Source organism: Danio aesculapii, chromosome 25, assembly GCF_903798145.1.
Source record: "Danio aesculapii chromosome 25, fDanAes4.1, whole genome shotgun sequence".
NCBI classification, from domain to species: Eukaryota; Metazoa; Chordata; class Actinopteri; order Cypriniformes; family Danionidae; genus Danio; species Danio aesculapii.
The window spans coordinates 35,251,393-35,376,274 of NC_079459.1; the positions used below are offsets into that span (position 1 = coordinate 35,251,393).

General features: G+C 36.3%; 1 protein-coding gene across 3 annotated transcripts; it reads right to left on the reverse strand.

Moving 5' to 3' along the window:
* Positions 1-41,416: 41,416 nt before the first annotated feature.
* Positions 41,417-114,557, reverse strand: fbln1 (fibulin 1). Of its 3 annotated transcripts, none has more exons than XM_056451388.1 (17): positions 114,373-114,557; positions 105,620-105,731; positions 101,783-101,915; positions 95,916-96,048; positions 93,213-93,263; positions 92,882-92,968; positions 90,862-90,999; positions 87,240-87,377; positions 83,268-83,411; positions 82,933-83,058; positions 80,931-81,056; positions 78,931-79,050; positions 78,608-78,739; positions 78,107-78,230; positions 66,258-66,400; positions 64,712-64,849; positions 41,417-42,020 (listed from the first exon to the last, which is right to left on the reverse strand). In XM_056451388.1, exons 1-17 carry the CDS (start codon positions 114,425-114,427, stop codon positions 41,881-41,883), a joined length of 2,040 nt encoding a protein of 679 aa, XP_056307363.1. In that variant the 5' UTR covers positions 114,428-114,557; the 3' UTR covers positions 41,417-41,880. The 3 variants fall into 3 exon arrangements, with proteins under 3 accessions (XP_056307363.1, XP_056307362.1, XP_056307364.1); XM_056451387.1 differs by having other exon boundaries at positions 66,258-66,403; XM_056451389.1 differs by lacking the exons at positions 41,417-42,020; positions 64,712-64,849; positions 66,258-66,400 and adding an exon at positions 72,766-74,273.
* Between the last annotated feature and the right edge of the window lie 10,325 nt (positions 114,558-124,882).

A 124,882-nucleotide genomic window follows, 5' to 3' on the forward strand; every position in this document is an offset into this window, starting at 1 on the left:
TACACACTCATTCACACACACACTCATACACTATGGCCAATTTAGTTCATCAATTCCCCTATAGCGCATGTGTTTGGACTGTGGAGGAAACCGGAGCACCCGGAGAAAACCCACACCAACACAGGGAGAACATGCAAACTCCACACAGAAATGCCAACTGGCCCAGCCGGGACTCGAACTAGTGACCTTCTTGCTGTGAAGCCACAGTGCTAACCATTGAGACCGTGTCGCCAAAATTTTCTAAAATCTTTCAAAAACTAGTCTTAATATTTGACTTTTAATTGATTCATTTTTCACTTCAGTTCAAATGAATCTTCAGTGTTCAAATGAATCATTTAAATCAAAAATGATTACTCTAGTCTTTTAATTAGATTTTTTCCTCATTTAATTGGTTTACTTTGATATTAGTGAAGGCGAAGTATAGTTAAATTATTCAATGCATTTTTTTTGGCATATATTTGCATTTTATTTTTATATTTTCAAGTGAATTTAGTTTATTACAAATGCAATATTCTTAATTAATTAATTAATTAATTTTACATGCATTTCTTTCTTTTATAATTCATTCATTCTTTTAATTCTTTTAGTTTTAGTTTTTTCCTCATTTAATTTTTGCACGACAGCAGAATGAACCGCCAACTTATACAGCATGTTTTATGCAACGGATACCCTTCCAGCTGCAACCCAATACTGGGAAACACCCCCACACACTACTTCAAATACACACTCATACACTGCGGCCAATTTAGTTAATCAATTCCCCTATAGCGCATGTGTTTGGACTGTGGGGGGAAACCGGAGCACTCGGAGGAAACACACACCAACACAGGGAGAACATGCAAACTCAGAAATGCCAACTGACCCAGCTGGGATTCGAACTAGCCACCTTCTTACTGTGAGGTGACAGTGCTAACCACTGAGCCACTGTGTTGCCAAAAATGTTGTAATTTTCCTCAAAAATAACATCTTTCCTTCTTTTATAATATTTTATTATTATTTTTAGTATCTTATTGTTGTTTTTTCTGTCATATGGAATACATTTCGCTCTGCAAATGGAGACCCCATACATAAGCACGGCTAAAGATTACCCACAATTCCTGTGTGCACAAAGCAGAACATAACATATTACATAGTGGCCATAAAATCATAGCCAGACTGCAGTTAAAAGAGCCGACGCACCAACAATGACATGATTTTCCTCTAATACGCCAACTCATTTAGTCCTTTTGTTTAGCTTATTGTTTTGAAGCGTTTGCTTGAATTTATTCATTTTCTCCAAGGCTCGGGAAAGTCTTTTTATTCTCTCATATGAATGAAAGCTGGCGGTTCATTCCACTGTGGCCACCCCAGATTAATAAAGGGACTAAGCCGACAAGAAAATGAATGAATGAATGAATGAATGAAAGCTGAAGTTAATGGTGGATTGAATATATTTGGATTATTTATTTACTTATTCTACACACACGTGAGCTTTTTGTTTGTTGTTTGTCTAGTCAGTTACATTTTTTAAAGTAAATCGCATCTGAAGATGTTAAAGGGGTGGTCCAGAGTGTATTTTAAGGCTTGGTTGTGTTTATGGTGTGCAAAGCAATGTGTGCTTGTTACATATTTGTGTTATGTGCTCTCTTTGTGTTTCTCTCTCTCTCTCTCTCTCGCGCTCTGTTCTTGTTTTCTTGTTCCGCTTGTTTGTGTTTGCATTGCGTTATAAAAGACCCCGTCTAACTGTGTATTTTGTTGTTGCCCGTTTCTGTGTGGACGTTATCCGTCCGTTATTCGTATATCATTCCATTTCTCCGCTTACGTTGTTTACAAGGCTTGGACGAAGCAGACAGGTAAGAAGGTCACGTGACATAAATTTTGCAACACTTAGGACTACTCTACTGGCCCGTTTCCACTGAGTGGTATGGTACGGTACGTTATAGCCGTTTCCACTGTAAAAAGGCGTATCAAACCAAACCGTACCGTACCACTTTTTCGGCACCCTTTCGAAAGGGTACCCAACACGAGAAAGGGTACCAAAAGGCGGAGCTAGACGTGCAGCTGAACGCTATTGGTTTACAGAGATACGTCATTCGCTTACGCAACAAGCCAGAATTAAAACAAAAAACCCGCCATGTTTGAAATACACAGCCGAGACATTACAGCGGAATCATTTATTAACAGCCACAAAGCCATGAGGAAGAGCAGATTTACCCTGTGCCTCGTAGTTTTTTTACAAGCCAGTCTGAGGCGCGAGCGGTTTCGCTTTCTTGCTAGCGCTCGCGCGCGTCTAACATTATATCTGAAATAACAAACTTCATGAGCTGATGATAATAACCTGCGCTTGATTATTGACCTGCTTTTGAAACCCGATCCTGTCAGACACTGACAAACGCGAGAGTGAAGCAAGGAAGAAACAAAGGAGAAGCCGGAAAAAAGGAGCACATTAATTATTCAGCAAAACATGAACAAAATGCCATGATTAACTAACCTATTATCTTCACCTTTTGGACTAATATGAACTGGGAATGACGCAATTACTCTCTAACAGATGCTACATGTGCTGCTGAAGATTACAGACACAGATGAGAGGTTTACGCTGACTGTAGGCTATATATTGTGTTGTTTTGAACCTAAATACTGACGAAATGTTTGCTTTGTGTAGTTCTTCTTTAGTTGATAACATATCGGAGACTGTAAGGGGCTGTATGTGTTTATATTTGTTCATTTATTTAGTTATTTAATATAATTACAGACGTTACAGTAGGCTGTTTCACACTGTCTTTGATCTGCAGTTATAATCAACTCATGTTCATAGTAAAGTTAGTAATAAACATTATACACAAGTGTTTATGTGTGTAAAGCATCTGTTTTGTGAGAAGAGCTTCTCATATGATATGTAAGTGACCTGTACAGCTTTATTGTAGACATTTCCTCAAGCGAGAATGACGTCGACTGAAACTTTCTGTCATACACCACGCCCACCAAAAGGGTACCCTTGGTAGTGGAAACGCAAGCCTGATAAAGGTGACCCGTACCAAACTGAACCGTACCGTACCGTACCAGTCAGTGGAAACGAGCCATACTATATAGTACATTAGGTTAGGGGCGAGCGCCACCCCTTGTACTTTTTGGATAGATAGATAGAGTCAGTTGGATAGATAGGACAGTCAGGACTCGGAAGACTCTTCGCGTGTTAATGATTTTGTTTTCACATAGTTAGTTAGCTAGATGCTTCTGGGAAGTTAGATTTAGTTTGGGTTTTGTTCTTTTCGTTTCTTTAGCGCCGCCCACATCATTTCTGCCAGCTCTCCTGTTTTTCCCTGTCTTTGTATTTGTCTCAGTGTTGTAAATATTGTAAATAGTATATTTTGGCCTTACTTTATTTTCTTTATTTTGGATTTATTCGTTGTTTTTGTTCACTTTTGGGAATTATAAATAATCAAAATTTGGGTATTATTTGGTTGTCTTTTTCACATATTCACTGTTTGTATAAATATATTTTAATTACACCTAAATGTCTAACCCCACCATCCCCTAGACTAACATCAGGGGTTTGTAACAGTGCTCATGCTTCATTTGTAGAAAATCACGTTATTTTTTCACATATCTTACTTTGATTATATACAGCTACTTCGCTAACATGAACACAACTATCATATTTCCTAGGTCCTCCGAAAACCCGCCCTCAAGAGGCTCTGATTGGTCAGCTAACATAATGTGCTGTGATTTGCGGATCGGCTGCACATCACTAGGAAGCATCAAACCTCTGCTATCATGAACTTTTGCGCTGTGTAAACACTGTCAGTCAGTGTAGCTGTTAGGCATGTCATTTTGGCCTGAATCAAACAGAAAATAAAGAGTACACAGCTGAACCTCACACCTGCTCTCTAAAATAAAACCTGACAGGTGTCTTTTACATATATTGGGATTATAAGCATGTGTAAGTAATATGAAACGTTCAGATATCTTTTGCGAGTTCATTATTCGAGATGTAGAACGTAGGGAAAACGTCCGCATAGAGAGACACTGCAGCGCTGCTGAGGATTGTGGGTGTTTACAGCGGTTTGACTGATAAATATGAACTTGTAGCTAAATTGTTAGCAGTGCCAAACAGCATTTCCCATTGTTTACATCCTTATTTACGTCCTCGCTACAACATACCGTTAATGCTAGAAACTGTGCATGTAATAGATAAATTTTAACAAATAAAAACACTCACAAGTTGTGGCTCATAATCCAAAGCTTCTGCTCGTTGGAGCTGCTCCTTTGAGGAGTTTTCAGCTGAATCCAGCACTGAACTGCGAGAGATTCTGGAAGCTGTCCTTTGTCAAATGCTAGAGCTATATATATTATATAATTCTCTGAAACATAACTAAATTAAACTGTAAGCACTTCTCTCTGCGTCGTGTCCTTTAGAAGCCAAAATACAGAAACAGAATGAGGTCTGTGGAAACAGCAGCGTTTGGACGCCATTTTAGCTTTCTTTGCTATAACAGCGCCTCTGGCCACGCCCCTTCGATGCACATGGTGAATGCGTGTAACCTGAAGGGATTATGATTTCTTTAACCCAGATGTATTTTATTTTAGTCCCCAAACTTCATTCGCTGTAAGCTTTGCTAAGCTAACTCTATAAAATCCAATGTCTCCTTTTGCATTGAACTTTGATCGTCTCACATTCAGAGATGTTGTTATGATATGGTAGTGTACCACCTCTTTGAGCTTGTATTTAGCAGTAAATTGAATTTGGACTCATTGGACTATTTTGAATTCAAATCCAGTGACGTATCATATTTGACCATTTCCCCCTGTTATTTTGACGCAAACCTAATGCTTGCTAAACTAATATTGAACTTATTTTGAATCTGCTGAATTGAGTTTTACAAAGGCGAGGTTTGACTATTTTCTTTCTGGTGAATTGAGCTCTTAAATTACCATCATTTGAACATTTTCAGCTTTTCATATAATTTGGAATGATATTTATTTATTTATTTATTTATTTATTTATTTATTTATAGATTTTTAGTAATGTGCATTTGATTTTTCACCTTTTACTATTATGATTTTATGTATACAGTTGAAGTCAGAATTATTAGCCCCCTTTGAATTTACTATTATTTTTTTAAATATTTCCCGAATGATGTTTAACAGAGCAAGGAAATTTTCACAGTATATCTGATAATATTTTTTCTTCTGGAGAAAGTCTTATTTGCTTTATTTCGGCTAGAATAAAAGCAGCTTTTGATTTTCTAAAAACATTTTAAGGTCAATATTATTAGCCCCTGTAAGCTGTATTTTTTCGATAGTCTACAGAACAAACCATCATTATACAATAACTTGCCTAATTACCCTAACCTGCCTAGTTAACCTAATTAATCTAGTTAAGCCTTTAAATGTCACTATAAGCTGTATAGAAGTGTCTTGAAGAATATCTAGTCTAATATTATTTACTGTCATCATGACAAAGAGAAAATAAATCAGTTATTAGAGATGAGTTATTAAAACTATTATGATTAGAAATGTGTTGAAGAAATCTGCTCTCCGTTAAACAGAAATTGGGGGAAAAATAAACAGGGGGGCTAATAATTCTGACTTCAACTGTATATGTAATGCATTTCCCTCAATAGCGCTCGGGAACGTCTTTTTCTGTGGTCCTCATGTGAATGAAAGCTGAAGTTAATGTTCGCTCTTTGAGAAGAACGAGGGAGCATTTTCATCCTTCATAAAGCATTTGACGCAGGAAAATATGAAGAAGCCGGCTCTCCCAGCGTCCCTCAGAGCCGATGCTCATGGCTGAGTTTTCCAGCGGGTTCTTCAGTCCGCGGTTTCAGACGGAGGCCCAGCGAAGGAAAGAAACACTGCTGCATTATTCTGAAGCCCAGAGCCAAACACTCATCTATACTTACAACATTCTCTCTCTTCATCTGCATATCCAGCATTCTCTCAATCACTATATTAATAATAATAATAATAAACTTTATTTTTATATCGCACCTTTTTAAAAGTAGCATCTCAAGGAACTTTACAGACAAATAAAATGTGCAGCAGGTAAAGATGCATAAAAGGATGAATGCAAAAAATGCAATAATTAAGAACCCATAAAATAATAATAATAAAGCTAATAATCAGTAATAATAATAATAAATATATATATATATAAAATAAAAAGTAAGTTTTAAGTAATGATTTAAAAATATTCAGGGATTCTGCATTGAGATTATCAGAGGGTAAAGAGTTCCACAATTTAGGTGCCAATGAAGAGAGTGTCCAGAGATCTCCCATAGATTTTAGCAGTGTTGATGGAGCAGTTAAAAGACCAGTGTCAGACGAGTAAAGCATATCTAGGGGTGTCAGGGACCATTCAGAGCCTTGTACGCTAGCATGAGGATTTCAAAATCATTTGGAAATATGACAGGAAGCCAGTCTAATTCAGTCACTGTCCAATGTTCTGCCATCTATCATTCTGTGTGGATGATCCTATGGACCCTTTTCACAAGACTGTTATGGACATTTAACGGTTATTAGCATCTTAAATCCTTGGAAGTTTTTGGAATTTAGCCTACCCAATTCCCCTATAGCCAGGGGTGTAGTGGACATTTTAAAAGTGTGTGGGGGGGGGGGGGGGGGGGGGGGGACAGCTGTATGAAATCCAAAGGTTTACATTCTTAATCACCTGTTTCTAAATGGTCAGTCTCTAAAAGTGCGGGGGACGTATCCCCCCCCCCCATCACCCACCACCCCCCACCCCCGGTTGCTACGCCCCTGCCTATAGCGCATGTGTTTGGACTGTGGGGAAAACAGAGCACCCGGAAACCCACACCAACACTGTGAGAACATGCAAACTCCACACAGAAATGCAAACTGACCCAGCCGTGGCTCGAACCAGCGACTTTGCAATTGTGCTACCCACTGCGCCACCGTGACGCCCTCTAATTGCGATTTATTCATTTATTTATTTTTTGACAGATATTGCGATTGCAATTTGATTTACAATTTAGTTTTGTAGTCAAGCTTCAGCTCAAGTCTTCAAGCCGTGGCAACAATTCTGTGACATGAGCTCTTAAAAATTCAGTTTTTCAGTGTCTGTGTACATACCAAAATATTCCCAACTTACCAATGCTGTTTTTCTTTGATATTAATTCATCTATTAATGCTTTTGAAGCAGCAGACGCCATTATCCCACTTTAATTTCCCGCTTTTTTTAGTTTGTTTTCTTTTTTATTGTGGGCGTTCTGCATAGTTTGGTTGCACAATTCTGATTGGGCAGAACTAAAGTGTGCTCACTCAATTGGCTAGTAAGACTGTCACACACAGACGGCAGTCACGCATTAGCACTGAGTGGGGGAAATTAAATAATACATACATATTTCATATTGCAGCCTCTTGTGTTTAGCTAATCGCAACGTTTCAAATTGCGATTCGATTTCGATTAATCTCACAGCCCTAGCAGAGCTACAAATGCCTATGTGTCAGCATAGTGGCAGATTAAAAAAAAAGAGTCTAACGTTTTTTTTGGTGATTTATTTATTTATTTTTTAGGCAGATTTTGTGGCAGTAATTCCCAGAAATTTGCGGACAATTTTGCAATTTAAAAAAATATATATAAATATAAAAAAATGTATATCTTATTACCATAGTAGGTAGCCTACAATGTTGGATGTGCAATCTGACACAGTGACACAAATCATAAAAATAAAACTTCTTTATTTTGGTCTCTTGTCAAGACGAGATCTAAAACAGATCTAAAACGGTAGTGATTAAGCCAAAGGGAATTTGTATAACTCTTATTTTTATCCACGATCTTACTTTCTCTTAGATTTTACTCCCCAGAGCATCCGACATCATGTACCTCGCTAAGGACATGCGTTAGGGCTTCCCTAATGTAATAACACTTAAACACGGATTGCTGTTAAACTCGTCAGTGCTAGGGAAGCATTTTCTCTTGTTAACTACAGGGAAAGAGTTAAACGAAATCATTTATCGATTTGACGCACATCATAATACCAGCCATACATGTAAAGCACAAATAATGTCCTTTAATTCTGTCCAGGGCTGTCATCGGTGAACCAATCTCCATCTGTTTGTTCCATTACTCCGTTTGTTAGATGTTTCCCCACACTTTTTTTTGCACACTTTAGTCAAAACGCCCAATTCGCACCACAGGATGTCTAATCCCATCTTTGCTTAGACTTCACATGTAAATCACCCGCACTTCATCAGCGTCTGCTTACTGCACAGGCTGAAACTCCCCCTCGCCCCCGCCCCCCATTCCATGTAATGTAATGATTGTGAGGGTGCAGGTTTGACGTCATTTCTCGTAAGACACTTGAATACATCACGCGGGCTGTGTATGCAACGTCTATAAGTCATGTAAAACCATTAATCGCTAACTGAAATAGATGTAATTTGATTAAATGCTTTGGAATTTGATGTTTTATGAGATTATTTAATTTTTTTGCAATTATTTTGCGTTTAAATTAGGAATTTTGCAGGATCGCAAAAATTTGAGACTTTTTGTTGATTTTTGTGTTGGATTCAGAATCGTGAAAAACAAGGGGGTCTGACTAATGAGGTAGAGAGGGTCACTAGTGGGCGGGGCTTTCCCCTCTGATGACATCATACAAAGAGAAAATGTCAATCAAAAAAGTGTTTTTGCAGACTGATTATTAGGGCTGCAACTAATGATTATTTTAATAATTGATTAATCTGTTGATTATTATTTTGATTAATTGATGAATCAGATAAAAAAAACAAGCATAAAAGCTTTCATTTCCAACCTTTACCCACAAAAAAGCGCATGCCTGAGCTGTTATCATAATAATAAAATAAAAAGAAATAATAAAAAGAAAAAAAGTAGTTTTGTCCTGTTTTCAATCTAAATATTTAAAAAAAAATCTTAATTGAAGATACATACTAGACACATGAAATAGCGTTAGAAATTATGTCTTGTTTTCTGAAAAAAAAACACATTAAAATTAAATGATTGTTTGCGTAAAACAAGCAAGATTATTTGCCAAAGGAGCAGGGCTCTACAATAAGGACTGCCCGTTGGCCCGGGGCCAGCGTGCGAGACACTCGGGCCAGTGTACAGAATGTTACATTGTACACAATGTTACAATGTTATGACTGTCTGTCAATTGCGTGCATATATATATATATACATACACACACACACACACACACTATCAAATTTAGTTACATCACAATTGTATTTTTTTAAATTGTCAGTTGTATTAAAAAATGTTATGCTGAATTAAAACGGTAGGTATTACAATTATGTTTGGCTTTTGAAACATAATTTAAAAAGCTGAATGTGGCTAAGAAACAGCTATTAACTTTTTTTAGGTGGGGCCACTCAAAATTTTGGCAGGGAAAGTAAAATCTGAACCACTGACCCGATTGGACCAGTAGAAAAAAACCTTAGCGTTGAACCCTGTGGGGTAAGAAAAATAATCTCATATAATATAATCTCAAACAGAAGTTTGAAGCGTCACTTCATTTTCTCATGCCTTTTTCTTGTCTAGTCTTGATTGAAGGTTTTTTACATATCTGGACTGGAAACAAGACAACATGACTAAATAAGAAAAGACTTTTTTGCAGTGCAGTGATACACGACTACAGATGGAGAAATGAATGATCCAGAAAAGGCGAGTAATAAACACGTGTCTTTAGTCTTGCAATGCAAAGTAACTCCACCAGCGCTGCTGTTATTAACTCTTTCACTGCTGACTTTAATATACTCTATCTGGACCCGGGAGTCAGTGTTTAGGCGACCGTTATTTTAGAACGTTCACCCTTAATGTTTCCATGGTGACGCGTCTTGTGACACACCGCAGCCACAATAGCGCTGTATGACAGAAGTAGCCTTTTAATTATGCTTTTCAGCTTTAATTCAACATATTAATACGCTTGCTCATCATGTCATCAACTACCTGATATTCCAGTTCTCTTAAACGTGTAAATGATCTATATCATAAGATGGGCGTCGCCATGTTTACTAGCGGCCGCACGTTTGCCTCAATCATAAAAGTAGAACACGCAGGATTCAGCATGTAAATTCATCAGTTACTCCCTAAATGCAAGCAAGTGGCCACTGAAATTAAAGAAGAACACCTTTAACTTTATAGTTACTTTCACTATGTGTATCTGGTATAAATGAAGCACATAAGCAAATTAGATTTGAATGTATTGTTAGACTTCCATAGACTTTCTTGTGTGATTTACAAACTCTAAATGTTTTGTTTTACCAGTACTTGTGTGTATTTACATGTCTAAAACATAAAATAAGCATTAGGTGGTTAAAACGCTGTATAACTGTGATGATATGACAAGTCTTTCTCTGGCTCAGCGCCAGCCAACGCACCAAAGCTCAGTTTGAAGTTTTCAGCTGTCTCTCTAATAAGGGTTAACGAGCTAACGCTAACTTGTCATGCTAGTCAAGCTGGATAACGAGTAAACACCAGCACCAGGGACTTTAAGATCCTCACTTCAAATTGCAACAGAAGTAGGATTCTGTAGGGATTTATCTGTTGTTGGACTTCCTTCTTCCTCATCCCTGTTTATGAGGCGACGAACTCTGTATCAGTGCACGAGAGAGACCGTGTTCACTCCGATCCGTGCTGAACTGAAGTGTTTTTTTTTTAATAATCAAACATCGGTGTGTCGCACTACTCAATGAATCGATTATGAAATTCATTGCCAACGCTTTTAGTAATCGATTTTTATCGATTTAATCGATTCGTTGTTGGAGCTCTATTGTTTTTATCACGTCTGATTATAAAAAAATACAGTTAATAATTTTACCATTAGAAGATGGTTACACTCACAGACTGCTGCCACACAACTTTGATTAAACCCCTTATAAAAGTGATTTTTGCATAATAGATCCCCTTTAAAATGAGCTGAAACGTTTTTTTTTTGGACACCCTAATTGTCAGTCCACTTAAATTTGTTTATTTTTGTCTTCATGTTGTGCTAACGCAAATCGATTGTGTGGAACCCAGCATCCCAGATGGCTGCCAGAGGTAAGTGTTGACTAACATTGGTAATCACTAGGCCAGACGGAATCTGCGGACGTTTTCTGCTATTTCTGCGGAGAATTTTGCTAAAAATCTGCTGAATTATTTTGGGAGTATCATAACTAAAACCTTAATATGTGAAATAAAAAATAATCTCTTTTAAACTTTTATTGAATGTTTAAAATGCAAATCCAATTAGATTCACTTTATTTGGTAAACAAAGCAAGTCTCTCATATAATATCTCTACTAAAAGACAGAAAATATTACTGTACACACTGCATTATGCATAAATCAGATGAACATTTTCATATTAGTCAATAATATTACTGTAATTAATTTAAAAACTGAATAAATATAGATTTACACACATTTACTCAAGTAAATAAACAGAATTAATGATGGGCTAAAAATCTGAGGAATTCTGCGCGTGCAGATTCTGTGTGGGCCGAGTAATTACAAACTTATTTAATCAAATCACAGCATATAATATAATTTGATTTATTCTGTCTTGAGTTTAGCAACACGCTAACGTTCACCTTCTCCACATGTCTTTTTCACCATCCTCCTCTGCTGACCTTTCCAGACTCGTAACTGGGGCCGCATCTGAAACAAAAGCAAAATTATGGTTCTGGTTTGGCCGGGTGGGAGAGCAGAGGAGAGGAGTGACCCTGGCATGTGGTTCCCCGAGCAGAATCTCCACGAATGTGAAGAAAAGCCGACCACAGCTAATTTAAATGTGTCATTAACAGGACGGGAAGATCTAAAACTGGTGCTGGCAGCCGCGCTGGAAACAAAAAAGCCACATATTCCTGAAGACATCCCTTGTTTTGCCTCTTTTGTTGAGAGATTGGTGAAGTGGAGCCCTCCTGCCCCTCGTGTAAGCGCTGTACTTAACACCTCATAAATTTCCCATGCAAGAGTGCCGAGTAACAGCTTCCTAATGACATTTCCCATAGCCGGTCCGCACCGCCGTTCTGCGGTAGGACTGCGTATGCTAATGGACGTCTGTATTTTTGTTATCTCCGAAAGTCAATGTAAACATGGCCGTTTTTTTTCTCAGCAGGTCAAAAGAAACTTGAGCACTCCTGCTATTAGCATATTAGCGATAGTACTTGCGGTGATGGGTTCTTGAACCAGAACGAAATTATTCTGACAGGAACTCATGTTTGGGTAAACAGAAACCCGGCCGCCAGGGTCAATCGCTTAAACACACATACACACTTCCAGTCCTGTCTTGTGGCTCTTTTTAGTCTTACTGACAACCTTGACAATTAGACAGCCGGAAGTAAGGATTAGTCTGTTTTTCAGGGTAAATTGAGTGTATTTTATGCTTTACAAGTGAGAGACGCCAGTTAATGATTCTCTTCAGACAACAAGAAAGCCGTTTTGTAGGCTAATATGGTGCTAATTTTAGATTTTATACTGAATAACTGTGGAAAAATAATGGACCAATTCCACGTTATTCACATGAGGTCAGGTTTGTAGGCTAATATGATGACAGTTTTGGACTTTGTACTGAATAATTATAAACTAATTGACTTTTTTCATGGAGTCAAAGCAAAACTCAGTTTTTTAGGCCAACATCATCTTGATTTTTACTCAGTATGTGTGAAAAACAGTGAATAAATTTAACGTTACACACAAAAGGGCTAATATGATGATAGTTTTGGACTTTCTACTGAATAATTCTGAAAACCAATTGATTTATTTTACTCAAACAAACAAAACACTCTGTCAATATGACGACAATCTTGGATTTTTCTCAGTAGCTGTGAAAAATGCTAAATTAATTCAGCGTTATCCAAAAAAAGACAATCATGATGCCTATTTGGGATTTTATACTGAATATGTGTGAAAAATGATGAATAAATGCCATGTTTTCCCACAAAAAGTCAGTTTTGTAGGCCAATATGATTACAATTTAGAATTTTATACCAGATACAGTAGGTACAAATAATAATTGAATAATTCCACTGTATCCAAATGAAGTCAGTTTTGCTGGCTAATAGGATGTCAAATCTTGGATTTCATACCAAATAGGTGGAAAAAATAATGGATTAACTCCATGCTATTAAAAAAAAGGTGGTTTTGTTTGCCAACATTATGACAATCTAGAATTTGACTGAATATGTGTGAAAAATAATGAATAAATTCAACGTTATACACAAAAGTCAGTTTTATGGGCTAATATGATGATAGTTTTGGACTTTTTGCTGAATAATTCTGAAAACCAATTGATTTATTTTACTCAAACAAACAAAAAACTCTGTCAATATGACGACAATCTTGGATTTTTCTCAGTAGCTGTGAAAAATGATGAGTTATTTCAGTGTTATCCAAAAAAAGACAGTTATGTAGAAAATCATGATGCCTATTTGGGATTTTATACTGAATATGTCTGAAAAATAATGAAGAAATTCAACGTTATACACAAAAGTCAGTTTTATGGGCTAATATGATGATAGTTTTGGACTTTCTACTGAATAAATATGAAAACCAATTGATTTACTTTACTCAAACAAACAAAAAACTCTGTCAATATGACGACAATCTTGGATTTTTCTCAGTAGCTGTGAAAAATGCTAAATTAATTCAGCGTTATCCAAAAAAAGACAGTTATGTTGAAAATCATGATGCCTATTTGAGATTTTATACTGAATATGTGTGAAAAATAATCAATAAATGCCATGTTTTCGCACAAAAGTCAGCTTTGTAGGCCAATATGATTACAATTTAGAATTTTATACCAGATACAGTAGGTGCAAATAATAATTGAATAATTCCACTTTATCCAAATGAAGTCAGTTTTGCTGGGTAATAGGATGTTAAATATTGGATTTTATACCAAATAGGTGTGAAAATAATAGATTAATTCTATGCAATTGAAAAAAATTGGTTTTGTTGGCTAATAGGATGCCAATCTTGGATTTTATATTTTTATATAAATGCAAATATATTGGCTTCAAAAAAGTGAGTTGATATGATGATGAATCTTGGACGTAATACTAAATAGGTGAGAGGAAACAATGGCTTTGATCCACAAAAAGTCAGAGAAAGCCAATGGATTTTTTCTTACTCAATCAAAAAACAAAGTCCGCTTTGTAGGCCAATATAATGACGATCTTGGATTTTGTACAAAGTAGGTGAAAGAACCAATGCATTTATTTCACTCAATAAACTAAAAGTCAGTTCACAGGCCAATACAATGGCAGTTTTGGTCAATAGGATGGCTATATTGGACTTTTAAACCGTTCAGCTGGGAAAACCTTCAATTATGCTAGATCAACAAAAAAAAAGTAACTTAGAGCAGTTTTGAAGGCCAAACTATTGGAAATCTTGGACTTTATGCTGAAAAGATAGAGAAAACTTTCTTTTTTTCTTTATTTACTCTACAAAAAACACAGAGACTTCCTACAAGTCCCCAGAAAGACAATAATCCCATTAGTCCCCACAATGTTTTTCTGGTAAGATAATTTTATTGGATGTTACACTGAAGTTAGCACTGTTCATGCTAATAATTGTTGGTGTCCTGATATTATGTTTGAATCTCATCAAACAGAGTGTTGGGGAGTCGAATGATAGTTACGTCATCATTAACCTGCCAGCTGCCTTCAGCTCATGGGGCTGCGAGGAAATAAATAAAAAGAGCGGAGCTGCGATAAAATAACAACTTAAAAAAGTGAGGCTACGGTCAAATAAATAAATAAATGAAAAAAGAGTGCAGGCAGCTCGGGACATCGGCCCTCGCGGCCAAAAAAATGAACCGGCCTGACGGGAATTAGCCAATCCGGGCCTGCCCGTATCTAAACTGGAAAAATAGTCGAGATGATGTTTAGGAGTTGTGGTTAGGAAAATGGGGAAACAATTTCTTAACAAAGTATCTGACCTGAAAGAAACGATTACTGTTAAGGAGATTTGTATTTAGTGGATAGAAATGAAATACATGCGAATAACACGTCCTCATATAATTCATTAACCTCAACGAGTCCGTTAGCTGCCCGGGTGCAAAAAGCGTGATCAAAACAAGATGGTGAGAAAAATGGATTGCTCAAAACTGGTGTATGAATAGATGTTTTAGGCAAGCTGTAATGCTTCACTTAAGATTCTTGTTGGAATTCACATCATACTGAAGGTCCGGGTGTTAGGGGATGCATATTTATACACACTTTATTAGGTACACTTTGCTATTACTTGGTTTGACGTCCTATTGCCTTCAGAACAGTCTTAAAGGGACAGTTCACCCTAAAAATGTTGTGAATTGAATGAATGTTTGTGTTTCTTTCTTCTGTTATAGGATATTCAGTAAAAAAAAAACAGCCGTTGACTTGCATAGTATTTTTTCCATAGGGTTTGTTTGTGTGTATAAATGTGTATCTTTGTGTATGTGTCACAAATGAATTTCGAGAGGAGCATGTGATATGATTGACTGCAGCTGGTCCCTATCGCTAATCATTAGCTAACCAATCAGATTATTCCAAACCTAACATAAATATCCAGCCTAAACTTCATTCCTCATCTTTGTTTTGGAACAAAACACCCCCCCCCCCATCTTTCCTTTCTCCCTCCTCCTCACGACACGGCTGCTCAGTAGCTAGCACTGCTGCCTTACAGCAAGAAGGCCACTGGTTCCAGTTCTAGCTAGGCCGACCGGCACTTTCTGTGCGTAGTTAACATGTTCTCCCTGTGTTCGCGTGGGTTTTCTCTGGGTACTCCGGTTTCCTCCCACAGTCTTAAGACATGTGACACAAGTGAATTAAACTATATGTTCTGATATTATGTTTGAATCTTATAAAACAGATTTAAATGCATCTGAAGTCAGAAAACATTGTGATTTTTTTTTTTTTAGCCTATAATTAATTAGAATCATTTGTGATCATTTCTATATGACTCATTTGAATCAACTCATGGCTTAGAGTCTGTAAGCCCCGCCCCCTTTCTGATTGGTCAGCTAAAAAAATCTGTTTTGATTGGCTAGGAGGTTAAGATTATGCAAATGACTTACTGTGTTGAAGTACAATGGTAGCTTTAGTCATAAAAAGATGAATATAACGAATCATTTAGGTGATTCAGAGTCGACTCTTTCTTTTTTGAGAGAATATTTCTCAGTAAGGTAATTATGTTTGATGTTAAACTGAATAAGTTAGCACTGTTCATGCTAATAATCTACATTAAAATGTGTTAAATGGTATTTTAGTGTCCTGATATTATGTTTGAATCTTATAAAACAGATTTAAATGCATCTGAAGTCAGAAAACGTGATTTTTTTTTGTCTATAATGTATTAGAATCATTTGTGATCATTTCTATATGACTCATTTGAATCAACTCATGGCTTAAAGTCTGTAAGCCTTGCCCCCTTTCTGATTGGTCAGCTAAAAATCTTTTTTTATTGGTTGGGCGGTGGAGATTCAGCAAATGAGTCACTGTGTTGATGTAGAATGGTAGCTTTAGTCATAAAAAGATATTAATATAACGAATCATTTAGGTGATTCAGAGTCGACTCTTTCTTTTGAGAGAGAATATTTCTCAGTAAGGTAATTATATTTGATGTTAAACTGAATAAGTTAGCACTGTTCATGCTAATAATCCAAATTAAATGTGTTAAATGGTATTTTTAGTGTCCTGATATTATGTTGGAGTCTTATAAAACAGATTTAAATGCATCTGAAGTCAGAAAACATTGTGATTTTTATTTATTTTTTTGTCTATAATGTATTAGAATCATTTGTGATCATTTCTATATGACTCATTTGAATCAACTCATGGCTTAGAGTCTGTAAGCCCCTCCCCCTTTCTGATTAGTCAGCTAACAGTCACAGGCACTTAATGTCTTTGTACTGTATTGGTGTGTAGTTTGTGTGTATGTGTGCGAGAGTTTGTGTAAGTATGTCTGTATATGTATAAATGTGTTTAGTAATGTGTGTTTGTGTGAGAGTGTCTCTGTGTACATGTGTTTGTGTGTCTATGTGTATAAAATTTGTGTTTGCACATAAGTGTGTGTGTGTGTGTGTGTGTGGGTTTGGGTGTAAATGTGTGTGTGTGTAATTTTGTGTCTGCACACTTGTGTATAAAATGTGTGTGTGTGTGTTTGCACATAAGTATGTGTGTCTAAATGTGAGCGTTTAATTTTGTGTGTAAATGTGTGTGTGTAATTTTGTGTCTGCACACTTGTGTATAAAATGTGTGTGTGTGTGTGTGTGTGTGTGTGTGTGTAATTTTGTGTCTGCACACTTGTGTATAAAATGTGTGTATGTGTGTGTTTGCACATAAGTATGTGTGTCTAAATGTGAGCGTTTAATTTTGTGTGTAAATGTGTGTGTGTAATTTTGTGTCTGCACACTTGTGTATAAAATGTGTGTGTGTGTGTGTGTGTGTGTGTGTGTGTAATTTTGTGTCTGCACACTTGTGTATAAAATGTGTGTATGTGTGTGTTTACACATAAGTATGTGTGTCTAAATGTGAGCGTTTAATTTTGTGTGTAAATGTGTGTGTGTGTGTATAATGTGAGTGTTGCACATAAGTGTGTGTGCGTAAATGAGTGTGTAATTTTGTGTTTGCGCACATGTAAAATGTGTGGGTTTGCAAATAAGTGTGTGTCAGTGTGGGTTTGTAATTTAGTATGTGCGCATGTGTGTATAAAATGTGTTTGAACATAAGTGTGTAAATGTGAGTGTAAATTTCTGTCTGTGTGCACGCATGTATTTGTGTTTTTTCGCATAGTGTGTGTGTAAATGTGTGAGTGTGTAATTGTGTGTCTGCATGCATGTGTGTGTGTGTTTACGCATAAGTTTGTGTAATTGTGTGTGCGTGCTTTTACAAAAGTGTGTATGTAATTTTGTGTCTGCGCGCGCATGTATAAAATGTGTGTGTTTTGCACTTAAGTGTGTAAATGCGTGTGTAATTGTGCGCGTGTGTAAGTGTAAATGCGTGTGTGTTCATATAAAATATGTGTGTGTGGTCCTGACAGGTCCAAGGTCAGCGAAGGCCCTCGGCCAAAGCCTCTGCGGCTCCAACAGCAATGACATTTTGTCAGCTTCAGGAATTGTAATTTTGGTGCAGCCATGTTAAATACATCAACATTTTTGTGCTGAGTTTATGAAAAGATGAGACTTTAGCCTGCAATTATCCAGCCAGTGTTTACACCTCGACCTTCCCTGCCCTGAGAAACACTCAACTCAACTAAACTCACACACACACACACTGCTCGCGACTCAGATCCAGAACACTGCATCAATACTGAGTTTACTTCAGATTCCAGTCAGACGTTAGCACTGTTCATGCTCATAATCTACATTAAATGTGTTAAATGGTATTTTTAGTGTCCTGATATTATGTTTGAATCTTATAAAACCGATTTAAAAGCATCTGAAGTCAGAAAACATTGTGATTTTTTGCCTATAATGAATTAGAATCATTTTGTGATCGTTTCTATATGACTCATTTGAATCAACTCATGGCTTAGAGTCTGTAAGCCCTTTCCCCTTTCTAATAGGTCAGCTAGAAAAATCTGTTTTGATTGGCTGGGAGGTGGAGATTATGCAAATGAGTAACTGTGTTGATGTAGAATGGTAGCTTTAGTAAGAAAAAGATTATTTATGACTCCAATATATTAATATAACGAATCGTTTAGGTGATTCAGAGTCGACTCTTTCTTTTGAGAGACAATATCTCTCAGTAAGGTAATTATACTGGATGTTAAACTGAACAAGTGAGCACTGTTAATGCTAATAATCTAAATTAAATGTGTTAAATGGTATTTTTAGTGTCCTGATATTATGTTGGAGTCTCATAAAACAGATTTAAATGCTTCTGAAGTCAGAAAACATTGTGATTTTTTTGTAATTAGAATCATTTGTAATCATTTCTATATGACTCATTTGAATCAGTTCATGGCTAAGAATCTGTAAGTCCCTCCCTGATTGGTCAGCTTGAAAAATCAGTTTTCATTGGCTGGGAGGTGGAGATTATGTAAATGATGTACAATGGTAGCTTTGTCATAAAAAGATATGAATGTAACGAATCATTTAGGCGATTCAGAGTCGACTCTTTCTTTTGAGAGACAATGGCTGCATCCGAAACCGCATACTTCCATACTATACAGTACGCTAAAATTAGTATGTGAGCTGAGTAGTATGTCCGAATTCATAGAATTCGAAAATCAGTATGCGAGAAGTACCCGGATGACTTACTACTTCCAGTGATATTCTGGAGTGCACATCCCATGCTTGCTGCGCTATCCCATGATGCCCCACGAGCAAATTCATGAATGGGAGTAAAGCGACACAACTGACGCAGGTAGGTCACATAACCATGACAAAATGGCAGATGTAGTACATCCGAATTCCATTCATACTTATCACATTCATACTGTATAGAGCGTACTTTTCTAACGTCCGAGTAGTACGTTTAAATTCAAATGCAGTACCTACTGAGTAGTAGGCAGTTTCCAACGCAGCCAATATCTCTCAGTAGGTAATTATACTGGATGGTAAACTGAACAAGTTAGCACTGTTCATGCTAATAATCTACATTAAAATGTGTTAAATGGTATTTTAGTGTCCTGATATTATGTTTGAATCTTATAAAACAGATTTAAATGCATCTGAAGTCAGAAAACATTGTGATTTTTTTGTCTATAATGTATTAGAATCATTTGTGATCATTTCTATATGACTCATTTGAATCAACTCATGGCTTAGAGTCTGTAAGGCCCGCCCCCTTTCTTATTGGTCAGCTAAAAAAATCTGTTTTCATTGGCTGGGAGGTGGAGATTATGCAAATGACTTACTGTGTTGAACTACAATGGTAGCTTGAAGCTGCGGTCACATTGGGCTTTGTGTGTGCGAAATTCTGTCGTGCGGCGCTGCGAAAAGGGGCGGGATTAAACAAGCTTATTAGACATTTAAAAAAGCGAGCGATTGCTCCATGTTTTACATTTTTGCCCAGAGAGGTCCTGTTTTGATCCTCGATTGGTCTCGTGCAGTCAAGTGATGCGATTTAGCAGGTTAGAGTTCACCAAGCTTGAACTTTGCACCGCAGCAACATGCGAAGCTTGACGCATGACCCCGCGTTTCCGGTCTGACGCATTCGCGTGCGTATGAATGGAAGTCTATGGGAGGAAAAGTCAAGTGTGACCGCACCTTTAGTCATAAAAAGATGAATATAACGAATCATTTAGGTGATTCAGAGTCGACTCTTTCTTTTTTGAGAGAATATTTCTCAGTAAGGTATTTATATTTGATGTTAAACTGAATAAGTTAGCACTGTTCATGCTAATAATCTACATTAAAATGTGTTAAATGGTATTTTAGTGTCCTGATATTATGTTTGAATCTTATAAAACAGATTTAAATGCATCTGAAGTCAGAAAACATTGTGATTTTTTTTGTCTATAATGTATTAAAATCCTTTAGTGATCATTTCTATATGACTCATTTGAATCAACTCATGGCTTAGAGTCTGTAAGCCCCTCCCCCTTTCTGATTGGTCAGCTAAAAAAAATCTGTTTTGATTGGCTGGGAGGTGGAGATTATGCAAATGAGTCACTGTGTTGCTGTAGAATGGTAGCTTTAGTCATAAAGATTATTTATGACTCCAATACATGAATATAACGAATCATTTAGGCGATTCAGAGTCGACTCTTTCTTTTGAGAAACGATATCTTTATTTCATTAATATCTTTATTTATCGTGCACTTTTTTTGATGCAGACTGTTCACTGTTTTTTTTTTTTTTGAGTTGACCAAAGTGAAAATAGAAAGTAATATATTTTAAATAACTCATTTAATATTAAGCAATATTGTGAATCTATTTGATTTCAAAGTAATTTTAATTTCCCAGTAATGGCTTAATCGCTGTGTTTTATGCAAATGACAACAGAATTTGTTTGATTATAAGATTATAAGTTATTCTAAAATCAAAAAGTGATTCACTGATCCGTTTGTCATCAGAAATATTGCATATATTTTATAATATTGCATATATTTGAAGACATTTTATGAGATAATATTTTGTGAACATTTGTTAAATACTGTGTGCGTGTGCGTGTGTGTGTGTGTGTGTGTGAAATATGTGACTTTTATATATTAGGTTTTGTTCATGATTTTTCAATATTTTGTGTAATTTACGTAGTTTTTATAATTATATTAATTAATATGAAATAAATATTTTTTATTTTAATTCAAATAATTAACTTTAATGAATACAGTTATTAATATCAATTATTAATTTAACTACATAATAAAACTTCAATTTGAGAAATAAGATGAACTTAATACACGAAATAAGCATATTTAATATTCAAAAGAAATATTAATTTAATTAAAAATATGTTATTAAAAACATCTATATTTGTTCAAATTTTAATAGCTAAAACATCTAAATAAGTAAATATTGAAATATTTTTGTAATTAAAATAATTTTAATTATTATTGTACAAAATCTACAATGTGAGTCAGAAGATAAACTTTTCTGTTATGTACACGTTCAGAAAATTTGCATATTAAATATTCAAATTAAATGTTAATTTTAATTAAAATCATATACTTAAAAATTCTACTGTTCAAAGACTTTTGATGCTTTCAGAATATTTAAATTAAATAGATAAATTTAGATTAAAATCATTTTAATTATTAATATTAGTAATGTTGTAAAAAAACTACAATTTGAGTAATAAGATCAACTTTTTCTGGTATGTCCATGAAAAATAAGCAGATTAAATATTCAAATGAAATATTAAATTATTAAAAATTATTTAATTTAAAAAACATATTAAATTTATTCAAATAATTTTGATGCTTTATAAAAAAGTAAAGTAAATAATATGAATAAATGCTCTGTTTTTGTTTTATGATGAATAAATCAATAATAATCCACATTGTTATGTAATTCATCTGGCTGTTGTTTGAACTGAACTGATGATGATTTGTTTGATTATTTTTTTCCAGAATAATCACTGTCTGGGAATTGGAGAAACGGCAGACAGTTTGATGATCCACAGGGAAAACAGGCTGGACGTCTGATTGAGACGTGATTCATTCATGACCACCTTCATATCCTGAAAACAGAAGGTTTTGCTGCTTTTTCAGATGACTTATTTAAAATAAGCTGAAACGACACAATTCTTGATCTTTTTTGGGACAACTTAATGGATTTATGTTCAGATTAATCAATTAATAGTTAACTTAATCCATTTATGTTGGGAAAACTTGAATGTATTGTGTGGAATCCTGCATTTTTGTTTGACAGTATCTTTATAAACGTAACTCAACATGAGTCCCAAAGACACTTTTGGTAATAAGAACTCATCTATTTGTTCTTTATTGTTGTTATTTAGGTTTTGTTTTACTTTTATTTTTGATATTTAATAGTTGATTTAATTAGGTTGTTTATTCATAGCTAATGATATGTTTTATCATTTGTTTTTATTGTTTTTTATATTTTGTTATATAATTGTTTTATATTTTAAATGAATAAAATACTTTAAACATTTTAAAATATATAATATAAATATAATATAGAAAATATAATAAAAAAGAACTATTTTTTTGCTTTAAATGTTCAATATTTATATTTACAGATTTTTTTAGGGGATTTCGTTTTTATTTGTTTTATTTATTTTATTTATATTCATTATTTAATCAATATTATGTTTATTTTTGTATTTAGTTCACTACATTCAAATTTTTATACAGTTTATATGTTGAACACACAAGAAGATATTTGGAAGAATGTTGGAAACCGGTAGCCAAAAAATAGAATTAAAGTCAACGGCTACGAATTTTTTTAACATTCAAGAAGATAATTTGAGGAATGTTGGACACCCGTAGCCAAAAAACCCATTCGAAGTCAATGGGTACTGATATTTTGAAGAATGTTGGAAACTGGTAGCCAAAATTACAATCAAAGTCAATGGCTAGCAATTTTGTAAACATTCAAGAAGATATTTTGAAGAATGTTGCAAACCAGTTTCCAAAAAATGCAATTGAAGTCAATAGATACCAATTATTTTGAACATTCAAGAAGATATTTTGAAAAATGTTGGAAACAGGTAGCCAAAAAATACAATTAAAGTCAACGGCTACCAAATTTTTCATCTTTTAAGAAGGTATTTTGAAGAATGTTGGAAACCGTTAGCCAAAAAATGCAATTGAAGTCAATAGATACCAATTATTTTAAACATTCAAGAAGATATTTTGAAAAATGTTGGAAACCGGTAGCCAAAAAATACAATTAAAGTCAACGGCTACCAAATTTTTCATCTTTTAATAAGATGTTTTGAAGAATGTTGGAAACCGTTAGCCAAAAAATGCAATTAAAGTCAACGGCTGCGAATTTATTTAACATTCAAGAAGATAATTTGAGAAATGTTGCAAACCAGTATCCAAAAAATGCAATTGAAGTCAATAGATACCAATTATTTTAAACATTTAAGAAGATATTTTGAAAAATGTTGGAAACCGATAGCCAAAAAATACAATTAGTCAATAGATACCAATTATTTTATACATTCAAGAAGATAATTTGAGGAATGTTGCAAACCAGTATCCAAAAAATGCAATTGATGTCAATAGATACCAATTATTTTAAACATTCAAGAAGATATTTTGAAAAATGTTGGAAACCGGTAGCCAAAAAATACAATTAAAGTCAACGGCTACCAAATTTTTCATATTTCAAGAAGATATTTTGAAGAATGTTGGAAACCGTTAGCCAAAAAATACAATTGAAGTCAATGGCTACCAATTTTTTTCAACACTCAAGTATATATTTGGAAGAATGTTGAAAACCAGAAACCATTGACTTCCATAGAGGTATACAAAAATACTACTGAAGTCAATGGCTACTCATTTTTCCAACATTCTTCAAAATCTCTTCCTTTGTGTTCAACAGGTTTGGAAAAAGTGAGCAAATGACAGATTGTTGTTATTTATTTTTGTGTGTGCGGTCCCTTTAAGAAGACACTTGTTTACTCCTCTTCCCTTTGATCTTCATCATGTTTCTGTTCTTGCTTATGTACGAATCTAGCAGCCAGCGTTATTTTCTCCAACAAACAAAGTGTTTTTCTTTTCTTCTGAAGAGCACATTTGTTTTAAATGTCAGTGCGGGCCGTAAAAAAACCCAATAATGATGTGCTCGTCATAAATAAAGTTCCTGCTAAACCCATCCGTCAGCTTTTACAATCTGATGTCATGCTGTATTTCAGGCGTCCGCGTCTCTCCGTCGACCTCACGGACGTCACCAAGCAGTTTCTGTAAACGCAAACGCAACAAACTCTGAATTTTCATGAGTGTGGCTTAAATCCCAAAACTCTACAGGCTTCTGGTGGGTTTAGTGAGTTATGGAGAGTCACGCGTCTCAATCTAAAGCTGTGGGTTCAGGTCCAGGCGACACGACTTTTTATGAACTTGTTTGTTTGTTTTGATGGATTTAATCACTTTGAACATTATATTTATTATGTGGATTTACACATTTTTACCCTTACTGGAAATCCTGATATACTGTCATATATGAACATATAAAAGATTGTAGGGTATATATTTGAATTAGTGCTGTTAAAAGAGGAATTACATACAAAGTACACACACTGGCCACTTTATTAGGTACACCGGTCCAACTGCTCGTAACGCAAATTTCTAATCAGCCAATCACATGGCAGCAACTCAACGCATTTAGGCATGTAGACATGGTCAAGACGCAGTTCTTGTGAGCATCAGAATGAGGAAGACAGGTGATTTAAGTGCCTTTGAACGTGGCATGGTTGTTGGTGCCAGACTGGCTGATTTGAGTATTTCAGAAACTGCTGATCTACTGGGATTTTCACGCACAACCATCTCTAGGGTTTACAGAGAATGGTCTGAAAAAGAGGAAATATCCAGTGAGCGGCAGTTCTGTGGGCTCAAATGCCTTGTTGATGCCAGAGGTCAGAGGAGAATGGCCAGACTGGTTCCAGCTGATAGAAAGGCAACAGTAACTCAAATAAGCACTCGTTACAACCGAGGTCTGCAGAAGAGCATCTCTGAACACACAACACGTCCAACCTTGAGGCGGATGGGCTACAGCAGCAGAAGACCACACCGGGTGCCGCTCCTGTCAGCTAAGAACAGGAAACTGAGGCTACAATTCACACAGGCTCACCAAAACTGGACAATAGAAGATTGGAGAAACATTGCCTGGTCTGATGAGTCTCCATTTCTGCTGCCACATTCGGATGGTCGGGTCAGAATTTGGCATCAACAACATGAAAGCATGGATCCATCCTGCCTTGTATCAGCGGTTCAGGCTGCTGGTGGTGGTGTAATGGTGTGGGGGATATTTTCTTGGCACACTTTGGGTCCATTAGTTCTAATTGAGCATCAACACCACAGCCTACCTGAGTATTGTTGCTGACCATGTCCATCCCTTTATGACCACAGTGTCTCCATCTTCTGATGGCTACTTATTCCAGCAGGATAACGCACCATTTCATAAAGCGTGAATCATCTCAGACTGGTTTCTTGAACATGACAATGAGTTCACTGTACTCAAATGGCCTCCACAGTCACCATATCTCATTCCAATAGAGCAGGGGTGACCAACTCTGTTCCTGGAGATCGACCTTCCTGCAGATTTCAGTTGCAACCCACATCAAACACACCTGCCTGTAATTATCAAGTGCTGTGCAGGTCCTAATTATTTGGTTCAGGTGGGTTTGATCAGGGTTGGAGCTAACCTTTGCAGGAAGATTGAACACCACTGCAATAGAGCAATGTCAATATGGAGCAAAATCTCTGAGGAATATTTCCAGTCCCTTGTTGAGTCTACGCCACAAAGGATTAAGGCTGAACGCAAAAGGGGGTCCAACCCGGTACTAGTAAGGTGTACCTAATAAAGTGGCCGGTGAGTGTATATTGCACATTAATTTTATTATTAAATTAGCTTAGGTTTGTTTGACAACATGCAGACTATATTGCAGATGCTAGAGAAATAATAAAGAGTAATAAATTTATCTCTGTACATGTCGTATGTATGGGTAATAGGGTATCATATTTCATCCATATACATTTTTAAGTGTTTTCTTTAATAAAATTAAGAGGCCTAGTTTAACTCCTAATTTAATCATTCAAATAAAAGTTTAATTTATGTTGTCTGCATTGAGATTTTAAGCAGTATTAAGTCAAGTATTTAAATTACCTATTGAGCAAGTTACCTTTCAGACAAGTAATTTAAGTGAAGTTTCATAAACTAATTTCGAGAGGAGCACGTGATATGATTGAGCACGTCTGGCCACTCATCTGTAATCAGTAATAATCCAATCAGAGTGATCCTAGTCTACTATAAATGGATCATTTTCTCCCTACTGTATCTATCTTCGTTTGGAAGAATCCCCCCTTCCACCCCATCTCCTCCTTTTCCTCCCTTTTCTAAAGGGGGAGCTCTCGAGACCTACCTGATCTCGAATCTCCTGATATGCTTATCGACCGGGCATGAGCCCTGGGCTCAAATATCTCCGAGCTCAGGGTTCTCTCCCGGGACAGCATGCCAAACCTGCTTTATTACACTCATATCTAAGTGGGAACTCTTGAAATACAATTTTAATTATGTAATTAGTATTTGTAACTACATTTTTAAAGTAACTCACTAGCACCACATATCTAGTGACAAAAATGACCAAATATTTAACAAATGTATGATCACAGTGTGCTCGTCTTGACGTCAGATTCATTACCGTCAATACCATCAATTGAGAGAAATGGGGGGGGGGGTGTATACTTACAACCACAGTCTTCTTTTAGCTTTCACACTCAGAAAACACTCCAAAGTGTCTGCATAAAGAATCGGGAATTAAGCCACACTCATGAAAAGTCGGAGTCCTCATTGATAAAACTCAATCTCTGGCGTTTGAAGGGATTATTCCACAGTTTCTCAGAGTAAAGTCCAAGCCTTAGAGCTGTGTGTTTCTGCCACCTGTTGGACTTCAGAAAAACACCAGCGCTCATCAAATCTGCTGGGTTTTTCCCCCTCAAACACACAGCAGCTGTAACAGTAGATCTCTGGGAACGCGGAGATCAATGGCTGTAATCAGCAGACGTCCGTTTGGAGGTTTTAATAACGGGGAGAGGATGTTTTTCTGGTGCGCAAACACCAGCTCTTGGGTTATAGATGTTGGTCATTTCTGCTCCGTTCAATGTGATGATTGACCTCAATATCAGTCAGAAACTCAAGCACACGTCTCATTAATGCATTCACATCAATGTGAAATCAAAATGCTGCACTTTAAATGCACAGTGTTGGTTTTACATGATCTGTAGTCCAAATTAAGAGAGAGTTTTCGGAATCGACTCGGAAATTGCTGGAAGGAACAGTTGGGGTCTTGTTTTTTGCCGTTTTTCTTAAGACTGCACGATACTGGGATAATATTCGATGTTGTTGTTGACTGTTGCAATAATTACAATACAACTAACTTGCAAAACACTTTTATCAGAAGTTTTAAAAAATAATTTGTTATGATCAAAACAAAAATAAACAGATGCAAACATTCATTCATTCATTTTCTTTACGGCTTAGTCCCTTTATTAATCGGGTCGCCACAGCGGAATGAACCGCCAACTTATCCAGCACTTGTTCTACGCAGCGGATGCCCTTCCAGCTGCAACCCATCTCTGGGAAACATCCATACAAACTCATTCACACTCATACACTACGAACAATTTAGCCTACTCAATTCACCTGTACCGCATGTCTTTGGACTGTGGGGGAAACCGGAGCACCCGGAGGAAACCCACGCGAACGCAGGGAGAACATGCAAACTAGCCGAGGCTCAAACCAGCGACCTTCTTACTGGGAGGCGACAGCACTACCTGCTGCACCACTGCGTCACCCAGATGCAAACATTTGGACTTTAAAACACCATGAATGTCTGCGCCAGTGGTGTAGTGGTTAGATCAGGCATGGGCAAACTCGATCCTCGAGGGCCGGTGTCCCTGCAGAGTTTTGCTCCAGCACTAATCAAACACACCTGAACACCCTAATTAGTGTCTTCAAGATCACTAGAAAGCTACAAGCAGGTGTGTTTGATTAGGGTTGGTGCAAAACTATGCAGAGACACCGGCCCTCCAGGATCGAGTTTGCCCATCCCTGGGTTAGTGTGTCGACACATGCACTCCGGTGCTCACGGCGACCCGAGTTCGATTCCCGCCTCGTAGTCCTATGCCGATCCTTCCCCTCTCTCTGCTCCCCACACTTTCCTGTAAATACTCACTACTGTCCTATCAATTAAAGGTGAAAACAAAGTAAATAAATAAGTAAGTAGAAACACCTTGAAGGACTAAAACCTCAATGAACATTCTGATTGTTATCGGCTGTTGTGATTTTCCTCTTTTCTCTGAGCTTTAGTGTTTATTTTCAGCTTTAGGTTCACCAGCTGTAGAGGCGGAGCTCAAGATAGGAATGGATTCATCTGATTGGTCAAATTTGTATAAGCAACCTATGCATGCAGCACATAAAACTAATTTAATTTATTGCACTTCACTGTGGATATTGCACATACTATTATTGCAATAATGATATTTTGGAGCGCTAGTTTTTGTAGTGTGTAGCGATGTCGCCTCACAGCAAGAAGGTCCCTCGGCTGGGTCAGTTGGCATTTCTGTGTGGAGTTTGCATGTTATTCCTGTGTTGGCGTGGGTTGGCGCATGCTCCGGTTTCTCCGAAACAACACAAATTGTTCGTAGTGTATGTGTGTGAATGAGGATGTATGGGTGTTTGCCAGTAATGGGGTGCAGCTGGAAGGGCATCTGCTGCGTTAAACATTGCAGTTTATTCCGCTGTGGCGACCCCAGATTAATAAAGGGACTGAGCTGAAAAGACAATGAATGAATGAATGAACTAAGCTGAACTTCAGCTCTGTAAACTGGACTCACACATTTTCATTTACCAGAACTTCTATGTTAAGCTGTGTTGACACAATCTACATTGTAAAAGCGCTAGAGAAATAAAGATGAATAGTGATGGAAAATGCGTAGAGTAAAAGTAAAATAGAGTAAAATATTAGACTATAACTTGTTGGAAAAGTAAGCTTTAACTAGATGTCAAAATAGCATCAATTTGGCATTGATATTGGCATCAAAAATGCAAATCAGTCTGATATCAAAATCTTGACGTCTATTTGACATCCACATATTGATGGTCATTACAAAAGGTTTTATATAAAGATGTTTTATTCATCTGAAATCTCAATTACAAGTGTACGCTGGATTTAGTGTCTCTACAATGCACGTAAACTAGCTTGATGATAAAATGACATCAAATTGACATCTAAAATTGGCATCAAAAATCAGTACCTGGACAGTCCAAGCTGGTCTTTTTTGGATTAAATTGAAAATAGTCCAAAAACTAACAGCTGGTCTTTCAGGATTCAATGGACAAACCCTGCACAACACACAACAGGGAGACAACCAATCCAGTTTAGGATGTTATATAAGTGAATAGACTCAATGATGAGCTATAAAATCTGCAGAATTCCGCGTGGGCCAACAAATGAGCCAATACTGTGGTTTTCTACAACTATAGGGTAAACACCACAGTTTACTGTAGTAAAAACTAAAGTATACGATAGTATATGTAGTATTTATTATCTATATATATTATCTATATTATCTATCTTGTCATTTCACTATAGTTGTAGTCTCTATAGCCATACCTGTCAACCCTCCTGTATTTCCCGGGATTCTCCCATATTTTACAGTTCTATCCTGCTATCATCCCATAAAGGTATTTTCCCGTATTTCTCCCGTGTTTTCAGTCTTTCTCTGAAGGGTGGCGAATAAACATTAAAGAGGCAATCCTCCCTATACGCAACCCATACCGCCAAACCACCAGGGGCCGCCCTTGCTCTTAAATGTGAGTCTGTTCTGTGCGTTCGCTTTGTTTAGGCATGAAAACACTTTGAAATTAATATAAAAATGCCGGGATTCTCTTTCCTTTTCATTACAGGTGCCGTCTCCCCTTCATATGCAATCCTCAAAACAGTCATATAGCGGTGCGTGACTGTCAGCTGACACGCTCCATAGTGATAAATAGACGCTGTTTCCCAAAGGGATTCTGTACACGCGATTTGAAGTGAAGAGAAATCTGGGATTTGGGTGTGTGTTTAAACAGACATATACACATAATAATAACATCTAAAGATGTCGATCTTGGTGGGTTTTTTTCAAACACAACTAATTTCGTCCTAAATGAGCATAAAAAGTCAGGAAAGCAATTGAAAGCTTTCATTAAAACGTTAGATGTGTGCATTTTTAAAGTGACACCTCTGTTATTTAATCAATCGAAAAAAATCTAAATAAATGAGGTATGGTTGGTATTGCGGCTGAAAGTTAAGAGCGGGGGGTGTGGCTGGAGGGGGAGTTGGTGTTGCAGCTGAAAATGAAGAGTGGGGGGGGGGTGGCGGGAAGTGGTATCGCGGCTGAAAGTTAATAGCGGGGGGTGGGGGGAGTTGGTATCGTGATTGAAAGTTAAGAGCAGGGGGGTGGTGGTGGGGGGTGGGGGGCTGGAGGGCTGGAGTTGGTATCGCGGCTGAAAGTGGAGAGCGGGGGGGCGCGGGCCCTTGATAATGTCTCTGGGGCCCCTCATAAATGTAAGGGCCCTTAGAATCTTCCTAACTCCCCACCCCCTAGCAGCGCCCCTGTTGACAGGTATGTATAGCGAATACTACAGTATGCTGTAAAAATTCATTAACAGTGAGTTGTAAATGCTGTAATATATAATGTAATACACTTCAGTAGTTCTTCATGTGCCACATTAAATCAATTATTTCCTTTATTTTCAAGTAATTGCGTAACAGATACAGTTTGACGGACGTACCTGATGTTAAATCGTGCGTTAGCATACATCCTGATGTGTTTTGGCCAAGCGTTTTTGCTTTGACATAATGAGAAACAATGGCAGCAGGAGAAACTCCCCCAACGTTTTCATTAAAAGAACTCGCATATATCTTAAAACATGTGTTGCGGTGAGGAACGGGGGATGTGGGCCAGGAAAATGCAGCGGGGGGAGCCTGTGTGTGTGTGTGTGTGTGATACGACCCCATCGTCTGCCTGTCCCAAAGCTGGGCCTCGTCCCAGACGGACTCTTCCTGCCTGCAGATCCAGATCCTCCCTTCCCCATGAGTCCTGACCACCACCCTGACAAACACACGTCACACACACAGATGCACACAGTCTGAGGCTCATGTGCTGCGCTCCGGCAGGGCTGTGTGTGGCATGACAGATGACTGGATATTTTCATATAGTAATTTGTAGCAAATACCATAGTGTACTATAGTATACAGTAGAAAAGTACTTGAAGTAGGCCTTGATCGTACTGAACGCGCATTTTCCATTGAGAGACGCCATTTTTAAATGGTTTTCTAATCATTGCAAGCGTTCTGCGCACTGCTTAGGGGCCGTTCACACAGAATGCGGTTTTCCTTTACTTTTCTATTCTTTTCCAGTGTAAACACATGCCGGACGCATATGTTTCACTGTCACGCTCATGTCTCGCATCTTTTGAAACACCGTGTTTTTTAGACGCTGTGTCAAGTTAAAGGATCTTCAGCTTTTACATACAGCTCATCACCGTCTGGTCAAAAAGCAGTGGACCAATCAGAAGAGCTCAGAGGCGGGGCTATCATTGTGAGCTTTGTTTATAGTAGCGAGTTGGCATGACAACTGGTTTATTTACCACGTCTGCAGTTGAAAAAAAGGTGCGTTAGACTTCATGCAGTGCTGCGCATATCGATGGAAATTTTGTCTGGCTTGACGCTGCGCAGACGCAATTTGACTGTCACATGTAGCATCAATATAGCGACAGCGCTCCACTTTTGTTTTGGGTTTATTATTGGACAAATTCCGTCTCACAAAATGTGAATTGAAACTGTGTCAGTTCAGTTTAGTTCAGTTCAGTGTGGTTTTATATTTACTGCTGAGAGTCCAAACACTGAAGAGCAAATCCATCGATGCGCAGCTCCACAGATCCCGAACCATGCAAGCCAGTGGCGACAGCGGAGAGGGAAAAACTTCACCGATTGGCGAAAGTGAAGAATTAAAAAACCTGGTGAGAAACCAGGCTCAGTTGGGCACGACCATTTCTCCTCTGGCCAAACGTCTTGTGCAGAGCTGCAGTCAAGGACCTCAGCGAAGACTCGCCTGTCCATGGAGTCTCACAGGAATCATGCTCTCCACTCCTCCATGACCACCACAGTAGCTGCTCAGGATACGGCCTGGTCCAGGATTATGAAAACCTTAGGATCATCTCATCGCTGGCCTTTTATCATATCAGTGGCGCTGCATAGTCTCTGGGGGCCTCAGGATGAGTATCCTCAGGTGGAAATAGAGAATAAAGAGAATAATTAGCGTAGCTGCTGTTCATAGTGTATATAAACAAGATGTGTGGAGCACATTCATGTATTATACCACTAAGTGGTGCACTAAGTGTATGCTTTACTATAAAGATAGGTGTTTAATCTAGTTTTGAACTGTAGGAGTGTGTCTGAGCCTCGGGCATTATCAGGAAGGCTATTCCAGAGTTTAGGAGCCATAAATGAGAAGGCTCGACCTCCTTTACTCGACTTTGCTATTCTAGGTACTACCAGAAGCCCTGAGTTTTGAGATCTTAAAGAGCGAGTTGGATTGTAGCGAGACAGAAGGTTGGTTAGATAAACAGGAGCTAGATTATTTAAAGCTTTATATGTAAGAAGCAATATTTTAAATTCAATACGAAACTTAACAGGCAGCCAGTGTAAGGAGGATAACATTGGGGTGATGTGATCAAATTTTCTAGACCTGGTAAGAACTCTGGCAGCTGCATTTTGTACTAGATGAAGTTTGTTAATAGAGGATGCTGGGAAAACAGTGCATTACAGTAATCCAGCCTCAATGATGTGCTGTTCAGTTAAACAGGAAGAGAAGTGCTCTCGGTCAGCACAGTGAACAATGCTTTAGTTATATCGTTTTAGTCGTTTGATATGCAGTGGCACACAGTCAAATGATCATGAAGTCCTCGTGCTGCAGTTATTAAGAGGTTTGCTGAAGGTGCAGCTGTGGTGCAGTGAGGGGTTACATCTTTAATAAACTATGACAGTTTGCGTTCATTGAACAGTAAGAATGATTAATGAATCCATATGAATCAGTCTCTTAAAAGTGACGTCGCATCTTCAGTTTGGGGCTCAGCTGCGCTTTGCACTCACATTAAAAGTGTACAGCGTCAAAGCCCAACCAAACCATGCTTGAACCGCTTCACCTCTATCAACCTGTCAGGGTCAGTGTCCTGACATTTTATCCTGCTCATCAGATTATTCTACCAACACTGTATTTGAATGGTTCTAAGGTTGGGGTTAGGGATTAGGTAGGTTAGGGTGATATACGTATTACAGCTTCATATCACACTACTCCACATTCAAATTTACACTGGTAGCAAAAATCAATATCGAGTCAAGTGAGGGGAAATCGACAGAACACCGGCCAACTGAACCACGTCTGGGCCCTATTCGGAGCACTCACACTTGTCAAATGAACCGGGAAACATGCCTGAGCATGGTTCAGATAGCATAGTGTGAGTGCACCCTATTTTACTGCAGAAAAAAAGAACATGTCCTTGTAAAGTTAACATGATTTTGTGTGTGTTTGTTTGAGAAATTCACCACTTTCTCTGACAAGCAGGTACCATAAAGTGTTTATTCATGTGATGAGTTCTTATCTGAACTGCTCACTATATAGGCAAAAGTCAAAATTATTCTCCCTCCTGTGAATTTTTTTCTTCTTTTTCCAATATTTCCCAAATGATGTTGAACAGATTCAGGAATTTCTCACAGTATTTCCTATAATATTTGTTCTTCTGCAGAAAGTCTTATTTGTTTTATTTCGGCTAGAATAAAAGCAGTTTTTAATTTTTTAAAGCCATTTTAAGGTCAATATTATTAGCCCCCTTAAGCAATATTAGTTTTGGATAGTCAAACCACTGATTGAGCAAACCACTGTTATACAATAACTTGCCTAATTACCCTAACATTAGTAAGCCTTTAAATGTCACATGTCACAACAATTCAGTTATTAGAAATGAGTTATTAAAACTGTTATGTTCAGAAATGTCTAATCTCTCTGTTAAACAGAAATTAGGGGGAAATATACAGGAGGTTTAATAATTCTGACCTCAATTGTAAGGTCTATTTCTTCTTCTCATTGTCATTGAACTCCTCTGTCGCTTATCGCTCGTCTCGTTTTTTCCTCAGGTCACGCATGGATGATCCGGAGGCGTTCTTCAGTCCTCAGAGCCGCTGTTGTGACGTCGGAGAGCTGAAACCTCAGTCCACACACAGCAGAGAAACGTTGAAGCATGATAAATGATCCCCTCACGGCTCTATTGTCTCTGTACGGCTGCTGTGTGTGAACCGCAGCGCTCATGATGGAGCTCAGATCTGCGCTTCTTTCCCCTGGAGACGCGCAGGAAAGACGGTCTCGGTTCGGCGACCGCGCGCTAAAAGGGATGTGGTCGAAAACGGCTCCATTCACAAGCAAGTTTCCAGCACGAACTGTGGCACGCCGTTTTAGCTTAACCCTTGTGTCTGGGGTGATTTTAAGTCTTATTATGGCCATGACTTTCTCTGTGTTTCAGCTAATGGCATGATTTTTGGAGACAAATCTTATTTTGGCGCATATTTTAGGTAAATGCTCTGGGTTTTTTTTTAAAAGCTCAACAATAGCCTCTGTTCAAATTGACAACCCTTTGGTTATGTTGGGGGCTGTTTCTGCCCCATTGACTTCCATTATAATCACATTTGTTGAGTGCAAAGCCATGACAGCATATAATTTCCCTGTTAGGAAGGGTGACAATTATTAATTTTTACAGTTGATCATCGGTTACAGTGCAAAAAAAAGCTTGTTTCTGGCATTTATATGGAGTATAGTGTGTGTGTGTGTCTGTGTGTGTGCGTGTGCGTGTGTGTGTAAGAGACCTTGATATGTCTGAGAAAATCTAAATAAGCCTCTCAGAAACACACAGTAAACACAGTAAGTGTATTTCTGCACCCACAGACTGTAATCTGCTGTTTACTCCACTGAACTCCATATAAAAGACAGAAACTCTTTAGCACAGGCCGATCTAAAGGGTTAATGCTGCCGACTTATAATCAACAGTAAAAATGATACGAGTCAATGGGGCAAAAACAGGCACTAACATAACGAAAGGGGAGTACATCTGAACAATACACAAGAGTTAAAACCATACAATCCATAAATATATTATTAATAATTATAATTTGATTAGTCAGAATGACAATTATATATATGACAATTACACTAGTAAGAAATCAGATTCGAGATATCTGGACTAGTAAAACTCAATTTAGGATGTCTAATGGCATCAGATATAACAACTGTTATTTAGTGTAGAATATTTAGCAAAAATGAAACGACATAATTATGATCAACATACTGTCACTGGCCACTTTATTAGGTACACCTCACTAGTACCGGCTTTTACCTTCAGAACTGCTTTAATCCTTCATGTCAGAGATTCAACAAGGTACTGGAAATATTCCTCAGAGATTTTGCTCCATATTGACATGATAGTATCATGCAGTTTCTGCAGATTTGTCGGCTGCACATCCATGATGAAAATCTCCCGTTCCAGCACATCCCAAATGGGCTCTATTGGGTTGAGATATGGTGACTGTGGAGGCCATTTGAGTACAGTGAACTCATTGTCATGTTCAAGAAACCAGTCTGAGATGATTCAGGCTTTATGACATGGTGCGTTATCCTGTTGGAAGTAGCCATCAGAAGATGGAGACACTGTGGTCATAAAGGGATGGACATGGTCAGCAACAATACTCAGGTAGGCTGTGGTGTTGATGCTCAATTGGTACTAATGGACCCAAAGTGTGCCAATAAAATATCCCCCACACCATTACACCACCAGCAGCAGCCTGAACTGTTGATACAAGGCAGGATGGATCCATGCTTTCATGTTGTTGAGGCCAAATTCTGACCCGACCATCTGAATGTGGCAGCAGAAATGGAGACTCATCAGACCAGGCAACGTTTCTCCAATCTTCTATTGTCCAGTTTTGGTGAGCCTGTGTGAATTGTAGCCTCAGTTTCCTGTTCTTAGCTGACAGGAGCGGCACCCGGTGTGGTCTTCTGCTGCTGTAGCCCATCCGCCTCAAGGTTGGACGTGTTGTGTGTTCAGAGATGCTCTTCTGCAGACCTCGGTTGTAACTAGTGCTTATTTAAGTTACTGTTGCCTTTCTATCAGCTGGAACCAGTCTGGCCATTCTCCTCTGACCTCTGGCATTAACAAGGCATTTGCGCCCACAGAACTGCCGCTCACTAGATATTTCCTCTTAGTCAGACCATTCTCTGTAAACCCTAGAGATGGATTGTGCGTGAAAATCCCAGTAGATCAGCAGTTTCTGAAATACCAACAACCATGCCACGTTCAAAGTCACTTAAATCCCCTTTCTTCCCCATTCTGATGCTTAATTTGAACTGCAGCAGATCGTCTTGACCATGTCTACAAGCCTAAATGCGTTGAGTTGCTGCCATGTGATTGGATGATTAGAAATTTGCGTCAACAATCAATCCGAAAGGTGTACCTAATAAAGTGGCCGGTAAGTATAAATATATTTACCTACTGTACTATATATATTATATACTATAACTTATTATACTAGGCTTATTTTTGGAGAAATGACTGAATAAAAAACTCATCCACTATAAAAATACTGAGTTATGTTCAAAATCACCACGGCTGCAAAATGTTGAAACATATCTAGATATTATTTTCATCTCCCAGCCCTAAAATTAATTATTAGTTTGTGCTGGGATACATTTTTAGACTATAACCTCCAGCTGAAATATGCACGCAACTCAGAAAGTCCCTGTATAATATTAGCTCCTCTGGTAAAAATGAGTAATTCAATTATTTCACGAGCTTTATAATTTGACCATAATTTGCTCGGGTTGATTCAAATCATTAGTAAATCAAACTTTCCATGTAACTTGGCTCAGCCGGCTGCAGAAATGAAAGGCCGCTGGTTTTTGCGCGCTGGTCAATTTAAGAGCCAGAATTCCCACAATCCTCTTGTCCGACTGACTTCGGTCATGCCATGCATTGATAGATCAGACTAAGAGCTGTTCTTCTATGGCAAGCCAGTTTCAGCTTAAAACAAGCGTCGCTGCACTGGTCATAATTTAGCTTTGACTAATCAAACATCCAATTCTGGATATATATTTCATAATTTCGAGTCATTGTAACTGAAATGAGGATATCTAGAATGTGACTGTGACTAGAACTCATATGCATTAAATATCTAGTTTTATTTTGACTACACTGTGAAATAATATGCATATATTAGTATTTTCCATGTTTTGTGATGCATGCTTTTATTTTTTCGCCATTTGTTTATGTTTCTGAATTGCATTATGGGATCTTGATCTTTCATCCAGCAACTTTTAACCTTGAAAAGTCTGATAAAGTGATTTTTATGCACATTTGTAATAGTTAACAGTGCTCTATTGTCTGGGTTGGTGTTGTATATTACGCTACAAACACCTTATAATAAACCCCCAGCACATTTTCTGTCATTCAACACACTTATTTCTCTAGATATTATTTCTTATACCTTATATTATTATTATTCTACATTATATATAACACACTTTATTAAACTGTGAAGTTAAATTTTCAACATCAAAAGTGGACAGAGCAGAGGTCAACATCCCATAATGCAATTTATGACCGTGAATAAACGTAAAACACGTGTAAATCACATTTGCTTTTACAGTGTAGTCATTAATATACTTTAGAGATATCTACAATGCTATTAAAACATGTTCATTTGCTCCACTGAAAAAATATTTCCACATGTACAAATGCATTTCGACTTATAAAGTACCTATAATTGATATTTTACTGGGCAGAATTTCAATTAGAGATCTCTCAGATACAATTGTACAAGCGATAATTAAATTACGGTGGCTCAGTGGTTAGCACTGTCGCCTCACAGCAAGAAGACCGCTGGTTCGAGTCCCGGCTGGGTCAGTGGGCATTTCTGTGTGGAGTTTGCATGTTCTCCCCATGTTGGCGTGGGTTTCCTCCGGGTGCTCCGGTTTCCCCCACAGTCTAAACACATGCGGTAAAGGGGAATTGATGAACTAAATTGGCCGCAGTGTGTGTGTGTGTGTGTGTGAATGAGTGTGTATAGGTGTTTCCCAGTACTGGGTTGCAGCTGAAAAGGTATCCGCTGCTCAAAACATGTGCTGGATAAGTTGGCGGTTCATTCCGCTGTGGTGACCCCTGATAAATAAAGGCACTATCCGAAGGAAATTGAATGAATGAATGAGTAATTAAATTACTGCTAGTAAAAGTAATCATGTTAAATATTTTCTAACAGGGTTTTTGACTAAGTTTTAGAAAATAGTTTCACGTCACACAACTGGTTCGACAAAGAGCAAGAACAATTCAGATATCTTAAAATATAATTGTGAAGAAAAGAACTTCCATTAATACGCATGAAACACCAGAAATGGCAGATCTATAGAAGATCAAAGCATGACCTCTCTGTACAGAAATGTACAATATGGATAATATATGGATAATACCACACCGGGTGCCACTCCTGTCAGCTAAGAACAGGAAACTGAGGCTACAATTCACACAGGCTCACCAAAACTGGACAATAGAAGATCGGATGGTCGGGTCAGAATTTGGCATCAACAACATGAAAGCATGGATTCATGAAAGCATCAGCGGTTCAGGCTGGTGATGGTAATGTAATGTTGTGGGGGATATTTTCTTGGCACACTTTGGGTCCATTAGTACCGATTGAGCATCTCGTCAACACCACAGCCTACCTGAGTATTGCTGCTGACCATGTCCATCCCTTTATGAGCACAGTGTCTCCATCTTCTGATGGCTACTTCCAGCAGGATAAAGCGTGAATCATCTCAGACTAGCTTCTTGAACATGACAATGAGTTCACTGTACTCAAATGGCCTCCACAGTCACCATATCTCAATCCAATAGAGCACCTTTGGGATGTGGTGGAACGGGAGCTTGGTTTCATGGATGTGCAGCCGACAAATCTGCAGCAACTGTGTGATGCTATCATGTCAATATGGAGCAAAATCTCTGAGGAATATTTCCAGTAGCTTGTTGAATCTACTACATGAAGGATTAAAGCAGTTCTGAAGGCAAAAAGGGGTCCAACCTGATACTAGTAAGCTGTACCTAATAAAGTGGCCGGTGAGTGTATATACACCTCAGAGAAAGTGTTTTGTGAATATTTGTGAAACAATTCATTGATTTCAATAGGCTCTTTTACCTGAAAAGCAGAACAATGACAGATTTAAATGAAACTTGCCAGAGGCTTCGAGATTGTTTTTGCTCATGTTATGCTAACCTTCCATAACATTATATTTTGTAATGATTAATTACGTTTTGACAAGTCTTTCAGTCCAAACTAACACCCAGAAAAGGAGTAGAAATCTAAAAACAGTCTTTAATGACACAGTCGGTGATGCATAACAATACGTTAAGCAATGCAAAGTGTGTCTACACAGGCGTACAATCAATGTCGAGTTGTCAACTTCATATTTGTCTCTCTTTCAGCTCTATGAAGAGGAAACAAGTAGGCAATTGGTAAAAAACATCCTTTTACATTATACATAAAGGCGTCAAAGCAGCAAAAAAGACCGTATTTCCCACAGAAAACATGGTGGTGTGTAGAGCAGACCATGCTTGCTTTACTGTGTCTTATTCTTCTTGTTAAACGTGTGTAGTTTGATTAATAAAATCAACATATTTGATAATTTTAAATGTTCATGTAAAGATTAGCTCATACATTTCTTCATTTCATTTCATGCAGGTGAACGTTTGTGTTTCAGATAGAAGAAAAAGTCAAGTGGACGTCATGACGGTGAGTAAATAACACACTTTATTTAAAGAGCAGGTCATGTGGTCATTTAATATTGTGTCGGAGTCCTCTATAAACAGGTTGAAATGCACCTTTGGTCTGAAAACGTTGTCATTTTCTCAGAATATGTGTTTAATATTTGAATAATTTTGTGATGATGTCAATACGGTTCGTTTAATAGGGTTAAACGTCATTTAGAGCTGTAAGCAACACCCACTCCCCCCCACTCCCGATAGCCAGCTTTGATCTGATTGGTTAGCTGACTGAGTTTTGATTGGTCTTTCTGTATAACACTACCTGACAAAAGTCTTGTGGTCAATCTCAGTTGTGAAAGCAACAAATAATAACTCGACTTCTAGTTGATCATTTGGAAATGTGTCAGAAGGTTGATTTTTCTGATGGATCATCTGTTGATCTGCATCCCAATCATCACACATACTGCAGAAGACCTACTGGAACCAGCATGGACCCAAAATTCTCACAGAAATCAGTCAAGTTTGGTGAAGAAGAAATCATGGTTTGGGGTTACATTCAGTATGGAGGCGTGCGAGAGATCTGCAGAGTGGATGATCAACATCAACAGCCTGAGGTATCAAGACATTTGTGCTGCCCATTACATTACAAACCACAGGAGAGGGCAAATTCTCCAGCAGGATAGCGCTCCTTCTCATACTTCAGCCTCCACATCAAAGCTCCTGAAAACAAAGAAGGTCAAGCTGCTCCAGAATTGGCCAGCCCAGTCACCAGACATGAACATTATTGAGCATGTCTGGGGTAAGATGAAGGAGGAGGTGTTGAAGATGAACACAAAGACTCTTGATGAACTCTGGGAGTCCTGCAAAAACGCTTTCTTCACCATTCCAGATGACTTTATTAATCAGTGATTTGAGTCATGTCAGAGATGTATGGATGCAGTCCTCCAAGCTCATGATGGAGTCAGACACAATATTCATTCTGTTTCCACTGCAGCATGAGCACATATTCTATACTGGACATTATTGAAGGTTCAGTGTCCAGACTTTAGTCTAAGCAGAATCAGACCTTATTGTCCAAATTAAATCATTAATAATCAAGTCATGATCATATTTTATTGTGGTAAAATTAGTGTAATCTAGAGGTCTTTGCCTTTCATATAAGCCACTTCTGATATCAAATGATTAACTAGAAGTCCAGTTATTATTTGCTGTTCATAAAACTTGGATAGGCGACAAGATTTTTGTCAGGTAGTGTATAAACAGAGTTTGTATGTCAAGGGAGGCTGTGATTATGCAAATGAGTTACTTTGATCAGGTTGATGTACACCAGTAGCAGGCAAGAGATTCAGAGCTGGCTCTTCCTTTAGAATTTTTAAGGCCAGCTACGTTACAAAGATATGTTTAGAAAAGCCCATATGACCTGCTCATTAAATTGCTAATTAACGTTTTAAAACACACTTCAGATGCACTATTGCATTCAATTTTAGTTCCTTCCAGAGAATATGAATGTGTTTAATTTTTAATTTTAGGCAATTACTGTGTCCAATAAGCCGAAATGCATTCAAATTGATGACACAACCTATAAAAACACATCTTAAAGTCTGCGTGAATCATCAGCTGCTGAGACTTTTATTTCAGTATGTTGATGTACTTCCAACTGAAAGTGAATATTGAGTAAGGGGGCGGGGCTTTCTGTTTGCGTATCATTCCCTAGCAGCAAACTAATGAAGAAGCGGATGATCAGACTTTGACTGAAGATTACCAAAACATTGTTTTCAGTGGATTAACTTGCATGGCTTAATTGTACACCTAACAAATAGCTATGTGCGCTAGCAAAACTAAACATACATTTAGATTTCACACAGACGCTAAGATTCTCAATGTGAAGAACTCATTTTTCTGAATCATATGCAGTCGTTCAGAAAAGATGGACACTTAAAATGTTTGAACAGAAAGATTGAAGTTGAGTGTAGTTGTGTTTAAAACCAGAACTCGGAGACGTAGATGTGAACGTTGATGATGTTACGGTGGGAAACGACTCCGTTTGTGACGTAGTTCATGGCCAGCTTCAGTACGGTGCTGACGGGACCAACCAGCGGCTTCACCTGTCTGACCACACCTGCGGACCAGCAAATACAGTCAGAGTAAGATTCATACACTCACAATGCAGATATAGAAGGTTCAAACTATTCAAAAAATGAGGCAAATGACATTGAATCCAACTTTTTACATTTCAAGTGCCGCTTGCATGGGAATAAATTGGGTTAGTTTAAGTTTTTTGTCCACATGCTTCACAAATGTGTCCTAACAACCCGCAACACAAAAAGATTCCAGCAACAAGCAATTTGTTTGTCTGCACCATAAGCGTCTCGACAGAAACATTTAAATACCAGCCACTCCCAACGAAATGATAAAGGCTTTCAATGAAATTAATCTATATTAAACCTCTTTAACATTATTAATAAGCTACTGAGTGGCTGATGTTGTTGGTTTGCCCTGAATCACAGTTCTGACTTGCATTTTCAAAGCATCTGCTAGTTGCTGTAGTTTATTATCAAGATCAAGGTGAAATATCTGCTGCTTTCCGTATGGCAGTAAATATCACAGACACTCTAAAAAAAGTTTTTTATTTAACTCAAATGGTTGAGTTAAAATATTTGGTGCTTTGCTGGGTTATTTTTAACCTTTATTGGGTTATTTATTACTATCTCAACCAGTTGGATTAAATATTTGGTGCTTTGTTGGGTTATTTTTGACCTTTATTGGGTTATTTTTTAATAACTCAACCAGTTGAGTTAAATATTTGGTGCTTTGTTGGGTTATTTTTAACCTTTATTGGGTTATTTATTTAATTTATTTAAAAATTTTGAATTTCAACAGTCAACTGACTTAACTGACACAGAACAGCTGTATTAATATGTGTGCGTAATGTTGTTTTTGCTTTATAACGTTTATTTAAGCTCTAACACAATAATGTTGTTGTTGTTTTTATCAAATGACCTCTCCGTGTTGTGTTTTTTCTATCCGTTTCACCAGCATTCTTAATTATTGATGATACAAACACGTGCTTCATAGCCGATTTATATTAAACGGATAAAAAGGATGGATAAGAAAAGTGTCTGGAACTTAAAATGTAGTGGAAATAAATTATTTTCAATATTTTTGACAACTGCATTATTTATTTACACAGCCATAATTATAGAATTAATAGTAGTACTAGTAATAGTAGCATTAGTAATACCAGAATGGAAAAAAATTACATTTAATCAAAATAACCTAATGCATTGGGTTAAATTTTTATAACCCAATGCATTGGGCTAAAATAACCCATAGTTGGGAAGGTGCGATAATAACCTATAGTTGGGTTATATGTTGGGGTATTTCTAACCCAACTATTTAAACTGAGTAAAATGGTATTTAAACTCACATATGGAGCATTTAACACTGAATAAAGCCCATAATCAGTACCTGAGGGGATCATTGTCATAGTAGTTTATGCTGTTGTTCTGCTGCAACGTCAAGTAAATTGAAAGCATTTCTAAAATACAAATTTTGTGCGTCGCTGTCGCAGATGGTTAGGACAAAAACTCAGTTAAACATGGAAAAATACCATTTATCGCATGTAGTTAGGACAGTGTAAGGGAGAGTTTGAGAAGAAATTCAGATTTCATCAATGCAAATGTATGGGAAATCGAAGTTATTTTAAAAGGCTGCAATTTCATTAAAAAAATTAAATATACAAAATCATTGATGCAGTAAAAGCTGATTCAGATTTATATTGAATCTGAACACGGCACATATTTGTAGCAGTGAGATCAGTTTAATTTATACGAATTAGCCAATTTATTTTATTTACTAAAACATAAAACTTGACTTGAAGAAAATTGTTCAAATCTAAGAGAAATTAGCAACGAATTAGCCAAATCGTAAAACAATTCTGAATTTCCATGACTGTTCATGCAGATGCAAGATGCTCAAATGACACTTTCATAGGAGTTCATACAGTGTGATTCATATGCAATTGCACAATATTCCGGAAAAAAAACGCAAACATGAACCCTAAACCTACTGGTCAGCATAGAGTTACCAGGCTGTACAAACACTTACAAGTACAATTTATGCAAATTAGCTGGTCACATGACCCACACGCACCATTAGTATCAATGATATCAAGTGCACCGAATCTGCAGAGTTTCCTGATTATTAGTAAAGATGAAATCACTTTCAATTCAGTTTACTTCTGAATTAAACTTACGTGTCATATGCTATAATAATGGCATTTTGAGTATTTCCTGAGCTCATCTTTTTTTTGTTTTGTTTTTTTTTATTTAGAGTTTTTCACATTTTAAAGAACAAACCCCAAATCCCTCCCATGCCAGCAAATAAAAATAAGTAAACATATTTGACATGTAAATACATATGCACATACACGTCCACAACTGTACAGATACTTAATCATATTCCTCCATGAGAAATCTATACCTGCACATATTCACAAGTCCAGTCAAATATCTGCATATGTACATTACATATAGAGCATCTGAGCTCATCTTTAACCTAGTATGGAAATAAGCAGCTCAGACATGACACGAGGGTAAGTAAAAGTATGATTAAAGTATTAAAACATCTAGTATTACAGTAATATCTTACATTTAGTATTGTAAGAGCGACTTTTGATTTGCTAATTAATAATTAGTCCTTCCATAATCCCAAAAATAGGTTTGCTAACGTCTATGAAGATGAAACAAATTGCCATGATTGTGTGTTAGTCCAAATGCAAGTTGCTCATGTTATGTAAACTTCTTACAAACTGACAATTTCATAGGAATTCTTACAGTAATTCAACTGGAAATGCACAATATCTAGGGAAAAATACGTAAACATGAAGGTCCAACCATAATCCTAATGGTCAGCATGGAGTTACCAGACTGTACAAGCAAGTACAGTTTATGCAAATTTGCTGCATCATTAGCTGGTCACGTGACTCAAGACCAATTGTGCCGATCGCAATTAAGCCACAGTCACACTGGACTTTTTACCCCATAAACTTCCATTCATACGCATGCGAATACGGCAGACCGGAAACGCAAGATCGTACAACAAGTTTCGCAGTTCGCAGCGTAGCAAAGTTCAAGCTTGGTGAACTCTGACTTGCGAATTCGCATCACGTGACTGTGTGAGACCAATCGAAGATCAAAACATGACCTCGCTGGACAGAAATGTAAAATATGGACCAATCACTCGCTTTTTAAATGTCTAATCAACATTTTAAACCCCGCCCCTTTTCACAGCGCCGTACAACAGAATTTCGCATGCTCAAACTCTAGTGTGACTGCAGCATTAGCCTTAAGTGTGCCAAATTAGTCACTTTTTATTAGTAAACAATGAATTTGGATTCAATTTGGTTTACTTCAATATACTCTGAACTGAATTTATGATGAGTCCTAATGCTTGTTGCACACCATCCAATTCATTAAAACTGCAGTTCATACAAGTACAAATTGCAGTGAATATCTGCAGCTAAAAAAAAGAGCCAACATTTCTCTTTCAGATCAACGGCTGTCGTGGCAGAACAACAGTTTATACAGCCATCTGAAAGAAACAGGAACCTAAAAAACACAAGATAAACGACGCCATGGTTTGGCCAAACATTAACATCTGCATTTTAGTACTCGTGTCTGTCCCTAGTTAATGTTTTGGCTTGAAAGCGTTCTCTGAAGTTTAAAATTATGGATCTTTTGTCTTTTGCAGAGACAAAACATTGTCATAATTATGTCTGGGCCTCTATTAAGTTGCGGTAACGTAACCGACACAAAGTTTATGAAAATAAAAATAATTCACAGCCGTTATGGAGCGATTCAAAAGACGCAGCACATACTAAAGCTCCATTGAGATGATGGATGCGACGCTCATTGTTACAGAAACAAAGAAAACAGCATTTTCCCAAAGGACGCGAGACATCCTCCATTACGGGCCTGGCATCGACTAAATGAGACCAAAATGCTGGAAAATCTTCTCAAAGTGAATAAATGAAGGAGACGGAGACACTGGGTTTGTGCAGGACTGTCAGCGCCTCATCTCATGCCAGAACTAAAGTCACTTTAGTGAGTCAAAGCTGTAATTTGGTTTCATCCTGTTTCTGTGTCTCACTTTGATTAATTGATCTGCTTAACATGTCTCATAAAGGCTGTGAATTGATGTTGAAATCTGTCTAATGCAAGCAATAAAACAAAACAGATTCATAAAGCTTCAAAACCTGTGTGAATCTTTTGATTCAGTTGATTGAATCACGTTATAGCAAATGAGGTTTTGTTGTGAAGAAGGTGAATAAATAAACCAGATTTTGGCTTATATCCTTTCAAAATTTAATGTTGGTTTAGTATTAACTTTAATACTGATTACTTTTAATACTGAATACTTAATTTTTAATAAACATATGTGAATAATAAATGGCAACAGTAATGTGCGAATATTTTGATTCAGTTGATTGAATCATGTTACTTTTCAGCAAATGAGATTTTGTCGTGAAGAAGCCGAATAAATAAATCAGATTTTAACTGATATCCATTCAGTTTTTAATGTAGGTTTGCTTTTAATTTTTAGAAATATACGTGAATAATAAATGGAAAGAGTAACATATTCAAATATTTTGATTCAGTTGATTGAATCATGTGACTTTTCAGCAAATGAGGTTTAGTTGTGAAGAAAGTGAAGAAATAAACCAGATTTTGGCTAATATACTTTCAGAATTTAATGTTGGTTTAGTATTAACTTTAATACTGATTACTTTTAATACTGAATACTTAATTTTTAATAAACATATGTGAATAATAAATGGCAACAATAATGTGCGAATATTTTGATTCAGTTGATTGAATCATGTTACTTTTCAGCAAATGAGGTTTTGTTGTGAAGAAAGTGAAGAAATACACCAGATTTTGGCTAATATCCTTTCAGTTTTTACTGTAGGTTAAGTATTAACTTTAATACTGAATACTTAATTTTTAATAAACGTGTGAATAATAAATGGCAACAGTAATGTGCAAATCTTTTGATTCAGTTGATTGAATCATGTTACTTTTCAGCAAATGAGGTTTTTGATAAGGTGAATAAATAAACCAGATTTTTGACTAATATCCTTTCAGTTTTTAATGCAGGTTAAGTATGAATATTAATAAACATACATTAATAAATGGCAAGAGCAACGTGCAATTCTTTTGATTCAGTTGATTGAATCACGTTACTTTTCAGCAAATGAGGTTTTGTTGTGAAGAAGCCGAATAAATAAATCAGATTTTAACTTATATCCTTTCAGTTTTAATGTGGGGTTGGTTTTCATTTTAATATACAAACGTGAATAATAAATGGCAAATGTAACATGTTCAAATCTTTTGATTCAGTTCACTGATTCACTTAAGTGAACTTTTCAGCACATGAAAATTAGGCGTATAATTAAGAGTGTGACTTTTAATAAACATACATGAACAATAAATAGCAAACATTTTCTAATTGGCTTGAATAGGTCCTAAATACACTATATATATATATATATATATATATATATATATATATATATATATATATATATATATATATATATATATATATATATATATAAACATATATACATATATATATATATATATATATATATATATATATATATACACACACATATATATATATATATATATATACATATATATATATATATATATATATATATATATATATATATATATATATATATATATATATATATATAAAAAAAAATATATATATATATATATATATATATATATATATATATATATATATATATATATATATATATATATATATATATATATATATATTTAAAATCACAGCATTCATATTTAAGGGTATTTAATGATTTGTAGATTAAATTCTTAAAACATGTAAATGTTAATTACACTTTTCTGACCTGTACAGCATTGTTAGTCTCTAATCTGAGATTAATGGTATTAAATTTACTTACCATTTTGTAATGTGTATATATATCAGAAATAGATCGTCCAATAATGAAACTTCCATTTTGCGGTTAGGATTTAAAACGTGCTGCGTCATGTTTGCTCACGTGACCCACACGCGCCAATCGCATTTGGTATTGATTTTAAGTGCGCCAAATTATTAGCTTCGATTTATTATTGTTGTTTGTTATTGGTAAACAATAAACGCAGGTTGCTCTCGGTTTACTTAAAAGTCTTACAGTAAAATAATGGCATTTTGTTGTTGTGGAGTGTTTATTGAGCCCATCTTCATCCTTTATGGAAATAAGCAGCTCAGACGTGACACGAGGGTAAGTAAAACTATGACAAAATAATTCTGTAAGTCCTAAAAACATCTAGTCAGACAGCAACACCCTATATTCATTATTGTAAGAGTGGCTCTTGATTTGCTATTTAATAATCAGTCCTTCCACAATCACAAAAATAGGTTTGCTAGCGTCTCTGAAGATGTAGACCAAGTTCATTTAAAGGAGAAAATGTTCCTTTCATTTATTTAGGTTGGCAAAGCTGGAATGGGTTTTTATTTCAGAGCTTAAAGGCTTCAAAATGAGTAATTCACATTTATATATTCTGCCCTTAAATGACATTTACGTGGTTTTATGCTTGAAAAAGTTTGTAACAGTACCATAGCCTGATGTGATTCATGTAAAGCATTGTGTTGGTAAAGTCAAATGTCACTCGATGGTGGTAATCTACCAGACCACATCACTGTATGGTCAATGATGGAGGGAGAAAAAAAGAGTAAAACCTCTGCAAACATCTATAAAGCCAGATATCTGTGGAAAAAATTAAAGACAGCATGAAAATTCTTAGTTTCTCTGCATTTACTGGATTTATTATGTATGGATTTGAGGATTTTATAATGGATTTTTGTCAGCTGTGATTGAAAATCAAGGTCATATTTTTAAAGAAACATAGTTTTGTTTTTCTACATTCTGAAGTTAAAACATAAACATATCTGAAACTTTTTTTATGTTGTTTCTTTAATTATTACATATTTTATTTAAAAAAAAAGGAGACTTTTTAGTTTACATTTGATAGAAAGGTCATTAGTTTATAGAATAAAATAAAAATTATGCTTTACTTCAGAGAAACTTTAAACTACTTCAGAGAAACACCTTAGAGTTTAGAGTGTGTGTGTGTGTATGTATGTATGTGTATATATATATATATATATATATATATATATATATATATATATATATATATATTAATGTTAATGTGTAATATATATATATATACGAGCCCTGCTCACTGGAAAAAAATCTGTTTAACACCACCATCTAGTGGACTTTAAATTAAACTGATTATATCATATATAAAACATTGGTGATATATGGATATGGCTGTCCATGTAGTATAGATATAATATTGCCACAGAAAATATTCATATATATTATATATATATGAACAACCTTTGTTATTTAATGTTATGTATTTATTTCAATAATTCCAATATACTGTAGCAACTCTGTGCTGTTTTTTTTAAATCTGATTTCAACAAATCACAATTAATTTGAGTCTGTGCTTCATTGATGCATTTGTAAAGACTAACTTGCTTAGTATGTAAATGAATCATGAGTTTTAAACAAATCGCTTGAATTGATTGACAGAGATTTGTCGCCACCTACTGGTCATTTCTGTGTCATATCTATTTATGGCAGCCCACAAAAGAAAGAAACACATGCCAAAAATGTCTTTATTATCGTTACCTTAACCCTCACCTCCCCCTCAAAAAGAGACGTAATTATTTTATTAGAATAGCATATCTCTTTTTTGTTTGAAGAAAGTCATCCAGTTTGAAGTTTGAAGTCATCCAGCATTGTTTTTGTTAAAGTTTAACACCATCATCTAGTGGGCTGTAAATAAAGTGATTATATTATAAATAGTATATTAAAATATTGGAGATGTATGGATATGGCTGTCCATGCATAAATATAATATTGCCACAGAAAATATCACAAAACAATACTGAATCGATATTTTCCCCACCCCTTATATTTATAAATGTATTATTAAATAATTGTTGTCTATTTTGTTTGCATAATTTCAATGTAGCAACACTGCACTCTTTTCTGGATTTATTTTAATTTTAATTCAGCAATTCACGTATAAAGACATACATTTCTAAATGAATCAGGAGTTTTGAACAAATGAACTGAATTATCAATCATTAAGACAGAGATTTGTCGCCACCTACTGGGTACTTTAAAACCATACTTATTTATTAATTGTGGGCCTACAAGCGCGCACACACACACACGCACAAAACTATAAACCCCCCCCCCCAATACTGAGATAATTTTTTTTGTCAGTATTGTATCGCACATCCCTAGTTACACGGTTTGCACAAATTGTTTGAGGAGGTATAAAGTCATGACTTTTTTCCAGCTGTGGCGGCAGGCTTTTTTTTTTACACAGATCTACCAACTACCTGTGGCATTATTTCAATGACAAATGTCGTGAGCGCAGTATTAGAAGTCGAGATTGCATTTATGTAATAGCCTATGAGCATGCGAATCTCTTCACTTGCGCGCCGATTTCCTCTGCTCGTGCACAAAACTTCTTGCACGCCCCCTCAAATATAAGCCGCTTCAAGAGTACGCAGATCTTCTTGTGCGCTCTCAAATAAACGCTGCTGAAGTGTGATTTAGTGCGTTTATGTAACGAGTACGTCTCCAACATTTATTTGCAAGGAATATTTACGAATGTTTCCAATAGACCTACAGAGCGGTATTAATGCATCCTGAAGTAAAGTGAAACGGCTATACGTCGTGTTTGCTGGCCTCACGCATCACGCACCTGTCAGTCAGCACGTAATCTTAAAGGGTTAAACAAATGACGCACATCACTACTACTATTACAGAAAAGTTCGGACTGTTATAATTCACTCACCCTTTAATATGCTTTGGTGCGATTATCACCCGCTATTTAAAAAAAAAAACAGGACTGAATGTTTGAATGAGAAGCTGTAATGAAGCCGTGGTGGGATCAATTTTGGTGTGGCGCCCCGCCATGGAAGAATGAATGTAGCGGAAACCATGGCCGTCCATGTATCGATATAATATTGCCGCAGAAAATATCAAGAAACAATACTGAATTGATATTTTCCCCCACCACTTATATTTATAAACGTATTAATAAATAAATGTTCTCTGTTTTGTTTGCACAATTTCAATATAGCAACACTGCACTATCTTTTCTGGATGTATTTTAGAATGAATAACAATCATTTGAATCTGATTACTAATGAAGACTTGCATTTATAAATGAATCAGGAGTTTTGAACAAATCAATTGAATAATCAATCATTAAGACAGAGATTTGTCGCCACCTACTGGGTACTTTAAAAACATATTTATTTATTCATTGTGGGCCAACACAAGCGTGCGTGTGCACAAAAAAATAACCCCACAAATCTATAACCTCTAAAAATAAATACTGAAATATCATTGTTTTTTCAGCATCGCACATCCCTAGTTACACGGTGTGCACAAATAGTTTGAGGAAGTTTAAAGTCATCCAGCGTTGCTTATGTTAAAGACTAACTGCTGAATGTGTCTGCGGTCGCTTCCCCAAAGCCACGACGCTGCGCAAAAGCGTTCCTACGCTCATCTCCAAATGCCATTAAAGAGCAAGAAGACTTCAAATAGCTTGAGTTAAGCACATGTTATTCATGTACACACTTGCCACAAAACAAAGCCGCGTCGATGCCAGCAGCCATTCGTCATCCTCAATGGCTGCACGGGATGCGATATTGAAGGTTTACATGTAAACAGTGCAATTTCTGGTTTTCTGGTCACTCCGGCAATGAAAGGAAATGTATGACAGCATCCAAAACGGGCAGGTTTAACACGAGGGACAAATGCGAGGAATGAGTAGCTCCAACCACACTATTGGATAATGACATGCTAGCTGATGGCTTGTGCAGGAAAGTCAGTCGGCCCCCACATCAGCATAAATGGCAAGGGTTTATCTCTGGGTAGAGTCACCCCCAGTGTGGTGCTGTTGGGAAGCGTGGCTGCGTTATCCAAATATCCCTAAACAACTGCAAAGAGCACTTGACTTCTGCTTGCTCTCTCCGTGTGGTTTGGTGTCTCAAGCTCAATTAGCAATGAATCATTGCGGTCCGGTAGTCGGACTCAAGCTGGAATGTTTGTTTCAGTCGTACCTCTATTGAAAAGCCCAGTGTTTTTACAGCAGGTATCGCTGAATGCTATTGAACTTATTCTGTGATGTGTTTTTGCGAACTTCCGATTCAGTTTGGGAGAAATGACTAAGAATAATAAACTACTTGCTCTACAAATAAGTGTGTTGACGACTATACATAAAATGAAGAATCATGTAATAAGACAATATCAGTTTGCAGCATCAAGCAGCAGAACCAGCTGTTTTTGATGTCTAAAAATCAATGGAAGTGAATGAAAGCGTAAGTCTCGAGCCAAAACGATTGCGCCCGCTCGTACCTGAAGAATAAGCTCAATATGTTGTAATGGAAATCACCGAATATACATTCATTCATTATTTCCACACAATTCATTCATGGTATTCCAACACAAATAACAAATGTAAGTGGACTGAACATTAAACTATTAGGGCTGCACAATATATTGTTCCAGCATCACTGTCGCAATGTGATCATTCACGATAGTCACATCGCGAGTAGTTGAGTCTGGATTATAATTGATCGACCGTGTGAGGGTTTTAAAAGCATTCAGACATAAGAACTAACTTTGACAAGTTAATAACAATTTTATTGAATCGTTTATAAAACAAAGACTCTACAGTATTATTTTACGTTTGATTGTTCGATTACTGTATAGCTGAATACAGTTTGACTCTTCAGAGACGATAAACAATAAAACGCTGTTCATTTACTTTGTATTTTTATCTTTATTAAATGGTTTTCTTTATTGATTGTAGATTTATTATATTTTATGCACTCTTATACAGAATTAGCCCGGTCAATCTAAAATTATGAGTTCTTTCCAAATAGTTATTCATGTCATCTAGTGAAATTGTATTCATATCGCAATATATATCGCAGAATAAAAACAATGTCTCAATGTTCGATTTTTCCAATATCGTGCTGCCCTTAAAACTATTAAGTTGTCCCAAAAAATCTCAAGAATTATGTTCTTTCAGCTTGTTTTAAAGGAGTATTCTTAATTTGTCATATCTGTTACAATTTAAAAATAAAAGAGCAATATTTAAATTAGTATTATTTTAATATATATTAAGTAAATAAAAAAAAAAATATATATATATATTTCTGTTGCATATATATATATATATATATATATATATATATATATATATATATATATATATATATATATATATATATATATATATATGAGCAATTCCAGCGTTATGGATGTGACATTTGCAGTAAAAACTCAAAACATAAATTCACATAGATGTCCATTAACATTATATTGAAACATCTGTTTATATTTTGCAAAACAACTAACCACAGTTATATGAGCAGAAAATATCCATCTGTAAACATTTTTTATATTTTAAATGAGGAAAATAAACATGCGCCATGGATGTGAAAAGTCTGCGAGTTTACCAACACAATCTCACGGCAATTCGTAACTTTTTGATTTAGTGGCTAATTCGTATGAATTCGTACAATCTAATTCGTACATTTTCGTACAATTTGCTCATCCCCCAATGACGGTTGGGTTTAGGGGTGGGGTTAGGTGCCACGCCTCCTTTTTAAAATCGTATAATTTCGTACGACTGAACTTTTACGAATTCGTGCGAATTAGCCACTAAACTGACAAAACGTAAAATACTTACGTTTTCTCGTGAGATCAGGCTGAGTTTACAGTGTACAACATATTTTGTAGAAATTCTGTGAATTAAACTGCACAACCCAAAAGAAATAATGTTAATCAAAAGGAACAGAGTTGGCTCACTATAAAACAAAAATAATTGAATTCATTTTATTTGACATTTTTGCATTTATAAGGAAAAATTGTCGTTATGGATGTGACATTTTTCCATTATGGATGTGACAGATGTGAAATTGTCACTTGTGTGACTTTGGTCAATCAAATATAATAGTTTGAAAACACTGACAGACATTTTTGAGTATTTTTAAAGTACTGTAAAATACTTGCTTATATATATATTTTTTTTTTTATTATTATTTTTTTTTAATATATTTATATTGTGTTAAATGACAAAAATGATTGGTCCTTTAAAATATAGCATTATTGACATTATTTTGGTTCATGTTCATAACTTTAAAGTTACATTTTTGATTGTAAGAGGTGGACATTTAATATATCATCAATCTTTCCTTGAACTGTTACATATATATTTAGGTTTCAACTATATTTTTTTAAGTTTGAAAAGTTTAAGTTAATATTTTTAGTCCGTTTGATTGATGCATGTTGAGATGACAAGAAAAGTTCACTTGATTCAGCTAATGTTTCAAGAATTAAGTCAAAATATTATGAGAATAAAGTAAAATTGTTTTGAGAATAGTCAAAATATTATAAAGTCTGTAATTAAATATTTGTTTAAACATTTTAAAAACTCTTAGTAGGCCTACACCATTGTATTACGAGAAAAAAATTTAATTATGAGAATAAATTCAAAATATTGTTATAATAACTACAACAACCTCACTTCAAAACTCCTCACCTAAATTCACAGAACTTCCCTGCTAAACGCTAGCGATGTAGCGGGTAATGCACAGCAAAGCCTCATCCATCCGCAGCGTCTATATTTCTGACACACTTCACTAAAATTCCTCTGCTGTGTGTGAAAATCTGCATCCGCAGCCAACGTCACATACCTGATCACAGACAGCATGTCTCTGCCGCGCAGCGCTAACTTCACCATGCTCAAATATTGCATCATTGGACTGTTTGCTAACCACAGGTGCATATCCCCCTAGCAGATGTTTCAGTTTTCATCCTTTTTTTTAATCCGGCGTGAGGTGGAGCCAAACTAAGAGCCCCTCGAAAGAAAACGAAGCCACTGCGTTTGATTTCTACCGCGGATATCGGTACATTCCTCATGCTAATGCTTGTCTGTGCTATTCCAGGCCTAAATGTCAGAAATCCAGACATCATCATGTGCGAGTCCAGGAATTCATCCTCATTTCAACAAGGAGAGCGTTGATAAAACAGACTGAAGCTCGAGTCACAGTCGCTCAGACCACACCAGTGCTGGAAAGAGTACTGAAAAACCTTGCTTAAGTAGAAAGTAGCATTACCAGCCGAAAAATAAAGTGTAAACAGAGTAAAAGTATCTGTTCTAAGACAGTCCTTTTTAAGGAAGTGTCCTTTGGTTGATCATTTTTGTGAGAAAGTGCTAAACTTTTTATCCATGGAGTGGGTACGGAAAGTATTCAGACCCTCTTACATTTTTCACCCTGTTATATTGCAGCCATTTGCTAAAATCATTTAAGTTCATTTTTTCCTCAATGTCCACACAGCAGCACATATTGACAGAAAATGTACATTCTGACACAGAATTGTTGACGATTTTGCAGATTTATTAAAAAAGAACAACTGAAATATCACATGGTCCTAAGTATTCGGACTCTTTGCTGTGACGCTCATAGTGCTGTCCATTTCTTCTGATCATCCTTGAGATAATTCTACACCTTCATTTGAGTCCAGCTGTGTTTGATTATACTGATTGGACTTGATCAGGAAAGCCACACCCATGTCTATATAAGAGCTTACAGCTCACAATGCATGTCAGAGCAAATGAAAATCATGAGGTCAAAGGAACTGCCTGAAGAGCTCAGAGACAGAATTGTGGCAAGGCACAGATCTAGCCAAGGTTACAGAAACCTTTCTGCTGCACTTAAGGTTCCTAAGAGCACAGTGGCCTCCAAAATCCCTGAATGGAAGATGCTTGGGACAACCAGAACCCTTCCTAGAGCTGGCCGTCCGGCCGAGCAGGGCAGAAGAGCCTTAGTAAGAGAGGTAAAGAAGAACCCAAAGATCACTGTGGCTGAGCTCCAGAGATACAGTCAGGAGATGGGAGAAAGTTGTAAAAAGTCAACCATCACTGCAGCCCTCCACTAGTCGGGGCTTTATGGCAGAGTGGGCCGATGGAAACCTCTCCTCAGTGCAAGAGACATGAACGCTCGCCTGAAGGACTCTAAGATGGTGAGAAATAAGATTCTCTGGTCTGATGAGACCAAGATGGAACTTTCTAAGTGGTATTTCAAGAGTTCACACTTAGCTGATGATTAATTATAAGCTTGTTTGGCATGCTGTCCCGGGAGAGAGCCCTGAGCTCATAAGATCCTCGAGCCCGGGTCTCCCTCCCGTTGCAAGGCGAGAAGGGAGTTTGAGCTCAGGTAGATCTCGAGAACTCCCCCGCTGTAATAACCAATGAACAGCCAGTGATTGCTCTTGAGAGATAACCATTACTAGGAGCAGGTCTATAGTGCCGGTTTGGATTAGTCAATTAACTTATGTTGCATGTTTTTTGGACGGTGGGAGGAAACCGGGAAACCCGGGGGAAACCCACATGAGCACGGGGAGAAAATGCAAACTCCGCACAGAAATGTCTGCTGGTTTGGTAAAGCCTAGAACCAGAGACATTCTTGCTGTGAGGCAAACAGTACTAAGCACTGGGCCACCGTGTCACCCATCTAGGAAGAAGGAGGAGGAGGGGTGGATGGGGGGATTCTTCAAAACGAAGATAGCGGTGGTACGTAACCCAGGGTATTTGTAGTAGCTTAGGAGTCGTCTGATTGGTGCATTTAGAATGTGATAATGCGGATCCAGCCGCTAGCAATCATAAGCACAAGATCCTCTCGAAATTTGTTTATAACTAAACTTCACGTGTGGAGAAACAGACGCTGCTCATCACCTGTCCAATACAGTCCCAACAGTGAAGCATGGGGGTGGCAGAATCCTGCTGTGGGGGTGTTTTTCAACTGCAGCGACAGGGCGACTGGTTTTAATCGAGGGAAAGATGAATACGGCCAAGTACAGGAATATCCTGGACGAAAACCTTCTCTAGAGTGCTCAGGACCTCAGACTGAGCTGAAGGTTAACCTTCCAACAAGACTGACCCTAAGCACACAGCTAAAATAACAAAGGAGTAACGTTCACAACAATCCGTAACTGTTTTTGAATGGCTCAGCCAGAGTACTGACTTAAACTCAATTGAGCATCTCTGGAGAGACGTAAAAATAGCTGTCCACCAACATTTACCATCCAACCTGACAGAACTGGAGAGGATCTGGAAGGAGGAAAGGCAGAGGATCCCCAAATCCAGGAGTGAAAAACATGTTGCATCTTTCTCAAAAAGACTGTATTAGATCAAAAGGGTGCTACAAAAACACTGAGCAAAGGATCTGCAAAAATGTTTATATATATATATATATATATATATATATATATATATATATATATATATATATATATATATATATATATATATACAAATAAAATAAAAAAAAAACTTATTGATTAATATTTATATGGCAAGAAAGTTGTATTAGCAACACTTCTATTGGCGCCCCTGTGGCTGGTGGCTGCCTAGTTTGCCTATACCTGGAAACCGTACTTAAAGTAGTGAAGGAAAAATGTATGGTTACTAAGTAAAAGGTGTAGACTGCCCACTTGAAAGTGAGCCATGGAGTGTTTCAGAGACTCTCTCTTGTCCTCTTGAAATGTTGACGATGTAGTGTTGAGCACCACCTTAAGTCAACCTGCCTGCTAAAAACAAACACAAAACCGCTGATGCTTTGAGGAGAATCTCCATAGACACGTCTGAGTTTTCACTCCTAACATCTCTGTGCATCTGAATGTTGGCCAAAGCCGCTCCAAAACAAACGGGAGTTTCACTGTGAAGAACGCCTTTTCAATGCATCTATTTATAGCATCTTAAACTTCATGTTTAATGGTAATACATTGTTTTCTCAAATTATTTAATAAAAATACATGTTTTTAGTGTAACTGCTGTTCAGCTTTAATAAGTTCATTGTAGTGAGCATGATGTTGAATTGAATTTTTAGTCCCATGGCTGTAGTTTTAGAACCTTTTTGACCAATTGCAAATAGTAAAAAGCTGGGGCCTGTACCATGAAGCTGGATCAGCTGGTTAGCCAGATAAGATTCAGTTCAGTTTGCAGCAATATTGGGTTTAGCTTTGATTACAATCAAATTTAGGTAGCGCTCTATGCAGCAAAAATGTCCACAAATTCTGTCTGGCTCTGGTTATGAGCTGTTGTACAGTTTCAATACATGTCTGACCGATTACAGATACCTGTTTGGAAACAGTCATTACTGCAGAACGTTTTACTGAACTACTTGCAGAGAAGCATATTTGTTTTTATACATCATACCTGCAAACTTTTAGACCATGCGTTGTGTGTATAGATATGCATGGTATATTGCCTGCCAAATCTATATCGACCGATAAACTAGTCTAAAATCTTTAAATTTATAAATTATGTGTTATTTTCGCTGGTTTAAACACGTCACATGCTTGCTGCTCTTAACGGAAATAAGATTTTCTAAACATAAAAGTTTTAATAACTAATAGTCAGAATAAAACCAATAAGACTTTCTCCAGAAGAAAAAATATTATCGGAAATACTGTAGAAAATTCCTTGCTCTGTTAAACATCATTTGGAAAATATTTGAAAAAGTAAAGAAAAAATCACAGGAGGGTGAATAATTTTGATTTCAACTGTATATTAAATCAGTCACCCATTTATAAGTGGCATGGCTGTAGTTTTAAGACTTTTTTGACCAATTACAGATGGTGGAAAGCTGGGGTCTGTACCATAAAGCCCGATTTGGTTAGCCAGATAAGTTTCAGTTTAGTTTGCGCCAATCTTGGGTTTTAGCTTGAATGGACTTCCAGCTTTGATTGCTCTGCGCAGAATTAGCAAAAGATTCTGATTAGCCCTGGTTATGAGTTGTTGTGTAGTTTCAATACATGTCTGACCAATTACAGATAGCGGAAACTTGTTTGAAAACAGTCATTATTGCAGTTTGTTTTACTGAACTACTTGCACAGAAATGCAGAGAAGCATATTTGTTTTTTTACATCATATTTGCAAATGTTTAGACCATGCATTGTGACTATAGATATGCATGGTAAATTGCCTGCCAAATCGATATGGATCAATAAATTAGCCTAAAATCTTTAAATTGATAAATTATGTGTTATTTTCGCTGGTTGAACCACTTTACTTGCTGGCTGCTACTAACTATAATAAGATTTTCTTAACATAATAGTTTTAATAACTAATAGTCAAAATAAAACCAATAAGACTTTCTCCTGAAGAAAAAATAATGTAGGAAATGCTGTAGAAAATTCCTTGCTCTGTTAAACATCATTTGAGAATTATTTGAGAAAGAAAAACAAATTCACAGGAGGGCCAATAATGTAGACTTCATCTGTATGAGGCTCTTCAGTGTAAGGAGGACTGTAGGAACAGAAAGAGGTGGCTCTCGGAAATGCTTTGATGTGGTGTAAAACCAACAGCGCTGGTGCCAGGCCAGACAAACACACACACATGCAGACGTGATGATGTCATGCACGCGACCGCGAGTGTCTGCCGTCGCCAGCGCTGCCAGTTGTTTGTGGCTCTTTTGTGTTATGGTGATTTAGGAAGTCTATTCTTTTGGGCTAGGAGGGGAAACTACCCATGACGTCTGCGCCAATTACACTCTTCAGGCTTTCATTATAATGCGTTTCATCTCAGTCACACTCAACTTTCATGTTCAGGCGCCATTGTGTGGTAAATTAAATAAAGATTTTAACATGAGAACAAACAAGAATTTAGATTGATTTATTTTTCTAACCAGCATTGTTGGTAATTGGTCAAATACTGGTTCAAGACAAAACCTTCTGTAAAATTCATTCATTCATTTTCCTTTGACTTTCCTTCGACCACAGCGGAATGAACCGCCAATTATTACAGTATATGTTTTACGCAGCGGATGCCCTTCCAGCTGGGAAATACCCATACACACTCATACACTACAGCTAATTTAGTTCAACAATTCCCCTAAAGCGCATGTGTTTGGACTTGTGGGGGAAACCGGAGCACCCGGAGGAAACCCACGCCAACACGGGGAGAACATGCAAACTCCACACAGAAATGATACAATAAGTATAGGGCTGCCACAACGAATCGATTAAATCAATAAAAATCGATTACTAAAAGCATTGGCAACGAATTTCAAAATCGATTTGACACAGGGACGTTTGATTATTATAAAACACTTCAGTTCAGCGCGGAGCAGAGTGAACACGGTCTCTCTCGCGCACTTATACAGAGTTCTGTGCCTCATGGACGGGGATGAGGAGGAAGAGAGTTCAACAGCAGGGTCCTACTTTTGTTCAGTTCTGAAGTGAGGAGCGTAAAGTCCCTGGTGCTGATGTTTTACTTGTTATCCAGCTTGACAAGCGTCACAAGTTAGCGTTAGCTCGTTTACCTTTAGAGCGGCAACTGAGAAAATCAAACTAAGCTTTGGCGCGGCGTCTGGCACTGAGGCAGAGAGAGCTCGCGCTGAGCAGAGCTCTCAGAAAGGGACCGTCGGAAAAGGGCTTCTTTTTTCGAAAACAAAACCAACTTAACCCCGCTGAGAAGGACATGTCTTACTATCACAATTATGCAGCCTTTTAACCACCTATTGCTAATTTTATGTTTTAGACATGTAAATACACACACGTACTAGTGAAACAATACATTAGAGTTCATAAAACACACAAGGAAGTCTAACGATCCATTCAAATATAATTTGCCGATGTGTTTCATTCATATCAGATACACATTACACATAGTGAAAGTAACTCTAAAGTTGAATCTACTCTTCTCAAAGTTCACCAGCCACTTACTTGCATGTATTTAGGGAGTAACTGGTGAATTTACATGCTGAATCCTGTGTGTTCTGCTTTTTATCAATGAGGCAAACGCGCGGCTGCTAGTAAACATGGCGACGACCATCTCACGTTATAGATCACGATCACTTACACGTTTATGTGAGCTGGTAAAACTTCTGTTTGAGATTATATCTCATTAAGATGATTTTTCTTACCCAATTCACAAATAATTTAACTTGTTTTAAGCAAACAATCACCTAATCTTAAGGTGTTTTTTCTTCAGAAAACAAGACAATTTCTTATGCTATTTCATTTGTCTAGTATGTACCATGATTTAAAAATATTTAGATATTTGGATTGAAAACAGGACAAAACTACTTCATTTTTTATTTTATTATTATTATTATTAATTTTATTATTATTATTAAACGTTCAGGGATGAGCTTTTTTGAATAAATAAATTTTTTGAATAAATTTTGGGGGGGGTTTTCACCTTTATTGGGATAGAACAGTGGAGGTTACAGACAGGAAAGTATTGGGAGCAGAGAGAGGGGAAGGGTCAGCAAAGGACCTCGAGCTGGGAATCAAACTCAGGTCGCCATGAGCACCATGGTGCTATATGTCACCGCACTTAACCACTAGGCTATTGGCGCCGATGGAAATGAATGCTTTAAAAAAAGAAAAAAATCAATTAATCTAAAAAATAATCGGCAGATTAATCGATTATCAAAATAATCGTTAGTTGCAGCCCTAAATAAATATCTTAAACTAAGAATTATTAATATAATTTATATTTATGTTTATTCTAATGAATCTTATTCATTTGGTAAAGTAAATTTAGCAAATTTACTTTAGTAAATAATAATTTTTAAAATTTATAAATTAATGTTACTCTTGATTATTCAGATGTTAGAATGTAGAATTAGTTTAATTTTTTGTTTAATTTTTTTTTGTTGTTGTTTTGGGCCAATTGAAATGGAGCTCATTTTTATTTTTATTTAGATGGAAAAATAATTAAAACTAACATTTAAATAAAATGAAGCTAAATAGGACAGTATTCTTATATACAAAGGTCCCTCGCTATTACGCGGTTTACTTTTCGTGGCCTCGCAGATTCGCTGATTTTTTTCATGCAATTTGACATGCTTTTATTCTCCATTACATTGTGTTCTGCGTCCTCATTGGCTGTAGACCATTGTCAATCAGTCTCCTCCGTGCCGTGTCTCCTGTATAGTACAGAATGCGTTCAGCCTGCTTAATTTACATAAGTCTTCGATCGCTAGCACTGTGACTCTGAAGTGCTGTAATGTATGCAAGTTTTTTGAGGGAATAATGAGGGACCACTGTAGTTACAAATTGTAAAATTGGCTGAAATCTACTAAACTAAATTTCTTAAATATTTTTAAATACTACAATGGTGTAGGAATAATATAAATAGAAGTCTAATGTAACTAATGCATTAACATACTGGCGTGTGTTTCCCAAATAACGACATAACTCGTGGCTGAACTATCATAGTGCGATGTATCATTTGGGAAAAGACTGATGTAGTGACGAGTGGTTCCCTAAACCGTAGTTGCTTTGTCGTAGATCCATTGCTTGAACCACGTTATAACGTAAACATCCATAATGACACTCTAAATGGGGCGGAGTAACAACTTCTTTAGAGAAAAAAAACATAACCTTTTTGTGCAAATTATATTGTTTTATACGCACACGCATTTAAAAAAAATTCCAATATTAGTTTTGGGAAAAACATGCACTCGCTTTCCATATTAATTGAAATGCAAAATTGCTAATCAGTTCAGGCTGGTGCTGGTGGTGTAATGGTGTGGGGGATATTTTCTTGGCACACTTTGGGTCCATTAGTACCAATTGAGCATCGTGTTCATCCCTTAATGACCACAGTGTCTCCATCTTCTGATGGCTACTTCCAGCACCATGTCATAAAGCGTGAATCATCTCAGACTGGTTTCCTGAACATGATAATGAGTTCACTACTCAAATGGCCTCCACAGTCACCATATCTCAATCCAAAAGAGCAATTATTATTAAGTAGGATAGTTATTTAAAAAAAAAAGTAAAGTCCACTTTTACAATTTGACCCATTCAAACCACTGCAGAAATGTTCTTACCAATATAGCCCATGTCATATACAGTACAGATACATTTCCTAATAAATAACCTACTGTAAATTAAAACCGTTATCGTATGCTATATATTTTTGTTTTCACCAGCTTTGGAAATGTAACGTAAATTCTTATTTTAAATAATAGGTCACCTACAGCTTTCGTCATGAGCCACGGATGCATTCAAAATGCCATAAATGTTTTCCAAGTGCACTACGAAGGGAACGCAATTGTCAGTGTGAAGATTGCTCAAACTGAACTGTGAAAAAATACTTTGAAAGCAAATTACACGTAAGAGAGATGACGTTAATCTTTTTTAAAATCATTCGGAGTTGAAATGTTGGAACGTTGGAAAGGAATAGGGCATAGGGGGGATAACTCGGAATAGAACACTACCAGGAACTCTGCTTCTAACTACAGCTCTAGAGGTGTAGTTGCAAGCGTACAAGTTTGCGACACAGTTTGTGAATGTTCGTTGGAACGATGGATTTGGGAAACGCCAAATCAACAAGTGAAGTTTCATAAACCTATTTCGAGAGGAGCACGTGATATGATTGAGCACGTCTGGCCACTCATCTGTAATCAGTAATAATCCAATCAGAGTGATCCTAGTTTACTACAAATGGATCATTTTCTCCCTAATGTTTTATCTTCGTTTGGAAGAATCCCCCCTTCCACCCCATCTCCTCCTTTTCCTCCCTTTTCTAAAAGGGGAGCTCTCGAGACCGACCTGATCTCGGATCTCCTGATATGCTTATCGACCGGGCGGGAGCCCTGGGCTCAAATATCTCCGAGCTCAGGGTTCTCTCCCGGGACAGCATGCCAAACCTGCTTTATACGCCAAGCATATCTAAGTGGGAACTCTTGAAACTATGTTTGTAACGACGGAACTTGCGACCTTACTCGGCTAACGATAGTTTTCGGAAATGCACCCCTGATTAATCAACTACGTATGTATAAATTTAAATCTGTTATAAATTGCAGTATGCTGTTGCACATTGCATGTAATCATATTAAAGGTGTCTAAAGTCCAGAGTCTTTTATAGTCACGATGCTAAAAATTCATTAATCTGACATATATAATCACCAAAGCCTGAAGAGAAACCGTTTTGTCTACATAAACACACGACTGAACGGCAATAAACTTTCCTCGACCTTGATTGATTTCAAAGTTCATAGCTGCTGATTATTTTGCGGTACGGTTGTAGACGTTTCACCCCATCTTACATAATCTATGATTGAATTTGATTTTAATATCACTTCAAGGGACGTCAAGCAGAGCATGGTTCTCATCAGTCTCACCCACATTTCTATAAACTTCATTTCTATGGTCTTCCCAATAACCTTTGTGTGAAAGCGCACCAACAATAACCGTCTGGACACTGAAAAAAAACCCCTCTGTGTGAGCTTTTCAGAGTGTCCTGGAAAAACAGACAGAGAACACATTAAAGTCGGTCATGCCACAAAAGTGGGGAAACAAGGCCACATGCTTATAGCGAAGGAAAAACATGGGATGAACAACACATGGACGAGGGTCTTCAAACACAGCCGAAAAAATGCTGTAGACTCGGCAGGCCTGAAATCACACTGTCGGAATGAGTTAGCCTGAATAAACCTCTCCGTGCAGATTCCTGCTCCCGCAAAGAGACACATATGCATTTGGTTTGTTTAAAAAAATAAATAATTAAACGAGGAGAATCTTTCGTAATGGGAAATTAGGTCAGAAAACCACTCGATTTGAATGGGATTTCCAGACAGGGATGCCACAGGGCTCGGTCTGCGGACCGCTGGCATTGTTAGATTCACAGTGACACTCACCCACGATCATCCCGTGATCCAGACGCTTGATTATGTCGAAGGAATTCTGGATGTTTCCTTCAAGGATGTCATAGACGATCTCCGGGGACTCCATGTGAGGGAGATGGGAAGGTGTGGGGGATCGCAGGAATACGATTTCTGGAAAAAACGAACCATTTTTATTAGGAGCCTCTTTGACGCTGTGTGGTTCTGAGATGCTCGCGCTGAATTAAGGCCTGATGTTTGGCTCGCTGATTGCCATTGTTTTGTTGTTCTTGGAGCCACGGTTGTCAATAGATTATTGGGTTTCTTAATCCCTGCTGTGTGTGTGTGCGTAAACAAAAGATTGCGCAAAATTCACGCTTCTGTCTTTCTGCCTGTCATTTTATGACTAGTTTTGCCTTGTGTTGTCACTATTGTGTCTTTGTTGTGTTCTGTTTATCATTGCATCATTATAGATGTCATTCTATTATTCTATCAGTCGTTCCATTTGTCATTCTATTGGAGTATACTGTTCGACATGTCATTGTTGTTCTGTATCTCTGTCTGCTGTTTCAATCTATGCATAAAAACAAACCAGAGACAAAGATTACACAGAAATTCACACTTGAGAACTGGCTCCCAGGGTTTCTGCAGGGTCTTAAATTCATTGGAATATTATCTTGTAGGTCTTAAAGCAATTTAAACAGGTCTTAATTTTCCTGTGTCCATGTAAAGCTACGCAGTGGGGCAGACAGACACCCATCCAGTTATCATCAATCCATCAGAAAACTGTTTATAATTCTATTTATCATTATGGTTTAATTTTCTTCCTCATAATAACATCAGTTTAAAAGTTCTCAACAACAGAATTTTCAACAACATAATACACTGTGATGTAGCCTGGTTTGTTAGTATGTTGGATCGTTTTGCTTTCTCACTACAATTGATCCGCCCCAGAGTTTGTTGCAATCGAGCTGAGACCACCTCATTCAGAGGATCTCGGACTGATTGATTTGGCACGAATCCGAGTGCGATTGCGGGATTCACACACACCAAACGAACTGCGCCAACAGGGCAAACGAGACCGGTTCAGAAACAAACTTCTAGGTGTGAAAACACCCTAAGACTGTATTTGCACACAATAGACAAACAGTTGCAGCCAAATTAAACTTTAGTAACAAGGCAGAACTGGCCCAATTGAGCCAGTAACCATGCTGTCTGCTGTCCCGAGTGTCTCGCATGCTGGCCCCAGACCATCGGGCAGTCCTTATTGTCGAGCCCTGAGATAACATCATTATTTTTTTATATGTTTTAAAGTAAAACGAAAGTGTATGTTATACAGAGCCTTGTCAATTGCAGAGCTCATCTACTAAATAACAAAAAACCCTGGTAAGCCGGGTAAGAAAAAGTCACTCAAAAGTAATGTAACGCATTATTTACCATAAAAAGTAGCTACGTAATGCAACTAGTTACTTAGTTTAAGGGGAGTAACTTAATATTGTAATGCATTGCTTTCAAGACTAACTTTCCCCAACACTGTAGAGTAGTGTGTGTGTAGTCGGTGAGGTGTGTACTGTGACTGTACCTTCTGGTTTGTTGAACTCTCTGAAGGTGGGTAGAGAGATGGCAGTGTGCGAGGTGGACAGGATGGGATTGAGCACACAGGAGATGTCATTGTGCTGGCAGGACTTGACACAGCGGATGATATCAGCTCGGTCCACCCGCGGCCTGCTAGAGGAATAACACATAATAACACCATCTGATAGAGGAACAATATAATCTGGGGCCTGTATCATAATGCTGGCTTAACAAACTCCGGATTGCTGTATTAGTTTCAAGTTGACAAACCAAACATGTGCAGTCAGGCTTTGTTGGTACCATGAAGCTGATCATCAGCTTTGTGTGTAACTCAGGCTTTCCTACTGAGATCATGAGGGTGTGCAAATGAAGGCAGGACATCAGTAGCCTAAACATATATGTTGAACATAACCTTAACATTTAACCAGAACATAACCAAAACATAAATAGAAAATAACCTGAACATAAACAGAACAATTGTAGTGATTAGAGACAAGCTATCTTTGTGGTACCAAAAACCCAGGATTGGTACAAACTAAACTGAAACTTAACCTGTGCACATAACCACAACATAACCTGAACCCACAAATAGAACATAGCCAAAAAATAAACAAAATATAATGTGAGCATAACCAGAGCATAAAGTAATCAAAACCTGGACATAAACACAACAGAGAACAAAATCTAAACATAACCAGAACACATAACCAGATGTTAACCTAAAAGAAGAACATTATGAGAAGATAACCAGAACATATAACCAGAAAATAACCTACTTAACCTGAGCACATAAGCACAACATAACCTTAACCCATAAACAGAACATAACCAAAACATAAACAGAACAAAACCAAAATATAAAATGAACATAACCAGAAAATAACCAAAAATGGGCATTACCAAGAGATACCCTGAACACATAATCACAACATAACACAAACCCATAAATAGAACATAGCCTGAACATAACCAAAACATAAACAATATAACCTGGGCATAACCAGAACATAAAGAGTACAAACCCTGAACATAAACAGAATATAGAACAAAATCTGAACTTATAACCACAAAATAACCTAGAAAAACAACATAACCAGAACAGGTTAGCCATGCAGCATAAGATAGAATGGCAACAAATTGTGATTTAAACTATGCTTACATTTGTGAAACCAAAAAGTTTGGTGCAAACAAAACCGAAACTTAACCTGAGCACATAACCACAACATAACCTGAACCCATAAACAGAACATAACCAAAACATAAACAGAACAAAACCAGACTATAAATAGAAAATTACTTTAGAAAGAACATAACCAGAAGATAAGTTTTACACATAACACGAACCCATAAATAGAACACAACCTGAACACAACCAAAACATAAACAGTATAACCTGAGCATAAGCAGAACATAAAAAGAACAAAACCTGAACATATAACCAGAACATAACCTAAAAAACAGAATATAACCTGAACATATGCTGCTCGGAACAGGTTAGCCATGCAGCATTGGCTACATTAGCAACAAATAGGGATTATATCCAAGCTACCTTCGTGGTACCAAAAACCCAGGATTGGTGCAAACTAAACTGAAACTTAACCTGAGCACATGACCTGAACCCACAAACAGAACATAACCTGAACAAAACCAGAACATAAGCTGAACACATAACACAAATCCATAAATAAAACATAATCTGAACATAACCAAAACATAAACAATATAACCAGAACATAGAACAAAATCTGAACATAACCTGAACATATACAGTAAATAGCAAATAACCTAAAAAAGCAACATAATCTAAACATAACCAGAACATATCCTGGCCTGGAACAGGTTAGCCATGCAGCATAAGTTACCATGGCAACAAATAGTGATTAAAGTCAAGCTACCTTTGTGGTACCAAAAACTCTAGGATTGGTGCAAACTAAACCAAAGAATTCTTAATCCGGCTGCATAGTACAGGCCCCTGATGGGGGAACAGCGCACAATCTGAAGCGCTGAGTATCTGCTAATGATGGCGGATCATCTTTCTCTCACTGACGACATGCTAACACGCTAATCACCACACACACAGTAGAGCCCATTGTGAGATGCCTCGCGTAATCCGTGGTGATGACTGGGGAAAATAATCGTCCCGCAAGCGGACTGTTTCCAGCAGCGGGCGGCTGAAACCTTCACTGTATAAATATTATGTGCACAAATACACTGGTCACTCTTAATATGCAGCTCATAACACAAACAATCAGGTTTTGGGGGGTAAAAACGCAAAGAGAGGCCAAAAATCACACCACTGGAGAATCGGTGGTCCGGTTTACTGTTAGCTGCTCACTTTTTTTTTGCGAGTTGTGACATTGATGTAAAAGCTTTTCCAAAAAATGTTGGGTTGAGCTGCATGCATTCCCAGTTTGGTAGCCCAAAATCTCTTGTGGAGTTTATGGGACATAAATTTTTGTCCCGTGGACGTTATTTAAAGCTGCATTTGGAGCACAAATTAATTCTCTATTATATCTGAGATGTTCCAGCAGAGGAGTTATTCAATGGCAGTGCATTTAGTTTTTAGTCAGTCAGTGTTGAACGTTAGTCATACAAGCTGATATTGTCTTACAGCGAGGAAAATAAGTATTGAACGTCAGCATTTTTCTCAGAAAACATATTTATAAAGGTGCCGTTGACTTAAAAATTTTCCCCAGATGTTGGTAACAACCAAAGACATCCATATATGCAGAGAAAACAAATCTAATTAGTTTACAAGTGAAGTTCTGTGTAAGAAGTAAAAAGCACTGAACACATGAAGAAAGGAAGGTGTAGAAAGGCAGTGAACGCCCAGACAGCAGCAGATATGAATTATTCCTAGGAAAAACCCTGATGTGTTCAATACATATTTCCCTCCACTGTATATGGATTACTGTAATTTTATCATCAGCTACTGTTCGATGTCTTTAAATGTGTAAAAGACACTGTAATAGATACTATAATAATTGAATATAATAAGACACCACAATAATTGAAATATAATCTCAGCTACAGACTATCAGTGTTGATCATTTGTGGTTTCTAAATTGAGATTTTAACAAATATTAACATATATATATATATATATATATATATATATATATATATATATATATATATATATATATATATATATATATATATATATATATATATATATTTATTTATTTATTTATTTATTTATTTATTTATTTTTTGTCTAAATAAAAAAGTTTTATTTTTAAACATACTTAGACAAAACATAATATTTTATTAACAATAAAACAAGTTAAAAGATGAACATTTTCTAATAATTTGTCTAATATTTACCTTTATTCAATTTTTAAATAAGGATTTATCTTCAAATTGTACAATATCTTAAAGAAAATGCAGTACATATTTATTCAATAAGACAACATGTAACACGTCAAAATTTTTCTCAGAATACATAATTCAGGTGCCGCTGACTTGAAATTTTCTCCAGATGTTGATAACTACTAAAGAAATCCATATATGCAAAGAAAACAAATCGAATTATTACAAAGAAGTTTCTGTGTAATAAAATAAAATGATGCAGGGAAGATGTATTGAACACATGAAGAAAGGAAGGTGTAGAAAGGCAGTGAACGCCCAGACAGCAGCTGATATGAATTATTCCCAGGAAATAAACTGATGTGTTCACTGTATATGGATTACTGTAATTTTATCATCAGCTGCTGTTCGATGTCTTTAAATGTGTAAAAGACTCTGTAATAGATACTATAATAATTGAATATAATAAGACACCACAATAATTGAAATATAATCTCAGCTACAGACTATCAGTGTTGATCATTTGAGGTTATTTTTAAATATATTTAGACAACATATAATATTTTATTAACGTTGAATATGAAAATGTATCTCCAAATTAAATACTTTTATAAATGAAATGTGTTTGAAATTATATATATAAAAAATGTGAAAAATTGCGATTTTAAAAAAGTTAAAATATGAAATTTCTTTAAATATTTTGTGTAGTGTTTACCAAACCCTAATTTTAAATAAGGGCTTATCTTCAAATTGTACAGTATCATAAACAAATGAAGTATAATAAGACAAAGTGTAACTGTAATAAGAAGTTGTAACATTCACATCGTCTAATATTTCATATTTTTGTCTGAAAAACAACTTTTAATCATTTATTTCTAAAAAAAATTATCATATTTTGACAGTTATAAACCAAATGAATAGTTTAAATACATAATTAGATTAAACGCTGTGATGTTTTGTATAGATATATTACTCCAACACTGCACTTTCACAACAAGATATTACTCAATAATTAATAATAATCATAACAAATTATAATGTAATCCTACAAATCAACATTCTGTGGAGTCCGCTAGCATTATAACATGAACACTTGATCATAATTGAAGAACTAACACTATACACACACACACACACACACACATCTATTTATTTAACAACACACAGCTAACATTCATTCATTCATTTTCCTTCAGCTTAGTCCCTTATTCATCAGAGGCCGCCACAGCGGAATGAACCGCCAACTATTCCAGCATATGTTTTACACAGCAGATGCCCTTCCAGCTGCAACCCAGTACTGGGAAACACCCATACACACTCATTAACACACACACACACACACTCATACACTACGGCCAATTTAGTTTGTCAATTCCCCTATATGTGTTTGGGCTGTGGGGGAAACCCACGCCAATAAGGGGAGGACATGCAAACTCCACACAGAAACGCCAACTAGTCCAGCAGGGACTCAAACCAGTGACCTTCTTGCTGTGCTAACCACTGAGCCACCGTGCCGCCCTAATTTAATCTGATTTCTAATGAGTGTGTGATGATTATTTGGCCCTCAGATGTTGGACATGATCTCCGGTCTGAAGAGTCCAGCCGCTGCGCACAGACCTGTAATTAGCAATTAGCGGGTGGGTCCACGTTTAGCTAAGACTGAAGCCAAAGCCACAAAAGCTCCTGCTGCATATAATACACACAACACACACACACACACACACACACTCAAACACTAAAGAACAGGCTAACATCAAAGCTAGCATTAGCCAAGTGCTTCATCCACACGAGTGACTCTCTTCGTTAACGCTATCACTATTGTGTGTGTGTGTTGATGGAGAACCAACACAAACACTGCGGCAGAGCTGTGGAAGTGGAGAAACACACACACACACACACACACACACTGAGAGAAATGAATGTGTCTGTCATTTAAAGGGGAGCTATTATGCAAAACTCACTCAGATAAGGGGTGTGGACATAGTGTGTATGGGTGTTTCCCAGTACCGGGTTGCAGCTGGAAGGGCATCCGGTTTGTAAAACATATGCTGGAATAGTTGGCGGTTCATTCCGCTGTGGCGACCCCCCCTGATGAATAAGGGACTAAGCTGAAGGAAAAAGAATGAGTGTGTGTGTTTGTTAGGGTGTGTGATTGTATGTGTGTTGTGTCTATGTGTGTATTTAGTTGTCTTTGTGTGTGTGTGCGTGTGTGTGTGTGTGTTGGTTGTGAGTGAGCAAATGAGTGACTGAGAGTGTGTATGTATATCTGTACGAGTGTGTGTCTTTGCGTATGTGCTCGCTTGTGTGTGTGTGTGTGTGTTTGTTTATGTGAATGTGTGTTTCTCTGTATGTACACTATGTGTGTTTGTGCAGTATGTGGTTGTTAGTGTGTGTGTGTGCAGGATGTGTAAGTTTGTTTGTGTGTGTGTGTGTGTGTGTGTGTGTGTACAGTATATGGTTGTTAGTGTGTGTGTGCGTGTGTGTGTGTGTATGTTTGTTGGTGTGTGTGTGTGTGTGTACGTGTATTTTGTTGGTGTGTGTGTGTACAATGTCTATGTTTGTGTGTGTGTGTGTGTGTGTGTGTGCAGGATGTGTATGTGTGGTGTGTGTGTACAGTATATGGTTGTTAGTGTGTGTGTGTGCAGAGTATGTGTATGTTTCTGTGTGTGTATCTACAGTATGTTTATGTTTGTTGGTGTGTGTGTTTATGTACAATATGTGGTTATTGGGTGTGTGTGTGTGTGTGTGTGTGTGTGTGTGTGTGTGCGTAGTATGTGTGTGTTTTTGTGTGTATGTGCTTTGCGTATGCATGTTTGTGGGGTGTGTGTGTGTGTGTGTGTGTGTGCGCAGTATGTGTGTGTTTTTGTGCATATGTGCTGTGCGTATGCATGTTTGTGGTATGTGTGTGTGTGTGCGCAGTATGTTTGTGTGTGTGTGTGTGTGTGTGTGTGTGTGTGCAGTATATGTGTGTTTTTGTGCGTATGTGCTATGCGTATGCATGTTTGTGGTGTGTGTGTGTGCGCAGTATGTTTGTGTGTGTGTCTGTGTGCAGTATGTGTGTGTTTTTGTGCGTATGTGCTATGCGTATGCATGTTTGTGGGGTATGTGTGTGTGCGCAGTATGTTTGTGTGTAAAATATATTTGTTTAATTTATTACAGATGTGCAACACACACACACACACACACACACACGCACACACATAAAGGAATGTTAAAGTCAGTAAAGTTTTATTAGAAAATAAGACAGACTAGACTAATAATAATAGATAGTGACAGCAGTTGGTTTGTGTTGCGTAACGGCGCCATCTAAAGGCGGATCACAGTTTGAGCTTCAGTATATAATGATGATGAACAGCAGATCTGATCTCTTCACATTACAGTCAGATAATTACAGCAGAATCTCCCGCTTCAGCTCTTTACGTGTGGCTCATACGCCTCTTATACTCCTCTTATCTCAGAAATCAGCTTCAATCAAATGCAATCAGTGTGTTACTGTGACAATTTCTAGAAGTAAAACCTCAGCTAAAATTCATGAACTCTATTTATAATAACCTTTACTGTAAATCAGTATTTAAAAATGTGATTTTTTTTTACATTATGCATGGACGATTCACTAAAATGATTATTATTTGTATTCATTGCAGATGTTTAAATCATTTTTATTCATTTAAAAAGTGTTACAGATTTCAGATTCGTGATAAATAATTAGCTACTGCTCATTTCTTTATGTATTACACCTTTTTACTTTTATTTATTTTTTACTCTTAGTTTATTTCCTTGATTTGTTTTCATCTTTTTCCTGAATAATTGTAACACTTTTTATGCATTATTTACCAGAAATCTGCATTTTTAGATTAGATCTCTTTTCTAACCAATTCAAGTACATGTCAGCTTACACTAACCATACCCCTAACCCAAACCTAACAGTCTACTTATAATCTATTGAGAATAGTTGCAATGTAATTTAAATTCAACAAATGGACCATCAAAATAAAGTGATATGTATATATATTTTTTTTTTTTATTTTTTTTTTACCAATTTATGTGAATATTTGACAAAATATCAGTTTTAAATGTGCTCAATCTGTTTAATAGTTTGTGCTTGCTTTTTTATTTGTGACCGTTTTTTAATCAGAGTTTTTACCACCATATTTCACTGAAGAGTTTTACCACTAATTAAAAATGACAACTATTTGACCTCTTTATTATCTTATTTACTGATAATCTATTGAGTTAAAAGTTTTATGTTGATAAATCAGACTAAATTTTGCACTAAAAATTGACTCTTGATTTCCTTCCCAGAATCCCCTTAAAGGCTGTATATTTGCAAGCATGATTAGCTCATTGGCTAATAGCGTTGCTGATGTCGTCGGGCGTGACGAACAGCCGAATCTTGAACAGGTAAATGCTCAGATGGCCGAAACGCTTCAGCTTCATCTCCAGCGCGATCTGGAAGTCCTGCGGTTGAGCGATGGGTTTCTGCAGCACCAGGACGCCGCCGTGATCCAGACGTTTGGCGGCGAAGAATCCGTCCCGGTTCCCATCCACGATGGCCACCTCGATATCGTCCCCGAGCGCAGTGTTGGACGGGCCCATGCGGAAGAGGTCAGTGGGGACGGGGATTTTGGCGGGAAATGTCAGCTGGTAGTAGGTGATGCGGACGGGTAACGCCATACACTCGTTAGACTGATTACAAGACAAGCGCTCGCAGCGGCTGCAGACGCACACAAGAAGACAAGAAAACACACACATAACACACAGCGGTTACAAGGAGGTGGAGCTAGACATGCATAGGGGCAGGGTTTGATTTGTGCGGGGAGGAGCATTTATTGTGACATCACAGAGGGACACGCCCCCTCATTTTCTCCACACTAAACATAAAGAAATAAAAATGAGGTCATCTTTTTTGGAATCACTATAGAGAAAATTGAGTGGGTGGGGTTTAATCAAGGGGGAGGAGCATTCATTGTGACATCACAGAGGGACACGCCCCCTCATTTTCTCCATAATAAACATAAAGAAATATAAATGAGGTCATCTTTTTTGGCCTCACTATAGAGAAAATTGAGTGGGTGGGGTTTAATCAAGGGGGAGGAGCATTCATAGTGGCATCAAAGAGAGACACGCCCACTCATTTTCTCCATTAAGACACAAAGTGATTGTGATGTATCGAATTTATTGGGAATCATTATGGAGAAAATTGAGGGGGTGTGGTTTGTAGGTGGGGTTTAATCAAGAAGGAGGAGCATTCATAGTGAAATCACAGACAGACATGCACACATTTTCTCCATAATGACACAGGTAGTGATTATGAAGTATGAATTTGTTTTGGAATCATTATGGAGAAAATTGAGGGGGTGTGGCCTGTGGGTGGGGTTTAATCAAGGGGTAGGAGCATTCATAGTGGCATCACAGCGAGACATGCCCAGTTGTTTTCTCTATAAAGACACTTAAAATATTTGTGATTTTTGAATATTTAGAATATTTATGGCTTTTGGGTGGGGTTTAATCATGGGGGAGGAGCATTCACAATGACATCACAGACACAAAGCCCAATCAATTTATAGTTTTTTTCATCACTATGCAGAAAATAGAGGGGGTGTGGCTTGTGGGTGGGGTTTAATCAAGGGGGAGGAGCATTCATAGTGGCATCACAGTCAAACACATTCACTCATTTTCTCCATAAAGACATAGGAAGTTATTGTGATGTATAAATATTTTTGAAATCATTATGGTGAAAATTGAGGGGGCGTGGCTTATGGTTGTGGTTTAATCAAGGGGAGGAGCATTCATAGTGAAATTACAGCGAGACACAACCACTCATTTTCTCTAAAAAAAACTAAATATTAGTGATACATATCATTTTTTTGAATGATTATGGAGAAAATTAAGGGTGTGTGGTTTGTAGGTGTGGTTTAATCAAGGGGAGGAGCATTCATAGTGAAATCACAGACAGACACACCCACTCTTTTTCTCTAAAATAAACAGAAATAGTGATGCATGTCATTTATTTGAATCCTTATGGAGAAAATTAAGGGGGTGTGGTTTGTGGGTGGGGCTTATTGATGGGGTGGAGCATTCACAATGACATCACAGACAGGAACACCCACTCATTTTCATATTAAAAATCAAGAGGGTGTGGCTTAATCAAGGAGGTGGTGCATTCATGGTGACATCACAGACAGGCACGCCCATTCATTTTCTCCATGAAGACGCTAGAACTAATTGTGGTTTATCAAAATAATTTTGAAATCATTATGGAGAAAACCAAGGGGTGTGGCTTGTGGGTGTGGTTTAATCAAAGGGGAGGAGCATTCACAGTGACATCACAGACAGACATGCCCACTCAGTTTCTCCATAAAGACACAGGAAATGTTTGTGATTCATGTCATTTTTTTGTGAAATCATTATGGGGAAAATCAAGGGGTGGGGTTTAACCAGGGGGAGGAGCATTCATAGTGGTGTCACAGACAGTCACGCCCACTCATTTTCTCCATAAAGACACAAAAGTGTTTGTGATGCATCTCATTAATATGAAATCATATTGGAGAAAATTAAGGGGTGTGGTTTGTGGGATGGGTTTAATCAAGGGGGAGGGGCATTCATAGTGAATTCACAGAGAGACACACCTACTAATTTTCTCTATAATGAACAGAAATATTAGGGATGTAATTTTTTAGGAACTATTATGGAGAAAATTGAGAGGGCGTGGTTTGTGGGTGGGGTTTAATCAAAGGGAAGGAGCATTCATAGTGACATCAGACATGCCCACTCATTTTCTCCATAAAGACACAGGAAATGTTTGTAATGTATCTAATTAATTTAGAATCGTTATGGAGAAAACTGAGGGGGTGGGGTTTAATTAAGGGGGAGGAACATTCACAATGACATCACAGAGAGACAGACCCATTCATTTTCTCCATAAGGATGCAGAAACTAATTGTGGTTCATCAAAATAATTTTGAAATCATTATAGAGAAAACCAAGGGGTGTGGTTTAATCAAAGGGGAGGAGCATTCATAATGACATCACAGACATACACTCCCACTCATTTTCTTCATGAAGATGCAGAAACTAATTGTGGTTTATGAGTTTTTGGGGAGTCATTAAGGAGAAAACGAGGAGGGAAAATCTGCTCTGGATTGCAAATGAAAAAATTAGTTTGAATTATGAAAATGCGTAGAATATTAATAATCAGTGCACTGCTCATGCATTGCTTCTGCAGCCAGTGTGGATGCAACGATCATGCACAGCGTGAACAGCTGATCTGTTAGGAAACTTGCTCATTTTATTAATGTGTATCAGGACTATTTGAGCGATATGTGCAACACAGGCTTATTGTGAAAACGTAGCCCTGCGGACGTTTCTGGAGACAGCGAATTACGTAGGTGGAGGTACATAAGGCTGCATTTCATTTCTTTAATTGAACGCTACAGGGCGATGTGACGCCAGTTTGTCCCGTTAGCGCGCCATGTCCGTCAGCAGATTTGAAATGCAGAGAGGAGTTGACCCCGAAGACGGGGGTTCGAGTCTGGTGAATAGCGGTTCCAGAAAGCAGGTAAGACAAAAACAGAATCCAAAATATAAATCAAACAAGTGAATAGCATATGGTAATAGAATGTGGTAAAAAAGTCAGACGAGGGCTTTTATTTTTTTGGATTGCTTTTGAAACGTGTTGGTTGGGTTTAGGGAAGTGCGTGGGCGGGTCAATCGATAAAATTGGTTGGGTTTAGGGAAGGGGGAGGGTGGGTCAGTCGATCGTTCGCTCAGTCAGTCAGAAAGTCTGTCCAAAAGTGAGTCGACAGCGGCCTCTGGTGGGCTTACATGAGAACGGCAGGCACGAATGGCACTCGCGAGGAAAATTCGAGATCTCGAAAAGCGTACACGGCGACCTCTGGCAGATTCGCGAAAACAAAAACTGCAGGAAAACGTATTTCGCAGTCTCCAGAAACGTCCATGGAGGTACGTTTTCAGAATGAGCCTGGGTTGGATATGTAACTCCTTAATGATGTCTGAATGTGGAATATTTTATTGCATAATATCAGTATAATACAATTTGTAATATAAAATATTAATGTCACTTTATATCAATTATTCACAATCAAATTCAGAGCGTTTGAAATCATCTTATTCGAGAATTTAATAAAAAATCTGAATTTGAATGCAAACTAAAGCTGACGTTCTGAAGGAATTAAAAAGTATACACAAAAAACAAGATATTATGCAAGAGGAGAGTTTGTTTTGAACATACTTGCAGCATTATTACCTATTTTATATAACTGCTATCACTTATTTTGGGTGACTTTATTAGTGTAATGTTTAATAAAATCTAAATTGAATATATAACTAATAAATAATTATAATTTGTTTGTAGAATTTGTATATATTTGTAATAATTTGTGCTATATTAGCATATTAGGTGATGTGAAACAAAATAAATAAAGATAAATACAGTATATATATATATATATATATTTAAATAGTTATTTTCTTCCCCCAGCATTTGTTGATGTTGTAAAAGCATCAGATCAGGGATTATTGACTTACGTGTCTCCTGAGCGTCTGTAGTTTGCTGGGCAGTCGAAGTTTAAGCATCTGAATCCACCCTGGATGTTGAAGCAGCTCTCGGACTCGGAGCAGCTGTGAGTCCCGGTCAGACACTCGTCAATATCTGAAGAGCAACAGCCAATAAAACACATGCAGTAGGAGCTTTTACTGTCATTCACATGCACTTATGAACTCTTTCCATCAGCTCAAATAAAATGATTAAATCAGTCTAGGAATTTAAATGCTAAAATATAAACATATATTATAGGTAAAAATGAATTAAAAAGCTTACATTTAAGAATATCATCGTGAATAGAATAAACCATTGTCAGATAAATATGAATAAATCATATATATATATATATAGGAACAAATAACTAATATATAGTATCTAACAAATATCTAATATAAATAATATATAAGAACAAATAACTAATTAATCACACTTGTTTTAGCAATTAATCACAATGTGTGTGTGTGTGTGTGTGTATTGTTTCTGACCCTGGCAGCTGCGTCCGTTGGCAGCGAGTGTGTATCCGCTGGCGGGGCAGGTGCAGTGAAAGCTGCCGGGTGTGTTGTGACAGCGGTAGGAGCAAATGTGTCCACCAGTGGGCAGCGCACACTCATCGATATCTGCAGGAAACAACACATGTCACTTCCTGTGCCACACACACACACACATCAGGTATCTGAAATCACCCCCTATACCCTTAAACAGTGCACTATTTGAGGGGGCAGGCATTTATAGTGGACATAATTTTAAACAGTGTCATCGTTTTCATGCCAGTTGTCGTCATGTGTGTGTTGTCATCTCTAGAACTGACCTTCACAGGTGATGCCGTCGGCATCGCTCAGCTGGTAACCGCGGCGACAGTAGCACTGGTATGAGCCGTAGACGTTTGCACACTCCTGACTGCAGGGGCTGCTCTCACATTCATTCACGTCTAGAGGAGGACAGACGATGAGTGAGTGAATGAATGAGTGAATAGAGTGAATGAATTGAATTAATGAGTGAAACAAGTGAGTAACTGAATAAATTGAGTGAACGAAATGAGTGAATGGATTAATGATATTACGAGTGAGTGAATGAAATGAATGAGTGAGTGAGAAAATGAATTAATGAGTGAATGAAGTGAGTGACTGAATAAATTGAGTAAACAGAATGAGTGAATGAATTAATGAGATAATGACTGAGTGAATGGAATGAATGAGTGAGTGAATGAATTTAATGAGTAAATTAATTAATGAGTGAATAGAGTGAATGAATTGAATATAATCAGTGAATGAGGTGAATGAATTAATGAGTGAATGGAGTGAATAAACTAATGAATTAGTGAATTAATTGAATTAATGAGAAAATGGAGTGAATGAATGAATGAATTAGTGAATAAATTGAATTAATGAGTGAGGGAATGAATTAATGAGTGACTGAATAAATTGAATGAATGGAGTGAGTGAATGGATTAATGAGTGAATGGAATGAATGAGTAAGTGATTAAATGAATGAATGAATTAATAAAGGAGTGAACGAATTGAATTAATTAGTGAATTAATGAGTGAATGAACGAATTAGTGAATAAATTGAATTAATGAGTGAATGGAGTGAATGAATTAATGAGTAAAGGGAATGAGTAAGTGAATTAATTAATGAAAGAATAAAGTGAGTTACTGAATAAATTGAGTGAACGGAATGAGTGAATGAATTAGAGAATGAATTGAATTAATGAGTGAATGAAGTGAGTGACAATAAATTGAGTGAACGGAATGAGTGAATGAATAATGAGATAACGAGTGAGTGAATGCATTGAATGAATTAGTGAGTGAATGAATTAATGAGTGAATTGTGTAAATGGATGAATTATTGAGTGAATGGAGTGAATGAATGAATTTATGAGTGATAGAAGTGAGTGACTGAATAAATTAAATGGAGTGAGTGGATGGATTAATGAGTGAATGAATTTATTAGATAACGAGTGAACGAATGAATTAATGAGTGAATGGAATGAATGAATGAGCGAGTAAATACACCAATGAGTGAGTAAATGAATTAAATTAATGAATGAATGAATTAATGAGTGAATGAATAAATGAGTGAATGGAGTGAATGAACGAATGAATTAGTGAATAAATTGAATTAATGAGTGAATGGAGTGAATGAATTAATGAGTAAAGTGAATGAGTGAGCGAATGAATTAATAAGTGAATGAAGTGAGTGACTGAATAAATTGAGTGAATGGAGTGAGTTAATGGACTAATGAGTGAATGAATTAATGAGAAAATGAGTGAGTGAATGAATTAATGAGTGAATGGAATGACTGAGTGAGTCTGTAAATAAATGAGTGAATAAATTGAGCGAGAGAAAGTATTGAGTGAATGAGTGAGTGAATGAATTGAATTAATGAGTGAATGAATGAATTGAGTGCATGAATTGAATTAATGAGTGATTGAATTGAATTAATGAGTGAATGGAATGAATGAGTGAGTAAATGAATAAATTAATGAGTGAGAGCATCAATTAATGAGTGAGAGAGTGAATTTATGAGTTAGAATGAATGAGTGAGCAAAAGAAATGAGTGAATGCATCAATGGGTGAAAAAATTAATAAATGAGTGAGTGAATGAATGGGTAGAAAAGTGAATGAATTGAGAAAATGAGAGAATTAATGTTTGAGTGAGAGAATGAGTGAATAAATTGAGAGAGTAAATGAATTGGACTGAGTGAATGAATGGGTGAGTGAGTGAATGGGTGAGTGAGTGAATGAATGAGTTAATTAATTAATGAGTAAATTAAATAATGAGTGAATCAATGTGGATGTTTTCTATACCGTCACAGTTTCTGCCATCGTCCGCCAGCTTGAATCCAGTGGTGCAGCTGCACTTGTAGGAGCCCAGGATGTTTTCACACTTGTGCGCACAGAGACGACCAGGATAATTCCTGCACTCATTAATGTCTGAAGAGCAAGAGAGAGATTGAAAATCATGAGGATCAACAGGTCCGTTATACTCATATTAGTGAAATTATTTATTCATTGTACATTAACTAATAAGCATTCATTTGAATGATAACAATGCATTAGTAGATTGACTATTATTAATAAATGCTGCATATTTATCATTTAAAGTGTGACCAACATATCTGAGTATCCGTCTTCTATTACAAAAGAAGATATTTTGAAGAATGTTGAAAACCGGTAACCATTGGCTTCAATAGTATTTGTTTTTTCTAGAATGGATGTCAATGGTTACAGGTTAAAATGGATGAGTCATTAATTCATTTTCCCATTCATTAATTCATTCATCCATTCACTCATTCATATACTCAATCATTTATTGAATCATTCATTCATTCACTCATTCAGTTATTCACTCAATCCACCAATTCATTTTATTCACTCACTCATTCCTGTAACCATTGACTTCAATAGTATTTGTTTTTCTTAGAATGGAAGCCAATGGTTACAGGTCATTCATTCATTCATTCATTTATTCATTCATTCATTAATTCGTTCGTTCATTCATTTATCCATTCACTCATTACTATTCATTCATATACTCAATCATTTATTGAATCATTCATTCACTCATTTGTTCATTCATTCACTCATTCAGTTATTCAATCAATAATCCACCAACTCATTTAATTTACTCACTCATTCCTGTAGCCATTGACTTCAATGGTATTTGTTTTTTCTACAATGAAAGTCAATGGTTACAGGTTAAAGTGAATGAGTCATTATTTCCTCATTCATTCATTCACTCACTCATTAATTCATTCATCCATTCACCAATTAATGTTCATTTATATACTCAATCAGTTATTGAATCATTCATCCATTCACTCGTTTATGCATTCACTCATTCAGTTATTCGCTTAATAATTCACCAATTCATTTTATCTACTCACTCATTCCTGTAGCCATTGACTTTAATGGTATTTGTTTTTCTTACTATGGAAGCCAATGGTTACAGGTTAAAGTGAATGAATCATTATTTTTTTTTCATTCATTCATTCATTTACTCATTCATTCATTCATCCATTCACCAATTAACACTCATTCATATACTCAATAATTCATTGAATCATTCATTCACTCATTTATTCATTCACTCATTCAGTTATTCACTCAATAATTCACCAATTCATTTTATTTACTTACTCATTCCTGTAACCATTGACTTTAAGAGTATTTGTTTTTCCTACTATGGAAGTCAATGGTTACAGGTTAAAGTGAATTAGTCAATAATTTACTTTCTCATTCATTCATTTATTTACTCACTCATTAATTCATTTATCCATTGACTCATTAACGGTCATTCATATACTCAGTCAGTTATTGAATCATTCATTTATTCACTCATTTGTTCATTCATTCACTCTATAGTTCACCAATTCATTTCATTTACTCACTCATTCCTGTAACCATTGACTTCAAGAATATTTGTTTTTCCTACTATGGAAGTCAATGGTTACAGGCTAAAGTGAGTGAGTGAATGAGTCGTTAATTTACTTTCTCATTCATTCATTTATTTACTCACTCATTAATTCATTCATCCATTGACTCATTAACGGTCATTCACATACTCTATCAGTTTTTGAATCATTCATTCATTTACTCATTTGTTCATTCATTCACTCAATAGTTCACCAATTCATTTCATTTACTCACTCATTCCTGTAACCACTGACTTTAAGAGTATTTGTTTTTCCTACTATGGAAGTCAATGGTTACAGGTTAATTCTTGAAGTGAGCACATGAATTATTCCTGCATGCACTGATATTTCAGACATAAAAGCTAAGCTCTTATTTGTGACTGTGTTTAACGGACCCTCGCAGGATCTGCTGATGCTGTTGAAGATGAAGCCGGTCCTGCACTCGCAGCGGTACGAGCCCACCAGATTAATACAGCCGTGTCCATCGCAGGAGTTATCAGGCCCTGCGCACTCGTCAATATCTGACACACAGGACAGGACAACAAAAGCACAGGTCAGATCAAAACTCACCGTGCGTTACTGAACTCTGATATAAACTATCAACAGTGGATTTAGTGGTGGAAAATGAAGTATTAGAAAATAATGCACACCTGAGCTATAATAGCTACTCCACCACCTCAGATGTAGACATCATCAGACTGTGTGTGTGTGTGTGTGTGTGTTTGCTCACCTACACAGCGAGTGCCCTCAGCGTTCAGATGGTATCCGCGTCCACATGTGACCGAGTGTCTCTGACAGATGAATGAGCCGACAGTGTTGAAACACATCTGTCCCCCTGGACAGGGCCCATTCACACTCACACACTCGTTTATATCTGTCACACAGCAGCGCCAGTGTTAGAAACAGCATTAATACACTGCACACTTAAACTTACCATAGAGCCAAACTTTTTCCTTAAGAAGGGCCAAAAACCAAACATGATCGAGGGTTGTGGGCTGAAGGTAAATATATTAGCCATGGCTAATTTGCTAATTTGCTAATTTAACGAACATTTAAAAAATGACTAGAAAACCTTGCTTTATATTAACCAATACAGCATACTTTTATATATATTTTATAATGAACTTAGGGCATCACGGTGGCGCAGTGGGTAGCATGATTGCCTCACAGAAAGGAGGTCACCGGTTCGAATCCCGGCTGGTTCAGTTAGCATTTCTGTGCAGAGTTTGCATGTTCTCCCCGTGTTTGTGTGGGTTTCCTCCGGGTGCTCCGGTTTCCCCAACAAGTCCAAACACATGCGCTATATAGTAGGTGAATTTGGTAAGCTAAATTGTCCATAGTGTATGTGTGTGAATGAGTGTGTATGGGTGTTTCCCAATGATGGGTTGCAGCTGGAAGGGCATCCGCTGTGTAAAACATATGCTGGATAAGTTGGCGGTTCATTCCGCTGTGGCGACCCCTGATTAATAAAGGGACTAAGCTGAAAATGAATGAATGAGTTACAGAAAAATAGAGTTACACTATTTTGCCTTGATTTGCTCGCTGATGTCTTCTGCGTAGTCCTCAATCCGTTGAGTGACAGTGTTTATTTTTTATAAATCTGATTTATTGACACCGTTTCATTTAAAAATTTCATTTCGGTTTGTTTTTTTCTAGCAGCAACAAAACAAACTAAAAAAGGTCACGTCAAATTAGAAATGATGATCTGTGTTAAAGGCATTCGCCCCAACCCTCTCCATCCGTCTGCCTCTCTTCTCAGATGGGATGGTGGGCCAAATCAAAGGTCGCAATGAGCCAACCTACTTTGGGCATCTCAGCCATAGAGAGCCAGGTTTGGACCAATAACAGATTAATTAACCAATAATATTTAAAATGATTACTGGATAAAAATAAATAAAGATAACAAAAGAAATCAGAAGACAAAGACATGCTCTTTAAAATGTGCATATACAGCTGAAGTCAGAATTATTTGCCCCCCTTTGAATTTTTTTTCTTTTTTTTTTATATTTCCTTAACGATGTTTAACAGAGCAAGGAAATTTTCACAGTATGTCTGATAATATTTATTCTTCTGAAGAAAGTCTTATTTGTTTTATTTAGGCTAGAATAAAAGCAGATTTAATTTTTTAAAAGCCATTTAAGGTCAATGTTATTAGCCCCCTTTAACCATCATTATAACCATCATTATACAATGACTTGCCTAATTACCCTAACCTGCCTAGTTAACCTAATTAACCTAGTTAAGCCTTTAAATGTCACTATAAGCTGTATAGAAGTGTCTTGAAGAATATTTAGTCTAATATTATTTACTGTCATCATGACAAAGATAAAATAATCAGTTATTAGAGATGAGTTATTAAAACTATTATGATTAGAAATGTGTTGGCTAATAATTGTTGGCATAGAAATGAGGGGCGAATAATTCTGACTTCAACTGTGTGTATATTCGTTCAGTCATTCATTTTCTTTTCGGCTTAGTCCCTTTATTAATCTGGGGTCGCCACAGCGGAATGAACTGCTAACTTATCTAGCACATGCTTTACGCAGAAGATCCCCTTCCAGCTGCAACCCATCACTGGGAAACATCCATACACACTCATTCTCACTCATATGCTGTGGACAATTTAGCCTACCGAATTAACCAGTACCGCGTGTCTTTGGACTGTGGGGGAAACCGGAGCACCCGGAGGAAACCCACTCGAACGCGGGGAGAACATGCAAACTCCACACAGAAACACCAACTGAGCAAGCTGAGGCTTGAACTAACAACCTTCTTGCTGTGAGGTGACAGCACTACCTACTGCGCCACTACTGTGTATATATATATATATATATATATATCGTTTTTCAGTCAATTAAATTAATATCAAATAAACAAAATGTAGAATTAAATTCCAGAAGCGTGTTCTTTCTGTCAGTGATTTTCACCTCTAGATGTTGCTATAGCCAAAGATATTTGTCACTGTATAACAACAACAGACGTAGCAGTACAGACGCAATTATTTGCATAACTGATGTACTATCAGTGCAGATTAAGCAGCAAAACCAATACATTGTTTAGTCGTTAAAGTCCACATGAACCGGAAGCTGCGACCATTTATTTTAATATTGTGATGCAGTGCCTAGAGAAACAGAATATTAACCAGTTAAACTCCGGGTCCGTGACGTCATCGACTTCCGCTTTAAGATTTAAAGGGCTAGCATTGCACCAGACACCCTTAAGTGGTTTAGTTTGAAAGTGCATTGAGTCTATATGTTATGCACATCTGCATCACTTTGGTTTTTATATTACTGTACAAAAGTTATTTACACTTAAACACACAGTATTTTGGATACCCGAGCTGGGTATTGAACATTGGTTCATTTTCATATTTTTCATATGGTTCATATATGACACATGTACAAGTTATAGCTCAAATGAAAGCTCTTGCCGGTGCTCATACGGTTCTAGCATTCCTTTTACTGAATTTAATTCTCATATCAAACAGTTGTCGAATGAATCGCGGTGTTTCCATGGCGCATGGTTGTCATCTCTTACCTTATGCTGTGCACTTCAGGGCCATTTCTTCTCTGTTTTTGAGGTGATGTGCATAAGTAATCCTGTTATATGTCTGACGTGGTCCAAACACAGTGAATTATGTTTGATCAAACTAAAGAATAGTGAAATATGAAAACGATCGATCCCTGTGGCTTGTATTGACCTTATTCTTCAATGCGGAAGTGCATGCGTTTTTGCGATTGTTTTAGAACTTCCGATTCAGCTGCCTATTGGAGAAATGACTAGGAATAATAAACGGCAGAAAACGGTCAAACTACTTACTCTACAAACAAGTGTTTGCATGACAATACAGACAAAGTAGAATAATAAGAAAATATCAGTTTGCAACACCAAGCAGCAAAACGAGCTGTTTTTAACGTCTAAAAATGAATGGAAGTGAATGAGACCGTAAGTTTCGAGCCAAAATGATTCAAATGGCTGCGCCAACTCGTACGCGGAGAATAAGGTGAATAGCGCCTCTCATCAGTTGGAATACAATAACTTCTGCATAGATTATGGTAGAGACATTTTTCCTTTTTCCTATGATTACAGACATGTGCAGAAACTACCAACATTAATTACAGCAAGCTAGAGCACACAGAACCTAAAGGGTCCACTTTCAAATTTGAGTTCATAAAAAAAAAAATACTAAAAGCGCCTCTTTTTTCAGGTGTTTATTATAACACAGACAACATATACAGTTATTTTAAACACTTTCAATAGTGTTTTATGAAAATTCAAAGGGTTTTCTGTAAAATGACACCAGATTTTTGCATTTACACCTCTGCATGTGGATTTGGGAAGCTTTTAAATTTGGGTTGGCAAAATCCAGGCGGAAATCCCAAAATAGCAATATAGCTTCTACACTTTCAAACGAAACCACTGAAGGGGGTCTGGTGCAATGCTAGCCCTTTAAATCTTAAAGCGGAAGTCGATGACGTCCGGGTCCGCGGAGCTTGAGTGGTTAAGGAATTATTATTATTATTATTGTTGATTTAAATGAGTTTTCCAGGTTGCGTCTGTAACAGCATCTGTAACAGCATACAGACCAAGAGCCAACTTATCTATAGCGAGAGCGACCTCTAGAGGTGACAATCACTTACAAAAAGATCACGCTTCTGGAAATTACTTGTATATTTTGTTTGTTTATTTGCGAGCGACTCACCGATGCAGCTGCCCAGAGCGTCCTGAATGAAGCCCACAGCGCACTGCATTCTGGGACGGCAACGGAAAGAGCCGGCGGTGTTCTGACACTCCATCACAGCGGCGCAGTTATGAGTGCCCAGATCACACTCATCAATGTCTGAAAATGCACAAGTTATCAAGATTAAACACAACAGGCTATGCACAACGACTTTTATTATTCAGCCAGACAGCACTAGGGCTTCCGGTGAACTGTCTTTCTATAACAAAATTGTCAGGTTTAAGATCTGATTTCTTTAAAAATCAGCGATCTTCACTGCCTGTTAGATATGCAATATAAAGTGGGTCTCAGATCAGACATGAAGCTCTGCATTAGATCCCATTTCCCTCTACCATGTCTCTAAAATATGAGAGTTTGCTTTACCCCAGTGTTTTCAATGGAATTTCTGCACTGGCCTGTTGCTACTGATGGAGCTGGTGGTTACGACGGTCTGCCATCTCGTTTTATGCTTGAACAACTAAATGAATGCTTAAGTCTATTTAACTGAATGTATTGTAATTACATTACAACATCGATGCTGTAAAAACAACCTTGTGAAGTTAAAAATAGTCACATTAGGCCTTTACCGGAAGTTTATCGTCAGCTTTAAAACTCTAGCTGTGCATAGAGCTCATTAAGATTGAGGATAAAGATTAAACTAATTTTTCATGCAACGTCAATTGTGAGAATTTGGGATTTCTGGCTTTAAGTTTTATGGAAAATAACCCTTAAAATGCACCATTAAGTGTTTCTTTTGTTGCACTTCATCAAGTTGCGTCTGTAGATTTATATTAGGATGCATGTTTTTTATTATAGGCCTTTTTTCTCCTGTACTGAGACAAAACTCCAAACCAAATCCAACACCAAACATTCGACACCACACCAAAATGTATTCCCGCCACAGCTACATTACAGCTTCTCATTTAAAACGTGCAGTTGGTGCTGTTTTTTAATTAATAGCGGGTAATAACATCTCCCAAAACATATATTTAAATGTAAGTGAATTATAACAGAGCTAACTTTTCTGTAATCGTAGTAGTGCTGTGCGATATTGGTTTAACCCTTTAAGGTGACATGCTGACTGAGGCCAGCAAACACAGCGTAGCTTTCATTTAAGATGAACACAGTTTCCATAATTATACTTTATTTATAGATAAAGGTCTGTGGTTCTGCACACTATCACTTGATCTTGCTGGAGTTTATAGCCGTTTCACTTTACTTCAGGACGCATTAATGACGCTCTGCAGGTCTATTGAAGACATTCAGAAATATTCCCAGCAGATCTGATAAATGTTGGAGATATAAACACACTAAATCACACTTCAGTGTTTATTTGGAAGTGCACAAGAAAATCTACACTTGAGCAGTGTGTATTTGAGGGCGTGTAAAAAATATTGTGCATCAACAGAGGAAATCATATTACATGAATGCGATCTCGACTTGTAATACTGCACTCACGACATCATGTGAAGCTGCTTTGACACAATCTACATTGTATAAGCGCTATACAAAATAAAGGTGAATTTATCACTGAAAAACACCATAGGTGGTTGGTAGTTTAAAACAGTGGTTCTCAAACTTTTAAGCCAGCGACCCCCAATGTAAGATCGTCAAGAACTCGCGACCCCCCACTACCAAAGCATATACAAACAATAAAAATAGCTTATTTTAAGTTTTATAAACAGATTTATTGCATTTGAAATCACTAATCAAAACTAACGAGCAAAAAATATATATATGCATGCGTGATGGTAAATATGTCTCAATGAAATCCTGTTATCACAAGAAAATACATTTTTATAGCATAATTGAGTGACCAAAAGATACACGGACGAACCGCTCACCGGCCCTGCAGGCACTGCTTGACATGAATTTATTAATGATTACGATAACTTTGCTGTGTTCTCACAGATGATGTCTAATATTGCACAGATCCTTTTGACATATACCTGTTTATTTGTATACGTCATTTTAATAGCAATAGCGGTCTTTTCATGAGCTGCAATATTAGTTTAATCTTGGTCAGTGCAAGCCCTTTTGCGATGGTGTATGTGGGGTTAAATTTTACATATAGCTGACAGCGTCTGGCCATTAAATAAAGGATTAAACAGAAACTCTCGTGCTTAAAATGTGTAGATGTGGCAAACAGTTACCTGAAAGTTCCGTCCCACAGACTTTACAGTGAATGCTTTAGTTATTATCATAGCGGACTTGAAGCCAATGGAAGTCTTTTATCTACTCTTGGAAAAGTGTAGATGGTGGATTAACATTCAGCACATGTTCAGTAATCAGATGAGCCATTATTTGTAGCTTTAGCTGGTTTCTAAAACTAAATCTGTCAGTGTTGTTTTCATTCTCTCATCTTCAGCGCTTACATTTTTGCGGTTGTATTTCCTGTCATCTGAAGGCAGAAGGCGTTGACTGAATGATTCAGTCTAGCGCAGTGGGCCAATAAGAAGAGCGCGAAGGCGGGATAAGCGTTGCCGGCTTTGTTTACTGCAGCAAGTTGACATGACAACAGTTTCAAACTGTTAAAAGCTGCGCTTTAAGTGCAAAGATGCATTCTGCCTGAATGTGTCCTAAATACTTTATGAATTCATCAGTGATATCTTTAAAAAATCTGAAAATATTAGCTTTCACTTATAATACTGAAAAATATATATTATAATCACTGAAAATTACACAATTTTTAAATCACTCTCGCGACCCCTTGAAATTATTCTGCGACCCCCGCAGGGGTCTCGACCCCCAGTTTGAGAACCACTGGTTTAAAAGGCCTGCCACCACAGCTGGAAAACATCCCAGAGGAAACACTAAACAATTATGGATATATATTCACATCTATACTCTGAAGTGTATTTATATTTTAACAGAGGGATTCGTACATGCATCATTTGCCTGATTATATATATATCTAGGCCCACACGGAATCTGTGTGCACACAATTTCACAGATTTTAACCCATCATTGATTCAGTATAATTACTTGAGTAAATGTGTGTAAATCTATATTTATTCAGTTTTTAAATTACGGTAATATTATTGACTAATATGAAAATATTCATATGATTTATTTACAATACAGTTTGTACAATAATATTTTCTTTTAGTAGAGGTATTATATGAGAGACTTGCTTTGTTTATCATATAAAGTGGATCTAATTGGATTTGCATTGTAAACATTAAATACAAGTTAAAATGGTAGTACTTTTTATTTAATATATTAGGGTTTTAGTTATGATACTCCCAAAATAATTCTGCATAATCCGCAGATTTTTAACACAATTCTGCACAGAAATAGCACAAGATGTCCGCAGATTCCGTCTGGCCCTCCTGCACTGAAAAAAGTGTTGCATGCAAAACTGATGCAAACTATTTATTTGGGCTGAATTTAAACAAACATATTAAGTTTAATAATGTTTAACTTGATTTGTTTGTTTAAATTCAGCCCAAATAAGTTGTTTACAACCACTTAACATAAAAAAATAGAGTAAATCCAAGGAATCATCTTTGAGTATTTTTTTCAGTGTGGTATTTGAGGCGTTTTCTGAATTATGGAGTGATAAAATAGATATATAGAGTGAGTGACTATGTGTGTGTGAGACCTTTGCACTTGTTGTTGTCTGTGAGCTCGTATCCAGTGCCGCAGCTGATCTCCCTCTGGCAGCGGTAAGAGCCCAGTGTGTTGATGCAGCGTTCGCCCGTCACACAGTGATGAGGACCCAACAAACACTCATTGATATCTGACACACACAGTACACAATTGAACACATCACACTTCTAAACTGAGCCTTTACTGAATATATGACTCCATCTAAAGATGCAACTTTACTTCATGCACAAAATTCAATTCAAGGTTATTTGTATGTTACTTTTCACACTAATTAATTCTTCCTAATATTAAAATATATCATAAAATATTTGGTGAATATTGCGCAGATTCCATCTCATGTGTTCAAGAGAGTAGAAATCATCCCTTTCTGTGACTCCCACTATAACAACACGCAAGACTTTACATTAATAATGGTTCAGTTTACAGTAAATGATGCATTTGTTGTAGACTGTATCAATCTAGTTAAAGGAAAACCAATGAAAAATGCTTGATTAAAAATAACCCACAATTTTGGAAGGAGTCATGTGTTGTTTCCATTGTAGTTTAGATTTTCTATTTTATTTCATTGCTTTTCATTAAAGGGCACCTATGGTAAAAAATCTACTTTTCAAGCTATATGTGTATAATATGTGCATGTATGGTGTATAGAGCGTCATATTGGGGTGATATAAACACACCCAGTGCTTTTTTTTCAATTTAACAACATAAAAACGGTGGACCAATTGGAGCGGTTTTCAAACCGACCGCAACTTTACGTAGGAGAGCACTCCCCCCGCCCACCAATATTGATTGACAGGTGCGTCATCATATCCTCAGTTTGTTGATTCACGTCCGCCATTTTCAGCGTGAGTCGAAGCGATATCACTAAAGGAACACCCTAGCTCTATTTTTAGATGCAAGGCTCATTGGGCTCAACACAAGATCAATATTCTCCACATTATCGCTCTAATCGGAATTATTGGTTGTATCTTTAGGTAGGTTTGCAAACATGTGTACTTCTCATTGAGTCTACCTTATACTTCAGCTGTTTGCATTTCTTGCGATCCCAGAAGCTCCCTGTGATCTTAACTAGCATGCGTTTTAGAGATCTAAACATCGGTTTTTATCAGGGTACACTCAAGTCGACGGCTGGGCGCCGCGGACCGCTGCAGAAACCTGTTTAGAATTCAAAAATGCGTGGCGCGACGATTCGGGATACTTCATGTCTCTGGTGCGCCACAGAGAGTGTCTGGTGTGCCGTGTTGCGGCTTCGAGCGGCGCATCCGGTGCCTCAGTCAAAGTTAATTCAGTGTGCGTGGTTATTAGTTTCTGTGTACAAGCTCGGCACTTGAAACTAGCACACAGTTGGCTGTAAAACTGTACAAAGACACAAATGATTTTGTACTCTCTGCTTGGTCTGTGTCCGAGTCGTACATGTACGACTGAATGCTGAACCTCTCACTCCTGCTCCTTCTCTCAGTCTGCCTGTCAGACTCTGTTGCAAATGCAGAGCGGGTGAGCTCATGGCTCCGCCCCCTTGTTACGTTGGGCGGGAAGCCGAAACTAATCAACATGTGAAGCAACACACCCCTAAATCAGCGAGCTGTGGACACGCCCCCAACATGACACTTTTGAACACATTATAATAAAACAATCTGAATTGTGTTTTAAACTGAACCTAAACTGGCACACTCAGAAGAACCATAATATTAATATTACATCATAAAAAAGAGGTCAACTATGTGCCCTTTAACATTCTAACTATGAATCACAAAGCACATTGAAACAAACGATGCTAAAGAAAGACTAAATAATTTATATATATTCATAATTAATAAAATAATTATAATAAATAGTAATAAAAATAATGACGATAATAAGTAAATAAAAAACTAAATAAAAAGATTAAAATAATAATAGAGTAAATCAATTCAATCATGACATGTAGTTTAGATGTTTATCATGCACATTTTTAGCTTTTTTTGTAAAGTGATATCCTAAAATGTGCATGAAACAGAGTGTTGTGAACGGACCTTCGCAGTGTTTTCTATCAGTTTTCAGCTTGAATCCGTCCAGACAGGAGCAGGTGCCGTTTAGACATCGCTGAGCACAACCTGCAGCTTCACACACACACAAACACACAAAGAGCACATGCTGAAAGGTTGTGTGTGTGTGTGCGTGTGTGTGTGTGTGCGTGTGTGTGTGTGTGTGTGTGTGTGTGTGCGTGTGTGTGTGTGTGTGTGTGTGTGTGTGTGTGTGTGTGTGTGTGTGGTGTGTGTGTGTGTGTGTGCGTGTGTGTGTGTGTGTGTGTGTGTGCGTGTGTGTGTGTGTAGTATTATCCAGCACATCAGCAGCTTCAGTTACCTTTGCACTGGTCCTCTGTGTTTTGTGCATCGCCCTCAGATGGCTGGGCTCCTGTAATCATTACACATACAATTAATACAATTAAATATTCTCCTAATACGTCTAATAATAAAATAAATCTCTTTAATAAATCTAATAATAAATCTCTTAATGCTTTAATTTAGAATCGAATGTGAAATGTTTGCACTCTACTTGGAAAAATTGAGATAAAAGCTAGTTAAGCTAAACAAGCAACAATATTTAATGAATTAATGCATTAAAGTCCACATAAAGCAGAAGTTGCTGCAGAGTTTTGTTTTAGTATGATGACCTGTTTCAAACCGATATGGAATATTGAATAGGGGGCGGGGTTTGTTTATAAAACTCCTCCTCCATCTTTCACTTGCATCAAAATAATAGGTGCGTTCGACTTCATGCAGCGCTGCTCAGATCAATCGAAATCTTAAAGCGGTGCATGCTGTTTAGAAATGTTGTCTGGATTGATGCTGCGCCGACGCCACGTGACAGTCACATGTGGCATTAAAGTACCGCGACAGTGCTCTTACATCAGATGACTGATTCAGCCGGTGCAGCATCTGAAGAGCGACTGCTGGAGCTGCGATGACGACACTGATATTACACGATTGGCTGAGTTCACCGAATGACAACATCCACGTGTGTTTCCGGTTTATTATTGGACAAATTCAGTCTCAGAAATTTAAAAACCAAACAAGTAACTTTTCATACCATCTCTATCTTACACATCGTGCTTATTAAAATACTTCAAATATTTTACTGCAGTGTCATGTTTTGTTAAATAATTTGTTCATAATGGTTAGGCTGTTTGCACAGGTTTATTCAACCTTTTTATACAGACTAGATTCAGCTCTATAAACGATTTAAATGATATATTTTAGTAAATAACCTAAACATTAACTCAAATAAGTCTTAGAGACTTGTGATAAAATAATTATCATCATTGATCCTCACACCCCTATAAAGATTCCTTATAACAAATCAAGTCTGAAAATGTTTTATTAAATATATAAAAATTTGATTTTAAAATATTTTATTTCCCGTCAAGCCGTTTAAGCAGAAATGTTAAAAGTGACACTAGCTATGTTTCCATTCACCTATTTTTATGCGCATTTTGCATATGCACATAAAAAGCAGTTGATGGAAACGCCATGATGCGCATAAATGTTGAAAATGCGCATAAAAAAACGTATGCGCATAACTGAGCAGGATAAACTTTTTATTCGATAAGTAAAGATGCGCATAAACTACGATGGAAACACTTTTACCAAACAAATTCCAGTATGCTCATTAAAAAAGGTCATGTGATTTTGTTATAAGAGATCACGTAATGATGAAAATGTGCGTAAATGGACAAACCAGCAGGCTGAGCACACTGTAAACCATCTGAACTGTTGTTTTGGTCATTCTAAAACACCTTACGGTTTAAGTATTAGTGTTATTATATTATTAATGACCTCCAGAATCAACAGCGTCTGTTCTCCGCGTCTGACACCTTCATTCACTGTGTATCAGGATTGCCTTCTGAGGCGCAAGTCATTTATTAGATGAAGAAAAGATTGACGCAGCTTCTCCTGCCGCAGCAAATTCAGTTTTTACTGTTGATATTTGGTGCTAGTTAAATCAGGAAGTGACGATTTTGTTCGCTTTGACTCGTTGGATGGAAACGCTGCTTTATTGGCACGTCTTTAATGCGATAATTCAGTTTTAATAAAGTTCATTCGCATTTTCGGATGGAAACTTAGCTAGTGATGTACCTGCTCTTTCTGGAGAATTCCTACTTAAAGTGTAGCTCATTTATTTTGGTCCTTTTGTTCAATCTTTTTAGATTAATGTGCTTTTTTAAAATGATTTTATTATCCAAAATACTCCTATTATCCTATTAATTCGTAGATATTTATTTCCTTTTTATGTGCCCTCTCGTTTTCCCCTTATTTCTCATGTGTTTGTTGTATATAGACTACTTAAATGTAATTCATACTTCCCTTATTGTTTACAAATGAACTATAGTTTGTAGAGAGTGTATTCTGATTTATTTGTTCTGTATATCTTTTGTTGTTATTTCAATAAATAAATAAATGATCACGCAATTTAATCGTTCATGACTGCTGGAACTTTGAGCCCCCGAAGTGGCCGGCTTGATGGCTCCGTTTTCAACTCCGCCCCCGCCTGCGCTCGGCTAATCTCATTGATCACCTGCTGCAGCCGTGGGTCATGTCGAACGCACCTAATGGTTGGAAGAGACATGACCAAGCATTTTTTTTTTGGCCAATCAGAGTAATCAGAGGAGGACTGATGTGTAGAGTGGAAGCTGGTGGTCAGGTTTTTTCTACCAATGGATTCACTTGCATGGATTAATTGTTCAACTAGCAAAATAACCCAGGTAAACTTTGATTCCTTCCAGATCCTAAAGGTCCGATGGATGTGGAGATGTCAGTATATGAGCACTAGAGGGCAGTAGAGTATCTTTAACTCCTCAACTGGAGACTGAAGTTAATACATTTAATCACTGACTACAGGCAGACTTGTGTTTACATTGAGACAGCACTGAATCAAGTGTGTGTGTCACCATGTCTGGATTCTGTGTAAGTTTGTGTGTGTGTATTTGTATCTTCCTGCGTGAGTGTGTGTGTATTCGTGTATGTGTGTCTTCCTGCGTGTGTGTGTATTCGTGTATGTGTGTCTGACCGTGTGCTGGTTGTTTGTCCACACAGCAGGATCTGGACACCTGCCCGCACTGATAGACCACCGGCAGACTGAGCTCACAGGAGAGACCCTGATCCTGCAGCGCTCGACCCAGCAGACAGCACTCACAGCACATCTGACCCAACAAAAACAACACAACAACACAGGTGAGACTCACACTACACACTCACAATATCATTCAGTATTTCGAAATACAAGTGTGCAATATATATATATATATTAGAGGTGGGCACAGATTAATTTTTTTAATCTAGATTAATCTCACTGTAATCTTGGAATTAATCTAGATTAAAATGGCTCATTTGAATTCTCCCGAAGGCATTCAGAATGTTTGTGCTACCCAAATAATAACTAAAGTAAGTCTTTGAGAACGGGTTTCTCGAGCCAGGTGGCGCATTGCTCCAGGGGCTCATCTCCTGTTTCCAAAATGCATCACAAACTGCTTGAGAAACTGTTCTACTATGATAAATGGTGATGAAAATCAATGATGTTCAATAAGATGTGCTTGTGTTTACTAACTGTTTATTCAGTTAAACATGAATTGTGAACTGTAGGCCTACATAAGCTCCAAACAGCCATTTTTGATTACCTTAATCCGACTGAAGTCATAACAGAACTAAACAGAAATGGAATTAAGACATGTGGAGTATGCAGATATTAGTGGCATTATTAGTGGCTGTACTTTCTTCGTCAGCTGAGGAAGTTCAACCTCCCAAAGGAGCTGCTGAAACAGTTATACACCTGTTAAATCAGTCATCTGCACATCAATAACTCTCTGGTTTAGCTCAGCTACTAAATACGACCTCCAAAGACTACGTCGAATAGTTCGCACTGCTGAGCGAATCACTGGTACAACCCTTCCTACTCCCCAAGAACTGTACTTATCCAGAGCGAGCAGGAGGGCTGCCAAAATCACTCTGGACCCCTCACACCCAGCACACTGCCTCTTTGAACTGTTACCTTCTGGTCGACGCTACAGAGCACTGCGCACCAGAACAGCCCGACACAGAAACAGTTTCTTCCCTCAGGCAATCCATCTCATGAACACTTGATGATAATAATTGCGAAACCAACATCACTACTGCTATACACTTTTACACACATATACACTTATTTAACAACACACTTTACATTCCAATTTGCACATAACAGCTGCACATATAACGTGGTATATAGTAATAAACATGTACATACACTTGTCAATCTGTATATTTGCATTCACTACTTACTTGTATTTTTTTTTAAATATATTTATGATCTGTTTTTTGTCCTGTCTCTGTAATCCTGTTGCACTGTAGAAGCTCTGTCACCAAAACAAATTCCTCCTATGTGTGAATATACCTGGCAATAAAGCTCTTTCTGATTCTGATTCTGAAGTAAACACCACAATCAAACTATTACCGTCATGTCGGACTTTTCGCCATATTTTCCGACAAGATCCACACACACAGCTGTCAGTAAAGAACCGCAGACAAGCACATTGCGAAATGCCGAAGAATATTTTTTACATTCACAGTGCCTTATTAAATTCCATCACTCTCATCAGTCCTTACTACTTATTTGCGTCTAATACCACAGTTTGTCATGGGGGCATGAATGAAATGTTCATGAGTTAAAATGAAACTGCCGAACTGCAGTTAAAGTCACCCAAAATTACAGGAAACTCATGAAAGCACTTTACGTAAACACCTTAATTATATTAATGTCTATTAAGGCTAATAACTGGATTACAGATGTCCATGTAAACACAGTCAGTGTCTTCAAAGTAAGTGAAAGATCCAGAAGGACACTTGTTTGTCAGACGGCTCACCGGTCAGGTATACATCCACGCTAAAATATCAAGGCGAAAGTCATCATAGCTCGCGTAGAATAGACCCAGCTCTCAACCCAACTTTGAGAATAGATTAACGACGATATTTTATATATATATATATATTTTTTTTTTAGCACCTTATAAGAGCCTCGCGTTAACGCAGCAAGGTAACACTGATAACGGCCCACCACTAATATATATATATGTGGAATGCTAAACTTTGAAGCTCAGCATATGTAGTGCCATGAAAACATTTATCTTACACTTAATATCCCCATTAAAGATGTCAGAGTGATGATTTTCAATAAAGTTGACCGTTTTAAACATTCATGTTCACAGAACTTTAATTAAAGTTCAAAATTCAAAACTGGTAATATTCAAATGCAGTTTCTGAAATATTGATTAAATCCATTCATGAATTTTCCTTCAGCTTGGTCCCTTTATTTATCAGTGGCCGCCACAGTGGAATGAACCGCCGTATTTATTAAATGTGCATTATTTGTCATAGCTCTTATACAAGATTTTAATTTAAGATTTTTAATATAGTTGGTGCGATAGCCCAGTGGTTAGTGCGCAGACATATGGTGCGGCAGTGCTCCGGGCGTCCTGAGTTCGAATCCTGGCTTGTGGACGTTTCCCAATCCTACCCCCTTCTCTCTCCCATTCACTTCCTGTCAACTTACTGTCCTGTCTAATGCTAAAAATGCTAAAAGCTGTCTAAGGCTAAAATACCAAAAAAAACTGTATTTGTTTTCAAGTACATTCCAGGCCTTGTAGGCCTCAAGAAGCATGGGAACCCTGTGTGTATACATATATATATATATATATATATATATATATATATATATATATATATATATATATATATATATATATATAAATTGAAGTCAGAATTATTAGCCCTCTGTTTATTTTTTCCCCAAACTCTGTTTAACGGAGAGCAGAACACATTTCTAATCATAATAGTTTAATAACTCATCTCTAATAACTGATTTATTTTCTCTTTGTCATGATGACAGTAAATAATATTAGACTAGATATTCTTCAAGACACTTCTATACAGCTTAAAGTGACATTTAAAGGCTAAACTAGGTTAATTAGGTTAACTAGGCAGGTTAGAGTATAATTAGGCAAGTTATTGTATAATGATGGTTTGTTCTGTAGACAGTCGAAAAAACAAATAGCTTAAAGGGGCTAATAATATTGACCTTTAAATGGTTCATACAAAATTAAAAATTGCTTTTATTCTAGCCGAATAAAACAAATAAGACTTTCTCCAGAAGAAAAAATAATATCAGACATACTGTGAAAATTTCCTGAAACTGTTCAACATCATTTACAAAAAAATGTAAACGGGGGCTAATAATTCTGACTTCAACTGTATGTATATATATATATATACACACACACACACACACACACACACACACACACACACTACTGGTCAAAAGTTAGGGGTCAGTATGATTTTTAGATGTTTTAAAATAAGCTTCCCCTGCTTACCAAGGCTTCATTTATGTCATCAAAAATACAGTACAATGTGTAAACTTGTGAATTATTATTGCACTATAAAATGACTATTCAAAAGTAGATTATCATTTAATTTAATCATTTACTCCAGTGATTTTAATGATGCATTTTCAGCTTCATTACTCCAGCCTTCAGAGTCACAGAAATCGCTCTAATATTAATTATCATTATTAGTAGTAGTGGTAGTGGTAGTAGTAGTAGTAGTAGTAGTAGTAGTAGTAGTGGTAGTAGTAGTAATGGTAGTAGTAGTAATGGTAGTAGTAGTGGTAGTAGTAGTAGTAGTGGTAGTACTAGTAATGGTAGTTGTAGTAGTAGTGGTAGTAGTAGTGGTAGTAGTGGTGGTAGTAGTGGTAGTAGTAGTAGTGGTAGTACTAGTAATGGTAGTAGTAGTGGTAGTAGTAGTAGTAGTGGTAGTACTAGTAATGGTAGTTGTAGTAGTAGTGGTAGTAGTAGTGGTAGTAGTGGTGGTAGTAGTGGTAGTAGTAGTAGTGGTAGTACTAGTAATGGTAGTTGTAGTAGTAGTGGTAGTAGTGGTAGTAGTAGTAGTGGTAGTAGTAGTAGTAGTAGTGGTAGTAGTAGTGGTAGTAGTAGTAGTGGTAGTAGTAGTAGTGGTAGTAGTAGTAGTAGTAGTAGTAGTAGTAGTAGTGGTAGTAGTAGTAGTGGTAGTAGTGGTAGTAGTAGTAGTGGTAGTAGTAGTAGTGGTAGTAGTGGTAGTAGTAGTAGTGGTAGTAGTAGTAGTGGTAGTAGTGGTAGTAGTAGTGGTGGTAGTGGTAGTAGTAGTAGTAGTAGTGGTAGTAGTAGTAGTAGTAGTGGTAGTACTAGTAGTGGTAGTAGTAGTATTAGTAGTAGTGGTAGTAGTAGTAGTAGTAGTGGTAGTAGTGGTAGTAGTAGTAGTGTTAGTAGTAGTAGTAGTAGTGGTAGTAGTAGTAGTAGTAGTAGTAGTGGTAGTACTAGTAGTGGTAGTAGTAGTATTAGTAGTAGTGGTAGTAGTAGCAGTAGTAGTAGTGGTAGTACTAGTAGTATTAGTAGTAGTATTAGTAGTAGTGGTAGTAGTGGTAGTAGTGGTAGTAGTAGTAGTGGTAGTAGTAGTAGTGGTAGTAGTAGCAGTAGTAGTAGTGGTAGTACTAGTAGTATTAGTAGTAGTGGTAGTAGTGGTAGTAGTAGCAGTAGTAGTAGTGGTAGTACTAGTAGTATTAGTAGTAGTGGTAGTTGTAGTGGTAGTAGTAGTAGTGGTGGTAGGGGTAGTAGTAGTTCTTTCTTTCTTTCTTTCTTTTTCTTTCTCTCTTTATTTTTTCTTTCTTTCTTTTTTCTTTCTTTCTTTCTTTCTTTCTTTCTTTTCTTTCTGTCTTTCCCTCAAATGCATGTATATTTTGATTGCATGAACACTTGAAACTGTAGGACTGAAGTGCGAATGCTTCAGTGATTTACAGAGAGTTTAAACTCGTCTACAGATCATCTGATACTGGTCATGATGAATGATTCTTAGCGGTTTGAGATGAAGTGATAAATAAAGTGGAGAAACACACTCAGGTGGGCATTAGACACAGGATTCAGTGTGTGTAACAGGAACAGACGAGTTGGCTCCTGCTCAGCATAAACTCTGTGTTTATTTTTATGTTCAGAAGAGCTGTAGATTTATCATCTTCCTGTGAGCGAGCAGACGTGTGCAGACACGCGCACACACATACTGTACAGCATCATTTTATACACATTTTATATGTGTTATATGCAATTTATATATCATTTTTAATACATTTAAGGTAATTATTTTTCTTTATTATATCAAATTAAATGTAAATGCAAATGTAAAATATATTTTTGTGTATATATATTTTTTTTCTTCTTGAAATTTTTTATAATTTTTCAAATATTTCCAAAAACTATAATTTCACAAATAAATATTATTAAAAATTATTAAAATATTTATTTCTGGAGAGTTTTAGTTTGTCTTGATTACAAAAAATTTACATTTTTAATTAAATATTTTTAATTAATATTGGCGACGCGGTGGCGCAGTGGGTAGGGTTGTCGCCTCATAGCAAGAACACTGCTGGTTCGAGCCTCAGCTGGGGCAGTTTGCATTTCTGTGTGGAGTTTGCATGTTCTCCCCGCGTTTGCGTGGGTTTCCTTCGGGTGCTCCGGTTTCCCCCACAGTCCAAACACATGCGCTATAGGGGAATTGATGAACTAAATTGTCCATAGTGTATGCGTCGTTGTGTGTGAATGAGTGTGTATGGGTGTTTCTCAGTGATGGGTTACAGCTGGAAGGTCATCCACTCCGTAAAACATATGCTGGAATAGTTGGCGGTTCATTCCGCTGTGGCGACCCCAGATTAATGAAGGGACTGAGCCGAAAATGAATGAATGAATGAATAATTTTAAAACTTTAAATGTAATGTTTGATTTTTGCATTGTATTTTGAATTTGACCCATTCATAATTCATGCACTCATCACATGCCACATTAATGTGTTCGTGCGGAGAATATAAGTGTTACACAAACACACCTTTGTGGTCTTGGTTTCGCAGGTGCTGCCGGACAGAAGAGCGTCGCAGCTGCTCTGATCTTTGGCCATGTTTATACCACTGGTGCAGATGCTGTCCTCCAGAACCGCTGAGCAACACTGCTCCTGAACCACCCTGAATACACACACACACACACTAAGCAGGAAGATCTAAGCAGGATCTTTGCCCATTGTGATCTTCAATCTAGCATAAATTCAAAACATTATTATTTATTAAAGAGGACCTGTTATGCAAATATCACTTCTATAAGGGGTTTAAACACAGTTGTGTGTCAGCAGTGTGTGAATATAAGCAGCCTCTAATGGTAAACATTTATTAATTGTGTTTTTTATAATCAGGCTTGATTAAAACAGTCTGCAGAAACACTCTGATTAACATTCTCCCTTTCTATGATGTCATCAAATGGTTAAAGCCCCACCCACTAGTGACTATATCTCCCTCGCTAGCATAGGGAGTTAGTCTTGTTCAGGAATCTGCCACTATGCTGACACACAGGCATCTGTAGCTCCGCCCTTTTCTGAAAAGAGCACAGTCTCATTTGCATTTAAAGCGACAGTCACCAAAACGCCACAATGTGGATCAAAGCCTGAAAGGGTCAGATTCAGAGAGTTATAAACATTATTTGTGTGGTATTTGGAGCTGACACTTCACACACACACACTCTTAAGATATCAGAGACGCATTTTACATCCTAATAGGTCTCCTTTAAATCACAATCCTAGTCATGTTGTTGATTAAAAATGTTTTTGGTTTTTGTTGTACATTGTATTTCCTACAAGGGCGTCACGGTGGCGCAGTGGGTAGCACAATAGCCTCACACCAAGATGGTCGCTGGTTCGAGCCTCGGCTGTGGAGTTTGCATGTTCTACCTGTGTTGGCGTGGGTTTCCTCTGGGTGCTCAGGATGAACTAAATTGACCATAGTGTATGAGTCTGTATGGGTGTTTCCCAGTACTGGGTTGCAGATGGAAGGGAATCCGCTGCATAAAACATATGCTGGATAAGTTGGCGGTTCATTCCACTGTGGCGACCCCAGATTAATAAATTGACTAGGCAGAAAAGAAAATGAATGAATGTATTTCCTACAGTTTTATATATTGCATTGTGGCAGACTTTTATATCACGTTATTATTATTATTATCATTATTATTTCAATTTAAACTTTGATATTTGCTAATTTTAATAGTCTGATTTTATATAATAACTGCTAGCTTTCATCACAAATCTATTCATTTGTCATAAAACTGAATCATATTTTTGTTTTATACAATTAAAACTATTTTCTATTTTTGTTAGACATTCAATTTATGTATGTTCTCATATAGAGTTTTTTATATTTGTATTATTAGAAATGGGGGCAACACAGTAGTTGGCACTGTGGCCTCACAGCAAGAAGGTCGCTAGTTCGAACCCCGGCTGAGTCAGTTGGCATTTCTGTGTGGAGTTTGCATGTTCTCCCAGTGTTGGCGTGGGTTTCCTCCGGGTGCTCCGGTTTCCCCCACAGTCCAAACACATGCGCTATAGGGGAATTGATGAACTAAATCGGCCGTAGTGTATGAGTGTGTGTGTGAATGAGTGTGCATGGGTGTTTCTCAGTACTGGGTTGCAGCTGGAAGGGTATTCGCTGTGTAAAACATATGCTGGATAAATTGGCGGTTCATTCCGCTGTGGCGAACCCTGATGAATAAAGGGACTAAGCCGAAGGAAAATGAATGAGGAAATATTGCTAGAAATAGACTTTTATGTTCAAGTATACATCATCTTGTTGTGTTTAATATAGAAACTATATTATAAAAGACATGAATTAGTAAGAATAAATGGATGATGCAACTGAAAATGCTGTAATGTGTCATGTCAGACTAAACAACTTCTGATTTCCAAGGAAAGACTTTTATTTTCAGATTGTGAAAGACCTCAGATCTCCTTTTAATTCACTTCTATGAAATGAACTCTTCTTCCTGAGCATGTAAAACCCCAGACGTCAGAACTGTGCTGTTTGTTTGACCGCAGGAGTTTTTACGGTAAGACGATCAGTGTTTCTGTCTCTCGCTCTTGCTTCACCCTCTTTCACAATCCGCACATCCATCCTTTCAAAGCCCAGTTTTTTCCTTTTCGCTTTTCTGGGCTTGTTTTTCCCCTGAAATAATCTGCAGACTTCCTGTTATTCGTGTCACGCTCTCTCTCATCTCCGTCTGAATAGAGTCTCCCCCAGTGGAATTTGCTGGATTTGGAAATTTTACCGTTTTTTTGCAAAAGCCCCCCAAAACCACAAGGATCCAAACCTTCGCCACTATCAACTTCCCCAATTAACCCCTTAACTCTTTGAACATAAAACTGACTTGTTCAGCTTAAATGATTGCTAACTTTCAGTATTTGGGATGCATAGATTTAAACTCAAAGATCTCAAAGAAGAGGCTTGTCAGATTGAAGCCGAAGTGAAATAAGGTAAAAAGGTCAAACTAAACAAGAGTTATGAGCCTTTAGGTTTATGAAAATAATAAAAGAGTATGTTTATATTTTATATCTTACATAAATATGAATTTTAGCTTAAAATTGACAGAAAATCAAAGCTTAATATCTGAAAAAATTAGATTCCAAATTTAAAGTTGATATCTAAAAACAGCATTGCTCAGCTTTGTGTTTTTGACTGTTTGGCGCCATCTTGTGTCTGAATAATGCACAGGTTAATGTATACTTGATCAACTGTTTTCGTTTCTGTCAGCTTTGTGTTTTTGACTGTTTGGCGCCATCTTGTGACTGAATAATGCACAGGTTAATGTATACTTGATCAACTGTTTTCGTTTCTGTCAGCTTTTGTGTTTTTTGACTGTTTGGCGCCATCTAGTGCCTGAGTAATGCACAGGTTAGTGTATATTCCATCAGCTGTTTTCGTTTCTGTCAGCTTTTTGACTGTTTGGCGCCATCTTGTGTCTGAATAATGCCCAGGTTAGTGTATACTCCATCAGCTGCTTTTGTTCCTATCAGCTTTGTGTTTTTTGACTGTTTGGCGCCATCTAGTGCCTGAGTAATGCACAGGTTAGTGTATACTCCATCAGCTGTTTTAGTTTCAGCTTTGTGTTTTTTGACTGTTTGGCGCCCTCTAGTGCCTGAATAATGCGCAGGTTAGTGTATACTCCATCAGCTGTTTTCGTTTCTGTCAGCTTTTTGACTGTTTGGCACCATCTAGTGTCTGAATAATGCGCAGGTTAGTGTATACTCCATCAGCTGTTTTCGTTTCTGTCAGCTTTGTGTGTTTGACTGTTTGGTGCCATCTTGTGTCTGAATAATGCGCAGGTTAGTGTATACTCCATCAGCTGTTTACATGTCTGTCAGCTTTGCGTTTTTTGACTGTTTGGTGCCATCTAGTGCCTAAATAATGCGCAGGTTGGTGTTTACTCCATCAGCTGTTTTTGTTCCTGTCAGCTTTGTGTTTTTTTGACTGTTTGACGCCATCTAGTGCCTAAATAATGCGCAAGTTAGTGTATACTTCATCAGCTGATTTCATTTCCGTCAGTTTTCTATTTAATTAAAGCATTAATAAGCTATTACGGCTATGAACAATGATTTGTGACTAATTTTTATGTTTAGTGGCAAGTATATATGTAATAAGCAGAATAAAGTACATCCAGGATGGTTGTTTTCACAGAATAAACCCTTCAGTTTTAAATAACAGTGCTCAGCTTCATGTTGGGAGGCCGATAAATCTGTAAAAAGCAGATGAAAAGGCTTTATTCTGTGATAACAACCTCCTGGATGTACTTTAGCCCTGATTTATTTTTGTGTACAGCATTAATGGGAATGTTGGCGCTCTGAACAGACCTGCAGGTTGTAGATTCAGAGATGAGCGGCAGACTGCTGCAGTCCTGAGACTCCAGGCCTCGCTTTTTACCATCCTCACAGCAGTTGTCCAGCAAGCTCGAATCTGTGGTGTCTGGAAAAGACATAATACAAAACACATCCAAATGCCAACCATCAAGGACAACACATACACTTAATACACAAATACACTTCACTGAACATGTACACATAGACATCACCTATAAACTATATACCTGCAGGTTAACCATGTTCATATATAATAACTTTAACAGTTAAAAGCTATTCCAACTCCAATTGCAGAACCAAATCTGCTGTAACTTGCCCTGCCTGATGGATTCCAGCTTTATAATATATTTGCGATCTTACTCTCTATCTCTGGCAGCATGTAAGGCCTGTGGTTAAGATATGAGCGCCAGATCTGGCACTATGACTAGCAAATGGTGTAAGAGCAGAAACAAGAGAACAAACTGCTAATTGTACTTGCAGCCAAATCAAGAATGTTGGTTAAATCAGGAATGTTTACCTGTCATAAATATGTTTTATTTTTCATGTTTATTTTTCATTTTTAATGCCAGTTGGCATTTCTGTGTGGAGTTTGCATGTTCTCCCCATGTGGGTTTCCTCCGGGTGCTCCGGTTTCCCCCACAGTACAAACACATGCACTATAGGGGAATTGATGACCTAAATTGGCCGTAGTATATGAATGAGTGTGTATGGGGGTTTTCCCAGTGATGGGTTGTGGCTGGAAAGGCATCCACTGTGTAAAACATATGCTGGAATAGTTGGCGGTTCATTCTGCTGTGGCGATATCTGATAAGCTGAAGGAAAGTTGTGTTTAATTATAAGAAAACGGATGTTAAAAAGTCAGCACAGACTCTGGATCAGATGCTGGTTTGACCTTTGACCCATTAGGGCTGGACAGCACATGGAAAAGCCCTTTAAAAATGTTACTGGAGCAAACCCTGCGGCTAATAATGAAGACTCTTCCTGAGCACTCAGTGGGAGAGCAAATCCTGAAGACGTGTAGTATTTTACATAATTGGGAGGAAGATGCACTGTTTGCAAATGCTTCTATTAGCCTATTTCTAACAAGCCAATCAGGGCCTCACAAAATGAATATTCATGAGCTCAGGTCATTTGAAATAGTAATTATATTTCAACAATTAATATTCATGAGCTCAACTTATTTTTTTAAATATTTATTTATAATTTAAATTTGTTTTCAAATATTTATTATATATATAATAAGTTTGCAAAAAGTTTTATTAGCTAATTTTAATGAGCTAAGCTGATTTGAAAAATAATTAAATTACAAATATTAAAATTCATAATTTCAACCAATTATTTCAAATCAATTTCAAATGTGTATTAAATATTCATAATTTAAGTTTGCAAATATTACTGTTCGCCAATTTCTCAATGACCAATCAGGACATACATTCATTAATTTTCCTTCGGCTTAGTCCCTTTATTCATCAGGGGCCGCCACAGCGGAATGAACCGCCAACTATTCAAGCATCTGTTTTACACAGCGGATGCCCATGCAAACTTCACACAGAAATGCCAACTGGGCCAGCCGGGACTCGATCCAGTTCTTGCTGTAAGACCACAGTGCTAACCACTGCGCCACTGTGTCGCCCAATCAGGACAACACAAAATTATGAGCTCAGCTTATTTGAAATATTTACTGTATTTCAAATCAAATTTATCACATTTCAAATCAAATTTCAAATATTTATTATATTTCTAATATTATGTTTGCAGAAATTTATATTAGCCAATTTCTAACAAGCCAATCAGGGCATCACAAAAAAATAATATTCACGAGCTCAGCTGAAATGATTATTATTTTTATAAAAACATTTATATTAATGATTTTAATTGGTTTAAAATATTTACTGTATTTCAAATCAAATATATGTTAAATAAAATTCCAAATATGTATTATATTTATAAAATGACAAATATTTCTATAAGCTTCGTTCTAACAAGCCAATCAGGGCATCAAATAATCAATATTCCTGAGGTCAGCTTATTTAAAAAATAATTTCAACTGATTTCAAATATTTACTCCTTATTTCAAATCAAATTTTAAATATTTCTTATATCCATAATATTATGTTTGCAAACATTTTTATTATAGCCAATTTCTAACTGTCCAATCAGGGCATCACAAAATGAATATAAATGAGCTCAGCTTATTTGAAAGATTGATTAAATATTAAAAATATATTCATGATTTCAACTGATTTAAGTATTTACTATATTTAAAAATGAAATGTGTCATATTTCTAATCAAATTTTAAGTATTTATTAAAATGTTATTATAATTATAATACGATGCAAGTATTTCAATTCTCCAATTTCTAACCAACCAATCAGGGCATCAAATAAGTATATTCGTGATGAGCTCAGCCTATTTTAAATATTAATTATTTCAGTTAATATTCATGAGTGCAACTTGTTTTAAATAATAATTATATTTAAAATATATTTACAATTATTAGTTTTTTATGTTTAAATATATTAATATATTAAATATATTAATAAAAAATTAATATTTTGTTTGTTTGCAAAAAATATTTTAGTCAATTTCCAATGATCAACTCAGGGAATCACGAAAAGAATATTCATGAGCTCGACTGATTTAAATTATTTATTACAATTTTCAAATACTTATATTTATCATTTTATGTCTGCAAAATTTGATATCAGCCAGTTTCTAACTATCCAATCAGGGCATAACAAAATGAATATTCATGAGCTAAGCTTATTTAAATAAATTCAAAAATGTATATTAATGATTTCAATTGATTTTAAATATTTACTGTATTTAAAAAACATTCTTATATTTATAATAAGTTTGTAAATTTCTGTTCGCCAATTTCTAACAAGCCAATCAGGGCATCACAAAATGAATATTCATGAGCTCAGCTGATTTTTAATATTTATTATATTTCAAATCAAATATATTATACTTTTAAATAAATGTTCACATATTTGTTATATTTATAAAGTTACAGTATTACATTTCTAATAGCCAGGTTCTAACTATCCAATCAGGGCATCACAAAATGAATATTCATGAGCTCAACTGTTTTAAATATTTCTTATATTTCAAATTAAATATTATATTTCAGTTGCATTCTCACATATTTATGATGTTATTATATTTATAATTGCCATTTTCTAACTATCCAATCAGGGCATCACAAAATTAATATTCATGAGCTCAGCTATAAGTATTATGTTATGCCCCGCCCACTTTGTCACAAATATGTAGTCTAATGAAAACACATTTACTTGAGATTTTATTTATCTTACAAACTTATTTAAATTTTTATTGTCAAAATTAAATAAGTTCGTGCCTCTAAGAACATTTAATTTCAATATTTATTATTATTTCTCAAATTATCCAGCAAAAACGCACATGTTGTTTAGTGTTTTTTGACTTAATTTGCGAATGAAAATAAATCTAATATATTAAGCCATTTGCCACGCAAGTAAATGCATCTTGATTTAACACTATTTAGATATTTGTAAGACAAAATACTTCACTTTATGTTTGCACTGTGACTTTATAAATGATAAGAACTTAATAAATGACGAGGGTCTGTGTGTTTATTGATTTATTTGTTTTTTAATCATCATCCTGAAGCCGCCATTGTTTCTTTGACATCGTTTAAAAATCATTATCTTCTCTTGATAGGCTGCTCAAAGCCGTCTGGCTCGGATCTCGTTTTTTTTCTTCATGCTGAATAATGTTTAGTGGATGAAGTAATTTGTTGATGGGCAGCAAGTCAACTCTGTTAAACACTGAAGTCTGAGTCTCTCGCAGAGATTAAAGGCCGTAAAAAAACAGTCCAAAAACATTTCCAAACAGACTCCATTGGATCAAACAGATCGTTAATTTCCCTGTGGTTCCCGTCATCTGCCAAAACACAAAATATTTTTGGCGGACGAGTGTTTTTGGACTCCTCTCCGTCAGGTTTGCACCGTAATCGAAACGCCAAATGGCTTTTATAAGCAGTGATTTCTGCACACGGTTTTATTTATTTGAGAACAATGAGACGCAGTGCAGTTTAATAGAAGTCGATGTTGATTTAAATAAATATTCATTTCTGTAAATGTGCTTTACTTGTATAAATACAATTATTACATTTTAAAATGAATCAGTTAATCTCAAGGCTCTTTAATAATTCAGCTGTGATTTAATTACTTGACTAAATACTAAATATTTACATGAGTTTCAACACACAGACAATAAAAATTAACTCTTAATCAACACTTAATTCTTTAATTTTGAGTCAAACATAACCTATACATAGTAAGTTTTGCAATAAATAAATAAATATATATATATACACAGTTGAAGTCAGAATTATTAGCCCCCCTTTAAATCTTTTTTAAATATTTTCTAAATGATGTTTAACAGCGCAAGGAAATTTTCACAGTATGTCTGATAATATTTTTTCTTCTGGAGAAAGTCTTATTTGTTTTATTTCAGCTAGAATAAAAGCAGTTTTAAATTTTTTATTAACCATTTTAAGGTCAATATTATTAGCCCCTTTAAGCTGTATTTTTTTCGATAGTCCACAGAACAAACCATCATTATACAATAACTTGCCTAATTACCCTAACCTGCCTAGTTAACCTAATTAACCTAGTTAATCAAATATTATTTACTGTCATCATGGTAGAGATAAAATAAATCAGTTATTAGAAATGAGTTATTAAAACTATTATGATTAGAAATGTGTTGAAAAAACTCTCTCTGTTAAACAGAAATATAAATAAATAATGCATTAAATATATAATGATTATATTTAATATATGGACATTAAAACATTTCATTGTTTCTTTAGCATGTGCAAAATATCTGAATAACAATAAATAAATATGCATACATATGCACACTCTAAGAAATGCTTGGTTGTTTAAACCCAAATTGGGTAAAATATGGACTAACCCAAACTTAAATATAAACCAGGCACTTGGGTTAATTAGACCAAGAATTGGGTTGAAATAACCCTGCATTTTTCAGAGTTTATGCATATATATATATTAGGGCTGCACAATACATCATTTCAGCATCGTTATTGCAATGTGATCATTTGCTATTGTCACATCGCGAGTATACATTTGATATATATATATATATGTATGTATGTATGTATGTATATATGTGTGTGTATATATATATATATATATATATATATATATATATATATATATATATATATACATATACATATACATATATCAAATGTATACTCGCGATGTGACAATAGCAAATGATCACATTGCAATAACGATGCTGAAATGATATACATATATACATATATACATATATACAAAGATCATTTGCTATTGCCACATCGTGAGTATACACAATGTAGAGTCTGAATTTTAATTGATTATTTCGACTGTTTGAAGGTTTTAAAAGCTTTCAGGCAAAAGAAATTGTGACTTTGACAATTTAATAATGAATCATTTTATTGAGTTGTTTACACAACAAAGACTATGCAGTATTATTATTTTACATTTGATTGTTCAATTACTGTATAACTGAATACAGTTTGACTCTTCGGAAAACAGTAAAACGCTTTTCATTTAATTTGTATAGTTTCCTTTATTGAATTTCTCTATGACTGTAGAGTTATTATAGTTTATGCACTCCTATACAGAAATCTTTCCAAATAGTCCTTCATCTCATCTAATGAAATTGTATTTATATCGCAAAATATATCGCAGAATAAAAACAATATCTCAATGTACGATTTTTCCAATATCGTGTAGACCTAATATATATATAGATATATATATATATATATATATATATATATATATATATATATATATATATATATATATATATATATATATATATATATATGTATATATATATATGTAGAAAAATATAATTATTCTGCAAAATATGCAGTGTATTACTCTGCATATCTCAATTGATTCATATAGAACTGTTGAATCTATGTATAGTATTTAGGGCAAGTATAAGTAACTGTAATTAAACTACACTGTACAAATATTCTTGACTTAACGTTTTTAGTCAGTTTGATTGATGTAATTTGAGACGACTTAATTTGATTCAACCAAAATATTTAAGTTAAACTTTGTATAAGTTAAAAAATGAATGTGAAATTTAATTAACATTAAAATAAGTTAAAGCAAGATACAAATATTTGTTGTTTTGACTTTTTGTCAGTAAATTTTTTTACACGGTACCTAAAAGTGAAAAGTAATCCCTTACTTTACTTTTTCAGCAGAAAAGTAATTTAATTACAGTAAATAGCAACACCTACTGTCTCTAGGCAGGCAAACTAGCTGAGTTTTTATTACCATAGTATAAACAAACACAGTGTGTTGATTTAAACCACATCTGTGAGCGAGTGTTTGAGTGACATGAATGTGTGAAAAATGCTGAAACTTTATCATTCATTTTCCATCGGCTTAATCCCTTTATTCATCAGGGGTCGCCACAGCGGAATGAACCACCAATTTCTTTCATTTTCTTTTCGGCTTATTCCCTTTATTCATCAGGGGTCGCCACAGCGGAATGAACCGCCAACTTCTTTCATTTTCTTTTCGGCTTAGTCCCTTTATTAATCTGTGCTCGCCACAGCGGAATGAACCGCCAACTTATCCACCATATATTTTACACAGCGGATGCCCTTCCAGTTGCAACCCAGTTCTGGGAAACACTCATACACTCTCACATTTACACACACACTCATACACTACGGCCAATTTAGTTTATTGAATTGCCCTAGCGCATGTGTTTGGTCTGTGAGGGAAACCGGAGCACCCGGAGTAAACCCACGCCAACACAGGGAGAACATGCAAACTCCACACAGAAATGCCAACTGACCCAGCTGGGACTCAAACCTGTGACTTTCTTATTGTGAGGTCACAGTGCTAACCACTGAGCCACATTGCCACCCTGAAACTTTATCCACAGTGTTAAATATACTAGTGCTGCTAAGACTAGTTAACATGACTTAGTTAACATGTCCAGAACTCCTCCATCTGGAGACATTCACTTCACTGAGCATGTGTATGTGGGCTGTTATCTGTAAATCACACCCTCATTGGCTACTGCAATCCAGACCCCGCCCCCTAATCTGAAAATTCATACTTGTCACTCTCAGTTCCTAATTTATTAGAGATGAGCGGAATGAACCGCCAATTACTCTGGTATATGTTTCATGCAGTAGATGATTATTTATACTACCTCATCTGATTTATAATAAAACACTTCAGCTGTGGAAAATGATAGTTTTGGTAACACAACCCTTAAATTAAGAGAATAGAAAGTGACTCAGTTGAGGTTTTTCATTATATTTGGAGAAAATGAAAAGTGACATTGAATGTAATGAAGATTTTTTATTGATTCCCACAAATACTCCTATATAAATATATATATATATGTGTGTATGTATAGATATATATATATATATACATATATATATATATATATATATATATATATATATATATATATATATATAAATATAAATATATATATATATATATATATATATATATATATATATATATATATATATATATATGCACACACACTGCAAAAAAAATCCTACTAGCTCCTCTCTTTCTCTCTCTCTGTCTCTTGAAATTACACTTGAAATTTCTACATTGCTTCTGGATTTACCAGATTTTATAGGAATGGGTTTCATTAAATTATGTTGTTTTGATACATTTTCCTCCAACTTTCAAACAATAATATGGAAATTTTTAGCTTTTTATTTTATAAAATAACAATTGTTCAGAATAATAAATCTTTTCAATTGCTATAATTGAAAATTAGGACTGTTTTAACCAAATAGCTTACTAATTTGTTATATAAACTACTGTTATACACTGTAAAACACAACACAGTCAACTTTATCAAATGAGTGTAGTTAACTCAAAATTTACTGAAAGTTAATTCTACTCATTTGAAAAGAGTTCAGAACTCAGTGTTGAAGGTAATGAGTTAATTCAATACCTCATTACGTCAACTTAAATTGAGTAAGTTAACAGTACTCATATAGATTCGTTTTTAACTCAAATAGTTTGTAGCAATCGGTTTCCTCAAGTGGTTTGAGTTGCCCTAACTTATTGGGTTTTGCAGTACTAAGTTAGTTTGAGCTCTCTTCATTAATTGGGTTTTACTGTGCTCAAATTTCCTCATTTATTCAAATTGATTAAGTTCACAGTACTCATTGGGATTAGTTTTTAAACTTAAATAGTTTGTTGCAATCGGTTTCCTCAAATGGACTGAGTTACCTTAACTTCTTTTACAGTGTATACAATGGTGAATATATATATATATATATATATATATATATATATACTGAAACCAGAACCTTTCACTGAAAGCTTAACTCACTATATTGTATTATACAATTTACATGGTAGTCCAATGAATTTATTCAGTGGTAAAGTGTATAGCCAGTAGTACTGTGGTATTTTGGGGAATTTCTTGTAATGTAAGTTAGCCTCCAGAATTATGCTTTGTTTTGTGTTTGACCTTTTTTATTTTATTTACGTTATAGAGCAGTTTACTACAGTTGTATAACGTTGAATTGATCATCTATTATACACCGAGGAACCAGATTTACGGTATCTCTTACGAAGCGTCAGATTTACGTTATGTCATAACGTAAAACTCCGAATAAACGCGTTTTACTCGCAATGAGGTGAATGTGAGGTAATGATTGAGGTAAACTCACCTTGCGCCCGCAGCAGCCCGCACAAACACAACAACACGATCATGTAGAGATCCATTATCCAGACGTTGGAGTGTTCAATAAAGTTAAACACGATGAGAAAGTCGCATTTAGATCTGATTCAGACTCTTGTCAAAGCTTTAATGAGGCCGCGTCCGCTGCTGCGCGTTCTGGGGGTAGGACCACCGGTCGCGCGCACCAGCCACACGCGCGCGAGCATCAAGCACGAGCTTTATCAGATGAATGAATCCAGAAACCTCAGAGACTTTTACTGTGGTAAGTGATTAAGACAAATGTCTTTTTGATATGTAAATATGGCTAAAAGTAGTAAAACATCGTACATAGTTTATGTTAAGACAAAAATACTGTAGTAAAGGCTTATTAGTAAACACTGTTTTTGAATCAAACTATAGTAAAGTGTATTATACGGCATATATTACAGTAACTGACCCTTTGATAATGAATGCTACAGCATACTGTACTGCATGTACTATAGTGAGCTGATAGACTGTAATATTAGTAGGCTATACTTCGGTTTTTACAACTGTAAGCTGGGTTGTGGTGTATTGTGTATAATATAGTTGTTACAGTACAGTATTGGGTCATTTGATTATATTACTTTGTTATCATAGCTAATATAGAATTACCACAACATATATTTCAAGTTCTTTATAGTCTAAAAACACTTACTTTGAATTACTATAGTTTTTTTCATGTGGTTTATTGTAAATTTTCAGCAGTAATAATCGCAATGGCGGACTTTCATAATTCTGGGTTCTTTTTTGATGGGTGTTGAGCGTTGGTGTTTGCAAAAATATGTGATTGTATTTGATTTTAACTCGAAATATGAGATTTCAATTATAATTTGGCATTCAGAAGCTTCTTGCATTTAGTTCCTTATTCTTGCAAATAGTTCCTTACTGGATTGTTCCTTACGGTTGTTTTAATGTTGGATCTAATATGGAAAACCCAACTGTTGGGTTAAAAAACATTGAAAAAATTAAGTTATCGTTGCGTTTTTCCATAATTGATCCAATGTTGGGTTAAAAAAAAACAGTGTAATTGTATCAAATATTATATTATATGCATACAAATACTGCCAGTCATGCAGTAATCATACACTCTAATAATGCTGGGTTGTTTTAACCCAACATTGGATCAAATATAGAAAACCCAACTGTTGGGTTAAAAAATGTCATTCAAATTTAATTGAACATTAACGTTGGCTTTTCTTCATAATTGACGCAATGTTGGGTTAAAAAACTTTAAAAACATCAACTGTTGGGTTAAAAATCGTTCTCACGTTTTAACCTCTTATTTTAATAGAAGTTATTTAAAAGAGGTTGCTGCCATTTAAATGTATTTTTTTGTTTATAACCCAAAAAGTTGGGTTGTTTTAATGCAATGTTGGATCAAATATGGAAAACCCAACTGTTGGGTTAAAAAAAAATTGAAAAATTAAGCTAACGTTGAGGTTCTCCATAATTAATCTAATGTTGGGTTAAAAAAACAATCATCATATCATATGGAAAACCCAACTGTTGGGTTAAAAATGTCATTTAAAATGAACTGAAAAAATTAAATTAATATTGAGTTCTTCATAGTTGATCCAATATTGGGTTAAAACACTTTAAAAAAACAACAACAACTGTTGGGTTAAAATATTTCCCACATTTTGAACCTTTTATTTTTATAGAAGTTGCTTGCAACAGTTTTACTACCATCGAAAAGTCTTTTTATGTTTATAAACTCAAAATATTGGGTTGTTTTAATACAAGGTTGAATCAAATATGAAAAACCCAACTGTTGGGTTAAAAATATCATTTAAGTGTAATTGAAAAAATTAACTTAACATTCAGTTTCTCCATCATGGATCCATTGTTGTGTTGTATCTAACACTACATAAAGATTAATGCAAAATATGCATACTAATATAGCAAGTCATGCAGAAATCATGGGTAATCTGCGTTGAATTAAATATGAAAAACCCAATTGTTGGGTTGAAAATGTCATTTAAATTTAATTGAACGTTAACGTTGGGTTTCTTCATAATTGATTCAATGTTCGGTTAAAAACCTGAGTGTACTTTGGCTTAGTGGTTGAGAGATTAGCGCTGTTGCCTTACAGCAAGAAGGTTGCTGGTTTGAGTCCTATCTGGGTCAGTTGGCATTTCTGTGAGGAGTTTGCATGTTCTCTCTGTGTTGGCGTGGGTTTCCTCCAGGTGCTCTGGTCTCCCTCACAGTCCAAACACATGCGCTACAAGTGAATTGAATAAACTAAATTGGCCGTAGTGTATGAGTATGTGTGTGAATGAGTGTGTATGGGTGTTTCCCAGAACTGGGTTGCGGCTGGAAGTGCATCCACTGCGTAAAACGTATGCTGGAATAGTTGGCGGTTCATTCCACTGTGACGACCTCTAAAATAGAGACTAAGCTGAAGAAAAATGAATGAATGAACTTTTTAAATTGGGTTTATCCATATTTGACCCAATGTTGGGTTACAACAACCCAGCATTTTTAGCGTGTACTTTTCTGCACAAATTATGCTGTTCAATATGATCATTTAAAAATAAGTTAATATGATCAGATGAGTTCAACAAAAGCGTAGACAAACATTGAAGCTCACAACACATCCGCCTTCAATCATTTATCGGTGAGTGTGAAAAATGTAGTTTCACTATTGAGAAAATAAGAGTTTTAACCTCCAGAATCCGCCTGTTGAGCTTTATAATTCATGATTTGAAATCTGATATCATGATTAGTACATTACAGATAGTTAATTAGGTTGTCAGACATGTCTTACTACACTGTTTGTGCACTCAGGGTTAGTTTCATTAAAGAGAGCGCTCACAGTTTAATTGCATCTCATATCACAGCAACTCATAAAGATATGAATTTCTGAGGGTTCGGTTTTCCCTCCATCTGGAGAGGATCAGTATCATACAGTCTGCAGACATATGAAATATTACTACAAGCTCTCGGTTAGGAATCATACGCTCTGAAATCTCAAGAATGATTTTGGTCCGCTCTGCCAATGTTTTGGGCCATTCATTCACTCTCAGAGCAATAAATCAGCCTGACAAAACTCTGACGGAGTGATTTTATTTGCTTTTTCCAGACGCCTCCGCGGTAAACCTCTGGTTTCATCTCACCAAATGGCCCAGCAAGGATTCTCAGACTCGGAGAGACGCTTTAAAGACGGGAATCCAGACCGATGTGATGAGGTGACATTTATGAGGCGTGAAGACTATTTCAGCTCGGCTTCCGGAAGTAAAAATACCATTTATTCTTCCCAGAGAGAAATCCATTTGATAGTCTCTGTTTTAATATAACAGCATAATTCCTGGAGATGAGCTATACTGCCAATACTTATAAGGATGGATATAGTTGCCTCATAATCACTTGATTTTTCACTATATTCAGTTTAATTCATGTTTATTTCTCTAGTGCTTTTACAATGTAGATTGTGTCAAATGAGCTGTACATTGAAGCTGTAGTAAATTGAAAATGTGTCCAGTTTTCACTATATTAGGTTACATTATTTACACAAGACAGCCTCTACAATGTCATTCAGAGTTGTAAAATAGGTTTATAAAGCCAAATTGGTCACACTTTACAATAAAGTTGCTTTAGTTAATTATTTACTAACACAAACTTGTATTGAACAATATTTGTACAGCATTTATCGATCATTTAATTGAATTCAATTTAATAATAGTGCATTATTAAAATCTAAAGTTGTGCTTGTAAACATTAGACAATGCACTGTGAGTTGAACTAATAATGAATGATTTTATTTTAATTAACTAGCATTAAACACATACTAAATAAATACTGTAAAAACTCTATTGTTTATTATTTGTTTATGTTAGTGAATACATTAACTAATAATAAAACCTGCAAACTTCTTGTCAGCCATATTTAGAGCATTTCAAAGTAATTTAGTATTATTTAGCACATATTATTACATAATGTATTTTAACAACTGAATATCTGAATAGGCGGCTTGGCTCGGTGGCTCTGTGGTTTGCACCTCACAGCAAGAAGGTCAGTTTGGTTGGTTTGAGCCCCGGCTTGGTCAGTTGGCATTTCTGTGTGGAGTTTGCATGTTCTCCCTGTGCTGGCGTAGGGATCAAATATGGAAAACCCAACTGTTGGGTTACTTTATAATTGATCCAATGTTGAGTTAAAAACAACTGTTGGGTTAAAAATATTTCCCACATTTTTATATTAGTACTTTGAAACAGGTTACTGTCATTTAAAAGTTTTTTTATGTTTATAAACCCATAATGTTGGGTTGTTTTAATATAATGTTGGATCAAATATGGAAAACCCAACTGTTGGGTTAAAAAAACATCATTTAAATATAATTGAAAAAAAATATAGTAATATAGTTGATCAAATGTTGGGTTAAAAAAAAACTTTAAAAAAAAATTTACCTTTACCTAAAAACATTTTTTAACCTCTTATTTTTATAGAAGATGTTTAAAGCAGTTTATTGCCATTTAAAAGTGTTTTATGATATATTAACCCAAAAATGTTGGGTTGTTTTAATATAACGTTCAAATATAAAATTGTTGGGTTAAAAAAAACTGAAAAAATGTAATTAACGTTGAGTTTCTCCATTATTGATCCAATGTTGGGTTAAAAAAACCCAGTGTAATTTTATTGAACATTATGTTATATGCATACAAATATTGCAAGTTATGCAGTAATCATGGGTAATGCACACTCTAAAAATGCTGGGTTGTTTAAACCCAACATTGGATCAAATATAGTAAACAACTGTTGGGTTAAAAAATGTCATTTAAATTTAAATTTTTTTAATTAAATTAACGTGGGTGTCATGGTGGCGCAGTGGGTAGCATGATCGCCTCACAGCAAGAAGGTCGCTGTTTCGAGCTGGGTCAGTTGGCATTTCTGTGTGGCGTTTGCATGTTCTCCCCGTGTTGGCTTCTCCGGGTGATCCGGTTTTCCCCACATTTGCTTTAGGTGAATTGGGTAAGCTTCACACACATAGTGTATGTGTGTGTGAATAAGTGTGTATGGGTGTTTCGCAGTGATGGGTTGCAGATGGAGAGGCATCCGCTGTGTAAAACATATGCTGGATAAGTTGGCGGCTCATTCCACTGTGGTGACCCCTGATAAATTAAGGGACTAAGCCGAAAAGAAAATGAATGAATGAATACATGAATTAATGAATGAATGAGTGAATTAAGTTAACGTTGGGATTCTTCCTAATTGATCCAATGTTGGGTTAAAACATTTTAAAAAACACAACTTGGGTTAAAAATATTTCCCACATTTTTAACATCTTATATTATAGAAGTTGTTTGAAACAATTTACTGCACTTTAATAGTTTTTATGTTTATAAAATAATTTTTGTGCATTTATTTTGATCCAGACACCCAGATGTCTCATCTTTGACCCATAAGCACGAATGAGTAAAAAAAAACACTTCCCTAAGCAGTGCTGCCGAAAAAACGTAAGCTCACGCCTGTCATAAAACGGATAGTTGTAAAATCCAGTTGGATGAGTTGCATTCAGTGAGTAGACTACATTATAGAGGACCTTTGTGAAGCCACCCGCATCCCGGAGAGATGTATGCATTATACATCCAGACACGCATGTGGGCTTTTTTGTCTTTTCCTCACACAAATCTAATTTCCTGAAATTAGCAATCATGAGTGAAATAATTGCCAGATGATATAATAAACAGTGCTCTGCCAGGAGTCTGCAGTTTCAATCAGTCGCTCCCTCTGGGCAGAGCGGCCAATAATCAAAGCCACATGCTGGAGAAACACACATATACACACAGTGTGGCTGAGTCTATTGAGCTTTAGACAAACGGCAGAACAGATAGATCATGCTCTGGGTGGTACAAATAATAAAAGCATGAATAATAATAAGTCGGTTTTAATGTATCTTAGAGAAAAAGAGATGCCAGATTGTTCCAGATTTGAGCATTCACATAATATCAGAGAGTTTAATCCAAAACTGCTTTCCAACCGAAGCATAAATTGCTATGATGTTTTGGGTGTAAGGGTGTTGTAGTTGCTTGCTAGAATGTTTTCAGGGCTATTATTTTGGTGTTTGACAGGGTGTTTAGGTGTTTGTTCGAGTGTTTAGGTGTTTTTTATAGTGTTTGTTAGAGTGTTTAGGACTTTGCAGGTGTTATTGTTTAGGGGTTTTCTAGGGTGTTTGTTGCAGTGTTTAGATGTATGTGAGGGTGTTTAAGTGTTTGTTGCAGTGTTTAGATGTTTGCTAAAGGGTTAGGTGTTTACTGTAGTATTTTGTATGCTGTTATTTTGGTGTTTGGTAGTGTGTTTTAGAAGTTTTCTAGTGTGTGCTTGTTTTTAGGGTGTTTACTGGAGTAATTTCTAGACTGTTCTTTTGGTGTTTGAAAGGGTGTTTAGTTGTTTGTTAGACTGTTTAGGTGTTTGCTACAGTGTTTATGGGTTTGTTAGAGTGTTTAGGTGTTTGTTACAATGTTTAGGTGTTTGTTACAGTGTTTAAGTGTTTGTTACAGTGTTTAGGACTTTTCTGGTGTTATTGTTTAGGTGTTTTCTAGGGTGTTTGTTGCAGTGTTTAGATGTTTGCTAAAGGGTTCGTTGTTTACTGTAGTATTTTGTATGCTGTTATTTTGGTGTTTGGTAGTGTGTTTTAGAAGTTTTCTAGTGTGTGCTTGTTTTTAGGGTGTTTACTGGAGTGTTTTCTAGACTGTTCTTTTGGTGTTTGAAAGGGTGTTTAGTTGTTTGCTACAGCATTTAGGTGTTTGCTAGGGTGTTAGGTGTTTGTCACAGCGTTTAAGTGATTGCCAGGGTGTTTAGGTGTTTGTCACAGATTTAAGTGTTTGCTAGGGTGTTAAGGTGTTTGAGTGTTTGCTAGAGTGTAGGTGTTTTCTTGGGTGTTAAGGTTTTTGTTGCAGTGTTTAGGTGTTTGCTAGGTTGTTAGATGATTGTTGCAATGTTTAGGTGTTTGTTACAGTGTTTATGTGTTTGCTAGAGTGTTTAGGTGTTTGTTATAGTGTTTGGGTGTTTGCTAAAGTGTTTAGGTGTTTGTTTTAGTGTTTGCTAGAGTGTTTAGGTGGTTGTTACGGTGTTTAGGTGGTTGCTAGAGTGTTAAGTGTGTGTTTGCTAGAGTGTTTAGGTGATTGTTACAGTGTTTGGGTGTTTGCTAGAGTGTCTAGGTGTTAGTTACAGTGTTTGGGTGTTTGCTAGAGTGTTTAGGTGTTTGTTACAGTGTTTAGGTGTCTGCTAGAGTGTTAAGTGTGTGTTTGCTAGAATGTTTAGGTGTTTGTTACTGTGTTTGGGTGTTTGCTAGAGTGTTTAGGTGTTAGTTACAGTGTTTGGGTGTTTGTTTGCAGTGTTTAGGTGTTTGTTACAGTGTTTAGGTATTTGTTACAGTGTTTGGGTGTTTGCTAGAGTGTTTAGGTGTTTATTTGCAGTGTTTAGGTGTTTGCTAGAGTGTTTAAGTGTTTGTTACAGTGTTTAGGTGTTTGCTAGAGTGTTTAAGTGTTTGTTACAGTGTTTGGGTGTTTGCTAGAATGTTTAGGTGTTTGTTTGCAGTGTTAAGGTTTTTGCTAGTGTTTGGTGTTTGTTACGATGTTTATGTGTTTTTTAGGGTGTTAGGTGTTTGTTACAGTGTATTAGGTGTTTTCTAGAGTGTTTTGGGTGTTTGCTACAGTTTTTTGAGTGGTCAATGAAGTCAGGGTTAGATATTAGTAGTACAAAATCCTTTTTAAACACCAGATCAGCATATTTGAAAGATTTGAAGGATCTTCACACTGAAAACTAGACTAACATCATAATAATTCAGCTCTTAATTACAGGAATATATATATAGTCCGTGTGTTTGTATGAATAAACAATTATAAGGCCCCTAAAACACTCTGTAATGGATGCCAGATTGTGGGTCTGTTCAGCTCAGACTCTACAGTCATCTGAAGTTGAGTTGAGCTCTCAGTGCTCTGCTATCTTTATTTCTCTCTGAAGGCTTTAACAAGGACCAGTGCAGAGCCAAACTGTGGCCTTCAGGAGGAAATTAGCGCCGCAGAGGTCATCAGTAAATGAGGGTAATCTCCAGCACTCTTTTGAACTCCGAATGGGTCCGTCCTGCCTTATCTATGTCACCCAGCGGTGGGCCGCAATCAGCCACAGACCCCCTCAGAAGCCTTCAAAGAGCTGAGTGCATTCACACAGATTACTGTGGCAAGCTGAAGTCGATGTCAGAGTTACAGTAATATCTAGAATACTGCTGCGCTTTGTTGTTGCTTTATAATCAAAACTGATTGTGGGTGTTTAAGTCTGTATATTTATGTGTTTGTGTGTGCGTGTGTGTGTGTGTGTGTACTTACAGCTCTGGAAAAAACTAAGAGATCTGTTTTGAATATAATGTTCATTTGATGACAGTTTTATATAGAGAATTTTTGCATATATATATATATATATTTATTTATTTATTTATGTACTTATAAAAAAATTTAATTATTAGTATTTTTGATTTTTACATTTGTGACCTAAAATGGCTGATTTGTGACACTTTTCTCAAAACTTATGGCATTATTTGCTTCAATTCTTGCATATGTTGTGTAAAGTCTTTCTGTTTTGCACAAGAAAAAGAGATGCCAGATTGTTCCAGATTTGTGCATTCACATAATATCAGAGGGTTTAATCCAAAACTGCTTTCCATTCAAAGTATAAATTGCTATGATGTTTTGGGTTTTGTAGTTTCTTGCTAGAATGTTTTCTGGGCTGTTATTTTCGTGTTTGACAGGGTGTTTAGGTATTTGTTAGACTATTTAGGAGTTTGTTACAGTGTTTATGGGTTTGTTACAGTGTTTAGGTGTTTGTTACAGTGTTTAGGGGTTTGTTACAGTGTTTAGGTGTTTGTTACAGTGTTCAGGGGTTTGTTACAGTGTTTAGGTGTTTGTTAAAATGTTTAAGGGTTTGTTACAGTGTTTAGGTGTTTGTTACAGTGTTCAGGGGTTTGTTACAGTGTTTAGGTGTTTGTTACAGTGTTTAGGTGTTTGTTACAGTGTTCAGAGGTTTGTTACAGTGTTTAGAGGTTTGTTTGTGTTTAGTTGTTTGGTTGGGTGTTTAGATGTTTGTTACAGTGTTTAGGTGTTTGTTAAAACGTTTAAGGGTTTGTTACAGTGTTTAGGTGTTTGTTACAGTGTTCAGGGGTTTGTTACAGTGTTTAGGTGTTTGTTACAGTGTTTAGGTGTTTGTTACAGTGTTTAGAGGTTTGTTTGTGTTTAGGTGTTTGTTACAGTGTTTAGGTGTTTGTTAGTGTTTAGGTGTTTGTTACAGTGTTCAGGGGTTTGTTACAGTGTTTAGGTGTTTGTTACAGTGTTCAGGGGTTTGTTACAGTGTTTAGGTGTTTGTTACAGTGTTTAGGTGTTTGTTACAGTGTTCAGGGGTTTGTTACAGTGTTTAGGTGTTTGTTAGTGTTTAGGTGTTTGGTATGGTGTTTAGATGTTTGTTACAGTGTTTAGGTGTTTGTTACTGTTTAGTTGTTTGGTAGGGTGTTTAGATGTTTGTTACAGTGTTTAGGTGTTTGTTACTGTTTAATTGTTTGGTAGGGTGTTTAGATGTTTGTTACAGTGTTTAGGTGTTTGTTAGTGTTTAGGTGTTTGGTAGGGTGTTTAGATGTTTGTTACAGTGTTTAGGTGTTTGTTAGTGTTTAGGTGTTTGGTAGGGTGTTTAGATGTTTGTTAGTGTTTAGGTGTTTGTTACTGTTTAGTTGTTTGGTAGGGTGTTTAGATGTTTGTTACAGTGTTTAGGTGTTTGTTAGTGTTTAGGTGTTTGGTAGGGTGTTTAGATGTTTGTTACAATGTTTGGGTGTTTGTTAGTGTTCAGTTGTTTGTTACAACTTTTAGGTGTTTCTTACAGTATTTATGTGTTTGCTACAGTGTTTAGGGGTTTGTTACAGTGTTTAGGTGTTTGTTACAATGTTTAGGTGGTTGTTACAATGTTTATAGTTTTCTAATTAAAAGTAATTTCAGGTGTTTAAGTCTGAGTAGTTACATGTGTGTGTGTGTGTGTGTGTGTGTGTGTGTGTGTGTGTGTGTGTGTGTGTACGTACTTACATACAGCTCTGGAAAAAAAATAAGAGAAGATGTGTTTTGAAAATAATGTTCATTCGATGACAGTCTCATATAGACAATTTTGCATATATATATATATATATATATATATATATATATATATATATATATATATATATATATAAATAAAAAAATGTAAAAATAAATAAATTATATATATATATGTGTATTTATTTATTTTTATTATTTTTATTATTCTTATTATTTAATTTTACATTTGTGTCCTAAAATGGCTGATTTGTGACACTTTTCTCAAGACTTACGGCATTATTTGCTTCAATTCTTGCATATCGTGTAAAGTCTTTCTGTTTTGGTCACCCATACGTAAATATTTGTGCACAAAATAAATATGAAGACATAAAGGAAGCCATTTTGCTGTGTGTGTGTGCGTGTGTGTTGTATCGT

Coding starts and splice junctions, on each gene's coding strand:
- fbln1 (XM_056451387.1), bottom strand. CDS start 114,427: ATGGATCTCTACATGATCGTGTTGTTGTGTTTGTGCGGGCTGCTGCGG. Junction 105,732..114,372: donor CGGGCTGCTGCGGGCGCAAG/GTGAGTTTACCT, acceptor TGTCTTTTCCAG/ACACCACAGATTCGAGCTTG. Junction 81,057..82,932: donor CATCAGCAGATCCTGCGAGG/GTCCGTTAAACA, acceptor CTTGCTCTTCAG/ACATTAATGAGTGCAGGAAT.